General features: G+C 37.3%; 1 protein-coding gene across 4 annotated transcripts; it reads right to left on the bottom strand.

Moving 5' to 3' along the window:
• Positions 1 to 2,308: 2,308 nt before the first annotated feature.
• JAK2 (Janus kinase 2) lies at positions 2,309 to 89,636 on the bottom strand. 4 transcript variants are annotated; one of them, XM_050328496.1, is made up of 25 exons: positions 89,508 to 89,636; positions 51,675 to 51,816; positions 47,187 to 47,437; positions 40,520 to 40,643; positions 39,614 to 39,731; positions 38,950 to 39,095; positions 37,276 to 37,597; positions 35,038 to 35,157; positions 32,535 to 32,692; positions 32,086 to 32,197; positions 30,209 to 30,395; positions 28,798 to 28,925; positions 28,160 to 28,294; positions 26,446 to 26,533; positions 24,338 to 24,465; positions 23,585 to 23,723; positions 21,707 to 21,858; positions 20,558 to 20,708; positions 20,144 to 20,280; positions 18,755 to 18,944; positions 17,718 to 17,842; positions 13,603 to 13,775; positions 12,271 to 12,388; positions 8,715 to 8,828; positions 2,309 to 6,500 (listed from the first exon to the last, which is right to left on the bottom strand). In XM_050328496.1, exons 3-25 carry the CDS (start codon positions 47,404 to 47,406, stop codon positions 6,393 to 6,395), a joined length of 3,393 nt encoding a protein of 1,130 aa, XP_050184453.1. In that variant the 5' UTR covers positions 47,407 to 47,437; positions 51,675 to 51,816; positions 89,508 to 89,636; the 3' UTR covers positions 2,309 to 6,392. The 4 variants fall into 4 exon arrangements, with proteins under 4 accessions (XP_050184453.1, XP_050184454.1, XP_050184452.1 ...); XM_050328497.1 differs by lacking the exon at positions 89,508 to 89,636 and adding an exon at positions 60,440 to 60,458; XM_050328495.1 differs by lacking the exon at positions 89,508 to 89,636 and adding an exon at positions 57,108 to 57,126.
• Between the last annotated feature and the right edge of the window lie 17,826 nt (positions 89,637 to 107,462).

Here is a 107,462-nt window from a genome sequence, read left to right as displayed (position 1 = left end):
TTAAAGGTCTCTGCCAACCCTGATGATTTGATGATTCTGAGATTTCATTAGTGTGTGGCTTGGTGGCTGCTTCAGATGGCAAAGCCCAGTTTGATGCCAGAGAAGTGTTTGTTTTCCTACTTGGCACCCAGTGGCTCTGCCTTAGTGGCCCTCAGCCTGGTGAGTGAGGTTGGCAATGGAAAACGGGCACTGAAATAAGTAGTATGTTGCTGTTTGAGTGGGGCATCAATGTATTAGATATTGCTGTTTCATAAATTAAACAAAGTAAGCATGGGACAGGCTTTTCGCTCATCTCACACACCCATACAAAATTGCCTCAGATCAGTCCCAGTTATCACCCCCACGTGCCAGCAGAGTTCAGTCTGGGGACTGTCTCCCTTCTTCCCACCTGCCTTACTGTAGGGCTTTTAGGTGGCAGCTCAGTTCCAATATGGAGCAGCTCCCCCTCAGTCACATCTACCTCAGCACATCCTGCCTCTGTGTGCTGCTGGACTTCCATGTTCCCTTCCATATGCCTTCCTGCTGTAACACAGCACAGTGTGCTAGTGCTCTGCTCCCTTCCTGTCTCAAATCAAGGCTTCACCTGTCCAGCACAGTCACAGTCCTGGTTAGGCTGCTCCCAATCTTTGCACACTTACCAACCAAGCACACTGTTGTGAGCTGCTGACTGACAGGTTGCAGAGCCACAAGTCCCTAGGGGCCCAACAGTCCCAACACAGGAGCTAAAGCTCCTCTAGGGCAGGATCGTTCATCCATATCATATTGTTCCTGTAAAAGCCTGGTCGCCGAGACCCTTGCAACATGGGATGTCCCAAAAGCTGTTGTTAAGAAACTATGATATCCCCATATCAACTTCTTCATAGCCCTTGAGTTATAAACCTTACAGCAAAGTAATAAAACCTTGCTTAGACCTGAGAAACAAAGAGCATATCCAATGCCTTGATGATGTGCAAGTATTCTTTACTGAGATCTTCTTCACAGATTTGAAGTTGCATCTCATAAAGACCTTTTAATATTGGATACCATTATGCTTTCCATTTATTATTCAATTCTTCTGCAAAGAATTGAATTTTAGTCAAAAGTATGGATGCAAAAAGTAGGGAAGCTCGATTCCACCTATCCAGTCATCCAACTGTGTGTTCATGTTCTAAATACAACCTCGCTCCTGCAGTTCTGGGTTAGAAGGTCAGATACACTTTCTGTAGTTTTTGCTGATCTTCCCCAGCAATTAAAATTTAGTTCCACAAATTAATCTTTTTTTAATGACAGCATTACAAAAAATGAATTACCATAATCTTTACCATAGCCACAGTGCAAAAGGATGCACACCAAAAAGGTGAGTCCAGGGCTCGTAAAGGCCTCATGGAAAGGTCCTCTACTCACTGCCTTTGCAAATGCTTGGTTGTGACATAGCTGCTTAGAGAAGCAGGGATTCCTCCCTCTGCACCCTGCCCCAGGCCTCACACCTCCAGTTGTGTCTGACAGAGTGAGTAAGCCTTGCTCCCAGAGCTCCAGACTATATGTGCCTTGGGATCTGTGTATGGCATCGACCTGACAGCAATAACTGTGAACAAGAATTACTAGGTGTGCAAACTCTTTTCAAAACCCCCTTGGAGCATAAAATAAAATCTTCAGGCAATTTGCTCTCAGAACAAGATACCTTTTATGCGTGGGAAGGGGTAACTGAATTAGCTTAATTGTTACTTCAATCACAGTAGAGGAGATTAAGTAATAGATGTCTGCATGCATGTATTTGTGTGTGTATTTTCCATTTTGCCATTGAATTTCTCAAAATTTAACAAGAGTATTCAACTCTGTTCAAGGAAAGTGGTGGCAATTTTCATGTAAAGTTACAGGAAAGTCATATGGAAAGATGACAAAATAATGCAAAGCAAGACATTGGAATTTCTAACAAACTGTTAAGAATTGTAGCCTCATAACAGGCAATTTGTTAGCCACCTTTGCCTTACACACCTGCATCTCTCTAAATACTGAGAACAAAAGGAAGTGCTTCTTCATCCCAAATTAATTAGCTTAATGAAAACCTTAAAAAAAAAAATTAACCCCACCCCGTCTTATTGTTTAGGGAACACGCAATATACCACCTTTACTTTGGTACATCTAAGTTTCTTATAAGATAAGAATAAGATAAAGATAAACACTTCATATGGATAGTCTAGGAAGGTCACAAAGTTGTATGTGCTGTGTTCTACCTCTTTAAGCAGACCAGTTCTCTTCAGAGGGGACTTAAACACCAGTAAAAAATTTTAGGTATTGTATAAAAGAAAATGCTGGCAGGCCTGTGCCATTCATTGTATTTAGTTTATTTTCACTATCCAAACTCAAAAGAAACACACAGTTAAGTTTCAGGTATTGATACACAGTTTTCTAAAAAATATCCCTTTCATGTTCTCTTCAGTAAAACCATGTGCTCAAATGTTTGCAGTTCAACCATAAGTAGCAGGTGCCTTCTCTCCCCCCACTTCCCCACCACCAAGGATCTTTTTCTACTTTAATATAAAGTACTGTAAACCTCTTATTCAAAAAGAAAAATTCAGAAGAAAACTTCTTAACCAAACACCTTTTCAAAATTGTTGTCTGGCATGGCACAACATTAAGCAGTTTCTTTTGGTATAGTAATTCTTATAATTTTTTTCAGTCAGGTTAGGTCTCTGTATTTTAGACTTAAGGCAGACAATATGCACTTTAGAAATACACTAGCACACGTTTGTCATGGTACAGCATTTTCAATAGACATTGGTTTTTCATAATTCATTGTGCATTTCACATTTCAGAAAACTTCTTCAGTGCTGAAGTTCAGCCATTTTCCTTTAGTCTTCTTGATCTTCTACACCTCTACTTTTGCTCTCAGAACTCTATCCTCTGGGTGTTTGTGATCCTACATTCCTGAAAAGTTTGCTTTCTTTATGCAAGAGTCACATTTCTTCATACTTCATACAGTAACATCTTTTCCCATACATTTCAAGGCAACATCTCAAATAAATGCAACAATTACAAACTTAATTTTGGGAAAAACCACAGTTTTTACATATATTTTTACAGTTAAATTCATCTGTACATTTAAGAACAATTATCTCAACTACGGAAGCTTTTAACCAATACCAGGACTTGACAAGAATGTGGATTTTCTAAAATTCATTCCTCCTCTGGCTTACTACATGACTGTTGCAGGTTTGTGGAATATTGTGTGGAATATATTTTTAAAATAATTTTGAAACTTAACATACTTATACTGATAGACAACAAACTGATATTATATTATACAATACTTGATTGCAGAGATTCTATAAGATATATTGTGCACTTATAAAAAAGTTCTTTCACTTCAAATGTAAGTGCAAAGCAATAGTTAATATTTTAATTCTACACTGTAGTAGCAGTCATGTATACATAAACCAGCACTTCCTACAAAAACAAAAAACCAAAACAAATAAAATCCAAGACAACAACAACAACAAACCCAAAGCCCACCTATTTGCATTTTGGGTAGTGTAATGATTACACTAAAGTATGACAAATGCAATGCCAACTGAATAAAGTTTCTAAAACAAAGAACTTACACTGTTAATACAAAGGCTATATAAAAATATGACATAAACAATGCTACTGTAGATCTGAGAGCTTTCAAAATACAGTGTTTTTTGTTTGGCTTTATTGTTTGGTTGTTTTTTTTTTAAAAAAAAAGTTACACCATGGCAGTAGCAAATTCAGCAAAATCACTGCATTTACATCCTCAAAAATTTTTTGAGAAAACCATTGGGTCTGCTCTGGGACCTCAATATCAACACTGCAGATGACCATACATCCCCCTAGAGTCCTAAGCACTACTTGGTCCTATTCACCCAGCTAAGAACACTCACCACAAATGATCAAGCCCTCCGCACAGGCCTCTGGCTGTCACAAAAGACTATACGTTCCTGACCAATAGTACAACACTGTACTGCAGTGTAAAGATATGGCTTTCTCTAAAAATGATATAGTATTAAAGTAAAAAAAAAAAAAAAATTCCACAAGACACTTGAAAATTATTGTGGTGTTCAACACTACATTTATGCAATCAAATAGACTATGTAATCAGTCATACTGTAGTAGAACAAGAAAAAGACCTTTTATTCACTTGAAAAATAGCAGACTGGAAGATTTCTTCATTGCATTACACAAACTTCCCTGAGATTTTTACATAAATTATGCTTAGTCTACTACATATTGGAAACCAGTTAGCTACTGAGTGTCATACACTGCAAATCTTACATATTTCCTGCATATGTTATCCAGCTAAAATGCTGTTTCAATGCTTTAAAGCTTTATCTCCTTTTGTTACAAAAAACATGAACACACAACTGAGACTACAAATGCAAATACATTTTTTGCACAAAATTTCAAATCTTCAAAGCAATGTATAGAAATTGAGAAAACATGTTAGTTTGAACAAAGCACTTCAAAGTTCTTCGCAGCTTAAAAACTGACTGAAATTAGTTTGAAAAATCATCTGTGCAAGTGCTTGGTGGCAAGAAAACCAAAAGAAATACTTTCAAATGCAGTGTGCAGAAAGAAGGATGATGATGTTCTCCCTATTTAGCACTCTCTCGTACTATAAAATTGTAATTTTTTAGGAGTGATTGTGGGAGAGAAACATCATAGTGGTATAAAACACTGCTATACTGGCACTATGTTACATTAAACAAGGATTATTTAAAAATTTTTTTAAAGTTGAGGTTCTTAAACTTCTGATAAGATGGATGTAGCTAACCACAAATCTTAAGGACGCCCCCTAGTGAAAATAACTCAAAAATAACTGATTCACTGCCACAAATTTTAAAAATGAACACTTGACTTTAAATACAAATCTGGTTGTCAGGTCAGTTTGCCAAGTTGTATATCCCCTTAACTGAACTTCTCTCAGCAGAAGTCCAAGAAGAACAAGGTTTGTACTTTGCAAACAATAATGCTTAAGTAAAAAACAAACAAACAAACAAACAAATTTTTTTTAAACTAAAAATACACAAATGCTGCAATTTTACTGCTTTGAGATATGAGATTATCCCCAAGTTTCATGCCTGAAGGCAAAACTGAAGCACTGTCTTGTCCATAAATTTTTGTTAGACTTATTTCAAAATCTTAATTATACAGAATTCAGGCAGCTCTGATCTCCTTCCAGTTCTCAGTAACTGAAATCATGTTCTTGCCCTCCACTGATCGTGGAGCAATTGCACTTGTAATTCCTCCTTCCCAATTGTCTTATGTTGGGTATTACCACAGAAAGAAATAGGAGGTAACTCGGGCCACTTCATTACAAAAGAGGCTTGACGTGGTTGTGACTGGCCGTATCAGACACTGGGCCATAAGTTTTCTTTTTCTGTACTGGAAGGAAGGTATAAGGTGATCATCTTAACAGCAAAGTGAAATGGAGGGCATTTTTGAGATTTCTAATCCTGCTTTAAAAGTTCCCAATTTGTAGATACACCTATGACTGCATGAAAATTACAAAGATGGAAAGAATAAAAGAGCAGCATTTAAAAGCAGTATGTTTAGCTTTTTCTTATTCAAACTGAATACACTGCCTTGTATAAAATGGCTTCATTTCTACATGTTATCACTGTATCTTCAATTCTATAAAGAGAACCTAATACTTACTCAACAAAGGAAGAGTAAGAAAAATAGATAACATGTTTTCTTTCTCATTTTTATATTAAAATTTTCAGGTGGATGAATACATTTTTTGGCTCTCCAAATTATGAACAATTTGCTCCCTTTCTCTTAAAATACTTACAGTACAGCACACAGCCTCGTACCTCTTTGGACATACTGCTGGTTGATAACTGATTCAGACAGGCACACTAGAAGCTCCTGGTTACATAACCACTTCTATTTTGTTATACAGAGAAGCCATTTCTGCATCAACAATTAAACTGTATTAACAAACAAAAGTCCTTGTGCAACACACAAAACAGGGTGTCAAGTCACTATATACTCAGTGTGAAAGGATTTCTAGAAGTCTTTTCTCTGCATCTCCATTTCAACAAAGCAATACACTGTCTTTTCATCTCTTGATTTCACCGCACTATAAATCACCTCTTTTTTGCATTGCCAAGTAAGGCAAATAATGGTGTTGTTGAATGACCATATATTATTTTACTTAGAAAAATAATTTCTCTCCCTGTTGAGAATTTCAGCATGTTCTCATAGTAACAAGTATATCCTGATAAGAAAGCCCAGCAGGATTCCTCAGTATGCAGATTGAAATATGGTATTTGCCACACAGATTTTACTTCCAGCAAGGGTAAGATGCGCACATATGTCAATTATACACAGCAGATCAAGTACATTTTGTTCTGCATTCCAACACATCCTCTGAAGGAGGGGCAGTTGTCTCATCCACCCATGTTTTCCCTTATATGATCCACTCGCTGAGCAAGATCCCTAAAGGTGGGGCGCTGGGCAACATTATTGTTCCAGCATTCTTTCATGATAGCATAAATCTGGAGAAGAAACAAAGAAAATTGGAAGTAGGTAAACACACAGTGGACATAGTTAATATATACTCTGAAATGGTCCAAAGAATATTCAATTTAACTTCATGCTTCCAAGCAACAGCTGCAAAAGAGTGTGCCTAAACTCCTGCTATACGAATCAGTTTATCTGCTTGATCCCACTGACAGCAAGAAGTGAGGATAGATGGCTCTGCAAAAGCTCTTTTATAAAAGATTGTTTTTTAATGTTAGTAAAATTCACTCAGCTAGTTTTTGGAACTTTTGTGAGACTTAGGTTATTTTGCTATGTTTTTACCTTCTTGCCTGCTCTTAATTTTTAAAAGCTCAAAAGTGTTTAACATTACAAATACAAGTCTGACCAGAAATCGGATTTACAAAGGTAGTAATTCTAAATTAAGCTTCCCTGCAAAGTTACCATAGACTTCTCTACATTTGTACATCAAATTCCTACTTATCCTTCATGCATAATCAGAAATAAGCCAGAAAAGTTACTGTGCAAACTGAGCCCACTTCTAATAGAAGTAGATTGAAACTATTTTTGGAAGTTATTTCCATTACAATAATTATTTGGTAACAGTTTTTCTCTTTGCTCAAACATGTACCTGATACCTGGTCTCATACAACTTGTCAAGCTCTTCACCTGTACTTTTCTCATTATTTCAATCTAGATCATTATTACCAATTTCTCATACTTTCAGCCATTTTTCACACATTGCTTAAGAACAACCTGTACAGCCACCAGGAGAAAAACCCAGAAACTGTTCCTTATTTTTCATCAAATTTGAAACACCTGCATTGAAAAGCTGCTTCAGCACCAAGTCTCAGCAGCTTGTAAGCTACAAGATAAACTGCTGTAACCTACAGATATCTGAAAGATTTATTATCTGTGATGGCTGGCCTTTCAAATCAAAATGGAACAAGCACAGTTTCTGACAAAGAGACATTTCCACCTTTCTTTGATATCTGGAGAAACGTCAGACATTGAAACCTCTGTGTCAGTTTAAATACAATTTCAGTGAAACAGTCTATTATCCTACACATATGACATTCAGGTTATCTACAAAAAGCCAAACTTCTGCAATTCAACAGTTGCTGTACTCATACATACAAGAAAGGTTACTTCAGAGACTTCTCATTCTCTGTATAGACTTCTACCCATGTGGCTTCCCTGCCCCACTTGTATCATCCTTTCTCCTCTCTGTTAGACCACCTGAGCCTGACATCTCCTCTGCCACCAATTCTGAATGGATTATTTCTCTATTTATTGTCAAGTACTTGATTTTAAAGGGATGCAGCAATCAACCTGAGCTAGAAGCTACACGTTAAAAAACATAGCTATTTTACCTCCTTTTTTTCCCTACTGATTCACCTTCACAGCCCTACCAGTTTGACTGAAGCTGACTGTGCACCATGCACTGAAGAAGAGAGAACTACAAGACTTAGAAGTAGTATGAAAGTATTTTTTAGACCATCTGGGGTATTAGCAAAACCAAAAGAACACTGAATTAATTTGTGTGCTCTGAGGACAGCTTTACATATTCACTTCAGTATCTACAAAAAACACAAATACCAGTCTAAAGACCCTGAACATACAAAATCTGTTTCATTTATTTAATTGTGTCTACAGTCTGCAGGTAGCTCTTTGCTGAAAATACTTGACAGTGAATAATATATATGATAAACATGACTATTCCTATGCTTGAGGAGGGAAAAGAAAGAATGGAAATAATCACAATAAAGAGCTCCTTAAGTTTTGGAATTATATGTGGAAAACCTTGGGAAGTTAAGATGCTTCTCCTAAATGTTACAGACTTCAAAAGAATCCGTAATTCACAGCTTTGAATGAGAATCTTCATAAGGAATTTACATGGAACAAGTTCTATACACTAATCTTATTGCCTTAATAAATTTATCTTTTTTGAAATAGAAGCCTGAGTGCCCAAGTACAGCAGTCATAGTAGTTCCACTTCATGTATTTAGCAAGACTACATTCTAGGCTCCTGAGGGAGTACATGCTAAAGAACCAGAAAAGAAATATGATTATACTCATCATGCAACACATAAAACAACAGCACAGCCATTCTGCTTGAATGAATACTTTAGCATTCCAAGTAGAATGAAATACAAGTCTTGCATTTACCAGGCACTGAACCTAACCAAGCACCTTTCAGACTATAGTAACATATTAACACAATACTTCACCTCATCAGGGCATCCATCTGGTCTTGGTAGTCGTCCATTATTCTTCAAAAGCTCTATCAAATGAAATACAATCATCTGCCCTTGTTTATCATTGCCAATCATGCGCATGAATTCCTGAAACAAATGGTCAACTGTCATATAATAATCTTTAAAGGAAAAAAGATGCTGCAATATTCTTATCAAGTGGAACTGCTTTATAATAATAGTAAGAATAACTAGAATAGTATACAACAATGATAAAATTATATATTATAAGTCCAGAGAACATATCAATAACTACAGATTTTAATTTTTTAAATGTAGAATAATAATATAGAATAGAATAAAATAGCATGATATATATACAATTTAAAGGAATAAGTGAAAAACCTTTAAAAATATTGATCATCATCTGATAATCTGGCTAGCCCAAAGAGAAGGCTGAGGTTCTCAACAACTTCTATTTCTCAGTCCTCACAGGCAAGTGCTCGAGCCGCGCCATCCAAGTTGAGAAAGGCAAATGCAGGGACTGGGAAAATGAAGACTCTAAGCCCACTGAGGAGATGATCAGGTTCAAGATCATCTAAGACCTGAATGTGTGCAAGTCCATTGGACCTGATGAGGGAGCCAGCAGACAACATTGCTAAGGTGAAGTTTCCGATGACTGGAAAAAGGGAAATATAACCCCAATTTTAAAAAATGTGAAAGTGGAAGACCCAGAAACCACAGACCAGTCAGTGTCATGTATGTGTCAGGCAAAACCATGGAGTAGATTTTCCTGGAAACTACACGAAGGCACAAGGAGAACAAGGAGGTGGCTGGCAACAGTCAACACGGCTTTACCAAGGGTAACAAATTTTTGCCTGACAAATTTGGTGACCTTCTGTGACAGGGCTACAGAATTGGTGAAGAGTGGCACAGCAACTGACATTGTCTACCTGGACAGGCAAAGTGTTCGACACTGTCCCGCATTACACTCCTGTCTCTGAATTAGAGAGACACAGATCTGACGGATGGCCCACTTGGTGGGTAAAAACTGCCTGGATGACGGCATGCAAAGAGTTGTGGCCAATGGCTTATTGTCCACGTGGAGACCAGTGAAGAGTGGTGTTCCTCAGGGGTCAGTACTGGGCCAACACTGTTCAATGTCTTTCTTGGCGACATGGATAGTGGGACTGAGTGCACTCTCAGCAAGTTGGTGACGATACCAAGCTGTGTGATGCAGTCAACATGCTGGGGGGCAGAGATGCCATCACAGGCTTGAGAAGTGGACCTGTGTGAACCTCATGAAGTTCAGCAAAGCAAAGTGCAAGGTCTTACACTTGGGTCATGGCAATTCCAGGAAACACCTACAGGTTGGGCAGAGAACTGATTGAGAGCAGCTCTGCAGAGAAGGACATGGGGGTGATGACTGATGAAAAACCCAACATGAGTTGGTAGTGTGCACTCAGCCCAGAAAGCCAACGAAATCCTGGGCTGCATCAAAAGGAGCGTGTCCAGGAGGTCGAAGAAAGTGATTCTGCCCTTCTGCTCTTGTGAGCCCCCACCTGCACTACTGAGTACAGTTCTGGTGTCCCCAATATAGGGAGGACATGTAACTCTTAAAGCAAGTCCAGAGGAGGACATGAAGTTAATAAAAGGACTGGAGTACCTCCCCTATGACAGGCTGAGAAAGTTGGGGCTGTTCAGCCTGGAGAACAGAAGGCTGCGCAGACACCTCATAGCAACCTTCCAGTGTCTGAACGGGGTCTACAGGGAAGCTGGAGAGGGCCTCTTCATCAGAAACTGTAGTGACAGGACAAGGAATAACAGGTACAATTAAAAGAGGGTAGGTTTTGGTTAACTATTTGGAAGCAATTCTTTACTGTGAGGTAGTTAAGATTCTGGAGCAGGTTGCCCAGGGAACCTGCAGATGCCCCAATCCTGGCAGTGTTCAAGGCCAGGTTGGATAAGGCCTTGATCAGCCTAGTCTAGTGGGAGGTGTTCCTGCACAGCAGGATGGGTTGGGACTAGATGGTCTTTAAAGTCCCTTCCATTCCTTAACATTCTGTGATTCTCTGATTAACTAGTTTTAAAAGAATAAGGCTCACAGTTGATTCTAATAAGCTCCCTGAAACACTAAAACAAGATTTTGAAAAATGCCAAACAGAAAACAGATATTATCATATTGGTGTATAAAAAAAGGTTTGCAGGACTAATAAGTAACTACTGGGCAGAAAAATTACCATAATTAAAGCCTGCAAAAATGGCTTAGATAAATCTTGTTATCCAAAACATCAACATAACCCAAAAGAAGATTAAAACCTCATCGAGATTGCCAGAGATCTAAAGTAAAGGAAGATGTACTATTAACTGAAAATAAATTCTAAGAACAATATAAAGGAATTATTTTTCCTCCAATACGACATAAATTTCCTTAATGACCCTTGACATGAAAGCATGAAACATTCAATTGTTTGAATGTGCAAATGGCCAAGTTGGGAAAACAATGTATTATCATAAAGACTGCAAGAGTTAAACAGACCACTTCAGTTAATTTTAACAAATTATCTTTTCTTGATACACACCCATAGGATAACCAACTTGATGAAGTGGTGAATGCACATATAGAAATGATCCATTCCAAGCACAGTCTCCCTGAACCCATAACTTACTCTATCACTTTTCCTTTCATAATCCTTCTGAAGAAGAACTCTAGGTATCTGCAACATTTATGTTATTATGTTGGAAGAGCTGCCCCTGTTTTGAGAGCTCTTCCATGGTACCTTTGATAGCTCATTGCATCAAATTACTAAGAGGTCCACTGAGCCAATGAAGAGATTCTTCAAGTGCATTTTTGCCTATCATCACTATTCAGCTCTCAAAACCACTTTTGTCAGGATGGACTGAGATTTTGGCCAAGGGCAAGGTCAGCCCCAGTAAACAAAAAAGGCTCTACTTTCCTCTGTTATGCCTGCAGAGGACTGCTGGTGTATATTAGATCATGAAACGTATTTCCAGTTGGAGAAATGTTAGTAGTATTTTTCTCCACTCACTGCAAGTTTGTCTTTAAAATGCCTGTCAACACTCTGCAAAAAGCCACTCCCTTTCCTTCATGAATTTCACTAACCTAGTAATTTGGGTTCTGGTAACATAACAAAATACCCTTAAGTTACCTTATTTAAATTAATTTAATGTATACAGATTTGTTTAGCTCAGCCTTAAATTCGGAATAGCACTAAAAATACATGTCATCTTGCAATGAAATTATTGCATCTGGGATAACTCTCCATGAGGGATGGGAAAGAACAACCTATAATAAGAGATTTTAAAATCTTTATCAAAGAGTTAGAAGTTACAGGATGGATAAGATCTGCAGACTGTCAAGTAATTTTCAGATCTCCTTTCCTACTTATGGCTTGATACAAACACCTTTCAGAATGTTATTGCTTCTCACTGGATGCCTCATAAACACTAAAGTATCTCCAGAAAAGGATCAGTAAATATTAACCTATTTAGGTATAGGAACAATCCATATATTCTAGGAAACTTAAATAAATGAAGAAAAATCTCTGAGAACTATTAACTATATACTTACAGCTGGTGGGCTTTTGCTTTTGTCAATATAGGTGAAGAGCTCATATAAGACCACCCCAAAACTCCACACATCTGAGGCCACAGAAAATTTGCTTTCTGTCAGAGATTCTGGAGCATACCTGTAACACATGGTAAAAGGAAAACTGCTCTGTTGGTTTTGAAAACATTTGTTTTAACAAAATTTTCTCTTTTTTTCATGAATCAATGTTCTTAAGCATAGATATCAGCATGTTCTCATTTCCTTCCATTACCTTCACACAGTAACTATTCCTTTAATAATAGTTCATTGGTATTGAAAACCAAATCCACCTTAAACACAGTGATAACTATAACCAAGTCTGACATTTTTTCAAATAAATTGTAAGTATTTTTCTTATCTGTAGTACAAGTAAACAAGATTTTGCTGTGATAAGACCTGGAAAGAAAGACAATTATAGCCTTTTATCACTTTTAGTGAGCCTTGAACTGTGTCCCAGGTAATTCTGGAATTACACTGTACACCTCCAAACATCTACTAAGATACCATTTTGTATCATTGATCCTTTAGATAAACAGTGCCTAAGGCAGAACTAAAAAATAACTAAAATCACATTTACATAATGGCATTTGCTTTTGTTATCAAGACATAAAATGGTTTTTATCACAGTTAACTGCCAGTGTATTTTCTGAGGTGTTTCTATGTCTTCATAGAACAGAGATTAAGTATACATCTGGCATTCTAAATATAGTCTACCAACTTGCATTTCATAATCATTCAGTCTCCCACAGGCTACACAAAGTGTTCTCATCCTGTTCAAGCCAAGTGTAGTTTGTTGGAGCATTGCTGTAATTTGGGGTAACTCAGACCTTCTCTGGAAGCTCACAGCCAAAATATAGACATCCACCTGAATATTAAATCTCAGCACTTTATTCTTGCTCATTACAGTTTATGGGACTTAACTCCACTTAAGGGTCACTAGAGGGTCTATCCAACAGGTCTCAGCTGAAGACAAATGACCAGTGTTTAGGGAACCAAAAGGTCCAAAAATTTGAAAGCAGCCAGGAGAATGGACCCTTTTAGATTTCCCTTATCTCTTTCCCATTTGATACTGTTTCTTTTAAATATGTTGGTATTTTTTAGGAGTTTGTTTTGGATGTTTGGGGTTTTTTTTTAAGTATGTTGAAAATTCCCAGATACTGTTCTGTGAAGTCAAATACCATCCATGTGACTTTCACAATGCTGGGATGCTGATGTGAAGTTTGCACTTAAAAATTCCACAATATGCAAAACAATTCACTGAAATGGCAAAAACTGAAAACATGCCATAATTCCACATACCAAAAGAAGACTTACCAAAATATAGGACTTTCACCAGGTTCTTTCACTTTGTAGTATTCTTTGTCTTGTGGCAAGACTTTTGTCAATCCAAAATCTCCAATTTTAACTCTGTTCTCATTCTCCACCAAGATATTTCTCGTTGCTAAATCCCGGTGAACGTATCTTTTTGTCCCCAGATACTCCATGCCCTACGTGTAGAAGTCACAAACACAATAGAAAAAGAGTTACTTTGAACCATTATGTAGCTGCACTTTCCCTAAGAGGATGAATTAACCTCAAAGTTTAAACCAAAACCCAATCATTATTAAAGTGGGTGTGCTTGAACATTTGTCTTCCCTGAGAAGTTACTTTTTCCAAGCTCAGGGACTCCCTTAACTGGAGGGACACAGACTGAGCACCTGTCAGAGCCAAGTATTTTTTAATGTAGATGGATAGCTGTTACAGCTCCTTTCTGTGGCCAAATGCAGTTTTCTGGTGGTATACAGAAGGAAAACAAAACTTGGGCTAAGCTACACTATCCAGAGCACATGAGAAGACTGTCCTACCTACCCATTTAATTTACTCTTTTTTCTTCAGTTTGTACATCTGCTTTCCTGATTGCTTCCACAAAACTTTATGATTCCTTGAATTTGACAGCAATTCTCTGACTGTATTCCCACCCATGTGTCTTGTTTCTCTTTTGTATGGACCATTATCCACCAACAGAGTTCTGCTTATTGTTATATTTCCATGGATTGCTGTAACAAAACATTGGTCCAAAGCCATGTTGTTTTTTGTTGCTGATGATCCCTTCTTACCAATGCACCTAATTATTTTTGCTAACAACAAAATGTGGAAGGAGCCAGTGTGTAATGGCATTACTAAAACAAGGAGGTCTTGCTTAGACAGTGATAAATGATGGGCAGAAATTGATGCCACACAACGTCATGAGATACCCAACTCCTATGTGAAAGGCATTACAATGCAAGGTATCAGTTTCAGATTTTCTTAAGAAAGCCTATCACTGCTTCAACACAACTGAAAAGTAATAAATTACACTAATAGCGTTGGTGAACTCAAAAGTTTTGAACATCAGTGTTATACTATCAATGCCAAAAGGCTTATTTCTCTCTCTCTTTTATTTTTTGGGGGGTTTTTTATGTGAGGAGCCTCAGAAAGAGTTTGGCTCTGAAGCATAACCCTCCTCTCAGGCTCCATAACCCCTCAGCATCGCTAGGTAGCATTACCGTTCTCTCACAGCGCATTCCAAGAACAAAACCGATCAAAAATGTCCCATTCTTCACTACCCACTTACTCACTGCCATCTGAAAAAACACCAAACCTAGTTTCTTCAAGCTGAGACTCCCATGTTCCCGGTACAACTAGTCTATGCAAATGCTACAGCTTGTTCTTACTAATATGTACTATGCAAGAAACAGCCCTTAAGTTTGATGATAGTAATTTATCTGTCAGCCTGGAAAACATTGATTCTAAGACAGGTGCTTAATTGAAGTAATGCAAATTCTAAGTGGAAATCATAATTCTGTGGCACTAGTCTAACAATTGAGTTTAATTATGTGTTTTCAAATGTTTTTATCTTTAAAGTTGTGCTCTTTAGCAAGGACACCTGAAGGATTTCAAGCATTAAGAGATGGGAAAATCCTTTCCCAGTATTGTAGCAAGGAACCAAAACACAGCAAGCAACCAAACACATTCATCTTAACTCTCAGGTATGGGCATGCCTTAATTTCTCTAATACTCTTGAGAGGAGAGCAACAAGGCAGAGGGAGAAAGGTTTTTGATTAAAAAACTCCAAGAATTACAGTAACAGAAAGGCACAGCAAAAAGAAGAGATGTGAGATGCTGAAAGAGCAAACACTGTAAGAGAAGGAAAAAGAACTAAAGAGCTAAAAGAAGAAGAAGAAGAAAGAAGCAGCAGCATTCAGATTCCATTTTCACAGTATCAAGTACTTACTAGGTTTATAATTAGGTTGCTTTGAAGTAACAGAATGCTGCAGATTAGAGCGAAATCTTAAAGCAATCAATATAACCTCTACTTTGCAGGTCATACAGTGCAAAGCAAGGCATGTTCACTGTAACTCTTAGACATTGCTTCCCCTAGAAGTGAAAATGTATTTCTTTAAAAGCAAGTTCTATGCGGGTTTCCCACATTTTCATACTGTTTGTACCCATGGTTTGTCACATGAAAGCAGGATGTTTTTCCCACTTAAGTATCTGCAGGAGGCATATTTTAGCTCCCTTTGTCTTGGCTGGTGTTTCGTACTTAAGAAGCAGCCATTTCACCTGCTATTTTGATTTCTCACCATCCTGAAGACCTGTAATATTTTGAAGATTCTTTTATATACGTATATGTACACACACATCACTACCCCTTTCCTTTATACTTTCTGAACACAGTTCCTTTCCCAAAGATTCCTGCCATACTTGTACAGCCTGCAAAGGCCAAAATCCACCTTCGTCTTCCCATCAGATACCTCTGCCTCAGAGACCAGGGTCCTGACTTACGTTGCCCGTATTGTTCCTCCTGGTTTTGAATAAAGGCCAGAAGACTTACATATGCTCCACAGCTTCTTGTGAGAGTACACATGGCAGGCACCTTTATTGCATCTTTATTCTATGAAAGATGCAATCACTGTCCTAAGAGTTGGTGCTGAGTATTAAGACTCTTCCAGTTCTGCTTCAACAAAGATTGTTTTCAGTGACTTAGCAGCATAACAGTTATTTTGTTGTAGAAATAATTCTGAGAGAATTTCTCAGGCCTGTTACTGCAGAATGACTTCTGGTTTTGGACACACAGATCAAAGGGCTCTTCAACCCTCTGAGTAGGTGGTCACGTGTTCAATCCTTCTTTCTGTGACACTTGCCACAGGCTTGCTAACATTTTCTGTTTTCCCATCTCTTTCCATATGGTTTGCCCATCAGGGAGCTTTTGCTGGAGACTACCCATATCACAGTGCTTCAATGAAGCACGTGAATAGGTGAGATAAGCTGCTAAATTGCATGCAACCCGCTGTACATGCACCAGGTCTGGCAGCTAAAGAGTTCATGAGTTAAGCCAGCTTCAAGCAGGGAAGTAGCAAGCTTTTTTCACCATGTGAAAATCTGAACGTCTGCAGAAGATCTTGGCTCTGGCAGAGAATCTCTCCTGATTTTTGTCAGGCCTCTTCTGTGGATATTGCAGAAGGAAAGTCTTCTGCTCTGAGTGTGGCAGGGCACTATTATCAGACATCTGTGGCTACATACCCTAAAGAATACTTACCAGTTTTATGTAACTTACTCTTTCCACGTCTTTGATGTGGGTATTAGGAAAAGGAATTTAAAGATAATTCTGGTACATGCCCTTATGGGGTGTGGTTATATTTTTTTTATTTTTGTGTCTCTCTCCCTCACCCTTTTTTCCCCCAAACTACTGAATATTCAATGAAATCTAAAGTTTCCTGTATTTAAAGCATAATTACAGAATAAAACTAGGGTAAGCATAAGCCCTCTTTCTAAGGAAATGAGATATCACAATAAAGATCAGATGTTTTCCCCCCTTTGCAGAATTTTATGAATTATGTTCAGTAGAAGTAATTTATTACAGTTTTGGGTATTTTTATGGCCTCTAGTTCTCCCTACAGAAATCATGTATCTTTGCTTTTTCTGCTTAATAATCTAATATTATTCACAGTTTAAAGTACTTTTTTAAAGCATATACAAGTTGTAGTGGTTTTATAGTTGAACCTCAAAGTTCTGAAAAATCAGTTACAGTATGTCCCAAACAGATTGCCTGAGTCAGTATATTAATGCCTACTAAATTTTATTTAAGGTCTCATTAGGGAGAAGAGAGGTTTTAATTATTCTGATTGAAACACATCCTTAGTAAACTAGAAAATACAGAAAAATAAATGGAGTATATTCTGCCTCAGTTAGCAGATAGGCCAGTCTCAGCATCCTGTACTAAGATACTCAGAAGTTTTTTTCAGCTCTTGACTACGTGAATACATATTGCTATTTTTTTTAAGGTCAAGTGGTGCTAGGGGCCCAACAGTACTGAAGAATCAACCAATTATAGTTATTCTGAGACAAATGGGATGAGACCAAAAAGACAAAACTTCGTTGAAAACCATAAATAATTTGAAATTTCCTACCTTGCATATCTGAGATGCATACAACAAAAGCTTCTTGTGGTCCAGCCTCTCCTTGTGTTTCTGAAGATAATCTCGTAAACTTCCATATGGTAAATATTCCATAATTAATCTTAGATTCCTACGACCTTTTACAACAACAATAAAAAATGCACATATTTTTTTTTGTAATTTTCCAGTGGCATGTTTTTAAATCTAAATATTTTAGAACTTCAATAGGATAACAGAAAATAGTCTTAATACCGAAAAATTAAATTATGATTTGTACATCACTATGCAATTTTTCATGTATTACTTAACTTGTTCAGGAAATGCCATTTATTTAAACTTAACAACAATGAGGAAATGCTTGATATACTAGTATATCACTAATCAAGATCATCTTATCAATATTTTATCTACTATTGTGAAAGCAAAGTGTAAAAGTGTTCATGTGTGTTGTCAAGTTGAGATGAAATGCAGTTCTCAATGGCAAATGACATCAACTTGTCACCAATTTTACCATCTTTAGCCTGATTTTGAACCCAAGATTTTTCTTTTTACAGTAAGATCCTAGGCAGAACCCACACTTTCATTCATCAACTTCAATGGCATCACCAATTCACTCAAACAGATCTGTTTTTGAAACTTTTTTCTATAGACTAGTTTACTGAACAGGGTGTACAAGAACTTGGTCATATCCACTCTGGAATATTACATTGAGCGAAAAAAATGATAATAGTTACAAAATGGTGCATTTTTCCCACTTAAACTCTATATCCTTTTCTAGGAAGCCCTTTATGCTTTTACATAAAGCTTTGTAAATAGTCAAAAGAGTACTTCCTATAAATAAATGAAATTATGCAATAAGCTGACTGAATAAAATGTCCACTTTGTACTGAGATGCAGTACATAACAGACACTAGTTACTTTGTTTTGTACTCTGTAAGTCCTGCTAAATCTAGGACAAGTCAGTGACTGACATAAACACTTACCTCTCTGAATTTTTCAGCAGACATACTTAGGTGTACACTTGAAAGTGTACTCAATAAAGCACATACCTGCACTGTAGCATACTCCTTTGTATTTAACGATGTTATCATGCTGCAGAGATTTAAGTATTTCAATTTCTCTTTCAAAGTCCCTAAGGTGTTCTTCTGTGCTATGTTGCAGCTTTTTCACAGCTACCACCTCTCCGGTATTATCCTGCAGTGGGTCATACCGGCACATCTCAACACTGCCAAAATTTCCCTAGATCGTAAATGGAAATACATGGGAATTAAAAACAAGTCCACATCATTCTCTCTTTCTTAGTGTTTCTTAGTGTACAGCATTTGTAGTGTTTGTGCAGTGCTCACTGTATTATGCATTAAGGAGACCACGATTCATTATTTAAGTGAAATGCCACAAAACTTCCCTGAAAGAAATCAGGGTAGGAATCATGGGTATCAGTTCCAAAAGAAACATATTCTACAAAACGAAGCAAACAGGAAAGGAATGCACAGGAAATAAGGACAAGAAGAGCGTGTGATGTCCATCCATTTTCTTCCCCTTCACAAATTTCTACTTGCACTTCCAAACTGTCAGCTGGCACACTCCTTTTCCTGCTCTTGCATAAATCCCTTCCTCTCAGTTCTTAATTCTCCCTCTTTTCCTAATTCTACATTCTTCCCTTTCTCTGTTTATATTGTCTTCGTCTTCTCTTATGCAGCCAACATCTATTGCTCTGTTGTTCTCCCCATGTTAAGCTACTACTTACAGTCAACAACCAATCATCTGCAAATAGAAGCAGTTCTGTTACTTTGCTTTCAGATTTGCTTCCACTAGTATTTGGAGCCAAAGGAATATACAGCTATCTTTTACCCTCAAGAAACCATTCCGGAAAAATGGTTCTTGGTGAAGGTCTGCCAACTGCAGTTGGTCATCTGTGTAGGCACACTTTCACACAGACAGACTGCAATGACTTTCAAAACTAGTAACCAAATGCTGACTTCCCAAAGTCCAAAAGGTTTGTGGCCTACATATATCTTGAAAAATTAATAAATTCAAAGACTGTATCTTCACATTTCTCAGAATATGCATGCACAAAAAACCCAATCCCACTAGTGCTGCGCAAGAATGCTCCACAGTATTGTTAACTGAATACCAAGTGTGTGTGTGCGCATATATATATATAAAGATTATGTCAGAGGCAGCTCTTCATTACAGAAAAATACTCTGGCCTTTTGATGTGACTGGATTCATTGTAGAGGCCAGCTAACTTTCACAGTATAAGGATATTTTGAAAGTGAAAAAAGACAAAAAAGGAATGGCATATGGTGCTCAGATATGGCTGAAATTAATAATTTCTATAACAGAAATTTCAATGTAAATAGTGTAAATGGGATCATCAAAAGACAACTGAAAAACATGATATTTTCCTAGACTGTTAGAGAATTTTAACAGTCTACCTTGCCAAGTTGCTGTAAAAACTTAAGATGTCTTTCTTCAAATTGTGTTGGGTCCCGATCTTCAAAAGCACCAGAAAATCCAAGTGCTCCAATTCTCATATTTGGCAACATATCACTTTCTGTCAATAGCTCGTAATCTGAGAGGCAGAAGAGAAGAAAGGGAACAAAAGGCATAGAGTAATGAACAAAAAAAGGAAGAACCTTATTACAATCATGGCATGTTCTACCTTTCTTTGGCATCCTCTAACGTCTGTAGAATATTAACAAGCACTTTAATTTCTATATAGTAATTTGTAGTCAAAGACACAGATGTATTGCAAAAATGTACCAAGAAGGAAGGCATCACCTTAAAGTGAACCAATTGGAACCAGGGTTCTTTTTGTCTAGTGTGTTCCTGCTGTATCACAGACTCACCTGGAGTGAACAAACTGTTCAAATCACGTATAATTGCCCTAAAAGAAGGCCTGAAATCTGGCTCATAATCCATACAGTTGTTTATAAGGTTTGCAAGTTCTGTCCAGTTGGGGGCAGGAAGCTGGTGCCTATCTTCATAAAACTGTAGTTTCTGGAATTAAACAGATAAGTCATTTTACGTTTCACAACCAGTAAGAGTTACAGAAGCTTTAACATTCTCACCAGAGCAGCCAAAAATTACAGCTCTCAACCTAGACTTATTATCTCACTGAATGTACATCTGACCATTTTCCATCAAAAGAAAGGCTGGCATAATTTAGAGCAATCAGTTCAGAAATTTCCAGGTAGTTACTGAAGGAAGATAAGAAAAGAAAGATGAGAAAAATAGCATCTCGTTTATTGGTAATTCCATAAAACCACAACTGGATGGGTCCAGCAGAGAATTCTATTGACCTGTGAAGCTGGCTGAGCTCACAGTTGTAAAGAGCTTCATGGGTATTATGAAAGAACGTAGACAACAGGAAAGGAGGGCAACTTCTTAAACCATTAGATGGTCTAGGCAACCCTCAGAGCTTATTGTAAGAAGTGATTACGATACCTGAGAAATTAGATCAGGTTTTGTGAGGTTACAGTCCATTTATAAAAATAATACTACAAATCTTCTTGTAGCATAGGAAAGTATTCTTTTTTCTTCCAACTACAGAAGTGAATACATATGAAATTATATTTTTGTGCAATATATTTCTCCTCCATCCCCTGCCCCTACTTGAGATAAAGTTAATATTTCTGGTTTAGCTAAAATAGAATTGTCTGCAACACACAAAGTCCTACAGTATTTAAGATGTTCAATTCCTAGAAGAATGTCAATTAAGATCCATGAACATTTTCAGGAACACTTTTAGTTTAAAGTGATGCACTGCTGCAACAAAGCAACAGAATTATGAACAAGATAAAATTGACAGTACTGTACTTTTTCCTCATAAAATCAAAACAAATAACAAAATCAAACTTCAAATCTAGTAGCAAAAATGTCTTTTTCCTATAGTGGTCATGTACCACAACACTTTACATGTTGTAGTTACAACAGCAGATGTTTTAAATTAGAAGCGGTCAAAGAACTGTTATGACTGTAGATCCAGTAATACTTACCCTTGAAGAATCCAGTGCACTCAGGGGTTTATCTCCTCCACTGCAGATTTCCCACAAAGTGGTACCAAAACTCCACTTGTCTGTGGCCAGGCTTAGTTGTTTGGGATTCTCAATACATTCAGGAGGAACCCATGGTATTCTCTCAAGAAGAACTGGGCAATCACACCAAGGAAACATTTTAAGATGAATAATAAAACCAGAAAATTCCATCATATCTTTGATTTGGTAAAAATCACTTCCGTATACATAGGTATTTCATTCTGTAATATGCTTTTAATACTTTTCCAAATTTTTGTTCCTACCTAAAAAAATCAGTTATGGAGTATGGACAAAAATGAGAATCAGAGTGAAGCATCATGAGTTTTATTGTAAAATAAGTCTAATGGTACAAAACTGCCTTAACACCATTTCCACATTACACTTTTTCTGATATCTGTATTTCCCTCAGTGTTACCAAGACTTAGTAGCTATCACAAAGGACCTACATGTCAAAGAGTAAAAGTTATTTTGCTAGTGGTTGGCACATTATGGCACAGCAAAAGTCACCATGAAAAGGAATTTCATACTATCTGATTATTAAACTATTGATATTGACTGTAGTAACAACTTAAAACATTGTATGAGATTGTATGGATGTCAATTTAGAGCTCCTTAAAATGAGACTACATAAGATTAATGTAGAATTCACTTTAGAACAGGGAGAATTTAAAAGTTTATTGGAAAATGAAGGCACCACATTGCTTATAGGCTCTTAGATGCATTATTTCCTTATGAATGTGTAAGATTGCTAAGTATGAAGTGGTTTAATTTTTCCAAAATTATTAAAAAGACCACCAAAAGAATACTAAGGTTACTTCAGTTCCATTAGGATAACAACCTTGCACACACTTTGGTTTTAATTAATTATGCTGTTTCTAAAGTGTTGAAACAGCCTCAGTGATGGATCATAACCCAGTATTTTTAAAGTCATCAACTGGCTCCAGGTATTTACCAAGAAATGAACTGAAGATGATTTTTAATTGCCAGTAAGTACTTTCAAAAGTGTGTTTTATTTCAGTTCTGAAAGTTTCTCCATGCTATAAAATACTTGATTGATTACAGGACACTAAGTTCAGCAGTTATGTGCAAATGCAACAGACTATATGATACATTTACATTGTAGCACACCAATAGTACTACCAGTGTGTAGGAGAATTAGAAACCTTTTGGGTTAAGGCAGGAGTAAAACAGCTGATGGGAATCTGAGGAGTCTCAAGGACTAAGTGTTTTGAGAACATGACAAAGACTGGACATCTACAGGGATGAGAAAAACAGCACCTGCAGAAGGGAGTTTAAGCTGAACCTGCCAGGAGGCATGGGAATAGAAGCGTTGTAGTTAGATTTAGAAGGAGAAGAATTTAGAAAATAAGATATGTTAACTAGCCAATAATAATCGTGTGAACAGTGTGTATTTTGTATGTGTGACCAATAATAGGTTAAGTAGTCAAATATGTGGTAGTTATTGAATTGTATAAAAGTAAGTGTAATTTCTAATAAAGTTTGAAGCTTCCGACATCATATTGGTGGAGACGAAGTTTCCTTTGGGGTTCTCGCACGTGTTACACCAGTGAAAAGAAGTAGAAAATGAGAACAAGAAACAAACAAAAAAAAATCTCACACAGTGGAGAATCATGCCTTTGTTTCCTGTAGTTTATTTCTGATGAAGATACACTCAAAACTGCTTGGCTAGGACTGCAGAGGTTATTATAAAATGACAGATAGATAAAGAAACTTATTATAACAGAAGTACCTTAGATGCCAGTCAAAAAAAAAAACCTAACCCCAAACTTATTTTTAAAATCAGAAGCACTGAACAAGAAAGCTGACACAAAGACTTACTGTCTCTTGGCAAAACTGTAATACTGATACCAGGATCACTTAGTTTTATAAATGGAAGGTTTCCAGACTTCCTGTCTTCCTCTCTGATAAGCAAGATGTTTTTTGCACAGACATTCCCATGAACAAGGCCTTTATCCTCCTATAAACAGAAATGCATCTTTTACATACTGACAAAAGTCTTATGGTTGAAGAGGTATTTAAAAACCAATACTGTACAGCATGAAGGAAACATCAGCAAATAAAATAATGATCATAGATTAAGTCTTACCAAACCTCAAACAGTTCATCAGTTCCTCTCAAAGTTATGGTTTCCAGTCAATTTTCATTGTCTACCTAAAGTTTCAAGTGTAAAACCACCTGATGTATGTTAACTCAGAATATTCATCCATCAGTATAATCTATTTAAAATCAAAGTAAGAACATTTAAACTCTCCTAAAGGAAAGACTCACCTAGTCAAATATCCTGTATCGGATAAACAGCCTTTATGTTGAATTAAACAGATGGTAAGGTTGGGACCTATTGCCCAAGAAGAATGTATTTGCAGCAGAACAGTACAGTGTTTTCCCCTCCCAGTGGGTAAGTAATAACACTATCATGAAATAGTTTATCTTCCCTTGCCTATTCCACTAAATACCTAGTGTATGTCCATCCTATTTCAAATACCCTTCAGAGTTTCAAGATTCAGGGTAATAGCTCAGCCTTTCTACATGCATTAGTCTGAAACAATTGAATTAACAAACTGAACTACTTACCAGAAAATGCATGGCTAATGCCAGCTGTTTAGCTACTTCCAGCTTCCACAAAATATTGATAATATTTTTGTTCTTTTTCAAATATGTGTCCAAGGATCCAAATTTCACATATTCTTGTACAAGGATGTCTGATTTATAATAGTAAAAAAAATTGCAGTTAAAAACAACAACAACAACTAATGAAATTTCAGGACCTATTCTTGACTCTAGTACCACTCTTTTTTGATAACTTGCTGGTGATCTAACTATAATTTTGAAGCTATATGACATCTGAGTATTACCACAAATATTCTACGTTCTTTATACTTCTTCAGTGTGTTGAAGTTCACATAATTTTGCCTCAAATGCAAAATTACTAGACTTAATACCCTTTTACAAATTAGGTAAAATACAATGAGCATCATTCCACCCTCATTTGAAAGGCACAATAAATAATGTTACTCCTGACAAAGCATAGTAGTATACAGCAGTGAGTCAAATACCATTCAAGTAATTCACTTCTCTGTTGCTTACAATCCATATTCTTAGTAACAGATACAATGCTTTACTGACAAAAGATGCCCTTCTCAAAAATAGACCAGTATTGGTACTAAATATAGGACTTATGTCTCCATGCAGTCATACAGCAAATAACACCAGAAACAAGATCAATTTCATAAAGTACTGTTGTCTTCATCACTTTCAACCCAACAATTTCAAATTACAGGACTGAAATCTTGCCCTCAGTGGCAAGATACTCACATTGCAATAGTGAGCATTTCTTATTTATTTTCTTATTTAGGCTTTAAACACACTGGAAATTACTGATATTATATTTGGTTGTAATAGATAAACTGATTTTTTAACAAATTATTTTACAGATAGTAAATGTATTCTTTTTTTTTTGCATTTAAGTGAAACAATTTTCATCAAATCTGTTCATCATATAAACCACAGAATCAAGTAACAGCTGCTTCTTCCTATTTCTTAGTAACTAGCTCTTATCAAATTGTAATAAGTCTGTTGCCTTCAGAAACAGAACAATCTATAGAAGACAACCGTTATCTAAAGGTGAAATAAGTAACTATATATATATAGTAATAATTATTTTTGTCAATTATAAACTTGATCTACCTGAAATTTTAAATATAGTCCCTGTGTGGTGTACAGGGACTACCGAAATAGAAAAAAACCACCCTTGGGTTGTTTTTGTAAAGCTTGCACAAGTTCTTTGCCAAACATAGTGCTGTACCTTTTCTAGCCTCCTAAGAGAGGTAACTCCTGATACAGAATCCACCCTCTCTTTTGGAAATTCTTTCTCCCTAATGAAGGCAACCGTCTACATAATATGATTATACAATTATTATACAATATTTTCTTCTGTACAAATTTCTAGTCACAGAAAAAAAAGGGTTTAGGACAAACTGACATTTCTGTCCAAAGACTGCATGAAAGGAAATATTACCAAAGTGAGACCCAGTAGTGCATATTTGGAGATAGCATACAAACTCCTTATTAATACATAGTCATAAGGCAGTATGCTAAACATTCAACTTCTGCAGACAAAGAAAAGATTTTACTGCTGTTAATATTTTTGTAGAGTTTTTGTTGAAGTAACAGGACCTCATGTTTTCAGAATGGGACCTCTAAACCAAACTTCCCAAAGGTATATACGTGCTCACTAAGTCAGCACATGTGTGGAAAAGGGTGGCAGTTTCTGATCACAGCAAACAAAGATTTTTTTTGTGTAGCCAAGCACTTCCCTTTTTTTGCTAACCACACTTGATACAATATAGGGGGTGCAATTTGTCTGGAATTTCAAAAACTCATTTCAGAGGTTCAGCAAAACTTTTCATACGTAAGATCCTCAGACGGAACAGACGTGACTGAGTCATTTACAGAGGTTACCATTCACATTGACTGCTTAAGGCAGTGTTTCCCTTTTCTTTGTTATCACCATATTAACTAGTTCTCAGACACCAAGACAAATACTATTGCAACATACACATGTATTGGCTGCCCAGCTGGTGTCTTAAATTGTTTCATTTTGGTTTTTTCCCTGTTTTTTATTCAAACTCTAATGGGAGATATATAAAATCACTACAAAAAGATAATTAATTTCTACTTACTCTCTTCTCCACATACACAGACTCCATAATTTAACACCAGATGTTTGTAAGAAAGCTGGCTCATCATACTTGCTGCCTCAAAGAAGGACTTTTTGGTAGGTGAGAGAGTGAGAAAAAACAAACAATAGCGAAAACAAAGCACCCAAAATGCTAATAAATTTATTAAAACCATATGCATTTTTTAAAACATTTTTACAACATTTTGACTTCTATCTCATTGCAAAGACCCTACGTAACTTATATTTTTTGTTATGTTTTCTGGAAGGTGTTTGGTTTTTTTTTGGTTTTTTTTTGTTTGTTTGTTTGTTTTTTTTGTTTTGAGTTTTCTCAGTCCTGGGGGGATTTTTTCTAATTTTTTTTCTAAGTAACTAATAATCCACATTCCAGATGGGTTAGCAATCTCTTTTTTTCTGCAGACAGATGTATCTCAACATTTTAAAAAGAATCTTTTCTTCAGTGTCAGTTAACTTTGTAAAGTTTGCAATCAGTCTCTAATTTATTCTGTCATAATGCACTATTCAGTTTCCAATTTATTTCTTTTTAGCACACTATTAACTTAAAACACAACAAGCATTATATAATTCATCCATTACAGCAAGACCTTATCTAACTTTGTCAGGAAAGTTTCAAATGCTTTTATTTCTTTAATAATTTTTTATTCTCTTCAGTGGTATCTCCAACTACACTTGCTTGTGTACTGATCATTCACCCAACAAAGCAAGGTCAAAATGAGCACATTTTTCCTTCAGAAATAGTTTTATTTCTATACTCTCTGAGCTTTTAGTAACTGATTCCACTCAAGTTTAAAATGTAAATATATTACCCATCTTATTAAAATTGTAATAAGATTATGGTTTCTTTATTGTTTTCAATTGTCCAAAATGTATGCCTACACTGCTTATCAATATTAGCCATCTGAAATGTTTCATTCTTTGCTCACATTTTCATACAGATTTGTCTGAAGTAATGAAAAAGTTCAGTAAACAGTATACTGGCTCTCCTGGCTTGCTGTAAATACAGTTCGATTAATTAGGAATTTGAATCAATTAAATATTTAAATAAACAATAAACAGTCATATGAAGTTACATTAATATGATAAACACTACTACATCTTGTGAAAGTCTGTAAAATAACTCTTGGGCTCAGTTACATTACTGTGTATTAGTTTTTGCACAAAGGCATTTCAGGTTTGCTAACAGCTTCACTCAAAAAGTGGAAAGCCTCAGTGAGTATGGGTGAATCTATACATGGTAAGTGTTTCTCATATATAAATGCTTCTGATTTTTTATTACTTGATCCAAAATCTTGATTTCACTGGAGAATCAGTTTGACTCCAAAACACTGAAAACAGTCTATCCAAAGAAAGTGATTTACCATAAATGCTGGTCCCTCATCTGTATGCAATTTACTGGTTAAGACAATTCTGGGGCCATACAACCTCTTCTGTGGTACTTATAAATAATCTGTTCTTCACTTCTCAGTGGGTATCTCTGAATTCTCTGATGGGTGGTGCGGAGAGGGGAAATAAAATACATAGTGCATTTCCCAAAGCCAGTCTCAAATCCATACTCTCACTTTGTCACAAGTCCAAGAATGAGCTTATTAAACAATACAGCACTCTACTATATAACAAATACTCATTTATTTTAAGAAAAGTAATGCTTTGGACAAATGTTATAGCAGTAATAGCACTGGACAAACAATCACACCAACCTCAGAGTAGTTTCTATGCACTTTATCCAGCACCTTTAAAAGAACTTCAGTTTGATGGAGTTGGCCATAGTCTCCCACTTCTTTCCTTACACCTTTGAAAATCTTAGTAAATGTGCCCTGTCCAAGACTCTCCTCCTGTAAGAAAGGAAGGATACAGATAGGAAAAAACCCAGAAACATCCGTCTGTTTTGCTAAAGATCTCTTAAAAAAAATCCCTAATTAACATATATGTAAATATTTAGAGGTGTGCTGGCTGTAGAGTCAAACTCATGGGGAAAGGAAGCAACTATATTAGAAACATCTTAAATCTTTGATTATTTTTTATTGATTCCTCAAGAATCTCAGAAAATAACTTGCTACAAGAACCTGAGAGGAGGGAATTGATGTTAAACATTTAGATAGCTCTAGAAGCAAACAACGGCTATTGCAGTAAAAAGGAGGCTTCTTAATTTTGCAAAAGTAATTATTTACATTAATGGAAAATAAAAATAAATATTTTGTTTCCACAACTCTAAGGAAAGATTATAGCAAAATCTCCTGGCTCAGACAAGACTCTTTTAAACAAATACAGAGGTTTTTAAAACTTGGTGTGTATTAAACCCAATATCTGCAGTGGAAAAAGCAACTAACAGACTCACAAATATCAAATCCTCATTACGGATTTTGTGAAAGACCATCTGATTGACATTGTTGTGTCTCTGTAGTGTAGGTGACGAAGGTACATCAGAAACACTATTGCTTCTGAAGACTAGAAGATTTGATTTATCTGGGAGAAGAAAGAGGGAAAAGAAAACCACAGTAAATTTGTAAAGTATAAAACTAAACCAATATAATTTGAGAAGGATTAATGAGGTGTAGCTAATTCAACTCAAATAAGATATGACATTGTGATCAGTTCATTCAAAAAGCCATGCAGTATTTAATTTAATTCAAAGTCTGATATTTTCTCATCAGCAAAAGCATCTACGTTCACTCACTTTATTCTTTTTAAGTATTCCTACTTTTGACAAACATTCTGAAAATACCTCCTATCTTCTTTCACATCTTAACTCCTGTATTTGTAATAAAAACCAGGGATGGAAGAGGGTATGTAAGTCACCTTCTTTTATATTACAAAGTAGAGCAGGTCTGATACTAAAACTAAAGCTGACAGATACATCTTTGTGGGTATATGGTCACACATGATTATATTTATTCAGTAACTTATAATTCTGATGCATATACATTTTTTATTTCATATTGAATAAGTCTACAAAATTACTCTCTATAATGTGCATACATATTTACTTGTTAAATCTTTTCAAAGGTTTTGAATCCATTAGGTATTTTCAATCAAGTTTGAGAGAGGAAAAAGTGATATCAAATAAGTCTTTTGTCGCAAGTTTTTCTTTAAATACAGACTTTGACAGAGTCTAAAACTAACCAATATTAACTGTTAAGCAGTACTACTTAGAAGAGCAGATGTTAACAGAATTTATAAAAGAGAAAGATATTACAAATATTAAAGGTAGGCTAGAAAATTTAACATAAATTCAAGAAAAATCTAGTCCTCAGGCAGGAGCTCTAGTCCTTGTGTATTTCTCAGTGTTAAAAATAAGCTGAAATCACAGCACAGCTTCAGTATAACTCAGTTAAGATGTCAACAATGACAGAAATTCACTGACATTGTTGGTTCCATTGCTTATGAAAGCATCCTCAGTGGTAAATGATACATTTAAGTAGCTCTTTCCTTCTCAAGACACAAAAACACTTAACTGAAGAAGAAATGTTGCTGCACACAATCCACTTCAATTAAGAAACTGTTTTTACTTCTAATCATGAAATTGGCTACCATGGTTACTTCTAGAAGACCATCCTATACCAAAATAAAGTCTGGCAGGCACTGGGACTGAACACTGTGACTAACAAGACGAACAAATAGCTCAGTGAAATTCAAAAAACCCCACACAAACACAGGCATCTACCTGAGAGCCATTTGTGTTAACTTGTTTTTAAATCTTTAATCAAGAAGTTGGATAGCCTTCTGCTTAGAAATAATATTTCTCTTACCTTTGGGTTTTGGGGGACAGCATTTGATGAACTGGAAAATTATGCTGTCTGAACGGACAGTTTCTGTCTGGTAACAGGTCAAGAGATCCTTAAGATTACTAAAACTTCTCTTCGTTCCACTAAGATTATATTCTCCATTCTCATTCTTCGTAATTAAGCAATGCTTATAATCTGTGGTATTGTCACGCTGCAGAGATTTTTTCCATTAAAAATAAAATTAATATATAATATTTGAAAGCCTATTTAAATGTATATCACTCTACTAATTAAAGAAAGAATGCTCCAGCAAAATATGACCATAATTTGTTATTTTGTTCTCACTATGTAATATCAATTCTGAGAAAACATGACTCTACTCCCATCACTGGAACTAGCATGTTGATGATAGAGAAAAACAAATGTTAATGAAAGCTGCAAAGACGGAGCTGAGAAAATAGATAATGGATCCTAGGAAAAATCCTTCAGAGCTAATAATGAAAGCTTATTTACTCTGACATGGGGTAATATCAAAACAAAATTTTGTCGGAAGCAATAGCCCAAATGGTTCTGCTCCATATTGTTTTGGCAGACATTTGGAGATCTCAGCTATAGTTCTGTTTTTCTGTCATCTACAGGACAGTTCTAAGAAATTAGTTCCTAGCACAAATTTTTCAATATGCACTGAATTATTTTTACAATGAGTCTTGAAAAGATACCATTAAACATTTTTAAACAAGATGAGCTCTTAGTAGTGCATTCCTGGTTTTTCTCATCTCAGTACTGCAGCAAATATTCCAACAAGTTCTGAATCTCAAAAGCCTTCCAATGACTTGCACAAGACTTAGAACAAGGGAAAAAAAATTGGGTCCAGGTCACTTAATGGCAATGGTAGGCTTCACTCACAAGCTTGACTCTCACACTTTGCCTCTCTAACCTTGCTCAGGAACTGATCTCTTGGTCTACAAAACTCCTCATCAAACACTTCATTGACTGGACATAACATTTCTGTGAAACTCATGTTTACTTCTTCATTCACACAACAATATTACTTTCTCATTTTCAGAGATGTACATATTCTTTCAGTATTAGCAAACGTGCTAGCTTGCTGCACACCAGCAGGAAACCCCATGTCCTACCTTGCCTACTTAAAACCCCAAAGGTAGCTCTGTTAATGTAATTAAAGCGAAGTCCACCCTCGGAACAAGATGATGCCATTATGTAACAGCAATTTAAGGTATTGTCTTATCACTAACTGCAATGTCACATAGGAGGGGTACATCTGGTTCTTCACCTGTGTGAGAACTGCATGCATTTCCAGGGTGGCTCCCTCTCTAACTAACACCAGGCATCCTCAGAAGACCTGTGTTGACATAACAGTTGCCAAACAATATGGCTGGCCCAGCACTGTGGATGGGGACAGGACCCGAACCCAGAAGAACTTGTGAAGGAGAGGCACTCTTGGATCACCAGCTCTGTCTAACTAAATCCTCATTAGAAGGGGGGAGAAGATATGCAAAAATCCTAGGGAAAAAAAGACCCAACTAAAAAATCCCAAACTTTAAAAAAATAAAATAAACCCATCAAACTGCTCCACCTCCCAAATATTTATTATGGTCCCAAGACCCACGTCACCATCCTATCCCCAAGCTGTCTTCCCTCTTCCTGTCTTGGTCTCCTAGGCATATGGTATGTGCCATTAGCAATTCTTTACCAAACAAGCACTTTGATGTTGCTCACAAGACCCTGAAAAGTTGGCCAGTCTGATAGAAGTAGCTAAGAATACACACATCACAAAAACATTCTGGAGGGAAAATTCAGAATCATTTACTGAACATCCCATGTTTATCATTATACCACAATAAAGATTAAAGATGCACTATTTAAGATAGAATACAAACCTCTACAGCAAAGGTAAGGAAGTATTTTTTAAAATCTTTAGGACTGCAGCGAAGGACGTAGAAACCAGTCTGATTACCCGCTTTCTTCAGTTTACTGATAGCAAAGTCCATGCTATAGTAAGAAAAAAATGTTTAATATTGCATAATTTCAAAATACAGGAATATCAGGGATTGGCTAATGAGTAATATTAACAGATACTAATGTAACAACAGCTTTTAGAGCTTTTACAGCTTTTACAGCTTCCTTTAAGTAAATCTTTTTGCCCTTTTTTTTGTCAATATTTAGAGTGGTTGCTTATGTATTTTACAAAGTGAAAAATAAGAGGAAAAGCATTTTATGCCACATAAATGCAATAAATGCACATTTTAAGATGTACACCACAGTTCACAGTCAACTAAAGCTCATCTTTCAAATATCATCTTGTTAAATTGCTAAAAACATTACTTACAAAATTGGTCCATGGCAGTTGCTTTGGATATTTTCCAGGACTGATGGTGGTGCTACTTCTTTACAGAGATAATGATGGGCATCTGCAGTTAATCTGTAATATCCATCAATTAATGATACAAAGGAGAGAGCTTCTCTTAATGACTGAAATTCAGCCTCCTGTCAAATTGCCGGAGAACAATGGTGGAAGGGGAGGAGAGAGAGAGAATTTAAATTTTTAGTAGGCAACGGAAAATTCCTGGATATGCTAGCAGTATAAAAGATACACATATATGCATACATTAAAGACATGAAACTGCTGTTTGTATGTTCTACCTTCTTGTTGTCACTCAAAACTCAATAGTAATCTTCAATGTTCAAAATCAAAAACAAACCAAACAAAACAGAGAAGATGTGGATGCCATATCCCTGGAAGGGGCTTTGAGCAACCTGGTCTGCTCAAAAGTGTCCTTGCCCATAGCGGGAGAGTTGGAATTAGATGATCTTTAAAGTCCCTTCCAACTCAAACCATCCATCATTCTATGAAATCTGCCATTAAAAAAACCCAAATACCTTGCTCTAAATATATGAAACAGCAGAGGAATGCTGACATGAGACAACATTTGAAAGGGAAAAACTGAGTAGATACAACTCAGCATGGCAGACGCGTACTTGTACTGCCAACACAGCATTACTCTTCTTCCTAAAGGAAAGCCTTCCACTTATCAAAGATTTATATGACTGCCTTCAAGTACCAAAGAAAAATCTCCAGAAAAGTACCTGCCTGAAAACCTAACTAGTCGTCAGCAAAGCCTGACATCCTAAGCTGGATCATAGATAGAAGCTCACCTTTGACTACGAGAAAGACAGGTGCACTGGACAGAAGCAGGGAGAAAAATAATGCACTCAAAGAAAAATGGGTGTGAAAAAGGTCTATTCACAGTATATTGAACAGGTAAGAGCAGGGCAAAATTGAATCCATCTGTAACAACATATTTATTACTGCAAATAAGGAAATATAGAGAAGCATCTGCTATTTTCTGAGTCACCCTAGATTTCATTTAGTAAATAGTGCAGCCCAACGGAGCAGGCTTTAGTATGTGCTGTACAAGTTTCCCTGCGACAATGGGGACCCATTTAGCACTGCACACAATTCTTTGGCAAGTTCCTTGTTAGACAGTAATAAAAAAAGCTGGTACTTTTGAGTGCATGCCAAGAATTTGGAGTATTGAAACTCCTTATTGAGAGGACCTGGAAACAAATGCAGCCTCTGGTGAAGACAATGGTGAAACAGGCTGTGCCTCTGCAGCCCATGGAGGTCTACTGTGGAGTAGATATCCACCTGCACCTCATGCAGAACACCATGCTGGAGCAGGTGGATGTGCCTCAAGGAGACAGTGACCCCATGGATACCTGCACTGAAACTTGTTTGTTGGCGCTATGGAGCCACTATGGAGCTGGAGCCGTCTGTTCCTGGAGGATTGCACCCCGTGGAAGGGATCCACGCTGAAGCAGCTCATGAAGAACTGCAGCCTGTGGGAAGGATTCATATTGGAGAAGTTCATGGAGTACTATCCCTCCATGGAAGGGATCCCGTGCTGGAGCAGGGAAAGCGTGTGAGGAAGAAGGAGCCGTAAAGACAACCCGTGATGAACTCACATTCCCAACTTCCTGTGCCACTGATGGGGAGAAGGTAGAGAATCCAGAATAAAGTTAAGCCTGGGATGAAGGGAGATGGGAAGGTGTTTATAAGATTTGGGTTTAATTCTCATTACCCTAGCTGAACTGATGGGAAATGAATTTAATTAATTTCCCTGAGTCAAGTCCTTTTTGCCCATGACAGTAATCAGCGAGTGATCTCTCCCTGTACTCATCTCAACCCATACGCTTTTCTTTGTATTTTCTCTTCCCTATACAGTTGAGGAGTGATTAGAGCAGCTTTTAGAGCTGGTGGGCACCTGGCATCCAGCCAGAGTCAGTCGACCACACAACTCTGTGACAGTTATACATGCTGGAAAGCCTGACTCAAGTGCAATGTTGGAATTCAGACAAAAACCCTTTTACAACCATGTGTAAAATACTTTCTTAAGATCTTTGAAGAATCTTAAACAGTAAAAGCAATGATCTTAGTTGTGTCCCAATACTTGTGTATCATCATTCCTTCAGAGAAATTTGAAGCCTTTTTCAATGTGTTGGTCTCTAGCAGAGAGCTTAGCATGATGCCATGGAAACAGTACACTTGAGAATTAAAACAACAGCACAGGTTTAAGACTCTAATAAAAAAAGAATCAATCTGTATATCAGCAATTTTCCTCGGATATAAATGGCCCTTTCCATGCATGGAGCTCTGAGTGCAGAAGACCTTTACTGCTCCAATACACAACTTACGCTGCTGAAATGCATTTAGTTCTACCTCATGCTTAATTAACATAGTATTTGGCTATAAAATACTAAATATACAACAATCACACAGGTCCACTCAAAGCAACATCTATTTGAAAGAACAGCAATCAAAGTAAACAGACCAGATTCTTGCTGTCTTGTTTGTGAATGGTGACAATTCTTCTCTCACTGGAGCCTTCTTGGCTTGCTTGTTTAATGCTGACATCAATGATATCAGGAAAATCACAGTACGTTTGTAAATCCTGCAACAAAAATTGGTTATATAATGTCAGTAATAACATAAATGGCAATTAAAAAACCTCATCTATTTGCAGCATTGGAATTCCTACAATTCTGAACTTGTAAGCTGGCAACAAAGAGGATCATAAAACCTTGAACATGCAATTACAAATAAATAAAGGAGTTTCGTGTTTATGGGGTCATCACCAGGAACCTAAGTTAGAGAATGCACAGAGATCCAGGAACCTTGAACAGAAATATCCATATATAGGTTTGGCTTTTTACAATTGTAGACATTTCTTTCCTTTGTGGTGTTTTGCAAGGATTAACGATGGAACATTTTGATTACTGTTTTGAGAGCTACAAAATCTGCTAGCAAAGAGATGGATTTAGTGTGAATAAAGAGAAGGTTGTCCTATAGCCATGGTCATCACTGACTAGGTAACTTGAAGAACCAATCCTAACTAAACAAAAATCTAAGACACTTTTTTTTTGACAGCAAGTACAGGTACTTTTTGATACTATGACATTCTGTACCACAATCGTCAGACTTTCAGAATATCACAAAAATCATACTTTGTTTTATTTTCAGTAGAACTTCAGGTGCAAAGTAACAGCTTTAAATAAAGCTAGATTTATGTATCCAAAATTATTCTTCCTAAGCAAAGAGATTTTATGCATATCAGACTATCCCAATTAGACACATAAATAATCTCAAATGCATTGAAGTTTCTGATGCTTAATTTGTTCATCTAGTTGTTGAAAATCTGAACTTGCAGAAGAAATTTCTTCCCAATTTACACCACATATGTCATTCTATACATATAAATAAAAATTCTCTTTCAATGATGAACATTAATAAATGTTCATCAGTAAAGTTTGCTGAAACAAGAGTTATGATCACATTTACACACAGCCATACTGGTTCACTGGGTTTTCATAACCAACTTCATAAGCAGTTTCTGTAGCAGTGAAAATAATGCAGTCTCTCTCAATAATGGAATGATAATATTTTTAATTATGAAAAGCTAATTTGGCAATCTCTAGAGGAAAGATGTTAAACACTATTGTTACTAAAGGTTTGGTTGCCAGGCCTAAACAGCATACTATGCATAAATTGTGTACACCTAAAACCAGAAATTACAAAAATCTGACATTTATGATTGTTCCTGCCAGAACAACTGGAGGAAAATTAAGAAAGGAAGAGGAATGATACATAAACAAGTGCCAAATGTCCATCTACAGTTTTCTAAGAACACCACACTTTAAAAAAGCTGGGTATATAATTAGATTTATTTTTGTTAATTATTGAAAAAACCCTCCAGCATATATCATCTTTACAAATTATTACACCACATGGTAAAATACAACCTTTTGTAGTTTGGATTTGACTGCTATATATCATGGATCAAAAGTAACAAACAGATGCAGTTATTTTGGAAAACTCACATGTTCTTTTACTTTTACCTTTGGAAAATTCCTGCACTCTCAATGTATACTATGCTATACAATGCTGTGAGTTTTTACCAGGTTTTGGTAAACTCAAAATAATGAACAGTCACGGTGGGAAATCACACACAAAAGAAATAATACTGTTAAATAAAAATGCAGCAGTACATGATTACTAGCACTTACAGGAAACATTTAGCATTTAATTCCTGAACAAAGACTAGATGGATTCTGCAGTCACACAAATGTCACTTCAAATTTGCTAACTCAGACACTGGTAGGAGTCTATCTGTAGCAGGAAAGAGGTACAGGGAAATTTATCTGGTGTTTGGAGTCCTTAAATCCCTGCTTTCAAACAGAATTTGAGGAATTTGTGCATTCTACTTATACCTCAGGCAGGGTCATTACTTGTCCACATTTCCTACAGTAATGAAGGTACAGCACAATTTCTCGTATGTCAAGCACTGAAGCATTACATGACTTTCTTCTAATATTTCAATAAAAAACTAATTTTAAAATCCTGTACTGTTTATATATTTCCATGATCCTCAGCCATATGGAAATTGTATCGTTACTGTGAAGTACCAAATTTACTTCTAACATAAGCTTCTAACATAAGAACTTCTAACATAAGCTAATTACTGTGTTACATGACAAACTGCACAGTTATCAAAATAATTTTTAAAAATTACCTCCTCCGCAAGTGTCTCACAGTCTTTAAGTTTTCCTCTTGAACACTGAATTCCACCATTTCCAGTTATGACAATGGTTGCAAAACTTTCCTCTCCCGAAGGACCTCCACCAGGTTCTTTTACTTCAAAAACCTCTGAATAGAAGGCAGACTGAAGGGTTTCCAGATTTATAAGATACTTAAGTTTCAAGTTTCTGGCAGTAGCTTTACATTGGCCAAACTGTTGTATAAATTTGCGGAACCTGTACCTTATTCTTTTTCGTGTCAAAATGTGGTAGTCTTGGATTTTTGCTCGCACACATTTAGGTAAAAATGTTTTGTAGCTGTGAATAAATAATCAGAAAAGAACTGTTAATTTTATCTATTAAATACAGAAAAAAACATTAGTTCTGTACCAAACAAGTCAACGTGACTTCAACATGACATCTTTTCCTCTAAATGTACCCTTATTTTTTAAACTGTAGGATAACAAGGATCCTTCAATCTATAGTATGCTCTTTCAAATACAGTCCTGTGTTTCCTTCCATTTTTCCCGTTTCCAGTTGCAACATATATTACATAATGCATTTTCCATCATTTCAAAGATGTCTGTACTTTTGTTATTCAAGTTTTGAGGTAAGGCAGCTGAAGTTACACTGTTGCTTGGTTTGGTGTAGAAGTTGGAAAGAGGATACTGCACAGGTAGATGCAACTATATGGATAAAGGACAAATTTCTTGGCAGAGTACAACACTGTGGTTGGTTCTCACTGAAATTCCTATATCATAGTCCATAGTCTACATCAAGAGGCAAAAGAATTGCAGTTATCACCTGCAACAAGCTGGCCACTCCATTGTCTCATTCTGTTTTTATCTCTTCCTGCTAGGTTTCATTAAAACACAAATATCAAGCATTAAGTACCAAGAAGGGACAGAATTAACTCAGCTAGAGTAGAAACTGATTAGGTAGATACACAAAAGTGAATTTGATAAACTCAAGAAAGTTCAGCAGAGATCTGCACAAAACAGTTAAGAGCCTGGAGCACATGACATGAGAGAAGAGGTGTATGGGAGCTTGAGTTACTAAGCCTGGGAAAAAGAAGGCTCAAGTAGGGTGCTCTACTAATTGTCTTTAATTAACAGAGAGTTATGGAAAAGACTGAATTAAACTTCTAGATATGCACAGTGAAAGGATAAGAGGCAACAGAGGATTATCAGTATCACAAAGGAAACTCATTAGACAAAGAAAAAAATCTTCCTCTGTGAGCGTGGTCATGCACAGGATAAAGCTGCCCAGAGATAAGGTGGAATCTCCAATACTTGGACATTTTCTGAGCTTTACTGGATGAGGGCCTGAGTAACTTTATCTAACTTTGAACTGGCCCTGAACAGGGTGTTGAATCTCATGACTTCCAGAAGGGTGAGACTTCACCTCAAATTATTGTTTATGTACTTTTCCCATAGGAAGCTGCTGCCTTACTTTTCATTAGGAGAGCCAAATCTATGTCCCCAAAACATGAACGGCCATGATGATTCAAGTTTTCCATTAATTTCTAGTTTACACTATAGGTAGATTTATGTAACCATTTAAATACATGAATTGCCAGTAGCTAAACATCTCCTCCCAGATATTAATGTGTAAAAATACTGGGTTTAGATATCAGATAGGTGTGAAAGAGTTATGAATTATGGAGTTACCTGACTGAATTGTAAATAGCCAGTGGAGTTTCGTCCTTTTCTTTGGCCACTCTCATCATATCTAGAACAGCCATTCCAAGGCATTCTTCTTGTGTTTCGTGAGTAACAGGCATCTGTACCCATCCATCCAAAAAATCAGCTCGCCACTGAGAAAGAACACAAGAAAGTAAATTAAAACTGTAGCACTGCTGCTTATCTATAAAAGAGACCTGGGCTGCAGTTGTTGCTTTTTTTTGTTGTTGTTTTGTTTGATTGTTTAGGTTTGGTTTGTTTGGAATTTTTGCTGGTTTTTTCTTTTAAAGACTGCATTCTTCTGAATGAACTCCATCCACAAAAAGATGCACTTGTTCATAAGCAATACCATCTGCCATCATGCTTACAAATGCTGTTTTCAAACTATTTTTGTTTCAAGTCTCAAAAACGTTGATATAGGGAGGATATTCTACATTGTGTCAGTTCAACCTACACACACTCACTGCTTCCCCTAAAACTGCCATTTGAGCTTCATCTCTCCAAACATACAATAGGACATGGAATTTAATTTTCATCTTGAGTGGGCTTCAAGCTGTCAAGAGCCTACACAGTTACCATCAGAAGATAGAAAGGGAATAAACACTGATAACCTTTGCCAATCTCCATTAAAAAATAAGCAAGCAAATCATACCTGTGCGAATAGATAAGACATGACAAGATCATCAAGAACAGGGCTTTCTGCACCGCGAATAATGCCATACCGATATGCTCTGTTGGTGCCACTGCAATACCAGTGGGGAAAATAAAACCTGTTAGGAAATAGATTTAAGCAAATGTCAACAAACGGATACTTTTGCTTACCAACTTCAGACATTGCTGTTCTCATATACATGTAATTAGTGCTGGTTGGTTTGGAGGACCACTATGAAGTCCCAGTTAGCCGATGAAGGTTTCAGATCCAGTTCTTGGTGTCAAACTACTATAACATTTAAGCAAGGTGATAAATTGTAGCGATAGGAACGAGGACCTTTGCAAAGCTATTCTCACTCATCAGAATGCAGAGAGTTTTGTTAGTGTCTTCTAGTTTCCTCTGAAACAGTTTTAAAGAAACACCCAGGTCACATTATATAACGTAAAGGAACAAAATGTTTTACAAAAGGAAAACTTTGACTGTTGTTTTAGATGTCTACATTCAAATGTGAGGTTGGGAAAAATGGTTCTATTGCAGACACATGGCTGACTACACTGAGTAATTACTCTGCATTTTGGAACCATCACTAATGTCAAACAGACAAGCACAGAGGAGATGAGATGTATCATTATTAAGAAAAATAGTATTTTTACTTCTATATTTTTTACTGTTTGCTTCTTCAATTTGACATTGGTAAATATATGGGATATAGAAACTTGATAAAATATATTATTCAAACCACTCCAATAATTTTGATTCTTTTATCTATCTCTTTTCCAGATAACACAAACAACCTGTTCATATCTTCTAAGAGAAACTAGGGTTCAGCTTAATACCTTATTGGTTGTGTTTTCTCACATAGTTTTCTTTGACCATGAAAGCTGTATAACATTTGATTTAGATTACCTTATCCGGTAAATTAGCTTGAGTCTAGTCGCTTCATCTACATGGAAGATGTGATTTGGGGGATACCACATTCTGTCTGTTTCACTCATGAGCGCAAACATGTTATGGTACACTGGCATGATACCTAAAGGAAGAACAGAGAAGCAAATAGCTACAGGAAAGTGTTTTCACAAAGTATTAGAAAAATACTGTGGGTTAAAATTAGCAGACTGGTACAGTGGTCTACTGCTGTCAGCAACAGGTATCAGTATTGCCAACTGCATTGCAATCATTATCCCATAACCTGCAGACTGCTTTTATGGTTTAATTTCTCATTCTTCCTTTATGTTCGCTGACTTCAGACTGTGTTCACTTGATATCCTGTACTTCACTGTTAGATTACAAGATTTTTCCTATATGGCATTTAATACAATGTCTTCTCTCAGTTTAGAAACAGTACATTACTTCTTTTTCTTACCTTCTCCAAAATCAGATCTAGGGACTGATTTTAAGACTTTAGACAGATGAAAAACAAGTAGTAAAGCAATATAAAAACAGTCATCATAACTGGACAACCACCTGCCATTTACATTTTAGTAACTCAGTTAAAAACAAACCCAAACATATACTGTTAATAAAACAGAACTGGAAAATATTTTTTCCCTCAACAATTTTGGATTTTTTTAATGACAAGCAATAGTACTTAATCACAAACTATGGAAATCAGTTGAGTATTATATTAGCGCTTCAGCAGTATCAGAATTTTAATTTGGCTTTGAGGTTCCCAGCTGAAAGCACAGCCTAACATACAACAGATGCCATAGCATTGTACTATGCTGCAGTGTTATGTATCATGTGGTGCCAGTGTTAGATTTGAAAAACAGGCTAAATGCCAGAGAATTAACAGCACAAAAGGATGAACTGCAACCACTGACAAACATATTTTGAAGACAGTGTAGAGGTCAGAGAGCAGGATGAAAAATTACAGTGTCAAAGTCATAGCAGGTTGTAACTAAAGAAAACTTTCCATTAAAGCAATACACTTCGGGGTGAAAAGGCAAAAAATAATAAAAGAAAGACAGGTAAAGGTAACAAAAGTAACTTAAAATGACATTAGGAGACAAAAGAATTATGGGAAAAGGCAAAGTACCCAGAGTCCTGCCCAAAGATTTAGAATTAAATAACTGAAATTCCCACAAGAAAACAGGAGAAAAATGAATCCTTTACTTCTTTCTGTTCTGGACAACATCCAGGTAATTTTTGAAGAGGGCAGACCCCAACACATCTAAACTACATGTAAGACAGTCAGTTAGATGAAACAACTAATCAACTCCACATATAAAACCACATAACCTTGTGGAATAAAACATATTTTATTCTTAAATAACAACTAGTTTATTAAATTTAGTACAAAATAGAGTTTGTCTCTATAAAGGTAGAGTAAAAAGGCTAAGACAAGAATTCTATTATGCAGTTGTGAAGATTAAACTGAAGAAATCTATAGGCTAATCATCTGATGCTTCCTTAAACCAAAGCTCACCAAAACATACCAGAACTGCAGGTCTTAAAACATGATTTTCTATGGAAAGGAGTCATAGACTTACAGGAAACTATAGAAATGGAAAGCATTATGTAAATCAACAAAAGAGAAACCAAAACTCAACAAATCCCCCACAGGAATAAACTCAAAGGGATTAGTAACTGAAGGGACTGACTGTAAATCCAAATGTTGGAAATTTAAGGCATAATAAAACATATTTGATCGTTCTGAGTTATGAGTTAAAAAGAAACCTATTCTAAAAACTCAATATGGTTCTCTTTTGATGTGTGAAGTGGGATCAACTACACCACATTACATATCAGTTGTCTATAAAGCAGTAACAATTAACTTAGCAGTTTTAAGGCTATGTGGTGTCTGTATCCTGAATAATTTCAGATCAGTTACAGTGCAATGCATGTGAGAATTACTAGCCTGTTTCAGGACTCTACACAAATGCCACACACCATTCAAGGAAATGCTGAATATTTACCTAGTCTCACTAATACATATACCCAACCTGCTAACAAACCCTGTAAGCACACTGTATGAGAAAAAATTTTCAAGTCATATTCTTAAATTCAAATGTTAAGCTGCTGTTTCTCACCAAATACATTACAGACATCCCCACCACCACTCCGCTTCTCAAAAAGACTCACATTCTGAAACTTTAACTAAGCAAGGATTATGACATTCATACCCCCCAATAGGAAATGTTAATATTAACAACAACAAAAATCCTTCCTGCTGTCCTTTGTATGAAAAGTAAACTGCACTCATACATCTCTCATACTTTGGCATTTATAGTTCTGAAATGGTACCTTGCACCATACATTGCCAGTGCTCTAAGACATACAGATCATATGTATTTTTCAAGAAGAAGAGTTACACCTTTTTTTGCCTTTCCCTTAAGAACTGCAATTTCATTGCTACACTTAATGCTCAACAATTATAAAAAATAGAGCAAATCCCTTTATTAGAGTCTTGAAAATAATTCACAAGAATCTGACAAAAGCAAAGAGGCCATGTAATTGCAGGGACTTTTCAAGTGAGTAATAACTGCAGTATATAAGTGCTCTCTCCTGAAACAATGAAAACAAAAAGACTTGAGTGGGGAATCAAAGTCTTCTGTTGAAACCTAGACATGTCAACAATAGTGAAAACTTGTGAGAAATGTATTTTTCTACCAAGTAAAATCATAAAAGCTATTCCTAAGAGGTACTGAAAAGCATCCCTTGGATTTTTGCACTGCACTAACCATGTTATCAACTCAGTCAATGACAAATTAGGAGGGAAGACAGTGACTCAGACATAATTAAGCAGAATTTTTTGCACTTTGTTTCTCCAGCAAGGGGTATCAAATTTTCTGGACTACTGCAAAGACAAAAACACGACTATCTCTTGACAATTTATTTAGTAAGTAAGGCTAAAGAAAGGAGCCTTGACATACTTTACAGTCTGTCAAATACATCATCATGAAAGACTACAAGACAGCGTAAGTTCATTCCTCAAACTTCTATTTCAAGCCTAAAAAAAAAAAATTATTTGTATAGTGGTTTGATCTTTTCCTCATTATGATTTTAGAGTTTCACATCCAGACAAGTCACACTACTTCATCTACCCTGAAGCAGCTAAAGAAATACAGTTTTTCTATATTTCCTCCTTTGCTGGCATTAGGCACTTTTTCTCCCATACAGTATGTTTTCCAAGTAATGGCCCTCTTCAAAGAAAATATAAAAAAACATAAAGTGTAAGTCACAACAAGCCATGACACCACTATGAAATGTGAAAGCCAAGCAGAGTCTACAGGGGATACACTGTTTTATGAAATTGTCATTTCAAGTATGTAAGTCATTAGACACATACAGATAAAAGCAATTAGTTGAATGATTAAAAACAATGAAAAAAATCTCAAATTTTCAAAGTCTAATACAAATATTAATCAGTTTTCACACACAACTGGAAGTAAACTCTTTAAAACTCAGGAAATTCTGCACATACCAGATGGAAATTTGCTTGCCTTTTCTTACATAAAAATAATATCTTCCTCTCATCTTTCTTACAAACCAGAGGTTCGCTGAACTCTGACATCACATTTAATGTCACATTTAATATGCTGTCCACAAAACACTTTCTGAATAGTAAATCAAAGCACGCATTTCCTTTCCTAGCAAGACAGAATTGCCCAAAGTTCTGATTAATTCATTCCTCACCCACAGTGGGGAGCTGCAGGGGGTAGCATATTCTGTGTGGATATTTGGGAAGTGCTACCATGTAAAGGAAAAAAAAAAAGCCAAACTAAATTTAAAAAAAAAAAAAAGAAAGAAAAGAAAAAGACAAATCCTGAAGCAAAACAAAAACACCAAACCAAAACAAAAAACCCTCAACCAAAAAACCAACCCCCCAATGATTATTTAAATGAATGACAACCCTGAGCCATGTGAACTCTGAGTCATGTGAATTCTGGAAATTCAGCATGTTAGGGAAAATCTGGGTAAAATTCCCTTATTAGTAGCAAGGTATCTCTTCCGAAGCATACAAGCAAAGAGGTCATCACAATCATCACATTATGCAACACAGTCGCTCTCTTGAAAATGTTTAATTGACTGCAAATGCTGTCAGCTATCACATTAAAGTTTTGAAATAATGTTTTTACTTTGGTATAATTTAAATTCTCTGCTATATTATGGTTTTCCAAGTGAGACCACCATTTTTCTTGGAAAGTACCATCAAATTTCCAATTTACTTGGAAATCAGATGGGTGAAAATTAAAAGGTTCCTAGTTGGAGTTTCAGGATATCAACATATAAAAAAACAAAAACAAAACTTAAAAAGAACAACAACAACAACAAAAAAACAAACCACAAATTCAAGGTCTTTTGAAGGTCTTGTGTTAACTGCTAGGTGCTCAAAACTCAGCAAACCTATCAGGATTGCAAAATTCATTCTGCCTTGAGATTCCACTTCCACTAAAAAGGTAAGATTCCAGAGTTTAATGATCCTAACAGAAAGGGATGAGGATACGAGAAAAAAAGCCTGACAAACAATAAATAAGTCAAACACATCCTACAGAAATTTAGGATTCTTACACACCCAGGGACAAGTCATGACAGAAATGCAAGATGCTAAACAAAACTATGCTCCTTGGTTGACTTTTTCGAAACATTTTTCAGTGAGTTGTTTAAATGTTCTTGTGGGATTTAAAGTGACTATCTCTGCTACTAATAAGATTTTCAAGAACGTGGCATAAATTTATTTGGCTAATACCAAAGCAGTGCTTTGCTTGCAATTGTAACTGTTTTAACTGTGATTTACAGACTCTCTTATCTAGTGTCTTATAAAAATATATAGACTTTGTTAAACTAAATTCAGTAAAAATCTGGATTATACATACAAGTGATGCACATATTTTTTACTCATATTTTTCAGCCAATGGAATAAACAAACAAAATGTTAGTTTAAATATTAAAACAAAATTATTTTTCCATATAATACTCATCTTCTGTATAATGTATTATTCTGGTAAGTTATAGTGTACAGTCCAAAGCTATTTAGGTTTTTTTTTTTACTTTATCTAATGATAAAATACTCTGAAATCCACTTAAAAGACACTGGAAGTCTGATTGCAGAAATACTGATATAGCATAGTAACACCAATGCAGTATAAAATCAACTAACTTTCTTTCTATATACAAAAAAATACATTCAAGATTCAAATTGAAACTTTAAATGTTTCCAGTAGTCTGTATCTGATTTACCTACAACACAACAAAATTCAATTCATGTTGTTTTCAATTACACATGCTAATTTTTCAACACAGATTTCTAGGTGTTTTTATAACTTACACTTTGAATAAAAGAAAAATTATGAACAAAATTTACAGCTTTTCTGCAAACAATCACATTTACTTATTTTGTAAAGTATCACACTAAGTTTGCATTATCACTCTCTTGCACCAACTCTGGTGGCTTTCTTGAATCATTACTTCTACTTTTGTTCAAATGGCCTTGACTGCCTGATAGTTCTATAAACTGATTGTAAAGACACGAAAAAACAGCTTAAAAGAGAAATTCCATTTAAGAATATTTGATAGAGATCAGAAAAGATCAAAAGATTTAAGATCATCATTTGAGAAAACAAGTCTTTGATTCTGAATTTAGAATACACATCTAACACAATGATTCTGTAACCTCTAGAACAATTTCTCCTTCATATTTCATTTCTACCATGATTTGATTCCTCTAATACCACTTTTCCCTCAGGTTGAGGGCAATGACTTTTATTTGTTTTGATGTTACATTTATAATTTTTTACATAGCAGTTAACATACTAGCTAACATACAAGAACTGAACCACAACTGACTAGTCAATTAAAAATTAATTTCAAGACATTTCATTTATACTTGTGTTTCTGCTTGAAAAATATGATATTCAGTTTTATGTTCAGTTTTCTGTAAAAAAACCCAAAACTACAGAAGTTTCACATTTATTACATTTTTCAAAAAATTGATTTTTAAATAAAATGTTTTTAAAAAGGTTGAGCTCTTGCATGCATGCATCAAACTGGCATGCAATTACAGAATAACATTTTGACTAATATTTATATTAGCCAATACATGCCATATACAACAGGTGTTAAAATACACTACCCTGCTATTTACACACTTTATTTCCTAAATGATTACAAAAAGCATTAACTACAAACACAAGAAGTCACGTTATAGCTAACAGAACAGTTAGCATCTGCAAAGTAATTAAGCACGTATAACATACAACATATGCATTACTTCCAGGACCAATTTGTTTTGCAGGGTTGCATCAGACAGTCATTTCCAGGCTCCTGCAGTGATTTAACTATCCAAACTATATCTCAGCCCAATGAGAGAAGACTTCCAAGTAAAGGACAGTATACCCTTAAATTATTTGATAAAAGATGGTAGTCACTCAATTATAATTCAGTTTCACAACTATTCTAATGGGAACAGTTTTACAGCTGTTTATTATATGGTGCTAATTACTTCTGAAAGAACAGAGAAATTAGCTTTCTGGTTCAAATACCACCTTTTGATGAGCTCTGGATTGTTAAAAACCTTCTTCTATGAAGTTGAGTTTCACCAATTCATTAAGTAAACTATTATGTATATACTTACCACAGGCTTTACAGGCAACAGCGCAAAGCTCTTCTGCAACATATTCTCCAGCTGGAAATTGAAGGTAATCTTCTCCTGTCTTCCCAGGAGAATGATAAAGGTACACTTGAAGCAATGGTTCTGTCTGCCTGGGTGCACTGGTATTCCCATGGATGTCACCATTCTGGTGGACAGCAGCAGTTGCTGTGCTTTCCATATTTGTCATTGTAAGACAAGCCATAGTTCGTTTTGATTCTGTTCAGAGCATTTGCCTACAAGAAATGTAAGAAGTACTTCTTGACTAACTGTACTTGGTTTTATTTGTAATACTCCTTTTAATGACAGCACTGTTCTGACACAAGTAAAATATTCAGTAAACATTAGTGGATTACTAAAAGCTAAGTTTCTCTTTGATTTACTATATAGCTCTAGATGAAGAGTAACAGACATTATAATAGGAGAAAATAAAATATTAACTGAGAGTCCAACCAGAGAATTATTACCTCTCACCAGATTTTAGACAGTGTACGTTCATCTGTCCAACTAAAAAATCTAGTTAAACCTGAAAGTGAAAAGAAATCCTTTAATTATATCTGTACAACTCATTATAGTCCCAGTTCCAGCACAACGACTGCAGTTCTAAGAGAACTTAGAAGACATAACAGTTAGCTGGCACTAATGAAGAGAAGGGTAGGAATAGTATCTTTTAGCTGAGTTTTACTCTTAAGCCAACACTTAAAACGTGCTGAGATGAGAATCTAAGTAAGCAGACTTAGTTTATACCTATAAAGGGGTGACTTCCAAGACCACCTCCTTTCAGAATAATCATTTAAGTCTATTTTTAAGGAACTCAAGCTAACAATTCTCTCCCTTAAATGTAATCAAAGAGAAGAGGACACTAATAATGTAATATATAACCACAAGTATATTTGATAATGAAAAATAAGTTTAAAAAAGAGATTGAACAGCATATTCTAAAAGCCAGTTGAAGAATCTCTTTGCTTTTCTGTGACTCCATCACAATTTCATCAGTATAATCCATGCTTATCATAAAAACTTTGATCACAATCTATAAGGTTTCCTTTTATTAAAACTGATTCCAAGTAACTACTACATGGAATTCTGTGTTTCATATTTTGAAAATACAGACTAGGTCTAAACAAGACATCAATTACAAAAACTTGATTTCTTAGTTTTTAGAATCACAAAATGGCTTGGGCCACAATAAGGTCTCCCTGAGGCCTTCTCTTTGGGCTGAACAACCTCAACTCTCTCAGCCTTTCCTCATGGAAGGGTCAGCCCTCTGACCATTTTTGTGGCCCTTCTCTGGACTTGCTGTACTCTGGTCCATGTGTTTCCTATGCTAGGACCCCCAGAGTTGAAAGTAGGACTCCAAGTGCAGTCTCACAAGAGCAGAGAAGAGGACTATCACATCTCTTGACCTGATGGCCACGGTTCTTTTTATGCTGCAAGTGCACAGTGCCAGCTCACATCTCATTTTTCATCTATCAGGATCCCCAAATCCTTATCCACAGGGCTGCTCTCAATCCATTCATTCCCCGGCCTATACAGATACCGGAGATTGCCCCGACTCAGGTACAGGACCAGATGCTCTTTGCCTTGTTAGACTTCATGAGGTTCCCACAGGACCACTTCTCAACCCTGTCAAGGTTCCTCTGGATAGTATCTTCCCTAAAGCCCATCAGCTGCAATAGTTAGCTTGGTGTCCTTCCCAAACTTGCTAATGGTGCCTATGTCACTGACAAAGACATTGAACAGTTGGTAAAGATATTGAATTTGGAAATGCTACTATTTAACTCAAAAATATGTTTATTGTTTTGCATAGGCAGATGGGAGTGACATTCTTAAAATGTAATTTTAAACAGCTTTTGTTTATATTGAATTGTGTTGTTTTATCATAAAAGAGCTGTTTGGAACATAGTGGTGAATTTTTTTCATTTATTATTTTCTGCTCCTAACTACAATTACGTAGGAAAGGATCAGTGTATGACTATACATTCATGTGGGCTAAAGATGACGTGTGCTACGGAAATCAACAGTTATAACAGCAGGGGAAAAAAGGCTTGATACCTTAGAAAAGAAAAACATTAACTTCATGAGTTATGTGACAGAATACATACAGAGGATGAAACTATTTTCCCGTGATGGTAATTCTGGGGGAAAAAAAAAAAAAAGACACCCTCACCAAAAGAAAAATGTGGAATTTTACTTCCCAAACTAAGCAACAAAAAGAGACAGTGTATCATAAACACATAAATCTTAATGTCTAGATGCAAATGTGATTCACGATATTCCTTAGGCCCGGATCTAGGGGACATATGGATTCCCTATGCCACATTTACAGAGTCAGCCAACCTTAAATGAGAAGATTTGTGCTTTTAGCTCCAAAGGTAGCACAGGTAACAAGGAAGTGTTCAATTAAGGAAAAAAAAGTATCTCTCTTGATTCACCACAGAATTCTTGGTTTTTAGAAGAAAATAAACACTACATCTCCAAAAACATAATATTTAAAAGACTTCTCACTACTTCTGTCAAGAATATGAAAGACGTAATGATTGTGATCTACCACTTGCTTTTACAAAATATTCACAACTTTTATCTCTGGAGGAATTCTCCTTTAAACACTACAGAAGCTTCCCTCAAATATTCCAATATTAACCTTCTGTTCATACAAACCTTCACCTGAATTGACAGATCCCTTCATCTGAGTCCCTTAGTATTATGTCTAGCCAACACTGAATGGAAATATTGCTTGTACACCTAACTAAAAACCTGGCTGATTTCAGAAGTGAACTAAATAGACATGTTTGTGCCTAGCTCTTCTTCATAAAGTTTGCATATTTACAAACATACTTTTCTTTCCAAAAAACCTTATAATTCCATCTTTGTTTCTATGTTAAAAAGCTCCATAAACTACAAAGGGAACCTTGCTTAATCACACCTAAGAATGAGAAATATCAATAAAATGTGGTAAAAAATGCAAAGTAAATGCTGTAACAGAATACTCCACTCAGTTCTTTTTGTTGCACTAATTTCAAAGGTTCTATGTAACTATGTGAAAAAATCTCAGGAGATACTATTTATACGATTGCATCACCACTTCAAATTAAATATTTTTCAAGTTTCAGTTTTGTCTTTTATGTCCAAGTTCAGATAAAAGAGGTGAAAGCAAGAAATATGCCTACATTAGTTTATTTGCTGAAAAATAGAAAACACATTTCCTTGGTCTTTGTCTTATAACTGAATCAGTTATATGGACAGGGCCTTATGTGCAATGTAACTGAAACCATGGTCACCACTCATGAGTGGTGTGAAAAACAAAAGAAAACTGCTTTCACATGTATTTCTTAGCAGACAAGTCTCCAATTGAGAGTTACCACAGTTAGTTTTCCCTGCTTTGCTCCATCTAGAGATCACTGTATTAGCACAACAGAAGCATTAAACATGTCAAAAAAATTATTTGTGGTTAATCCAGAATATTTAAAATATGACCTAGTTTTCTGACCATTGTAAAAGTTGAGCAAGTTGAGACTAAGCATTCTGGGAGACACTAATCTACCTGTTAGCAGAACACCTTTGAGTATTATTTTCTGGGTTATACAGATTTGTTGTCATCCTGTAATTCAAAAGAATTTCTGTGTTTGTGTAAAGAATGTAAATGTAATTAATCTTCATAGCTGAATAAAAAGGATTTAATATATCCAGAATGGGTCTTTTGTAGATAAGTTACTGAGTATCACACAGGTATTTGTTTGCCAAGTCCACACACACCTTAAAGTGGATGTTTAACATAATCAAGAAGTGAAAAAGAAAAATGGCCTATCCAATTATCCATATAAAAAGAATGAGTAACAGAATCAGGGATATAAAGATCTTGTTTTGGAGATCAAAGCTACTAAGTATAAAAGATCTGATTCTGGCACTGATGAACAGATGATTTGAACGAACAGGATTATTTTAATATTTCTAATCTGGATAATATTTCAAGCCACAGTTTATACAGGATAAGATTAATCCTTCCCCATATTGCTCTATCCACAATCACCAGCATCTACAATGCAAGCTGTTTAAATACACTGTGTTGCTGTCTGTACCTCCAGTGCACCTAACAGTAATTTCTACCAGGTACCCTGGGTTGCACTTTGTAAGTTGGTTCTTTGTAAGTCAACCAGCAAGAAATTAATTAAGGAGATTGAAACCCATGACTTATGGAAGAAATTCCCTAAAATGTGGAGGAGATAAAAAAATTCTCACATTTTAATAATATTCATCATTCACTACCCCATTCAGAACATTTTTTCAATTTCAGGTGGTTTTTTTTATTTTGGTTTTTGTGTTTGGGGTTTTTTTTGAGGTAGTAGGGGCTGTTTTAGGGAAACCTTCAGGGCTAGGACCATTAGCCATCAAAGGTTCAAAGATGAGTGTGTTCTCTAAATAAATTCCATACAAATTATATAAATTCTAGGTAAATTCCAAACAGTTAATTACCTTTTTATCACTAGAGAAATCTCTGTATTAAACATGGGAGCGATGAAGCACTTTAAACAAGCATGTCACAAGCCACTCACTGCTGGAATCCACAGAAAGTCAGACAAAGCAGGTACATAAGCAGTGGAGGAACATAATGTATCTGCAATAAAAACAGAATATTAAAGGTTAATGGCTGTAAGCAATACCTAATGCATCATTACTGAAGAATTAAAATCTGTGTTAAGATACAGATAGCGATCCATTCCTATTTTATTTGCCCAAATTCCTGTCTGATGAGAACTTTTTAAATTTATGCTTTTTAAAATACACAGTTAAAAAAAAAACCTATAAATACATTTTTGGTATTGAGATTGCTTCTCAGTTCTAGCAAGAAAGTGCTTTGTAAACCAGAAATCTGACTTTATATGCAATTACCAATTTTTTCTTCTCTCACCATGTTTTTCTTTTCTGTGAATACAGCATCAGAAAACTGTAGATGGCATTACACAAAGAAAATAGAAATGAAAAAGGAAAAGGAATCACAAAAAGAGACATAGTACGTTTACTTCACATAGTAGCACTCCCTTTATCCAGAACAATTAATTCTATTTGAAAACTGACAACAAGCACTCATTTCAATTCATGTGGAAGTTAAGACCAACTGTCTTATTGCAGGAAGGACAAGGGCACACCCACCCTTGGTCTCTTTGCACAACACTTCTGTGGTTGCAGGAAACTCCATTTGAAAGCACTTAAGTACAACAGCAGCTTCCTGTAGCAGCGAGAAAGGAAAAATTCCCTTTGTAAACCTCCCACACAGGAAAGGGCCTGACAGAGAGGCAAAAATTCATTTTAAAACTAATTAAAGGAGGGGGGGAATACCATGGAAGTTCAAAGGAAGAAGAATTCAGAATGGGAGAACTCTGCAAGTTTTGTGTTTGATGACTCTTCAGAGAGGTATTTTCCTGAACAGGAATGAAGACATTCAGCTTCCTCAGCACCATGTGTTGTGTCTATTGAGTCTGTCACGAATACCACACACTCTCCTCGTCACCTCAAAAAAACCAACCCATGTTAATGAGCAGTAAATTCAGCTTCTTTCCCCATAGAAGTCAGAGTGAATGGCAATGATTAGCGTTTCTCCCCTTGCAATACTAACTTTAGAGATAAGAAGTTTTGCCCTTCTTGGATGGCTGTGTATTTTGTATGCACCTCCAGGTGCTTCATATCATACCAGGATCTGATCCAAAGTCCTTTACAGTCAATGTAAGTTTTCCAGTCCTGTGCTGAAGTGCCAGAGGGAGAGAGGGAGGGTTGTTTGGGGCAGAGCCACCTATCACTGTCCTACTGAGCACACATTCCACACACACTGATCTGAAAGCACCAACTTAAAAGGAAGGAGAGAACCACCACCTGCCCATGAAGGTTTCAGGTCAAGAGGCACTGTGGGTATTCTATGTTATTTTCTATTTTAAAAGTACTGTTCTATGCTCAGAACTGCCTTACATTCATAATTCCCAGTCAGGCTCCTTACTTCGAGAAAAACTGCATGAATATTTATTTACCTGTGTAAAAGCGACGTAGTTTTTCCACAAGCCCAGTCGTGAATAAGGGTCGCAACATTTTGAATAAGCTCAGTGACACTGCAGCTTGCATTTCAAATGCAAAAAAATTGATAAAGCAGCCTGATATCAAGTCTGTTCTTCATATGACAAACAAAAATGATTGCTTGCTTATGAAAGAGCAGCTTATAGCTCTACCCAAGAAGCACAGAAATCCAGAGATGAAAATCTCCAAGCAAAACAGGTTCATGGTGGTTATAGTAACATATTTCTCTCTTTCTCCCCTCCTTTTTTTTTTTTAAGAGAGATTCAACTTTTTCTTCAGCACACATTTACAGAAATACTCATTCACAGGATCTGTATTAAGGTCTTATAAAACTATTCAGTTTACATACTTTCAGGTTGAGTAAGTCTCATCTGACACAACTTGCTCTTTCAGTAGCAGAGTTGCTGTACCAATCTCACAGTGCACCATCTTGCCAAAGGCCTAAGTCTCCCATTTCCTCTTTCCCTCTGATTAATTCAAGTCTATACCAGCATACATTCCTGGTAGCTGCAAGGATTTAAATGCCAATTTAAAAATTAACTTAAGAGTCTAATGAAACTCCCATCAAAATAAATTAGTCCATCCTCTCCAAGTTGACATTGTCTGCAAAGAATACAATACAGAATTTGTTATGCAGATGAGATTCTACAATCTGAAACAGTCACTTTTCAGAAAGCCATCAGAACTGCTATAAATACAATTAGTGTTTGTGCCTATGTCATCAACTACTCCAGTTACTAGAGAAATAAGAAAGATTAAAAAGCATTTTCCATTGACAAGTAAGGTCTTGAAGACAGGCTGTCTCCCAACAACTCATAATGTTTACTGCCAATAAACTGAAAATGACAGCCATGTACACACTTTCCATCTGCTTATACACACATCCTTCTTCCAAGGAATTTGAATGAACATTGCAAATATCAATCATGAAAGCCTTCCCAAGTAATGGTGGGTAGGTGGTTAAGATTGTAGCAAAGTATCCAAAAAAGTGTTAATAGATCTCATATTAGTCAGTAGTGGTAGAACATCACTAGGTTCCAAAGAGTATTATGTGTCTTGCTACAAGAGCACTAAAATAAAATTTTTACCTCTAGACACAAACTTAGACTAAGAAAAAAGTCAGTAGTTTTCCCACTTGCAGTTGTTTTGGATGGTTCATTTTTTTTTATATTTAATATATATACTTAATATTTAATTATAGTCTTCACAGTTCCGTTTGAACACACAGACAAGTGGATCACAACTAAACTTTCCCATAACATGGCTTGTTATGCTTCTACAACTTTGAAATTTTAAAAATATAACAATAGTATTCATATTCTGCATACAACATGTGGTATCCTTGCTTATCTGAGTCCACTATGCTTCGCATATGCAGGTTTGTTTTGGTGGGTTTCTTTAAAAACAAAAGTATACTAGATTCAAGGAACCAAATTCATAGGCTACTCTGACAGACACTAGAGTATTGTATTTTTAAAACATCAGATTGTACACAAATGGCAGTGCTATTTAACAGACCAACAAGAGGTTATGAAGTGTTTGTTCAGTCAAAACATGGTACAGAATTTCACAAAAAATGCAGAGTAAGAGACTCACGTATTTCCACTACATATGAATGAGAAAACAATCTCCTGACTAGCTTTATCCATGTATTCAATAATACTTTTAAAAATATTAAGCAATCTGGAATATTTGAAAACTTCTTGTTTTCTGTTGTCTTTTCCCAAGTAATATTCATTCTGACTTTAAAAACAACTTTCACAAAAATATATCATCTTAGAGAATATTCAAATATGTTTTATGGACAAGTGTGCCTTCAGTTTTCATTGTCTTTTTTTCTCTGTCTGTTGTTTCCCTGCCATGAGGTAAAGTCACACAAGAAAACAAGTACTCATAAAAGAAACAACTGCAAAAAGTTAAGTAACTCCAAAGGAATTTTCCTGTATTATCAGCTGCATATTGATATTACACAAGAATTTTTAATATATCAAAATCTGATACACAAGGTAGCAAGCAAATAGAGTAGGAAGGTGACAGACTATAGATCAATGGCAAAACACACTAAAAAAAAGTGAAGAAGCAAAGATAACATTTGCTTACAGTTTTCTCTTGGCAAACAACTACTTGTATCTGCAATTCAGCAACAGTCCATGAACTTTTGCATGAGGAAAGAGTAATGATCCTGGCCTGGTCCACTTACATGACACACAGGGATTAAGTGGATAGAAGCTGTTAATATGACGATTTTAATCTTTCAATTCTCATTAGAAATTTAAAAATTGTGATTTCCAAGTTCTTCACAACAGAACCAAGTCAGTGCTCTAGCTTATTGCAGCAGGAAGAAAACTACCTGAGGCTGCTGTCAGAAAATCAGAATGAGCAACACATGGCAGAAGCCTCAACGCCACAGTAATCTGCCAAGTAGGTGAGTTACCAGAAAAGTAATCAAATCAAATACCTGCCCACAAGCAACAGCTCTGCTTATGTTCCATCAGAACTTTGGCAAAAATTGGTCCATATCTGAAAAAAGTTTCAGTTTCACCATGCTGATAAATATCAGTAAAAGACTATTTCATCACAAAATTTCCAAGCAATTCAAAAGCTTGCCCAATCATTTTGGCACAAATTATGTCCCAAGACAGTGGCATCTGAGGATCCTCAATCCATTTAGGGCCACCATTGTCTGCACAGCTTTATATGCACGGAAGACACAGGAAAAGTAACCATAATGGGTCAGAAAGATCTTTTGAATGAAGCCTGTGAAAAATGTCACCAAGTCACCATTATTCCCTTACCCAACTCTCAAATTCTTCTAAAGTCATGCAATAAAAGATGACAACAGCAAAATTAGGACTAAGTGATATTTTCACAAGTATGCCACAACATACTAGACTTTGCTTTGTTAACTGTACAGAATTCAGTTAATTAGCTCAGACCATGAAATATGTGTTAATTAGTGGCGCATAAGTCTTAATAGATCTTTTGATTTCTTTCAGAAAGACATAAGGTAGGAACTGCCAATGCTCCCATGTGCATGGAGCAAATTAGTTTGAAGTACAAAGGAAGATTCCTTGCCACAGCCCCATTCTGTCCCATTCTGCCTCATTCTGTGGCTTTTGTTTTCAAAAAAAAAAAAAAAGCAAACCACTGTCCTATATTGAACAACCAAAGCACCTGCTTCTATGTAAAAATGACTACCAATGCATTACCAAAAAATCAGGAGACAATAAAAAAAGGTTAAAGAAAAAAATAACATTTCAATGTGGAAAAAAATATTCTGACATCACTGAAACAGAAAAAAGTATTTTTTCTATTAAAAAGCATTTTTGTTAAAAATACCATCTAGGGAAAAACCCTCTAATGACCTCTAGAGAATACTCAAGACAGTTACAGTTACACTCACAAGTTATAACAAATATTGAATGTGCAAACAAAACCAAAAAGTACAACAGTAGTGAAGTAGTCTGTCAAATTATTTGACTTTCTCAAACATTGCAAGACTGTGACAGCGGGGAAGTAACGCTGGAAAACACTTTTGAAGGAAGCAAGTCATTCTTTTCCAAATGCAATTCGCAGCGTCATAATTGAAGAGCGATTTGTCAAAACATGAACCAACACTTGTTGCTACAGTTCTGCACAACCAAAGAATAGCATCAACAGTTGCAAAACAGATGCCAGTTTATCAGTGTGGCCCAGCAGACACCAGCTGTATCACAAATATTTTAAAACTGTTACTTTTCTCTCAGCCTTCTGTCCTTTTTCCTGTGGCAGGCAGGGATTTCTCAGTTAAATGTCAGTTCTCAACAGTCTACCTATGGAAGAAAGAGAACAGCCAAGACTCACCACTTGCTGTAGCCTGGTACTTCTGAAGGATGTCAGACCTTTCACAAAGTTTTTTATCCTCTCCAACTACAGATGTACTCTGGAGTTCTAAGCTTATAAAAAAGGTGCCTTCTAGGTAAATAACAATGCATAGTTTCATCAAGCAGAGTTATGTACTGGCAGAAAATATCAAGTTCTCTTCCTTCAAAGAAGGTAAAGGATTTCTCACAGGAAACATTTCGGTGAGGAAAACCAGCCATAACTCTTTCCAGTTACCACTGGCTATTTGGATAAATCACCCAGCTTGCATTTGTTCAGGAAGCTTTTTCTAAGACCTGGATTTTAAAAATATAAACTCTTTTGGATCTTCCTCCTGAATTCCATCGTCTCTCTTTTCTTGCACTCTTATCTCACTTCCCCAGTCTGGCAACTTCTCTCCTCAGAGCTTAGTAAAACTACAGCAGTAACTGTCAAATGTGTTTACACTGTGCAGACACTCAAGAGGGTTGAAGAGCTAGAATTTTACTGTGAAACAGCAGCAGAAGATTATGGGGCAAGATGAAAGGGCAGTGACCTCAGGAAGTCTCCTGTAGGCAAATAGGAGGTACACAAAAGGAGGAAGAGACAGTATAAAGACAAGAAGTATCAAAAAAATGTTTAAAAACCTCCTTTCTCCTTCATGGTTTAAGTGACTTTCATTTTGTGGCTTTTCTCTTCCAAAACAGATTGAATATAGCAACATTTAAAAAACCCCACCAAACAAAAACCTTAAACAAAAGAAGTGGGGAATGAATGAAGTATAGAAAGATCCTGATTACTGGCCAAGTACTAGAACAGCTTAAGAAAAAACTGTTACTCAAACCTCAAAGATAGATTAAGGAAATTTACAGTCACTATGTGAGAAATAATTGCACAGAACAGTATCACTATGCCTCTTTATTATATTGTTCTAGATGAAAAGGCACCTCCAGTTTCAACCATGACTGAAAACTACTCTTTGCTAAACTTCTAAATATCCTTTAGAGGCTAAAAGTACACTTTTACACTCTGCCATACAGGGTACAGCATCATGGAGAATATAATCACAACCCCAACCAGATCTTCTGCCTACAAAAGGAGAAGATAAAAAAAGATCTACTATGTTCTTCACAGTATTATATTTGTATAATATACTGCTCCCACTTTTATGGGTCCTTTGGTTTCTTTTCTCTCCCAATTTTCACCACCTGACAGAAGTAAAGGGTAAAGTGGTCTTGGACAAGAAAATTGCATAATATGCCGCATGATAAAACACACATGATCTTGTTTCCTGTAACATTTTTTCTGGGAAAAATACAGAGAAGAACAAGTCTAATAAATCTGAGACAGAGCCATCAAAAATGGGAAAACATCTGGATGAAGGAAGTCTTCTACCCCAGCTTTCACACTATCTGAGGAGACTCTGAAAACATGTGCTTCAACAAATTAGCTCTGCAGAAATAACTGTTAGTGTGTAAACAGGATAACATTTAAGTCAGAGTGAATCAGCAAACTCTTCTGAACAGCCAAGAGCAATAGATGTCAGTATCTCCTCTGGACTCTCCAAAAATACTTCCTTCATCCTTCAGACTACCCTGTTTTTTCAAGGTAGCTTCAGTTGAGAAACTGTATAATCAAAAGGTCAGATCTGATGCATATTTCATGTACAAATTCCCTCCTTAAGGTGCGGGGTTTTCTAGGGGATTTTGGTATCATTCCCCTCCTTCCTTCTTGCCTTTGGAAAAGTGCTTAAAGTTGTAAGGAAACAATGCTAGCTCTTTTACAATGACACATCAGTTACAGGAACCTGGAACACTAGTATTATTTACAAATGCTTAACTTTGAATTACCCTTGTTTGTAGAAAATATAATTCTGTACAATGTAATCTCTATAAAATGTCTTACATATTTATCTAAGTTTTCTTAGCTAGAAGAAACTTTTGCAGAAGCAGCTAAAAAACTATGTGAGATTAGAGCCTGAAGCTCAATGCCAGCTAACAAAAAAAAACTACCTTAAAAAAATACCACCACCCCCCACCCCCCAAAAAAAGAAGAAAACCCAACCAAGCAAAAAGCCAAAAAGCAAAACAAAAGCACAACACCTGCCTCCCTTCTCTACAGCTTACATCTTCTACAGATTCAAAAAAGCTACGAATAGGCATTGTGCACAACCTAAATCACATTTATAAATCCTTATAGAGTCAGGGCATGGTCACATAATGCAATACAACAAAACACAAAAAAGACCCTCTGAGACATACAAGCAACAATCTTGTGAGGCACTGCCATAGAAACATTGGAAATCAAGTGATTTCTGTAAACAAAGGTTTAATTAAATAGTAATACTCTAAAAACCAAAACTACATAAATGTATTCACAAGCCTACAAAATAATGATTTAGAGTTCAATTACAATGTATATAAATACTGTGGTTTCTTATTATTCTTTGGTAGAGAGGCTGTTGCATTTTTACTGAAGGAATACACTCCTTTTCTAAACCCTATGTTAATGCTTCATATTGTTGAATAATTTACAACAGCAATGTTGAAGTTTTATCTGTATAATTCAGGAAAATGTACTTGCTTGATAGTTTACTTAATGTTTCCTTAATCATCAATGGCCTGAGAGTTCTCCACTTGTTCCCTATCTGAAATACCAGCCAGCTTTTGCAAAGATACTGCACTACATGCTTTGCCAAGATCATGTTATCTCTATAAACACAGACTGTCAGAAAAAAATGGAGGCCAGAAAACTCAGGGCTCTGAATGTAAACAAAGGTTCATCAAAAAATATACCACTAGCAGAGATTCTGCAAAACTCCAATAAAAATGACAAGGAGAAAGAAACTTTTAGTTAAGACAAACATATTTTCACAATGTAACATTTAAAATAGTCTGTGTTCTCTTGTACATTTTAGAAAACCAAGTGACTTGTGCTTCCCTCCTACACTGGAAAAAAGTCAAATTATCATCATGTGTGTCCACTATTTACAGAACTGTTTTGAGTATGATTAAGCATTCAATTGTACACTTTAATTCTAAAGCAAAAGAAAATATTCCAAAGTAGGATAAACTTAGAGTTCCCTATATTCATATTGCTTTTTACACCAAGTTCTGAGATAAGAATGACACCAAAATTTTTCATGATTCTTGATACTATATCCTGAAACACCATAAGAAAATTGCAGAAGGAAAGGGTATGAAAACTGTGCCCCAATAAACTAAAATTCTCAAGCAGACAATCTTACATCGATTCAAGAAAAAAAATCAAAAAAATCATAATGGAAATTTAATTAATTATTTAAATAGGGTAGACAATAGCTTTAGAATAAATACCTCTTTAAAATACAACTTTTTTTTTCTCTGTGTCTCAGAAACAAGAGTATCACATTACTGAATCAGTCAAAGAAGTAAAACATGAAGAGTAGATGCATGTTGCAAAATAGGCTTTAGATAAACCTGTGTTACTGAACTTGGTGGAGGAAGAAAGCCAAAATGTAACTAACTGGTCTATGATATACAGAAGATCAGATAAGAAGATACAGTGTTCTCTTCTGGATTTCAAAATGTGTTGTTACAGATCTTGCTATTATCAGTTCCTTTATGAAAAGACATTATAAAATAAAGACTAAACATTTATACCACAACAGTATTTAACAACTGATAACTTGTTTATAAAAAAGTTATGTTACAAAATTTCCACTAAACAATTGTTTCGCTCTTCTTAAGAGTCTCTCTAATGACAGAAAACTAGAAAAAAACCTTAAAACACTCAAGTTGCTCAGTACATAAATAAAATCCAACAAAAGTTTTGCCTCTGAGTCCTGAAGACTAGGGCTTTCACCCATTTTTCAATGTCTTTCTTGTAGTGGGAACTCACCCAAAAGTTCTGCAGATGTATCCACTCAGTAATGCAAAACCAAGACACACTAGTTCTCCCTTCAAGACCCCACTCCAACTCAGCAATCACGATGTTTCAATCTTGTCTAAAAGTGGTATAGGAAATTTGAATCCACCTAAGGTGATCTGTTCAAAATGTAGGATACTATTCTCTAAATAACAGAAAAAGAAGGGCTTTTTCCTAGATCAATCTCAGACTTAACAGCCACTTCAGTTTTCCGCAGAATTTTTCAGCATATTATGCATACTTATTTGCAACTTCACCTCAGCTCTAACAAAATAAGAATTTCAGCTCTGTCTGCCAGGTCTGGAACAACCTGTTGCAAAGAAGCATGGACCTTATAAACCACTTCCCAAGGAAAACCAGAATGTGGCTAATGAAAAGATGACAAAAACAAGCTATGATCATGATGATAGCAATGAAAAACCCAGTTAGCCCCCCCCTCCAAAAATGCCTGTTAAAGATACTACACTCTTTGACATTTTTTATTTCATTGAATACAATAATTAGATAAGCTGGAGCTAAGTCTAGAATACAAGTGCAATACAGTGTACTACAGGCAAGTTTTTTTGTAACTTGCAAAGTATACTGAGTAAGATGCCACCATCTGAACTAGGTGCTCTAAGAAATCGGGTTTTGTGCATACATTTTTAGGTACTAGAAAATTGCTGAGACCCACCAAAATGAACTTGAAGTTTAAAACTGAGCATAGTCTCCCCTCCCTTTATGCAAGCTTTGAGCTCCTAAACAAACCACAAATTACTGTAAATACTAATAGTTCTTGGATTTGTTAGATATATATTAAAATCAGCTAACAAAATATAATTATTAATTTCTGTTTAGTATTTTTAATCTCTGAACAGACCACTTCTTACCAGGCATTCCAGCATTCCAGTATCTATAAATGGAGATCCCTCTCCTGCCTGTAAGCATCTGCCACATCTATTCACCTACCAGTAAGCAATCTTATAGATATATTTTCTTTCTTATTTGGTACTTAGTAAAGACTTTGACCACTAGTACATGCAAGAAATAGTCCACCTACACTTTGACCCAAACTAAACATCATGATTCCCGTCTGCAATTCATCAAATAATAACTGAATTAAGTTTCCTTTCATTAAAGCAAATAAGGTCATAGAGCAATTACATCCCTCTGACTGGCATGTAGACAAAAAGAAAATGTGAAAAACCACCACCAAATAACAGGAAAAGTCAGACCACGGCATTAATTTTTTAGATTACTGACAGTATTCTTTAGTATCAAATTTATTTACAAACAAAACCCTACAGTGCAGCTTTGCTGCAAAAGACAGAGTATGCTTCTGTCAGTGACAAACTTAGCCTCACTGCCATCAGATCACTTCCACTATTCTAGACAATCTCTACCTACTTGTACAACTCTGCAATGATGCATAGTAATATTTTCGGCTCCTGTTGCACTTCAGTACTAGGGTGCTTTACATAAAACTCTGTCACCTTTCCTAAGTACAAGGGTCTAAAACATTTCCCTAAGTTCATGCTTTGAAACACTGGTAGTCCAGATATCAACACAATTCTTTGTTTCAAAAATCACCTAGTAAAGAAAGATCTATCTCACAATTCCTTTAAAGGAACGTAAATATTTGAAAAACTAAGTAAAAAAATGAATGAAATGCTGTTTAACTCTTTAAAGTGCTTAAACAGTGCAAAAAACCATCCAATTTTAAAATTCAACCCTTACCATAGCACTCCCCATACAGTGTCTCAGTTTCATGTTTCATTTGTAGTATATAGAGAAAACCTCAGGGAGGGTAAAGAGAAAGAAACTCTCCTGAACACGCAGAGTTCAACACAAAGGTGTGAATAAGAAAGAAATCAAATCATACCACGGGGAAAAAAAAAAGCATTGAGAAAAAGACATAGATGTCATATATCAACATACTTAACACCTCTTGAAGTAACATAACACAGTGATTCTGCAAAGTGTTTAAAACTTCCATTCTCAACTACTCTTTAGAGTTCAGTAAAGAGATAATTAGGTAACAAATGTGACACTCCTGTGAACATCTCTACGAAAGGCTGTGGATGTACTGTTCAGTACCTCATAGGTGACCAAAACATCCCTCATGCCTGCAACAGAAACCAGACTCCTAGTAACTCTGTGATACTTCTACAGTCTAAATGCCATTACTATGTAGGACTTATTGCCCTCTCCACTATTCTGAGCAGTAAATAAAACAAACTCACAGTCTCTTGTTACTCTTCCATCCCCACTCGGGGCTGATAGGTTCTAAAAGAAGTGAAGTTTATCTCATTTGGCAGATGTTTCCCCTCCCATCCCCCCGAAAACTGTTCATAGACAATATCACCATTTAACACTTGACCTCATTAACCTACTGGCATAAGCAGCACACATCATCATGACCACATCTAAGGATAGAGTGTAAGCTGGGACAGATTCTGCCAGTCACTTGGGATACAGTCAGAATTGCAAGAAGGAATATAGCAGATTCTTTTGAGGTAGTTAGATGACTATCATAATCAACAAAGGATGTTAGAGACCCTCAAAAATCAAACTAACCTAAGATGTGGTAAAGCATCACAGAGTCTTCCCTTGCATTTCTTTTTACCAGACACAGGCTTTTCTTGACAGCAAGACAGTGTAACGGAAGGATGCATCCTCTGATGAAGGATACCATCCCATCTGATGTGAAAACTTCCTAAAACCAAATTATCCCCCTCTCAGACTACGTCCTGTTAAGCAATGTATGCACAGCAGTTGAGTCACACTGAAGATTTGAGATCGTTTTATATATAGTACACAGTCTCCACCAGAAAGAAGAAAAAGAGTGGGCAACAAGTAAGATAAGCAAATCATTGAGGAAAAAAAAAATAAATAAAAGAAAGAGAGAGAATCTAGAAAAGAGAACAGAATTATATGTATCAGAAACTAACAATTACAGCAGAACGTGAGATCTTTCATAAAAATGTGCAAATCCATTACTCTAAAACTTGGATGTTGCTAGAATAGTCCTCAAGTTTGAAACGTACTACTAGGTCAAAAGCACAGATTAATACGCCAAGTCTGAGCGCAAACATCTCAAACAACAGCTGCTTTTCCTCTTTCCCCATCCCCATTCCTCCTCCCAGCTAAGCTTTTCTAATAGAGAAATTCTCTACTCCTCTCTCATCCACAACTGGGTATAGAACCAGGATCAAATTTTGGCTGAAACAACCTCAGTGCCTTGGCATTTAGTCTACCTAGTTTAAAACTAATTAAAAACTAATTTAAGTTGTTTAAAACTAATTAAGAAGTAGTGGATTCAAAGGCAGGCGAAACTTTAATACACACAAGGTGAAACCAATGATTCTGCATACACAAATGAAAGAAACTAGCAGGTTGGAACATGCTTGATATTGGTAGGCACAGGAGAACATATAGTAACTAGTGAACATGATCAAAAGTGTGGATGCCATTTGATTCCTAGAAAAATCCAAAAGAGGAAGGAAATGAAGGCATCCTGCCACAATCAAGTTCTGCCAAAGCATTCTGTATTAACCTTTGAAAACATAACTGAATATAAATAAAAACTTGTGAAGAAGTTTTAACTACTCCTGAGAAGAAAATACCTTCTCATGGGTTATTTGCAAGGAGGCTATGAGAGACACCAGAGGGATGGGATACTCTATGGCAGCAAAAGAACTGAAATAAAAGCATGAGCCTCGGTACAGGCAGAAGATGGAGACAGCACACTGAGTCATACCAGGGAAAGAGATCAAGAAAACTAGGAAAAGGGTAGATATTTGTCCTGCTTTATCTCCTGCACCTCTACATTGTCTTATTCAAAAGAGTATATAGGACTCTTCCATTCCCCTCCTATTTCTGTCAAATATGCTGTCTCCTAATCAGGTCCCAAACTCACCCAAGTAAACCAATTCTATGTCACTCCCCATCAAAGCCCCTCCTTCCCCAGTTCCCTTGGGTTCTGTGAGTCCGCCTGGTATTCCCAGGCTAAAAATCAGATACCACAGAGCATATAGAAAGGATCACATCCCATAACACAAGGTAACAAACCTTGGTGTCCAAATCACAGCTACATGTAAGCAGAAAAAAGAAGCAGGAATAGCTGCTATTAAAAGTATACCAGAGGTGGTTGGGTGGGTCCCATTCCTGTCCCTCGTTCACCCCTTTCCCTTTCTGGAGGCAAGAAGAAATTATTATTTTAATCCTTTTCAAGTATTTCTTTGGTACTTCGCTAACTCTCCAAGTAACCTTTACTTATGCCCTTAGTGAGCTGGAAAAAGCTGGTGGAGGAGGATTTGATCATATTACTGGGTCTCAGGGGTTGATGACTAGGACTTTTAAATCAAAGATTTAGGTCGTTACTTCCTCTTTAAACACGGGGATTAATTGGGAGACATCTCAAAGGCAGCTCATGCCTTTGAGCATTACAAGTGCCACTAATGCTTTTGAGCATTAAAATTACAAGGGCCACCTTGCTGTTGCTGACACTTTCAGATCTTCTTTCTTACGAAGGTAGAATAAATGAAACCTACAAATAACATATTTTAAAGTGACAGAAAATGAGAGGAAGTATGAGAAAATACCTTTATGGGGAAAAAAAAATCAAAGACCCTTTCAGGCACCTATTTAGGGGAGGAAAAAAAATTTTTTTTTCAAGAAGTCTTTCAGTAGAGTACTTAAGCAAGACCAAGTTAAATCACCTCTTGAATCTTCCCATTGCTTGTGCAGTGAGAAAAAATATCAGTAAAAGTGGCTGCTACTCATAAATAAATTTGAGCCACCATGATATAAGAGGCTAATGGTATCCTGGCTTGTATCAGGGCTAGGGCAATGATAGTCCCTTGTCCTCAGTACTGATGAGGCTGCACCTTGAGTTCTCTGTCCAGTTTTGAGCCCATGCTATAAGAAGGACATGGAGGTGCATGTCCAGAGAAGTTCAACAAAACTGATGAGGGAACTGGGGTTCTTCAGGTTGGAGAAAAGGAGGCTGAGGGGGCACCTTATTGCTTTCTACAACTACCTGAGAGGAGGTTGTGGCCAGGTGATGGTAGGTCCCTTCTCTCAAGTAACGAGTGACAAGACAAGAGGAAATGGCCTCAGGCTGTGCCAAGGGAAGTTCAGGTTAGATATTATGAAAAAATTTCTTCACTGAAAGAGTGGTTAAGCATTGGAACTGACAGCATTGGAACAAAAGAAGTGGTGGAGTCACCATCCCTGGAAGTGTTCAAAAAAACAAGTAGATGTAGCACTTCCTGTTGTGGTTTTAGTGGGGACAGCAGTGTTCAGTTGAAGCTTGGACTTGAGGATCTTCAAGGGTTTTTCCAACCTTTATGATTCTATAACATGCTATGGATATTCCCAACGACAGCATAAAGATTGTTTCGAGTCTCAACTACTGAAAAATGTTACCTGTTGCAGAGCCAACTAGCCTCATTGAAAGAAACCAGAACAGTTAATACGTCTATCAGCAAAATCCTCCAGAAGAACAAAGCTGCTATAATCCCTGTGGTTCCAGCCAGGTAGTTTGTGATCTGCCACACTCAAGTAGAATGGAGAGATAGCAAAGTAGCTCTGTCATTTCCTTACCACCTGGAACATACAATGAGCCAAACTACAAATAATTATAAGCATCTGGCTTATATCCCAAGTACATACAAAATAGAACTGAAGAAATAGTTCTGCACAGTTCATCAGCTCACAGGTGTGGATTTCACAGCTGCTCAGATTTTTCTTGGGCAATCTATGCAAACACCTGCTCAAACAAATCAGTTTTGCTTCCTCCTGCACATAAGAAACTACCTAGTTTTCCACAGAGTTTTAAAACAGCCAGCCTAACACCATGAATAGGCTTCAGCAAGTTGTGCCAACTATTCCAGTGATTAATTACACAAATCTTTGAAAAGATGTATAAAATACACCAATGCCAACCAATTTCTTCTCTGGTCAAATGGACACACAATCACTACTATGACTTTCAGTGCCATAAAGAAGTACTGGTGGTCTTGAAGGACAATCAGCCCCTGACAGCTTTTGAAGCAGCTTGTCATCTCCTCGTGTCTTGTCACATACTTCCACCCCAACCCCATACCCTGCTTTTTAATGTGAGTGAAGGCTGTGTAGCCATACAGAAGTTGAAGAAGTCAAACCACAGACTGCAGAGAAACAAACCTAGATGTTCAGAAGCACTAAAAGCAAGGGTAACACAATTAGCTGATTCTCACCTGTCAATGTGAAGTTAATATTGGTCTCTCTACTGCCTGACTTCTCAGCCATTCTGTCCATCTAGGTGTGAAAAGAGTTGTATTACACACACACACAACAAACCTTCCCACAATGGATAGTGCATGGTTTATTTATATTCAGTGAAGCAACTCTCAAAGTTAATGAAACGCACTTGCAGTGCATTTCCTTCTCTCTGCTTTACACACAATTATCATAACATATATGATGAATTTATGGGAAATTGGAGACAGTACCTGCCTTTCAGGTAGTTCCTTTTTTCAGTCTTTCAGAAGAATTTGAATTAAAGATAACTTCTCTTTTTACTTCAAGTACTCGCCTAAATTGCAAGGGTGTTTTTAATTAATAGTATAGAGTTCTACAGTCAGTGAAGTATTAGCTTTACAATCAGCAGCTAACACAGCAAGAAACAGTTTATCACAAATGATTTTGTGATTATTAACAATTTTCCTAGACTACCAATGTGATAACCCTGAAAAATTTAACTTCCCTTTCATCACCAGTATGTGACATGAATTTCTTGTCAACTGCTGCCCAGGTTCAACTGTCTACTGTACAGGAAAAGAAACTGGTAGAGTGATGACTACTAAGTTCCTACTTATCATTACTTAATACTTCTCTGGATTTTGCTTACAGTGGTTGCTTGAAGCCCAGTGCCCACTGTAAACACACCAGACAACACAACAGCTTCCAAGAAAACTTCTGTAGACTGATATTCTCTATTAGCATAGACAGTATGACAGAAATTAGTGTTTATGGTCATTTTCAAGTATGTGAACTTAGCAATAAAGACAACAAACACAGGCCATATTTTTTGGACAAAGAGATATCTTGCATGCATTTTACACACAGACATTGCCTAGCTGTGTTCCTTTCATTCTTTTTTGTTGAAGGCTCAGAAGAGGTATCTCTCCTGATTCATATGCTTAACTCCTAAATACTTGCTTTCTTCCAAATAAGCCTCATTCTTTGATCTTTAATGTCTCTTGGTCCTGATAGTCCGAGGTGCTACTTTTACTTCTACAATGAAGGAGAATCAGTAACTATTTCTGGAACACCTACACTCCACGGTAACTACTGAACAATGAAAGAAAAGCTTAATTCTTCACACTTACTAGTTATGAAAGACTTCTTTGTTAGCCTACCACTTCTATTTCTTTCAGTTATATAAAGCATTTGTTCCTGCTTTTCTTTAAACTGCTATCTAAAAAATTGTGACACTTGTAAATCCAACCCTGGTTTTGAAATACCTCTAGATAACTTAGCAAGAGCAACTAAGGTTCTTTTACTTATTTATAAGCATACATTCACAGACATTTTGAAGTGACTATGACTTAAGGAACACAAAGCTTACTCCATGTACACAGTCATCTTTTTCTTTCCTAAGCATTCCACTCTAAACCTGTTTCTTGTTTACTGGCAGAAAAAGTATGTTTCAGAATCACAAAGGCAGAGGTCTTGCCTTCTTCAATGAAACACCTGCCTGGATGGATGAGGGGAGAGTAGTGGATGATGTCTACCTCGACTTCAGCAGGGCTTTCACCACTGTCCCTCATAATTTCAATTCAGGAAATGCGGACTGGATGAGCAGACAGCAATGTGGATTGAGAACTGTCTGAACAGCAGATCCTAGAGGATCATAATCAGTAGCACAGGGATTGTGGGAGGTTAGTCACTAGTGATGTGATTAGGGGACTGGAATACCTCTCTTACAAGGGCAGGCTGAGGGATCTGGGCCTGTTTAGCCTCAAGAAGAGATGACCCAGAGGGGACCTCATACATGTATATAAGTATCTGAAGGGAGGGTGCCAAGAGAATGAAGCCAGGCTCTTCTCAGTGGTGCCAAGCAACAGGAAAAGAGCCAGTGGGCAGAAACTGATACATGGGAAGTTCTGCTTAAATACAAAGATGAACTTCTTTACTGAGCAGGTGGCTGAACACTAGAACAGACTGCCCAGAGAGGTTGTGGAGTCTCCCTCACTGCAGATGAAATTCAAGAACTGTCTGGACACAATCCTGTGCCCTGTGCTCTAGGATGACCCTGCTTGAGCAGGGAGATTGGACTAGGTGACCCCACTGTGGTCCCCTCCAACCTGACCCATTCTGTGATTCTGTGTTTCTCAGCTAATGTCAATGTTTAGCACATTGTGTGATTTCAGACTAGTTTTCTTTTTTAACTGCCTATGGAACAATTTTGTTACTTGTATTTATTCTGCACCTAAACTACGACAGGGTGACATGATTTTGGAGTTAAATCTCTCTCAGTATGTTTTCCCAAGGCATTTGTTAGTTCACTTGCTTCAGAACAGGCATACAGGATGAGACTGAAAGCACTAGCTCTTCTAACAGCGGCCAAGAATACGTGCCCAGAAAAGATCGTAGAAGGACAAGCCTACAGTACTTTCCCAGTGTAGTTTCATAGTGATCCAAGACTCACAAACATTTTAAGCCAAGATGAATAAAAAGTCATCTTTGTCTTCTTTACAAATGACCTGAAAACACCACCTAACTACTCTCTTTTCCCAGGTAACAAGTAATAGAACAAGAGGAAATAGCTACAAGTTGTGCCAGGGGAGGTTTAGATGGGATATTGGGAAAAATTTCTTCACTGAAGGATAGTCAGGCACTGGAAGAGGCTGCCCAGGGAAGTGGTGGAATCACCTTCCCTGGAAGTGTTTAAAAGGTATGTGGATGTAGCACATGGGTATATGGTTCAATGGTGAACACAGATGTTGTGTTAATGGTTGGATTGATGATCTTAGAGGTCTTTTCCAACCTTAATGATTCTATGAAAAGCGGTACAATAAGCGTTTGTTGATCTTTACACTACAACTATTGTAGTCTTTGTTAAGATCACATTCAAGACTAACTTCTACTCCTGTATCTTCAGAAAACCTCTTACCTGTGATTTAGTTGGAATGCTCCTTAATCCTTCAAAAGGATTGCATTCACACATTCTATTAGTTTCCTTCTTTCCCAATTTTAGAACAGCCATGCTTTCTACATTTATTTGAGGGTTTCACATAGGATTCTTTTCCCATATATTTTATTCTAACACCATATTATTTGTATCTCTAGTCCTTTTCCTAGCAGCATCACTCCCATGTCGCTGCCAAAAGCATACAGCAACCATTTTGGATACTGATCAAGACCAGCAACATGTAACAAGGTAAGTGTTTTAACTGTGTGCTGGTTTTGACTGGGGCACAGTTAATTTTCTTCAGAGTAGCTAGTATGGGCCCAACAGAATGTTAATTTTGTTTGTATTAACAGAAGTGGTTGTATAAAAACTTTGGAATTGGGAACACTTAGATATTCACTGTAGTCATAGTGTGATCAGGCAGCACAAACTAATTTCTCATCATCTGACAATGTGAAAATACATTAACTTATTTGACTTTGTTTCCTCTTTTAAAATATGCTACAATTTATGTCATCATGGTTATGAAGGCAGATATCAAAATCACTTCAAGCCTATTCCATGTACTTCATTCTGCATGTTTTGTATATTTGTTGACTTTTATTTGAATTGTAAGTTTGGTTTGCCAAATGCTCTAATTCTTCTGTATCAGAAAAATGGATGAAAAAGTTGAACCTGCTTTGCAAATCAGAATTTTCCCAGTAGGAGTATGTTAGCTCTTATTTTTCCTGGTCTTCGTGCTCTGTAACCAGGAAAACAACTACATTTGGAAACTCAGTAGTGCTCAGATTTTTATTAGTAGTCTCAAAAGGCCTTGGAACTGTATCCTCAATGAATGCATGACTGAAAATCAAAGTTTCTCTAAATCTGCAGAAAAAACCATCAGAGTTAAGAAAGAGCTGGTTCATGGCTGGAAACTTATATTCTCTTGGAAAGAGACTCACGGAATTTCTGAAAATAAAAGATTTCATACAGAAAAAATGGTTATGAGCATACTTTCTACACAGTAAGACACTTTAATTAACCACAAATATCTGTACAGGTTCAGCAGACTTTTGTGGTGATTAAGACTTAATATTCCATTGTGTTCCACTACAAGAAACAAGAGAAAAACATACTTCAGTTATATACACTAATTAGAATCTTCATAGTAAAAATGAAAAGGGAATCAAAACTAAACAAGGTTATTTTCCCTAGAGTTACACACACAGGTGTAATTCAGGCAAATATTTTCTTTGATGTTTTCATACAGCAACAAACGCAAAAGTTAACACTATTACATGTGAAAGTGACAAAGGTTTATATAAAATACAATTAGTAATAAGAAATCATAGATTAATATCATTGGAAGGCACTTATGGCGGTCATTTGGTCCACTACCCCTGGTCAAAGCAGGGTCAAATTATACCAAGCTCAAAGCCTGTTTAGCTGATTTTTTACCATGTTCACAGATGGGTATTTCACAACCATTCTGAACAGCTTGTTCGTGTTTGACTGTCCTCCTTCTGAAAAAGTTTTCCTTAATATCTAACAAAAATCTCTCATGTCCATTGTGTCTATCATCTCTCATCCAAACACCACATGCCTTAAAAAAAAGTCCCATTCCATAGCCTCCACAGTTTCCCATCAGGTAGCTTAAGACACAAACAGATGTCTACTCAGACTCCTTCAAATGAAAACACAATTCCCTCAGCCCATGGTACATCATGTATTCCACTCCTATTCATCTTTGGCGGTCCTTCACTGAAATTATTTTAGCATGTCAAAGTTGATCTAGTATTAGAAACCTCTGAATTGGAGTAAATCAATCAGACAAAATGACTGTCCTTTCAAACAAAGCTTTCTTTCAAAAGAAATATATTTTAACAATAGAAATGCAAAATTAGATATGCAAGAAAAATGCAGGCTACACTCAGGAAATAACTGAGTATGCCCTGAAAAGTAGTAGTTACAATAACTACAGGTATGGTGAGAGCTGAATTAAATACAAATTTTTAGTATAATTGAGCAGTAAAAGTATCTTACAAGCACCATCCATATATATGGATCAGATTATGTAGTCTTCATGCATACACACACATAGCATTATGCACTTTCAATTTTACTTATAAACTTTAAATATGTAAAGAACTTAGTCATCATGGGTGGAGACCTTATGCATGACATGGCTGAAAACCAAAAAAAAAAAGGAGTACAGTTCCATAGTATCTGCATTTATTTAAGATTATTCTATTTTGAAGACTATCTAGAAAATAAATTACAAAAATAAAAATGCTTAACAACTGCAAAATTTCTGAATTACATCAAAGAATAAAACTATCATTTATAAACATTTGCTGTGTCTGTTGAAGTTGTACATATTTGTCACAATCACTAAACTTGCTGGAGCAGCTTCTGACTTGCAAAAGTCTGTGAAACAATTCTAAGACCTGCACATGAAAGAAGCAACAGTAACCCAAAATTCTACTCTTATGTAGTAACTCTGCTATGCAAAAAAAACAAATACAAAGTGCCTGGTTCAGTTTTAAACTTTCTTTGGGCTAACATAATTTAATTTTTTTTTCCAAGAGTGCAGACTAATCTTTTAAGTGAGAGAACACCTTGCCTCAAACTTGAAACTGTTTCATATTACTCTACAATACTCTTTACTAGACTACATGAAAGAAACTCATATTTTAATCAAAGTAACATCAAGCTCAACCTGTAAATGGGGGGAAAAAGTTAACACACAGATATAGACTAATTCCTGAAAATAAACAGTACGTTTTTGGATTCTACATAAAGACAGAATTTTTCACCAGGACACACTGACGGATGATTACATCAGTCAGCAAGTAAGTACTGTCAATTTGACCAAAAAAATTAAATAATTTCAGAGAACCACCATTTTAGTGAGGGAGAGATGTTCCTAATTGCAAAATATTTGGAGATTAAACGTTTTTCTTCCCTTTCCAACTATAATTAAGTATTTCTCTCTCTCAGCATCCCAGTCTGCCAATGAATGCAAGCAAGGACTACAACCTGCTTCTTGCTGTCCCCTCTCTGTTCTCCTGTCCTTAGATCTCTGTTACCTTTAGAAGTTTCAACTGGAAATTGATATGGGAGTTTTCCCATACCTCTTCTCAACACCTTAATTACATTGCAAGAAAGATCTGGGACAGAGAAGTTTGTTAAACTCAGACCAAGAACTTCAACACTTTAATAATATACAGGACCTGTATATTGGAAAAACTTTTCAATATACAGAAATATTGTCAAAATAATAAATTCAGTGGGTGCTAAACGTACTGATGGTTGCCTCCAAAATGCTGTATCTTATCTTTTATCTAAAACCACCGCCTTTTAATTACCTCAGCAATAACTCAGAAATCAATCTAATTAAAGAAATAAACACTTGTTACATAAAACCTGTTTGCATTTATTAAGCTTCTAGCTGAGTCACATACCACTCAAATATTTATTATGTCCACATAGCTCAAGATGAAATGGTTTAATTCAAAGGAATTCGAATTAATTTTGTTGACTGCACAAGGCTTGGCTGAGAGCCCAAGCAGTGAAACAGTATTTGAATCCTGATAGAAGAAAAAAAAAAAAAATTGGAAATCAAACTATACAAGCTGCAGCTCAGTCAGATTAGGGAGTCCAGCATGTTTGATTGTTGACTTGCTCTTTGCATACTAATCTAATGCATATTTCAGTATGAATCCCAAAGGAGGTCTTTCAGGCATATACCAGAAGCCAGGTTTCTAGTGATAATACTGAATCTTTCGCATACAGGTCTCTGGTTATTTTTACATATATAATATAATGGCCAGTCTTCGCGAGCAAAGATCCGGGGAAGGTCTTTACACCTTCCAGCCTGCGCATTGCATTTTTTAGGTGAGACACAGTGTGCGCGGAACTGAGCCCACCCTTTAATCCTAAGGTTCATCTGCCGGGGCCAAGCGAGCTTGGACGGTGGCAGCGAGGTCCTTAGGACATAGATGGGTTGCCTTTAAGGGCTAACGAGCTCCATCTGCCCGGGAGTGGCCCTGACCGGGAATCGAACCCGGGTCTCGGCAGTGACAGCGGCGTGCCCTTACCACTAGACCACCAGGGGCTCCTTTTAAATATATAGGAACAAAAAAAAAAACCCCCACATGATCCAGCTGCAGATCCTCCTTAAAAGCACTTGAAATTTGTCCACTTCAAGAGCTGTAATCATATAGGTAGTTAATGATTGTTCTTTAGTTCTTAAAATTTTATGGACCTTATTATATATTGAGTGCAAATAACAAACTTGATGTTTTGATGAAAGTCACCCATATGTTGTGTCTCTGAAACAGTATTTCTTTGAATTCCTTCAACTACTGTAACAATACTGTGTAACTAGGTGCAATGAATTTTGTCAGCTTAATGGCCACCCCTTGTCACTACAGAGATGCTAGAAATGAAGCAATGACAAATAAAAGCCTACTAACTTTCTTCACCTATGTTACTCAACTCCAGCTAACTCAGTTGTCCTGATCCAAGAGGATGACCTCAGCACTGAAAACCCCATCCTGTGGAGCCCTTCATGAACATCTCTGCTAGGCCCCTACTGACATGGAAGAAAGTGTCAGTACTGAAACTTTTAACTCCTTTTTTTTCCTATCCCTCTCTCTTCTCAGGGTTTTTTTACTAGAGGACATCATTCCTCTTGTTTATCAGCCTCGTTTGTAGGAGGTGTTTACAGGAGTGACAGTAAGCTTCCACATACCTTCTCATCCCAGCCTTGCCAAATCTCTTCATATTAATGCCATCTACCTCACCTTATTAGCAATTCTACTCTATTAGCAAACAAAAACAGTGAACACTTGCATGGTTGTTCAGCTTTTCATGCTGTTTTCATGTGTTTATGACTGACATATCGGATGGGAAACTTGTGTCACTTCACTAATACAGGAGGTACAGCCAGACAGTCAAAGGCTTCACACACCAGAGCCCACATCCTTGTTACAGGACAACATGTTCAGTGAAACAAGTGCATTTTCCACTATGGTCAAAAACAGATGAGTGTCGTTACATCTTATTCCTTTTACAAATCCAAAGCAGTCTTACATGTAGCTTAACTGTCTTCATGGAGCTGCAATTGCTCTCTAATCAGTCCATTCTGTACCACCTTTGTTCAGCTACTGAGGAACCCCTTTCCTGGGCCTTTATTTCATGAGCTTTTCCAATGCAGCAGCTTTGGACAAGTGGTTAAATATTTCTCTTTACCACATAAAACCAAATAGATTGCCTATTTGTCCTACAAAGCCCCCAAATACTTCTCAAGCTGGGCCTTCAGTCCAGCAGTACTATAATTATGGTGGCAGCTAAATACCCTGCCACTCTTTCCTCTGGTTTTGGTCTTCCCTTCTCTTTTGACCATAATCCTCTCCCTGCCCTCAAAAAGACAAAAGGAAAAAAAAAGGAGAGGGAAAAGAAGGTGGAAAATAAAACCCACTTTTCTTCTTTTCACTTTGTATCCCTGCTCTATACTGTATGTTGTAAAACTTCCCCACTTGAAAGTCCTTTTCCTTTGTTTATTCTATGCATTCTCCATTTCCCAGTTCCTCCTTCCTTTCCTAGCACTGGAATCCTCAAAGGAATCATTCCAGCCCTTCAAGAGGTCTAGGGTTTTTTTTCCTTTTGGCACAGGACAAAAAAGTCAGCTCTCCCTATTATTTTATTTTCTTATCTCTCATGAGCATGCAAGTTGCTTTTGGAGTTGATAATCTTCAGTGTCTTCTTTTGTAACGGCTGTCAAGTTAGTAATTTTAAATAATCCATTGAAAGTATGAATTATTGATCAGGCTATTGACACAATTACTGAATTTTACAAAACAGGATTATCTGCAAACAGACTACATTCAGAGACTCGCTTTTAATAGGGAAACAAGTTAACTTAAAAACCCTAGAATATATAAGAAAATATATCTATAAAATGGTTCTAGAAAACTCATTTATATGCTATCACTAAGGACAGTGTTGCCAAAAAGAAAAAATGCTATTTTTTTCTTGTTTCTGCACTGCAAGTTACTTCACTTCTACCTGTGATAAAGTTTACATTACAGTGTTACTTTCATTAGTTTCAGGAGGATTAGTGAGCTAAAAATCATATAAGGTTTTTTTTCTCATCCTCTACTTTTTGTGGAAGAAACACACCATTGTAGATGTCAAATGATATGTTTCTGAGTCTAGATATCACACATTTGTTCCAAATAAATGGTCTAATTATTATAGTAGTCTTGACAGTAAACACATGATGCTCTTAAGTCAATTAGGATTTTTAGGTTACAAGGGCAAAAATGAAAAGACAAACAAACTGAGGCTCCCATATGCAGGCTGTGTAATCCACAGTTGACCTGCCGTTTCTTGCATTACTTGTACACACAATTTAACACTTTAAGCATGGTTGTAATCATATAATGAGATTTGCTAAAGCCAGACTTTGTGTCAACGCGTCCAACAGTAGCATTTTGATGATCTACTTGCTGAACACTGAGATTACTTTTCAAATGTTTTGAAACTAGCAGATACAGTAGCATTAGTAATAACACATTTGAAATGTTCTAGTCATATTGTGAAAGCATATGAAACTCAAATAATTACCTAGATTAAATCAAATGTTCCATAAAACTCAAAATACAGAATTATTAATGTATAGTTATGTATGCAATCATACACTACCAGAGATTTCCTGTCATAAAAACAACAGAACTGTATAACATTTTAGAGTAAATACTGCATGTACAACTGTGTGCTTATGAGTATATAATTGTTTCAGTAACAAAGTTATAATATTATGTAGCAATTCACTACTCAGTGAATTAGCACTATGATCCATTATTTTCATTATGCCTTCAAAAGGCATAATGCCCATTACACAGATAAAATTTTAAAAAAGTATGTAGGAACAAACAGGAAAGGAGAGATCAGAAATTATAGTTGCAAAACTAATCCTGTCCAGGATCCGTCAGAGATACCATAAAACAAAAAGGTTTATTAGGCTACTACTTTATTCCACCACACAGCCTAAATAATGAAAGGACTGAAATATGCCTTTCTCTTTCCTCCATTAACAAACTAAAAAGATATTGGTGAAAAATAAGTAAGGAATGTGGGCATGCGTGTGTGTTAGATACAGCATTTGCTGGAGAAATAAATTCTAGTTTATTGTAGAGATGATTCTAGTTTAAATTATGAAATCTTTAATGCTCACATACAGCCAGAGTGTCTGGCTCTCCATTCTCAATACATCAGTCTCACTGAAATTCGAAATTACACAGTACTTTCCAACAGTTACAACTGCTAAAGTAATTAAACATGTACAGTAACAGTTAAGGTTAAAAAGGCACACACAAGGCCTCGCACCTATCTGCATTTCCAGTACAGAACCATTCATCCAACGACACCTTCACAGAATACTCAGTGTCACTTCTGTGACACTTCACAGTGAAAGATGTGAGGGCACTTATAACCTCAAGAATCACAGAATACTCTGAGTTGAAAGGGACCTACAAGGATAATTGAGTCCAGCTTTTAGGTGAATGGCCTACATGGGGATTGAACTCACGACCTTGGTGTTATATTAGCACCATGCTCTAACCAACTGAGTAAATTTCAGAGTTTCTTGCACCTTTTTACTTATCTGTCATCTGCATTTTCTTCCCCTCATTCATAAAATATTTGGACTTTCTTCTATTACTATTGTACTCAGATTAAACAAACATCAGTTCCCATCCAGTCTACTGCCAAGCGACCTGCCAATCTTTTCCTTTCAGACAAATATCAATACTTCTCATTCCTCACACTTCAAAAGAAATTCTAATCACAATACCATGCTCTTGCCCACTAAGGCTACCAGAACGGAGTCTTTGTACAACCTGTTTTTCAGAAGCAATTTGTTTCTTCCACTAACAAATCAAAACTAATTTCCTCCTCAAAACCGTTTCAGTCCAACTGAAAATCATTTTTCCAACCTCCCATATAATTTTAATATAGCTTAGCCCAGCTGGAAAATACAAAGATATCTGGCATATAGTTTCTGATCTTAATATTTATGTAATGTGCTTTTTGGTTATTTATTTCTTTCCCACTTTAGCATCCAGAGGCACTCAAAACTTGACTGGGGATTTTGCTCGATGAAATCTGAGAACAATGGATCCAGAAAGACAAAAGGGTTTTTCAGCAATGTAAAATGAAAGACACAGTACTTGGCTGGATTTAGGCCCTGAAGTTTGGTTCCAAGTAGGTCAGACCTTGACTACCGTCAAGATCAGAAAGCAATCTTAAATCCCACTTGACTGAGAACAGAACAACTAATGGTTCTTCTATTAAAGAGACAAAAGGAAGGAATGTAAGAAAGCAACAAAGCCATAGCAGGAGAGATATGGCTAAATGTGACAGAAAAGTTCTGAAAATGAAGAGTAAAGAGACAGTAAGAAGGTAACGAACAGAGAGGCATCTGAAGGGGTCTCTCCTTATTTTAAGCCATTTTATTTCCAGAATCCTATTGAGTTCCTGTAAACTCACCTCATGCTTCAGTACTGCAAGAAGGGAAAGTAGCAGTATTTTTACTGTTGTGGTAAAGGAAGAAAATTCCTTTTCTTACAACACTAGACACATAAACATTTAGAAACAGTAAGGACATATTCTGCTCTCCCAACAGTGTCTTTGACTGAGACTGTCTTCTTTTTATTTGTAGGTTCAAAATAGTTATCTTGTGTGTGGTGCAACATCATTCACATTAGAAAGCCCATTTTTACAATTTAACTTTTTTTTCTACCACCTGCTTTGTAAGCTTACCAAATGAGGCTAGAATACCATTTAACCTTGTTGCTGCATCTTGTATGTTTTTGCCAGGAAGGCTTTAATGGTTTTTTTTGTTCCCTCAGACTCTCCTTCTTTACGTGTCATTGTTGAGGATGATTTCCCACCTTATTTCCCTGATAGTAAGGGGATGTCCATCAATTTTGTTTCCTTAGTTTCTTCCTCTAACAGCTCAGTGAGTAACTGGAAATTATGTCTAGATGAGAAAGATACTGGATCAAACAACAGATAAATATTCCAGAATCACCGTAATGTATTATAACAAATTAACTATTGGATGACAAATTATATTTTCTTTTGAATCAGAAATAAGCAAAGATTGTTTTGACTAATAACACCGTAGTGGTAATTCATGTATGCTTACTACGTCCAAACAGATACTTCTCTCTAATAGGGGAAAGCAATTTTGCTTTTGCTTAAGAATCTGGGATTTCTTATAATGTCTTATTTTGCCTTTTGAACTGATCAGAATAATCAAGAAATCATAATAATTTAGGTCATCTTAATTTGAGAAGAGGCAGCAATATGAAATTTACAAAGCAATATAAACAAAAAGAAATGGAAACAGAAGGCAAGTGTTCTAACATTACCTATATAATTAGCTCAAGTACAAGAGCAAATCTTAGTATGAAATAGAAGAATTTTAGAAATAAATAAAATCACTAGTACAAGCTCTTACTAAACAAATTTAGATATCATTAAATGATACAAAAAAAGGGCACACTGATTCATCATACATTTATGCTCCTCAAAGGAAGAAACTTATGTTCTACAATTAACTTTATTAGTAACCAATGATGTTACAGAGCAAATATTAAGAAAGGCAAATATTAAAATTAAATCAACTTGTGAACTCGTACTCAAGAATTCAGCTTGATGAGAGAACCAAATTGCATTGGCATACCCTTGTAACTAGTTCTAGAAGACATTCACTCCAACAAAACAGAATCCACTGGTCTCGAGTAGTTGAAATTTAATGACTTGACAACAACAAAGGGCCATAACACTCCAAAATTTCCAGTTGGTTTAACAGTCCATAAATCTCACAGAATCAAAGCGAATCAAAAAAAAAGAAAAGAAAAAAAACACAACGCCCCAAAGATGTGTATTACATGCATATAATATTATAATGTATAATTTAGTAATCAGCAATCTAATGGCAAGACAATTTGATTTATCTAAATTTATTTGAAATATTTTAAGTTATATTTGAAATTGAAGAGAACGTTTAATATAATCCACTCGTGTTTCACATATTTAATCACTGAAGCAGTCAAATAGTTCTTTGCATTTGTTTTTAATTAAACAAGGTACATTATCATTTTTTGTATTTTTATGTAAGAAAAGATGGAACTTAATAAGTTCCATCTAGACTTGGAGTTTTAATTCATTACATTATGCTAAAAAGTACATCAACTACAGTTTTCAATACAGTAATTTTTAACTTATTTCTAGTATACTGCATTTCAAAAATTGAAACGCAACAAAAATATATAAAACTCACTAAAAAATTACAGTTGACATTATCAAATACAATACTTATAAAGAAATGCTACATGACCAACTAAATTTATTAAAACACATTCGTTTTTTCAAACTGCACAGTTAATTAGAGGGGAAGCACGGTAATTACATGAACTGAACAGCCTGTTTCTGGTCACAATATCCTTCAAGGATTTAAAGCAGGCACAGCTCATCATCTTATGGTTATTTTTACACATAAACTGGAGGAAGAAACTGCTCCCAGTTTGGTTGTTGAAAAGTCTCTGACCACCTACTGTCCTGGTTTTTATTTAGAACTCTGCCAATATTCAGATCCTACTTGAATTTAAAATCCTGTGTCCAGGCCCTATCCCATTGTTCCAGCACAGAAAAAGCACTGACGAACAAGAACAAGTTCACAGTAGAGGAACTAACACAGCTGGGGACTGTAGCACAGACCCTGTAAGTACAGACTGGGGAATAGGGCCTATTCCACCTGGAGAAAACTGGGGGAACCAAACAGCAGCCCTGGCCACCAACAAGGAGGTTATTCAGAAGACAGAGCCAAGCTCTTTACAGGACAAGAGACCACTTGCACAAGCTGAACCACAAGATGTTCAGAGAGGATATAAGGAGAAAGTCTGACATCCGGAGGAAATCCAGCAGTCAGCCTGTTGTCTCCATCCTTGAAGGGTTTTGTGACCTGACTAGATACAGCATTATGACGCCATCACTGACCCTGCCTCATGTAGAACTTTGGAGTAGAAAATAACTGAGGTCTCCTCCTCACCAAATTATTCTGTGATTCTATAAATACCATGTCCCTGTTTAACCAAAAGTTACATTATTTGACTAAATCTAGGCTTTAGCAGAACTGTAATAATAAGCTCCAAATTATTTTCTTTAAAACAAAGAGTAATTTAAAGAAATCCTCTCCATCTCTATTACCTGTCTGTTCACTGAAGATCAAGAATGATATGCTCTAGTTTTCATTTGGTGTGTCCCCTTAGCATGAAAGGGATCATCATTTTTCCTGGCTTCACATATATTTAACCTATTAACTGTATGATAAAAGAGCACTCAAGGTCACTTCCTCTTAGTCCTCAGTCAAAAACACTTGTGCCAAGTCAAAATAATAGTGAGTTTCTTAATCAAGACATACTACAGATGTGGAAGATGGAGAAAAGTAGTTTGACACATTACCATAAAGCACTAAGTGCCCTGCATGCTGTTTAAAAGTAAAGATTTTCCATATTTCCAGAAATGTCTTCAAGTAATCTAAATGTAAAGCTGTTCAAAGACCTTTCACACAAGTTGGTATAAGAGTCCACAAGGCTACTGCAGGGATAAGAAACTAGACAGACAATGCCTTCTAGCACATTATGGCATGTGTAATATCAAGTGATGACAAACTTCAGGTATTCTTCTAAAAAGTCTGACTGTAATAAATAGTATTTCATCACCTTGCACAGTCATAACAACAGCACAACCACAGCATAACAACTTAAACTACAAAAAGAGATATTGTGTAGTATCAACTTACCCAAAAATTTTTACCTCAGGTTCAAGAGTTCAAAAAAGCCGTGTATCAAAACTCATCAAACCACCGCAAAATTGACAAATACTACAATCTTTTTAGAAAACAAAGTAAAAATATTTTAACATCCCAAAGTGAGTTTAAAACTCAGTTTTGTTAGTTCACAGGCAAAAATACTGATAAGCTATCAGTCTGAGCAAGTGGCAGAGCTCTGAGAAAACAGACCTGAAAAATACAAGCCCAAGAAACTTATGGTACAGCTTAAGCCTGCTGCAGTCTAAAGATATCCTTCTAAACACTGTTAATATACCTGAACCAGGGTTGCAATAGCAGTGTGAAACTTTCAGTGTCCTGTGTAGTTTGCACTGCTGTGGCTTCCAACTACTGAAATATGAGCTTGTTCAAGTACATCCGTGTTTGCTAAAATCACACATGCAACTATATTGCAGACATAGCTTCAAATTCATTTGGTTCCGACTGATACTGGTGTAATCTCATTAACATCAACCAAACAAACCTCCTAGTTTATTTATTCTCCACTTTGACCCAAGTCTATTTCATCACACTGCTTTTGGTTCTGCCAATGCAAAACAATGAAAAGTGAAGATTTCAGCTCATTTTTACATCCACCTTGCACAGGGCCTGTATGTTTTACTAACAGATTTGCATTCTTATTATCACAAACTTAAGTCTAGTGTGCTGCTCTCCAGCTTCTGCAAGCATGCTTCTGAAATGCTCATTGGAATTCAGTGCAAGTAAATCATTCTTTCAACAGCCAAAACACCATTTTAGTGTGCTAAGCTCCAGTTTTAGGGACCAAAGGACCCATTTGAATAGAATGCCCTCAAGTTAGCCAGCTAACTTGAAATGACCTCTAACCAAAGAGGCCAGATGAAAAGCAACCAACTTTTTCACAAGCCCCCAGACAGCATAGTTACAAAGGTTTATGAAGACCCAGGTATACAGCAATTAAAAGATAACCATGCACCTATTTACACAGTTGTTAGAGTAGTTCCAAAGTCTCAATCTTTTGGGAGCCAGCCGTTGGATTGACACATGTTTTACTGCCCACAGCTGAGGATTTGGGTCTTGTGCAATCCAATGCCCTCAGATTCCACTGGGAACCCAAAATTTCTTTTGTAGCTGATTCCATCTTTGGGGTTATCCAGGATGCAATTACACAATATTTTCTCTGACATTGCAAACCAGCTTAAGAAGTTATCCTGTCCATTCTCCTCCCCTCATGCCACTTATTCCAAAAGAGAAAAAAGAAATTAATTTTAACTTAGGTCACTTGTGATACAGTTTACAGCACAGCCCTACAAAAAGCTGTTGTGTTTACACAACTGATAGACCAGCATATTACAGTGTTTGTGAGAGTGTGATAAAAGTTTTGAAAACCAGAGACAGTTTAAGAAATAGTTAATGCACATCATGAAACTACAACCTCTACCTTACTCTTACATTTCTGCGACTTCATGGTTTTCAGTTTCTGCCAGAAAGGTCAAAATTCTTTCTCTGATTGGATTCCCACCTGTTTTCCCCAGCATAAGGACTTCTACTGTCCCTTGGCCATCAATTGCTAAGTATGCTTTCAACTGCTCCAAAGAGCAAAACCTCAACATAATGAAATACGAAAAGAAAAAAAAAAAAACAAGAGTGCCACTGTTTTACTCAGTGTGGAAATCTGAAAACTATGTACAGTAGACAATTTGTCAACATAACAAAAAACTCATTGCTTAAAAACTGCATATTAATACTGATCTTAATATGCTGAAGTGGGCATTCAAATCTAATCCAACTAATCTGAAACTCTAAAGAGGTTTTTACAGGACAAGAAAAATTGAAGACATTTCTATGAACATATTACTACAACACATGCCATATTAAAATAAACTCCCAGGGATTCAAAAAACTAATCCTAAGAGAGAATCTGCAGTGCCAGTGCTGCAAATTACGGCAAAACAGTGTGAGCAATAAGATTTTAAATGCTGGTTATAATTTCCAACATTATTTGTACAAGAAGCAGTTTTCTTTATGAGTTACATTTCATAGTGAGGGAAAATGTCTTTAGTAGTTTCAAGATAAAGTTGAAAACCATGCAAGCTTTCAAGTTCACCAATCCTCTTGGCACAACTTATAACATGGCAATAGTTTGGCTTTGGGTCCAGTTTTGATTCCTTTAGCTATAAGGAAGTGGTTTAAAAGGTTTAACTTACTTCGATTCCTTTTATTCCCTCCATTTTCTGAAGATTACACCTGCCTTCTTTACCTTTGTAGACTATATGACTGGAATAAGAATGTTTTTGATTCTGCTTATCTCTGAGGGGGTGCCCACTCATATGACCAGTTGCTGTTTGGCCCCAACTCCTGATTTCCAAGCCCATGGGAGTATTAGTTCATTTAGATGGGATGCAACAAACAGGTAAGTGCTTTATTTCACCCCTCCATTGCTCCTTTGTTTCAGAAAGACTACAGAGCTAGTTAGAAATTGCTGTCCCTTGCAACTGTAATAAAGTTAACTTATGAACAAATGTAATAGAGCATTGCTACATTTTGCAGAATCGGCAGCAAACATTAAACAGTGTCAGAATTCCCCACAACTGGAAAATGCAGCAAAAGGGAAAATTTTTGCCAGCTTATAGTATGCAGTATACTAACTGTATCACATATAACAGACTTTGTATTTTTTTCTGAACATGATCCTCCAATGTGAACCTTCACTCGAAAGCTGTATTTTTAAGAGGCTTTTGTCTTTATAATCTCAGAGCCTCCTATACTATTTGATTATGTCAAATAGGTTTCCAAAGTACCTTTTCAACTCACGAAAAAACTCTCTTTTATTGGGAATTAATGTTTGTTTTCCAATAGTCTTTGTCCTCAAATGCACTTGCATTATTCTCATAGTCAATTTCTACCCAATACATTCAGTATAACTCAGACACCACACATGGCCCTATCTCCATAACTGAATCCATGCAAGCAATCCTATTATTTCATGTTGGAGTTAAAAGGGCTCCCAGTCTAAATGCACCTGAATAACTGAGGCCTCTAAATTTTTGTATAAATACAGGTACCAAATTAACTGTATATTTATGTACTAAGATTGGATATTTAGAAGGCAAAGTTCTTCTTACTTTAAAAATATCTGACAGCACTAGAAACTCAGTCTGTAGCCTGTGTTGTGACACACTGAAGACATTTTGGTCATAACTATGAAATCATAGTAGTCAAGCAAGACTAATGGATAGCAAAGACAGAAAATATTAATTTAAAGGACACTAGACATGTCCTTTAAGATCTGTTCTTTATGCAAAGTGTCAATTTTAGACTAGGAAATGTTAATGCTATTCTAAAATATAACACCCCCCCTCCCAAAAATCTCCCAAAAAAGTTCTCATCCTCATACACTGTTTCTGGTAAACATTATGATTTAGACTGAACAAAAAAAAAAATCTCACAAACTGATTTAAATTGATTTGATAATTACTCTCATTAAATGCTACAAAAAAGACATCCTTGAGACCCATAAAGTCACATAAATAAGCATTTTTTGATTTTTAATTATACATGCAAATAACTTTAATCACAACACTTTGAACATGTATAATATATTAATTTATTTAAAACACTTGTAAAAGATTTTCTTAAGGTCTGAAATCTACTGCAAAGGCTTAAGTACATAAGCAGAATGATAAAGGAAATAGCAGTTAAGATGATAGCTCCACTGGACTGTCAATAAAAAACTTTACATCACAAACAACATGTAGATCAAGAACAGGAGTAAATATCAGAAAAAGTGGGTGCATGGGGATGCACACAGAGCAAGAAATATCACATCATATATATTTGTGCAAGTATATAGGCACTTTCAAAGTCCTAGCCTAGAAACAACTTTGGTGATAACTGGCTTACATGAGACTTGAGCAGGATCAAAACTGAGAGCTAGCCAAGCAAAAAAAACCACAAAAGACACTAGATGCCAACAAACACAAAATAATAAACTCCTGAAAGAAGAACTTGCAGTTATTCCCACATGGCATTGAATTTTAAGCCAAGTGTAAGCAGATAAACAAAACAATCACGCACAGGATGTGCAGCTCAACAGAATCTCTGCTTAATAGACGTACACAAGACAAGAAACAGTGTTCCAATGAAAAAAGGAAAGAAATTGAAAGCATTCTCAGTTCACCTGGAATACTGTCTTTTGTGACATCACAAGAAACACAAAAAACTAGAATCATATATTTATACGAGCTATGAAAAAATACTAAAGACTCCAGGAAAAAAGAAAATATGCACACACACACATATTCCCTCCTCCCTCTGCTGCAAATAAACACCACATAAAACCAGAAGACAGCCAAGAAGACAGAAAATCAAAACACTCTGAGCTATTGCCTCTTTTCCTAAGAAAAGGAAATGTGCAACCATTATTAAAAAGCAATCTACTAACAACAATAGGAACTCTGTAATACTACTGTGGAAGTCATTGCAAAGACAGATGCAGAGACAACTCACCTCATAAAAAGACAATGTTTCTATTGATTTTGAATCAATAGTTACCTGTATTAGATTGGACTTTTTTTCTACAAATCAAATTTAAAGATTCATATTTGACTGTGTGATACAATGACTGCATAACCAAAATTACATAGACAATTGCCTTCCAGGTAAATCATTCTACATAACACATGGGGATTATCATTGTCCATGTAAACCAGAACTCTCTACAGTACTGCGTAGCTCACAGAGCTTAACATTTGAGCGAGGCATCACCGTTTTTCTTCCAGAATCTCACAGGCTGCAACTGACAGTGACAACATACCTTACACTGGTACCTTGTAGCACTTCGCTGTATTGGGAGGCATATAACCCACTTAAGTGACAGATACAATGTACTCTCTAGATGAACACAGCATGAAGCACCTATTTGTATGTGCCAAATAAAACTGATTACAGTTCCTCCAACAGAACTACTGTAAAGAAGCCTCATTGTATATACATATTTTGGTACTGTTTTAGAGGGTCTCCATAAAGACAGATCTACCCAATGCAATAATCTGCAAAATCTCATATCCAGAAATTCAAGAAAGGTCCTCATTTACCTTCTGATCAAGAAATCGCATCTGAAAAAAGTTAGAGAAATACAAACGTAAGCATGAGCTCAAATGTTGACTCAGATATTATTAGTATTACTCGTATTAGTCATCTAACTGGGCTCATGCTGAGAACCATGTGGGTGGACATATGAATACATCAGAAACCCACCAAAATCAGTGCACAGCTAGGGTCAGAGGTTTTGAAACATCAGCTCTATTAAGTTAAATGAAAAAAATATAACTCTGTACTGCTAATAACAGTGATTATATTTGCAAGCAAGTTTAAGTAAAAAGTTGTAGGGATGTATTACAACAAATATGCTAGCCTGTAATAGAACAGGATAATCTGGGTTGAAAGGCATCTCAGGAGGTCATCTAGTTCAACCTCCTCCTTTAAGCTCCAGTTATTTTTATTAAAAAAGACACAAGATTTTGGTTGCCCTCTTCCAAATCAACTGGGTTTTTTACAAAGACCACTAAAACAAGCATTTGTTTCATTATTGCATGGTCAACTATATAAATTTTTTTTAATGAAAGTTTGGTAACATTTGATGGTAGTTCTCTTTTATTTATAACCAATACCATTTAATTAATGTCTCTGTTTAATATTACTATATTTCTGAGTTTTATTTCCCTTTTAAAGTTCTTTCAGATGAGAAGATAGGTTGTTTCTTGTAACTGCAAACTTTGTCACTTAGCTATTTGTTTACATAAGATCATACTGTAAAATGCTCCAGAGCTGAGATAAGAGACCAAAGGCAAAGCAACATCCCTGTTCAACAACTGCTTTAATTAAAAATTCAGCAAGAAGATTCCACTGCTAGTACAAGGTGGTAGTAGTATTCTGTGGTCATGCATAACATTACCTCCACATAGATTAGAATTAGTTATCCTACAGAGATTTCAACCTTTTTATTAGCCTATTCATCACTCTGAACATCTACAAGTGAAAAGCAGTAGCAGACTCCTTTCATTTTCCATTGTGCAGTTCCAGTCAGTCTGATTTGGTATATAATGACATTCAACCATTTTCTGCATTCTGTGAACTTTTTGCTGCTGGGAGGGGAAGCTGTGATGAGCAAGTACTACTTCCTCATGTTGCTGTTGCTGGTATTTACAAAAATTAAAAACTCTGTAAATAGCTCAAATTTAAGGCTCCTCTGGAAAATGCACCACTGCTTAAAATCTCTATCATTTCAACAACAATACTGTAGTTTTTTAACACAAAATTCTCTATTTACACCCCTGAAATCACTTGGGAGGTGCTCTCATCAAGCAGAAGACAGTGATGGCTACTGTATTCCTACTGCATCCTCAAATTACTGCCACTGACCCCAAAAAGGGAAGATAAATGGGCAGGCCCAAGGAACAGCACTACAGTATTACTCCCATACCACGTACTAGGAAGACTGAGAAGGGGGAGTTAATCAAACTGTTCCAAGCTACCTTAACTGTGCGCAGAATCTCTCTACAATCTCCTGTTAATTTTGATTTTCCTTAAAATACAAACTTAAGAAATACTTCTCTCTCACAAATTAAGAAGTAGATAATAAATAGGAAAGCTTGACAGGGCTAAGATGTCAGAAACATTCACCATTAAGCAACTAATCTCAAGAGTAGAATCACATTTGAAACTGTAAATAGCCATCACAATCTTCCCAACTATGTTTCCTTCTGCCCAGCAACCAAAAAAAATACAATCGATGTCTCTCAGCACAAAACAATTTACAAATAACCAAAGGAAGGTGTCATTTTCTCACCTGTCACTGACTGCAGAGGTGACAAGGACACAACCAGGTTCTAATTAGACTTCAGTCACAAAAAAAAAAAAAAAATCTGAAGACGTTTTATCTGCAACTCTTCTTAAAAAACATAATCTTGTGAAAATGGAATTAACTCGTAACCCACACCTAGGGAAACATTTCCCCACGTAGAAGCAAATTCAATAGAGACATACAGAGAAAAACCACAGATGTGCTTCTGTGCCTGCCTGCGCTCCTCCTGCAACGAGGTTTGTTTTTGGTGTTGGGTTTTTGGTGGGTTGTTTTTTTTTTTTTTTTTTTTTATGGCCCAAGTAAGAATTCTCGAGGAAGTTCTCCCACAACACACAAACACGCACCACCTCCACCGACGAGGCGCGGCAGCCGGACTTTCAGCTGCTCCGCCGGCCAGGTCGGCCCGGCCCGGAGCCCGGGAGCGCTGTTTACGGAGGGGGAGGGAGCAGCGGCGGTGCCCCGCACACCCTCCCGGCCGCAGGGCCGCCCGCGCCCCTCCGGTGCCCGCCCTCCGCGGGGGAGCCCCCGCCCGCGGCACGGGACGCGGGACACGGCGGGTGCAGCCGCCACCCCCCACCCGCCCCGGGCGGCGCCGGCCCCACTCACCCGACGGCGCTGGCGGTGCAGCCCGGCGCGCAGGCAGCGCCCGCCCGCTCCCTCGCCATGCACGGTGGCGCCGGCCGGGGACGCGGCGGCAGCTCCGCGCCGAGCCGCGCTCTGCCCGCAGCCCCCGCCCTCCCCGGCTGGGCGGCGCTCCCGCGCCCGCGTCACCGCGCCGCGGCCCGGCCGGGCCCTCGGCTGCGGGCGGGGAGGCGGCGCCGCGCGCAGCAGGGTGGCACTCGCCGCAGGGACGGCGTGCCAGCGGCTGGAGGGCAGGCACAGCGCAGCACGGCTCTCCCGAGGGGGCGGCAGCACCCTCGTCACGGAACCACAGAATAGTCTGAGTTGGGAGGGACCCTCAGAGATCATCGAGTCCAACTCCTGGCCCTGCATAGCATATCCCCGAGAATCACGCCATGTGCCGGACAGCGTTGTCCGAAAGCATTTCGAACTCTGTCCAGCTCCGCCGGCACTAGAGAGGGCACCAGGGGTTTGAAAAACCCCTTCCCAGTCGGGAAGCGGAACCGCTGCCGTGCGGGTGGATGCTCCTTCCTGCCCCCGCTCTCACCCGAAAGTCGGTGTGGGCGTCAAGGGCTTCTCGTGTCTGACAAGTCTCCGTCTGTAGGAGCTGCGGTGAGCTGAAAGCTGGATTGAAGTGAGGCACAGGGCATCAGACCAGCGAGTGCGAGGGACAGACCTAGCCTTGTCCGACCGCGGTAAACAGAAGCAGTGCGGTCTGGCTGCACAGTAGTGCGTGTGTTAGTTGGGCCAAAGGAAAAATGCACGGGTGGTTCTTTAAGCAATGCGTGAGTGTGTTAATTCTGTCCCACCTGCCGGGATTTATTGCACAGTTCTGACTTTGGAAATACATGCTTTTCTGTAACTTCTTATGTGTTGAGTTTGTTCCTTGTTTTCTTGTCCATTCCAAGTAAACATGCCTCAACTGAAAGCTCAGGAACCGGGTTGTCTGTTAAAAGAAGAACACAAGTTGGAACAGGCAAGAACTAAAAAGCCATGTAAAAGTTCAGTAGATGGTGAGTCAAATTACCGACACCCTCATGCTCATGACATGCAGTGATTTCAAAGCTAGCTGTTACCTGTTGGCAATTTGGTAACTCTCAAAATATAATTATTTAAGGACAATCTTGTCACTTTCATTTCTCTAATGTTGTGTGTGGGTTTTTACTCTGTGCAGAAGTATACCCATGTCCTATAGCATTATCTCACAGGAAACAAAATATAGGCCATTTCAGAACTAATAATTATCTCAGTGGGTACATTGCTTTGCATATTTGTTTTTCTTGAATACGGAGTTCAAAGGATACCTGATGATTTTGAAATAAAGTAATTTACAGTATGTTTTCTTCTGTACTATCTGGTCGTTAATCTCACAGAAAGTTTCTGTGGTATTGCATCCTCTACTACTTTGCTTTTCATTTTTAATGTGTCTTCCCAGATTGCAGTTCACACAAACATGCTGCAGTGACACTAAAGACTTCTTCCAAGCAGAGAAAGGAAATAAACTGCAAAATAAAAATACTCTGATGCCTCCCAAATATAATTACCTAATATGCCAGTGGTATCCAGACCAAAAAGACTAGGAGAGTAGTGTGCTACATTGGTTGTGTTCCTGCATATCTCAAGACTTTGCACATCAAGATACCTGTGGACAGAACCCTGCAAATGCAAAGAATTCTACTGAAATAGATGGCAAATCCTTATATTGTTAAGTTTGAGCAGTTTGTCAGGGTCAGGTGTAGTTGGATCTGCAAAACTTCCCAGCCCCTGGACTGATAAAGCACGCCATCAGTTGATGGGACTGTGGAAGTCCAATCTGTGTTAGGACTCCAAACATTACAGATTATCTAATGATATCTGACATTTTTGCTTTTGTTTATCTTCTATTATAGTTAAACACTTTTTAGTGTAGCATTGCAAGAAAGTATTGTTGTATGAAATATCCTCTTTCACTAGGTGTAGGGTATAATAACACAGGCGTAACAACAGAATCAAAAATTAAAGAGGGATGTTAAACACTAAACTTAGTAAACATATCCCAAAGTAACAGACAAAATTATACCAATTATATACGTGATTTCTACAGGTCTTGTAACAACTAAAGAAAATTTCGTTTGCTTTTCAAAGAAAGTTACAAAACTGGCTATCTCTGCAAAAAAAAGGGCTTAGTTTTACATTCTTGCTTACGTCTGTGTTCCAAATTCTGAGATAAGCATGCATACCAGGAAATAGATTTTGTTTCATTTTCATATTCAAAAAGCTAAAAATTACAGAAATAGTTCTGTTGTAGCCCCTTCAAAAATTCTCATAGTTGGATTTAGATTTGCATTTTCAGATGAAACTAAAATGAAAGCATAGTCTGTGTTCAGGAGGGGAGATTATTTGTGAAGCCTTGACGAACTAAAACACTAAGGAATTACTTATTTAAGTCAAATATATGACATCAGGCTGCATGTATTTCACTTTTCCTTCTACTTTTGGAGTAGGATGTAAAATTCTTATTGTTTAATGGTAAGTACATATGTTGTGATGTTTTTTCTCCCTTTTTTTGTACAGGCTTAGCCTTGGAGAAAAACATATTTTGGTTTAACAACCATGCTTTTCCTTTTAATATATGGCAGAAAGAACACTCCTGAAGGAAACTTTTTCATTTTTTACAACCATTCTCTGAAACCTATTTCCTGAAATTGTGTGAGTGATTACCTCTTTCCTGGAGCAGAACAGAAGAACAAGCATCTGTAAATACAGGTTTGCATATGATTCATCTCCAGAAAGGACACACTTCTAATTCATCCACTTTGGGAAAACAAACTAGAAAAAAAAAGTCATCCCTTGGCTTTGAGGGCCCCAACAATAAGCAAAAGTTTGTCATCTTCTAGACACCCACTTAATTACTGTTCCTCTGAGAGGTAGTAGAAAGTACCTAAAAATACCTGCTGTAATGCATTTCTCCACAGACTGCTTTTGGAGCATTTACCTAAGAACACAAAAAGTACTTCTGCAGATATTAAATTCTACTCTGATTGCTGCTCCTGGTGGAAAACACACTTTTTTCTCAGATTTTTCTCTCACATCCCACTGTGTTCTTGATCAGGTCCAAAATGCTGCATCATACAAGAATCCCATAGGGACAAAAAATAAAGAAAAAAATCCCCAAATAAACATGGAAAAAACCCCTGCAATAACAGGCATCAGTTCAATTGCTGAACAACTGAAAAGCAATCAGAGTACAGTGACTAAAGCAGGACAATGACTTCTATAAACTAGAAAGGAATGGAATCAGGTAAGGCTCCCATCTCCTCTGTGTCCATAACTGCCCTATTTCCTTTCCATAGCATTTTCCAAGGGCGGGGTAAGCTCTGGAATTTCTGAAATTTCCAACAGCTCTGGAATTCTCTCCAAGTGATACAAGAAGAGAAGAAGCCTGCTTTGTAGCCTGCAATGATCAGGGATAGCGCTCTGCCTGACAGGTTCTTGGTTTGTACAAGGGATGTGTATGCCAGATGTTCAGTGGCAATAAAACTTGGATTAAAAAGATTACATGGTAGTAGTGCTCTATTTCTTACAGCAATACTGTCTGTTGGTAGCATATGCACAGATCAACCACATGTAGTGTGTAACATTTTCATCTATACCTTCCAAATTGAAATACCCTGGTTTTGTGGGTTTCAGTAGTTTCTGATAGGTTTTCTGCAATAAAAGATTAAGTGATTTTTTTAATTTACTCTTTAATGAAGCTGATTGCCTCATGTGAACAGCAAGGCCTGCACTGTTCTCCACACTGCTTGCGGCTCTTTTAACACTTTGAACACTCTCATCCATGTGGCTCAGCAAGGTTGGTGTGGATCTGATCTTGCCAAGTTAGTTGAGTCACAACTGAGCAGCAGCGTGGTATTTCCTTTTAAGGAACATGTGCCTTTCTCCTGTTAAAGGATAAAACCTAGCATGCAGCCAACAGTTATGTAGCTGGAAAAAAACAGGCAGGCAACTAAGTGCAAGCAATTGGTTAATTGTAGAACTTCAGAAAAAAATCTTTGAAATGCAGTCCTCTGGTGGGAAATGGCTTGGTATAAATGACAGTATAGGGTATCACAAATTTACTGTCACTTCATGACTTTTTGCTTATTGTCTGAGTAAACAGTTAAGTATACTAATACTATGTTCTAAGGAAAAAAAGTTAAGTCTGAGGTTCTCAAAAATTGCTAATAGAATGAAACAAAACAAAATTAATAAAACTGGAACTTGAGGTTGAAGGAGAACCTTGAGGCACAGACACTGCAGATCTCAGTTTGCAGTGTTTGTCAGTGGCTCTGCAGCCAAAACTAGTGATTGCAATAGGAATGCTTCTGGAGTCCATCAGTATGCTAGGTCTCCATTGAGTTATACTTTATTTCCTAATCAACTTTTGCTTGCATAGGTTTTCTTTTGTTTTGCTTTCCCTTAAGACTATTTCATCTTTAGAGCAGGTTATCTTCTGTGCTTAACTGGTGCATAAACACAATGATATGTGAATTTATATTGGGTTTGTGTGGCCAGATTTTGGTAGTGGTGAGGCTACATGAGTCGCTTCTGTGAGAAGCTGCCAGAAGGTTCCCCCATGTCTGGCAGAGCCAATGCCAACTGGCTGCAAGATGGATGTGCCACTGGCCAAGGCTAGGCCAATCAGAAATTGTGGTAACACCTCTGTGACAACATTTAAGAAGGAAAAAAAGTTATTGGGCAGATGGAATTGCAGCCAGAGAAAAGTAGAGTGAGAACACGTGAGAGGAACAGCTTACAGACACCAAGGACAGTGGAGTAGGAGGGGGAGGAGGTGCTCCAGGTGCTAGAGCTGATGTTCCCCTGCAATCCATGATGCAGACCGTGGTGAGGCAGCTGTGCCCCTGCAGCCCATGGAGGTCAGTGGGAGAGCAGACATCCACCTGTAGTCTATGAAGGAGACCCACCCAGAGCAGGTTGATGTCCCAGAGAGGACTGTGAGCCCATGGAAAGCCTGTACTGGAGCAGGCTCCTGGCAGAGACATGCAGACCCATGGACAGAGGAGCCCATGCTGGAAGAGGTTTCCTGGTAGGGTCTGTGACCCCGTGGGATGTCACATTGGAGCAGGCTGTGCCTGAAAGACTGCACTGCTTGGAAAAGTGACTCTCACTGGCGCAGTTCATGCAGACTGTTGCCTGTACATTAGAGAAGTTCATAGAGGACTGTTGCCCACGGGAGGGACCCCATGCTGGAGCAGGGGAAGGACTCCTCTCCCTGAGCAGCAGAAAATTCCTTGTCTCCCTGTGCTGATGTGGGGGAGGAGGCAGAGGCCAGGAAGGAGGGAGAGGTAGGGAATGCGATTTTAAGATTTATTTTACTTCTCATTATCCTGCTCCAATTTTCTTGGTAATAAATTATATTAATTTCCAAAAGTTGAGTCTGTTTTTTCTGTGACAGTATTCAGTGAGTGAGATCTCCCTGTGCTTAACTCATGAACCTTTCATTATATTTTCTCTCCCCGGTCCAGTTGTGGAGGGGAGTGATAGAGTGGCTTGGTGGGTACCTGGCATCCTGCCAGGGTCAACCCACCACACAACTCAAAAGGTTTTTGGTTATACTGTTATTCATATTGTATTTATGTTCATAATAAAGACAAACTGAAGTGCCTTCCCAGATCTATCTATCACTGGGAAAATAGCTTATGACAAAAAAAATTGCCTTGAAAATCTCGTGGGAGTAGGGAATTCTATTAGCTTGAAAACCTCATGTAACAGATTTTGGAAGGACCAATTGCTATTGAAAAACCTAAGCAAAATCCATTCAGCCTTTCTTACATTAGTCAAATATGGGAAACAGCCCACTTCACTCATATACACAAACTAATATTTCTGCATTCAGTCTTGGAGTTTCCAGACACTGAAAGGAACTTGAAATTGACCAGAAGTACTCCAGTTCAAAAGTTTCCAGCCCAGCTTTATGTAAATACCTCCTCTGGGACTTCATATTGTACATTGTTCAGGACTATCTAATGACCTGGCATCAGTTTGTGGAAAGTCTTTGAACAGGTATTTTCACATGTCTGTATATTTTTTTTCTTATGTTTCAAGATGTATATGGACATTTAGAAGAGAACATCTGTTATGGATTTTTCAAATTAAAGTTTCTAGAAGTTAGATATGTATTGATTACTAATAGCTGATTTTAAATGCAATGAATTACAGCTCTGTTCAACCTCTTTTATTTTGTTTTATTATGGAAAGTTAACCTTCCTGAACTTGTTTGTCAGCACTTATCTATCTGTGAAAGTCAGGAAGCTTCAAAAGTTAATGTTTATGTAAATTCATTTCCCTCAGTAATTTTTCATCCTGTTGTTTCTTGGGGTTTCTTATTATCTAATCTGTTTGTGTAATTTAATCTGCCTTAGTGTGTCAGGATGTGAGGGTAATATAGCTAAACTAAAATGACAAGGGACACCAGAATAGGGTAACAAAAATCCCATTAAGGTTAACTGTTGAAGTTTTGGAATTTCCTCACATGAAGACTCAGTATTAATGGTATTTTTTAATCTTTTTTTCATTTTGATGTAGGATACAATTACTAGGATAATTGGATACAATATGGAAGTCAGTGTCATAAAACTGAACCAAGTGTATTTTGTACATTTTCCTTACTGCCTACTGTACCTGTACTCACATCAATCACCAGAGAGCTTGAAGAAGGCTCTTGAGTTCAGTCTGGAGAAGAGAAGGCTTCAGAGAGAAGAGAAGGCTTCAGGGAGACTACATAGCAGCCTTTCAGTTTCAGCAACCTTCCTGTAAAGGGGGCTTACAGCAAGACTGGAGAGGCACTTTTTAGATGGTCGTGTAGTAACAGGACATAATGGCTTTAAATTGGAATAAGTGGGTTTAGATTAGATAGTAAGAAGAAATTCTTTACTGTAAGAGTACTGAGGTGCTGGAACAGGTTGTCCAAAGCAATTGTGGGCACCCTGTCCCTGGAAGTGTTCAAGGCCAGGTTGGATGGGGCCCTGAGCAAACTGGTCTAGTGAAAGGTGTCCCTGCCCATGACAGGGGCATTGGAACGAGATGATCTTTAAGGTCTCTTCCAACCCAAAACATTCTGTGATTCTGTAAGACCTGGATAGGCTGGAGAGTTGAGCTGATTCCAACAGGATTAGGTTCAACAAGGCCAAGTGCCGGGTCCTGCACTTTGGCCACAACAACCCCCTGCAGCGCTACAGGCTGGGCACAGAGTGGTTGGAGAGCAGCCAGGTGGAAAGGGACCTGGGGGTGCTGATTGACAGGAGGCTAAACATGAGCCAGCAGTGTGCCCAGGTGGCCAAGAAGGCCAGTGGCATCCTGGCCTGGATCAGGAACAGTGTGGCCAGCAGAACGAGGGAAGTGATCCTTCCCCTGTACTCAGCACCGGTGAGGCCACACCTTGAGTATTGTGTTCAGCTCTGGGCCCCTCAATTCAGGAAAGACATTGAGGTGCTGGAGCGGATCCAGAGAAGAGCAATGAGGATGGTGAAGCGACTTGAGCACAAGTCCTGTGAGGAGAGGCTGAGGGAGCTGGGGTGGTTTACTCTAGAGAAGAGGAGGCTCAGGGTTGACCTCATCACTCTCTACAACTCCCTGAGAGGAGGTTGTAGCCAGGTGGGGGTCGGTCTCTTCTCCCAGGCAATCAGCAGCAGGACAAGAGGGCACGGGCTTAAGCTCTGTCGGGAGGTTTAGGTTGGATATTAGAAAGAATACAGAGAGAGTAATCAGGCATTGGAATGGCCTGCCCAGAGAGGTGGTGGATTCACTGTCCCTGGAGGCTTTTAAGATGAGGCTGGATGTGGCACTGAGTGCCATAATCGAGTAATCACAGTGGGGTTGGATCAACAGTTGGACTTGATGATCTTGGAGGTCTCTTCCAACCCAGTTAATTCTATGATTCTATGATAAGAGCAAGAATCTTCAATACACACACACAATTATATGAACCAGAAACTTTTATGAACTGTTTCTGAAACTCAAACAGTAAATTCAGAGTGAAAAATTTAATTTGTTTGTTGTTAATTTTCCATTCGGTATCCTCATTTTCGTATTTGACAGTGAAGCAAGGACACTGAGTTTCACTTTTTTTTCTACTCCGTTTTACTTCTGATTGATGGTACACAGTAAAATCAAGTTGTGTTTTGAATCACAGTCACAGAAAAGGAGTTCAATTTAAAATCAGAAGCCTTTCTCAGTTTGAAATGCCATTATAAAAATATGCATTCTGCTCATTTTTCAAATGTGCTAAGTAATTATTGCTCAAATGAAAGTAGATATGAAATGCTTCGCTTTATCAGTATTTCTGAAAAGGTCAGTTACCTCACAAAGCAGCTACGCTTTAGTGCTGGCATCAAGTGTGCACACTGAAAAAACTAGAACATCAAAACGTTTTATGTGAAAAATAATTAAGTACCTTTGGCATAGATGTTTTACTTTTGATGAATACTTTTGCCAATTTCAGTTAAAACTAGCAGGAGCACAGGGGTTTCACAAAGAAGTGTGTCTGGATCAAAAAGATGCCCTGCTCTGGACCTGTGCAAACCAGCTAAGAGGCACTTGTAAGGGAGAGGCCTGTCCCACAGGCTACCATTTGAGTAACACTGCTTTCATGAATTATTTGTGGAGTCAGACTCTACTTAATTTTAATTAACTAGTAATTTTCACTATTGCTTTGTAATTACATTGGTACAAACAACATCAAACCCATGTTAATCACTTCTCTTCTCCTTTGTTTTTGAGCTCCAGTCAAATCAGTTCCAATCTTTTATTTCTCATTAAAACAGTAGATCAAATTCAGCTGTTTCCTTTTCCTTTATTAAAAAAGGCAACTTTTTCACCCAGCAATATTTATCTCACCCAATATTTAAAAATATTCTCATTTCAGTTTTTGAGGTATAGAGGAAATAAACCACATGTTCGAACTCTCAGGAAGAGCATTTCAGGATCTGGGAATAGCTTCCACAAACTCCTTTTCTTGGAGGAGGAAGACTTTTAGATAAGCAATTCCTGCAAGTATTCCCTATCACTGACATACATGTGCAGAATAAAGCACAAAAGCTCTCCCTTGGGCAAAGAATATGTATCACTAGCAATCAAGCTTCTGTAGGGTTATAAAAGATATTGCTGAGGTAGTTGTAAGAGGCAGAAACGGTACTTAACTCAGTTTGAGCCTCCCAGGGAGTAGCTTTCAAGAGCGTCATTCCCAAGATACATTCTATGTGAAGGACCAAAGCAATTAGATGTGTTTATCTAATTGCTTGAAAGAGTACAGTTACTTCTCACCCACAGAAATGAAGGAAGCTATTTTGTGGTTTTCCCCCAGTGCCCTATGCAGTGCAGGCCACTGTTGAATCTGGCATTCCCAGGGCATTCCTGGGAATTCATCTGGCATTCCTCAGGAGTACCTTGTGCATCAACACAGCCAGAACCAGCGAGCACAGTCCTCTGAGATGAGTCATGGGAGTCCAACCCTCCTGGTTTAGAATGTCTTCTATTCTGTGTCCTCTGTTTCTACACAACTGAGTCAGTCACAAGTGGAAAGCTAGAGCTACCAGCAAACCCAGCCAGGGACATTTTGGCTTACTGGAAATTGTGAAAATGGGAACCAGTTTGTGCTGAAGCAGGCAACAGAAATAAATACTTTACAGATCAGTGGAGACGGTACCATTCAGTAAATGGCAGAGGAAGCGAGCTGAAGGGATTGCAAAGGGAACTGCTTTTACTTAGAACTGCCACTTTCCTGCTTCCCCCCCAAAAGTGAAACTAACATGTCACACGCACAACTTGTTAATATTCGACTAGCAGCTGCAGTAACACCAGCAGGAGTGGATTGTCATGACAATGGTGGGTGAGATAGAGCTAGTGAAATCCTTAGCATCTTGGTTTCTTGGTTTGTTATATCAAGCTAGTGCTGCAAAAATATGCTGGCAAAAGTTGTGATTCTTTTTTATTCCCTATAAAATGCTAGAGTGGGCTAAAGAACAGTATTTTAAAATAGTTTCAAATATTTTAAACAGAAGGAGATAACTGAAACAGTAGCACAGTTATATTAGTTTCTTCCACTGTGTGCTTTTATATCTCTCTGACTTTTATTCTCCACCGTACTTCACTGAAAAGCAAGAAGCTAAAAACTAGTATCTAGTCCTCAGAACTCTTTATCCTAAGCCAACCTTGTCTTTGTGTTCAAAACAGTCTTTGCAGTAGCAGTGGTAGACACCTTATATAATGAAATACATTAAGGTTAGGGTTTTCACCACTGGAAGGTTAATGAGAGAAAAGCCCACAATATTGATAAGCAAATACACAATACTAGGTCAGCTTCCTTAAGAGAGGGTCCTAAAAGAATAAGATCTTTCAGCTTCATAAGAGTGGATCTGTATATCAAGTTTTTGTCTTGTGCAACTCATAGACTCAGGACTTTATAGGAACATGCCCATTGTCTCTTTAGAGCATAATATTCCATCAGTTTTAAAGCAACCCATATATTTCAATGCCAATCAGCAGGCAACTTTGATTTTGAGGGTTAGACTTTGTTTTCTTGCTCCAGTTTAAAAGCCAGAGGATTCAGCCAGAAGACCATTACTTTTCAAGATGGTAAGCCTTCAAGGAGACCTCTGAGGTGGCAGAGGTGAGGACAATGCTTTGTTTCCACAGCAGGGATTACTAGGAAGCACTTAGTTAGAAGAACTACAATCTGTCTATTCACTTTTGCATTTTAGAAACCCTGGATCATAGTCCCTGCCGTGAGACAGATCAGTGACCACTGGACAAGAGAGGGAAGCTGTCTAGGTGAGTAGGCAGGGAGACAACCTGCAGACTAATCTGTGTATATAACTGGAAACAGAGAAGTGAAATGATGCAGCAACTCAGAACCCCACTACAGCATGGTGGAGGCTGTTCTTCCAGCTTGTATGACAGAGAAAAGGCCACAGAGTTAACAGGAGGACTGAGAAGAGATGAGCAGAAAAAGGAACATACTACAGTGGAAAGCTTTTTCAAGTAAAAATGGGAGGGTTTAGTCTTTACAGGTAGACCAAAAAAACTGAACAAATCCTATGAACAGGAACAAAGAAAAACACAGCCAACCAAAAAAACCAAACAAAAACCAACCAACTAACAAAAACCCCCAACCAACTAATAAACAAACAAAAAAATACCCAACATAAAAAAAGAGTGAAAACAAGACAGGAATATTTGAAGCTGTAGAGCCACAACATACTTCTATACCTCATAATGTAAGGCAAATGTTTGCACAGACCTGAGAATCTGTGAGTCTTGATATTTTCTAGTTCAGCTCCCTGTGGGATACAACTGAGTCACTTCATTCTTCTGTACCACAGGCACAAAAGCAGTTCTCCAAAACACAGATTTTGGAACAGAGGATAAAAATCCATAAAGCAAATCATTTCATTACATGAATGTGAACAATGTACCTTTTTATATTTATATTTATATGACTGGGCAATAACAACTCAGTTTATTAATTAATAATGTTGTTGTCTGGAGAAGACATAAGGCAGAGGAAATCAGTGAGAGACTACTGAAATCTGAAAAGGTACGAAAACAGAAGTTTCGGTCAAGTTCTTTCATAGCAGCTCTTTCTCTGAAAGCTGGGTCAGTGAAGAAAATGCCATGAACATAAGCATGGTTAAGTTTTTACTCTGTGTTTCAGTCAGGCAAGTGAGGATTTTGGCAATTTCTTATGTTTCCCTTACAATGTCTCAACAGCTATTCAACAATTTCTAACCAAATTGCTCTTTTCTGTGTAAACCTGTGAGGCTGAGGAAAGAAAAGCAGGTTAATAGGATATAACATTCTCCTTGGATATTAATTACACTCCCTTTTTACTTCTTATGTAAATTTCAAGTCTTAAAAAAATCTGCTAACAATGCTTATTTAACTCTGCAAGCTGAAACAGACATTCTTTCTTCGTTTGTACTTTGAAATTAAGAAAACCGTTTTAGGTAGTTGCCACATCTAGCCCCAGGTAGCTTTAGATTAGCCCCCCTCACCTTCTTGTTGAGTAAGAAACTGTTAAGAAGACTGTGTGTTGTCTACTAGCCTGTTCTTCTGAGATGCTCTACATACCACGGAAAAAGCCCGATCCTTAAGAACAGCTCTTCACTTTGAATTCATACCTCATTACTTAGAAAAGACTAGAACAAGATTTTGACAATATTTCAAGGCAGAGGTTGCTCCTGACATTAATAGTGAAGGATGAAGAAACAGTATTTTTATTAACAACCTGACAAACATATTTCCAAAAGAAATGGGAATATCATTTCCTAGTCTGTTTTACTTAGCCCTGATTTATTGTTGATGTGTATATTACACAGGTTACTTAAGTCACAAAGAACAAGGCAAAACCAGTGGATAATACACTTGTGGCTTGAATTATGAAGTAGATTTTTACACATTCGTGCTCAGAAACATTCTGCAGTGGAAACCCTTACCCACAGGATGTTTAGATGTGTTTCTAAATGTGCATACTGAAACAAATCTCTCAGGAAGTCCTATTGCATCAGGCACCTTCTGAATGCTGACACACAAACAATCCAATAAGGTTAGGGCTTTCTTCTCTTTTTTTTTCCCTTTTTTTTTTTCCCCCAGACCCAGTTTGAAGAAGCTTAGTCTTTTATACTTAATCAATACATTTCCAGATACACGAAGATTGTTGGTCCCAGTGTGCTGAGAAAAAACCATTCAGAACCATAGTCTTAACTTACAGAATATATCTACATTCATCGGAAGTTCAAAGAATATATCTAAATTTATACAAATAGTTGGTAAAGCAAATTTTTTTCCTTATCCATAGAGGCAATTTAGGATTTAAAAAGATGTTAACTTCCAAGGAGCAGCGTGGTGGCAGGTTAGAAGTGTGATGAGAAGGAATAAGACATTTGGTCTCAAAGAATGTGACTTCTAAGGCATCCTGCAAACATGGGTGCCCTACTGAGCCTGTTACATTTTCTATAATGGAATGTGTCACTGACATATAGTGATCATCACTGGAATCAAGCCCTTTATCCTACTACCTCATCCACGGTTAAGCACCAGGTACCTCACAAAGATCAGTCTCCACAAGGACCCTACAGGTTTTCACCATGCACTCACTGTTGAAGGAGTACTGATGTTTGTTGTGTGAACAGCACAGTGTAGGCTGCCAGGGAAGTGTGGCTAAACCAATACAGGGGAGAGCGTGTGACAACCAGACATACAACATGAGGGAAAATGATGACAACACAGTCTACCTCTGTGTGCACAGTTGTGCAGAGTGGTTGCTACTTCACTTCCATGGGCACCCAACCACCATTCAGCCCGATGTAAAGAAAACAACTTCTGGCCTTTGTTTTCTTGTGGTTATATCCTTGATTGATACCAGTTTAAACAAGGTTTTCTTTGTGGATCTTCTTATTGCCCCCTACACACACAGTTATTTCTATACTTGGTAGTACCCAGGGAATACAGCTCTGGGTACTCTTTGTGGTGTGTATATATAACCTTACTGTTCCAGGAAAGAGATTAGCACTCACACCTAACATCTATTGCTACAGATTTACTACAAATCAACCTAAATAGAGCTATCTTATAACAATGTCACAACTCAATTTGTATCTTGCCCAAGTTCTATTTGGACATTGGGATGCTCTGACACAGTGCATGACTTACTTCCATTACTTATACAACGCTGTCAAACCCACAGTTCAACCTACAGACTCTCTTCCCTGCAGGACTTTCTGTCTTTACCTCTCCCACTGAAAACAGGTTAGAGGTGTTTTTCAGAGCTTGTCAGTGTCTCTCCTAGACCAGGCACAAGAAAAGCTCTGCATATCCCACCAAGAATGATCTTTTAAGGTATAGCTTACCAAGACCTAAGCAGTAACTGCAAAAGATGCTCCTTCCACACTTTTGTTTAGAGTTGCCCTGAAACACTTGTGTGAGATTTTAGAAGCCAGACTAAATAGAAATGGACATACATTAGACATAAAACAACAGCCTGGAAATGGCCATACAATATATTAAAAAAAGAAAAAAGGGAGGGTGGAAAACTCTTAGGCAAAATTATCCTTCCTGAAAACTAGTACTTCTTCTTTCTCTTTTCATCCTGTTACTGTCTCAAGAGTATGACTGAAAAGTGAGGAAGTTGGAGCTTGCAAAAGCAGAATTGTGCCTCAGTGTCTTGAAACAAAATCCATTTGACTCATAATATCACCCGTGGGGAAGGAGAAGAAGAAAGAGAGTATCTATGCTCAGGCAGTGACATAAACACCATTTTGAAAGCATTACCCAAGACAGCCATGTGCTTACTGTTTTGGCCTACTTAACTTACCTACTGTGTGCTTCCCCAGACAGTTATTGCACTGGCTTCTAGTCATATGCCTTTGGTAAAGTGCACTGGCTTGGACTGAAACAATTTTATTTTCAGCATAATCTCTTTTACTCCAGAACCTGTCCTAGAGCAAGTTAACACGAATTTTCTTGACTGCACAGAAGATGCAGTCAAACTATCATAGCAACATAGAAGAAAGTTTAAAAACAGATATTACAAAAGTGGAAGTGGCTGTAAGGTAAAAGCATATTTTATAAACACTTTTCATGTCACCTTTTTGGGAGCCTTTCCTCTTAGGCAGGTGTTGACAATGGCTGTACCCATCAGAGCCACTCTATCACTCCCCTCCACAACTGGATCAGGAGGAGAAAATATAATGAAAGATTCATGAGTTGAGAACAGGGAAAGAGCACAAAACAGTTACCATCACAGGCAAAACAGATGCGACTGTAGAAATTAATTGAATTTGTTACCAATCAAACTCAGAGCAGGATGATGAGAAGTAAGCCAAATCTTAAAATCACCTTTCTCCCACCTCTCCCTCCTTCCCAGGCTGTACCCCCCACCCTCCATCAGTGCAGGGAGAGAGGGAATGCGGGTTAGGGTCAGTTCATCACAGGTTATTTCTGCTGCTGCTCAGGGAAAGGATTCCTTCCCCTGCTTCAGTGAGGCCTCTCCCATGGGAGACAGTTCTCCACAAACTTCCCCAGCAAGAGTCCTTCCCATGAGCTGCAGTTCTTCATGAACTGCTCCAATGTGGGTCTATTTTCCACGGGGTGCAGAACCTCAAGAACAGCCAGCTCCCGTGTGGGTCCTTGACAGTTACAAGTCCTTCCAGGAGACCTGCTCTAACATTGGCTCCTCTTTCCATGGATCTGCAGGTCCCTGCCAGGACACTGTTCCAGCACAAGCTTACTATGGGCTCACAGCCTTTTTTCAGGCATCCATCTGCTCCAGGGTGGGTCTCCTCCATGGGCTGCAGGTAGATCTCTGCACTCCCACTGACCTCCATGGGCTGCAGGAGGACAGCCTGCTTCACCATGGCCTTTACTGTGCCCAATTCTGGGCTCCTCAATACAAGAAAGTCAAGGAGCTATGGGAGAGGGTCCAGCAGAGAGCCACAAAGATGATCAGGGGTCTGGAGCATCTCTTTTATGAGGAGAGACTGAGGGAGCTGGGCCTGTTTAGTCTAGAGGAGAGATGATTGAGAGGGGATCTCATTAATGCACATAAATATCTCAAAGTCAGGTGCCAAAAGGATTGTGACAGACTCTTTTCAGTGGTGCCCAGCAACAGGATAAGGAGCAAGGGCCTTAAACTAAAACAAAACAAGTTTCACCTCAACACGAGGAAGAACTTCTTTACATTAAGGGTGGCAGAGCACAGGAACAGGCTGCCCACGGAAGTCACAGATTGTCCCTCTCTGGAGATATTAAAACCCACTTGGACACGTAACCATGTCGCCTGCTCTAGGTAACCCTGCCTTGGAAGGTGGGTTGGACTGGATGATCTCCAGAGGTCCCTTCCAACCCTAATGATTCTGTGATTCACCACAGGCTGCAGGGGAATCTCAGCTCCAGTGCATGAAGCACCTCCTCCCCCTCCTTCTCCACTGACCTTGGTGTTTGCATAGTTGTGCCTCTCACATATTCTCACTTTGCTCTTCTCTGAGTGCAATTACAACAGCCGAAACCCCTTTTTTCCTTCTTAAACATGTTACCTAGAGGTGCTACCAGTGTCACTGGTAGCTTCAGTCTTGGCCAGTAGTGGGTCCACCCTGGAGCCAGCCGGCATTGGGTCTGTCAGACATGGGGGAAGCTTCTGGCAGCTTCTCATAGAATCCACCCCTGCTACCCTCCTTTTGATCGCCTCCTGCTACCAAAACTTGGCCACTCAAAACCAATACAGCAAGTTTAAAGGAAGAGATCCTCAATTTAATGAGGTATTCTGCTTAGTTCTCCCCCAAATCAATTTTCTGTGTGTTCTTCACATTTTCCCTATATGTTACAATTTTTGCAATTAAAATGCACATTACAAAACACTTCTTTAATTAGTCCCTTCTCATACCTTGTGCTCCTTATGATTCAACCTTAAAGCTTGCTATAAGTAGAAAGATTTGCAGTCACAAATCAGGGGATATTATCAGGGTATTATTGATACGTCTCAGCAATGTGCACTCACAGCTCAGAAAGTCAGCCATATTCTGTGCTTCATCACAAGAAGTGTGACCAGCAGGTTGAGGGAGGTGATTCCACCCCTCTATTTCACTCTTGTAAGATCCCATCTGGAGTGCGGTGTCTGGGACCCACAACATAAGACTTGGACCTGTTGGAGCAAGTCCAGAGGAGGGCCATGGTGATGCTGGAGGGCTGGAGCACTTCTCCTGGCTGATGAGGACAGGCTGAGAGAGTTGGGGTTGCACACCCTGAAGAGAAGGCTCTGGGAAGACCTTCTAATACCTAACAGAGCCTATAGGAAAGCTGGTGAGGATCTTTTTACAAGGGCATGTAGTGACAGGACAGGAGGGGATGGCTTTAAGCTTGTGCATGTTTAGATTAGATATTAAGAAGAAATTCTTTACTGTGAAGCTGGTGAGGTGCTCTAACAGGTTCCCTGGAGTAGCTGTGGATGCCACTTTCCTGGAAGTGTTAAAGACCAGACTGGATGGGCTTTGAGCAACATGGTTGGAGAGGGGTGGAACTAGATGATCTTTAAGATCCCTTCCAACCCAAACCATTCTATGATTCTGTGATCAGAGCTGTTCACACAAAGGGTTTAAATTGCTGAGGGATAGTTCAAAGAGTACAGAATTATTAATGTACAGCTAATCACTTCAAATTCAAGTCATGTGAATATTACTCTGCTATGGATGTACTGAGATGAAAGATGCGTCTCCTAGTAACAATCATCCTTACCATCTTTACCAAGGCTGTGGCTATCAAGACTATGAATCGTTCTCACCAAAAATTAATTTCCTCTGTCCGGCTCTAAAATTGAAGTATCCTACTGCTTGTCTGCACCAAAACAGATGTTAATTGCTGTTCTCCTGATAAACAAACAGCTTTTATCTGCAGGATATCCTCTCAATACTTTTCCCAGATTATGGCGGCTAAACAGTTTTAAGAAAGCTCTTACCTAAAACCTCCTCTGGAATTGTTCATGTTTCTCCTGAGTGGCTGTTTTGGAAAAGTATATTAGTTTCACACACTCATCTTTTTCGCTGTAAAGCAACAAGCAAATGTTGGGTCACAGCAAGCATTGTGCTGTAGAACCATGCAATTTGCAGCAGGGTGAAGGGTTTTAGTCCAACTTTAACAACAAGGTTAAGTACAGATAAATTTATGACATAATTATTGCTGAAGAATCTGCTACCTGGGCAATACGTTGCCTTTTCTATGTTTGGTGCAAGTGGAACACTTAGAAAAACTCTTGCAGCTTCAAAGTTAAGTTTAAAGATAATACAGTTTTTTTGTTTTTAAAGTTTTTACTTAAGCCAATTTTGGAAATCTGAGTTGTGCCATAAATTTTTATCTTTCATCAGTGTAAGCTTTATATTTTTATTCTAGGGGCTCTTATTCTTACCTTGTACATTT

This window comes from Myiozetetes cayanensis, unplaced genomic scaffold (assembly GCF_022539395.1).
Source record: "Myiozetetes cayanensis isolate MyiCay16 unplaced genomic scaffold, myiCay2020 scf4, whole genome shotgun sequence".
NCBI classification, from domain to species: domain Eukaryota; kingdom Metazoa; phylum Chordata; class Aves; order Passeriformes; family Tyrannidae; genus Myiozetetes; species Myiozetetes cayanensis.
Note: the sequence above shows the minus strand (reverse complement) of the source record. Positions and strands in the feature narration are given on the sequence as shown.

Excerpts from the sequence above, each read along its gene's own strand:
- JAK2 (XM_050328496.1), bottom strand. The coding sequence starts at position 47,406 with ATGGCTTGTCTTACAATGACAAATATGGAAAGCACAGCAACTGCTGCT. Across the intron at positions 40,644-47,186 it reads TGTTGCCTGTAAAGCCTGTG|GTATCATGCCAGTGTACCAT; the intron begins GTAAGTATATAC and ends TTCTTCCTTTAG. Across the intron at positions 28,295-28,797 it reads GTAATGAGGATTTGATATTT|GAGGAGAGTCTTGGACAGGG; the intron begins GTGAGTCTGTTA and ends CCTTTCTTACAG.